At 47.2% G+C, this 144,179-nt stretch overlaps 2 long non-coding RNA genes across 2 annotated transcripts; one reads left to right on the top strand and one right to left on the bottom strand.

Moving 5' to 3' along the window:
* Positions 1 to 29,438: 29,438 nt before the first annotated feature.
* LOC140689384 (uncharacterized) lies at positions 29,439 to 140,009 on the bottom strand. The gene is made up of 4 exons (XR_012064311.1): positions 139,947 to 140,009; positions 82,737 to 82,912; positions 30,339 to 30,585; positions 29,439 to 29,879 (listed from the first exon to the last, which is right to left on the bottom strand). It is a non-coding gene; the product is annotated as an uncharacterized lncRNA (long non-coding RNA).
* LOC140689383 (uncharacterized) lies at positions 74,715 to 82,966 on the top strand. The gene is made up of 4 exons (XR_012064310.1): positions 74,715 to 74,834; positions 81,268 to 81,539; positions 82,363 to 82,553; positions 82,679 to 82,966. It is a non-coding gene; the product is annotated as an uncharacterized lncRNA (long non-coding RNA).
* Positions 140,010 to 144,179: the final 4,170 nt, after the last annotated feature.

Here is a 144,179-nt window from a genome sequence, read left to right as displayed (position 1 = left end):
CATGCACCCCAGTGTTCATAGCAGCACCATTTACAACAGCCAGGATAAATCCAAGACGAATGGATAGAGAAGATGTGGTGTGTGTATATACACACACAATGGAATACTACTCAGCCATAAAAAAGAATGAAATAATGCATTTGCAGCAACAAGGATGGACCTGGAGATGATCATACTAAGTGAAGTAACTCACAGAAAGACAAGTATCATATGATATCACTTACATGTAGAATCTAAAAAAATGATACACGTGAGCTTATTTACAAAACAGAAAGAGACTCACAGACACAGAAAACAAACTTACAGTTACTAAAGGGGAGCCAGAGGTCAGGGAGGGATAAATTAGGAGTTTGGGCTTTGCAGACACACACTACTATATATAAAATAGATGAACAACAAGGCCTTTCTGCAGAGCGCAGCGAACCACATTCGGTCTCTTGTGATGATCTATAATGGAAAGAATCTGAAAAAAATGTGTAACTGAATCACTGTGAAGTACGCCAGAAACTCACACAACATTGTAAATCAACTAAATTTCAATAAAAAGAAAGTTAACTCTGTCAAAGACAGGACAGAGTCGCGATGCCAGGGAGAGCTGCCCCCGTGCGCACTTCTGTGCAGAGCAGGACGTGAGCACAGGCTTTTCACATGAAGCATTGTTAAATGGCCGCCCTCGAGAATCACATCAACAACCTGAAGAAGAAACTGAAATATTTAACTTATAATCTTAAAGCATAACTCAGACATTTAAAGAAACAAGGAAGAGAATGTTAGAGGCGTCTTAATTGTGAATCATGAAATATCAGGTTTAAAGGGGCCTGTTCCTCTTTCCCCAGAGCACAGTATTGTGGCTACAGAAAGTGTTTTTATTAGTGCCTGTCTGGCGTCTGTCGATAAGGAAGGACCTGAGAGACTGCGTTTTGGCGGGAGGATGTCAATAACTTTTTATTTATCAGTGGATTCATTTAAATCCTGGCTATGACAGTTCTTACATATTTTTATAAGCTGGTTTCTGCCTTATCATAAATTCCAAGTCAATACTCGCTAATACCCAAAGGAGCATTTAAAACTTATCTCCACAAGTCATCCTGGTACGTCTGGGACTTTATCAGAGTCCAGGAGACAGACGGTCTGTGTCTCTCCAGGAGAAAGGCTGGTTTCTATGGTTTGCGTAAGTGCCGACGTCAAGAACGGCCTTTAAAAGGGGTGAGTCAACCACATGAGGGTCTTGTCTATTATGCCCAAGGCTGGATTTGTTGAGGCTTTATTTTTTTCAGAGACTAAATAACCCCTCCAAGCAGGTCCTCCAAGCAGGTCCTCCAAGCGTTCATTTGTTTCTGGAAACATCACAATTTCCACCCCAGTTAATGCGTCAGTCACCCCAAACTGGATACTAAGTGAGCTCATTGGACACCGTGTGGTTCAGCTCGTGTGCCAAAACCACGGACGGTCAGGCCCTCAGCATAAAACGAATTAAGCCTTCAGTGTCTGTATGAAAACTCCTCCTCCCCCATTAACCTTGAAGCTCTTCAGAGCAAGGGCCACCTGTACTTGTCCAGTTTAGTGTCTTTAGGGAGGACCCGGGGGCCCGGATCCTAGTCAGCGCTCATTCACGGCGCAACATGCAGATGGTGACTCAGGCTGCAGGGGTCCAGGAGCTGCATTTTTATTTTAAACAGTCTCTAAAGAGAAATCCGATTCCCGGCCAGATTTGGGAGACGCTGACTCCTGGCAAATGAGGCCACTTAAGACAATACTCAGGACCCGCGGGCACAGGAAGAGAAAGCGCGTTCTCCGCGGATCTGTGCAACCCCCTCTTCACTTACAGGGCAACGAAACCACCTGCCTCCTTGGAAGAGAAATCAAGGAACCCAGATGTGGGGAAGGAGACTGGTTCCTGTTACGTCCAAGTGTAGCCATTAAGCACTTAGCGTAAAGAACGGCGCCAGCAGGCGAGGGTGCTCCGTGCGTTCCGGGAGCGTAGGGATTGGCTGGAATCAAATCAGCACTTGTGGCGACACGGGACTTACTCAGGCTCTGCTGCGAATCCCTCTCGGGCTGTGTCCTCACACACCAGACGCCTGTTCCTCGACCGCTGAACTGAGTAGCGAGGACACGTCCTGCCGGGAACTCAGAGGAGACGGCTATTCTTGCAGGGTTCGCCCAACGCAAGGGAGCACGTACGGCCTCGCCGGGTGAGTGCCCGGCCGGCGGGGGGCCCGGTGCAGGAGGCAGCGCAGGGAGGACGGCGCCTGGGGCAGGAAGGCGCAGGCGCAGGCGGCCTGGAGGGGGTGCAGGGCTGGGCCTGGCTGGTGAGGGAGGCTGAGAACGGCTGTCCAGGGAGGGACGGGAAAGTACAGACAGCGCGTGGAGGGAGCGCGGCACTGATGCAGCGAAGTGCTGGCTCTGTCTTCAGTTTCAATTGAACAAATCTTCCCACCTCACCGCGTGATAGAAGCGGGAATTTTGGAAACATGTGACTCTTCGGCCCGTAGTGTGGTAATTCGGATTCCACTGGCTGGATGGGGAGCGCGCCTGCCAGATGCAGTTATTAAAGTTTCTTGAGGCTGAAAAAGCCCACAACAGAGGGGCCCAAGGACCGTCTGTGACTGACACCGCCAAAATTTGGTGCAAGTTTTAACGACATCAAGAAGACATTTCCATTTTTAAGCTAAGTTAGTAATCATTAACCTTAAAGAAAGGTGATTTGCTCTGGAGTTGAGTTTTAAAGCTAGGCAGACATCCTCCATGGGGACGTGAATTGCTCTAAGTGTTTGCGGCGAGTGATGGCCATTTTCTGACTTTTGTACCAAAAAATAAATAAATAATAATAAATAAATAATAAATAAATAAAGAGGATTTGAAGACTGAGCTACAAGCTATGTTAGCAAGAGGCACTGTAACTGCCGTCGATGGTTTTGAATTATAACGGAACCAAAAAGCATTTCAAAGCAGTACGTTCTTTTTCTTTCCTTCTCTCACTTAAAAACCGGGGCTGCATTTCTTTCACATTTGATAAAAAGAATGCTCAGAGTCTTCCACCCAGAGTGCCAAGCTACAGCCAAGAGCACATTTTTAAAGCTGATTTATGGGGCACAGAAGGCTACCTGGAAGTGATCTCCGTGGCTGCAATGTCCTTTTTTTTTTCCTGAATTACTTTGTTTCCGATTTAGACAGTTACATTTGCATCCTGGGATTTTGCATGCAGACTGGGCTCTGCTTTGAAACCTTGGCTGCTATGCGTGTTTCACGATTAGTACACTTAAACCCCAAAACCTCTCTGGAAAGAAAAACCTTGCACTTCGGTGGTTTGCTTCTAAAAATGGAGGTGGACCAATTAAAAGAGAAATATTTTAAAAGTAAAACTTGGAATAATTGAAAATGCATTGAACGACAACCATTTTCATCATCTTAGTTTTACAGATGAGGAAACGGAGATCTGGAGAGCTTGAGCCACCTGCCCCAGGACCAGACAGCTAATAAGGGGTGGTGCAGGGACGCCAGCCCTGATGTCCACCCCCAGAGCACCCGCCCTTAGCCCTGGCTCCTCGGGGCGGCGGGGACGGCTGCACGGAGAGTCACGATATCCTGCTCTCCTCTCGCTCCGGAGCGACCACGATCACTCCTCCCGTGACTGCAGACTTGGCCTGTGACTCGTGGTAGCCGGTGAAGTGTGGGCGGGAGTGATGCCGCCACAGCCGGGCTGTGCTCTGCTCGGCGTGTCCTCTCCTCTGTCTCCCTGCTCCCTGAGCCCAGCAGCCGTCACCAGATGTGGAGCTTGCTGGTGTCCTGGATTCATTTCTCTGAATGACAGTGGGGGTGGGGGGCTTCCAGCCAAATCGTAAGAAGCCCCTTTAGAATATTTTAGCAATACAGCCTCAAGCAACTCTGGTTTTAAGTAATGCAAGACCCCATCACAGATGGTGAATACTTGTTGTTCTTTGGCATATGAGAAAAATATAAAGGTGGTCCTCGCTATTAAAAAGTCACATGCTTGGGAAAACTCATGTTTCTTACATTTAAATGTTCAGTGTGAAATTCTATGCTCATGAAATTTAAAAGAAAGCAACTTTTTAATTGTAAGGTTATATAAATAAATATTACAAGATGGTTGTCTTTTTGGTGAAATAGCATGTTTGAGGTATTTTAACACCTTTGGTAAAGTGATTCTTTAATCTTTTCAGAACAGAATATTATTGCAGCACATTGAAAGCAAAACATGTACAACTACAAACATAATTCTGCTATTTCTTCTTTCCTTTTAAAGTCTTCACTTATTTTCTGAATGGCAAATTATACATCGATTTTTAAAAATGTGTTTTTGAGGGAGAAGCAATTGCTCCTAAATTAGTGCCTTCTATGGCACCAAATCACACTCCAGACAGATCTCCCGACCATAAATCATATGGACTCTTCATGTAAATTCGAAAGCCCAGAAGATAAATAATAATTTATCTTAATAGAATGAACTAGAAACATCAAGTCTATGGTCTTCTCTTCACACGTAATGCAGATGGATACTTCCCCTTTCAGCGCAGAGAGCAATAATCCTTTTCCCACCACGAAACAACAAACCTATAAAATACAAGTGGGAAAGCAATCTGCTAAAATGTGCAAATGAAGATACATAAATTTAAAAAAATCAAATACGTGATTTCAAAGGAACTAAATCCTATTCGTTCCTCAGTACGGTTAAGTAAGGAGATGTTTTATGTGTTTCACTGATAGGCAATACAAAGCCCAGTCGGAGTCCAATTCCCTTGCGCCGGACAGGAACCGAAAAGTAAGCTGCTTCGTAACAAGGACGCAGTTCTTCCCTCCACGCACAGGATGTCCATCAACATTTTGGACGTGAGTTTCCGAGAGGGCTTTTATCATTTCCTTGTTTATCCTTCCCGTCTTGCTCCAGGGTCTTTGAAGTTGTTAAAGGATTTCTCCATGTATTTTGGGGAGTTTGGCAAGAAAAAAAAGAAAGCTGTCTTCTGTGCTTAGGGATCTGAGACATGAACAAATCATGTGCCCTGACCATGTGGAAAGTGAGCTTCACAATCTCTGCTGGGCTGTTCGAGAGGATTTAAGCCAGAAATGTTCCCCTGAAACCAGATCCCACCCCGTTCTTTTGTTCCCTAAGTATGTGTTCATCCTTCTCTTTCCCTTTCTTTCTGTCTCCAAGGGAAAGGATAATTTAATAGTAAGTTTACCTACTCTAATGCAGACACATGAGTCAAAATAAAATAAGAAGTCTACCTTGCTGCAAAGTGACTTAGAGCATCTCACTCAACAAGGGCTGGACCTGAAGACCTTGAGGGCCTCATTCAACCTAAGGGTCTGTGTGGTCATGACAAATACAATTCTTCATCTTTCGAAGGAAGGGATAACCCAGGAAGAAGTTGCCTCACGTGGGAGCAGACAGGGAACTCTTTTTAGAAGTGTAATGTCTAAGTAATATTCTGTGTCAGTTTGGTGAGGCCATGGGGTCCAGTGGTTTGTTCAAACACTCGTCTAGATGTCACTGTGAAGCTATTTCTTGCAAAGTCACTAACATTTAAATTAGTAGATGTTGAGTGAAGCAGATTAGCCACCATAATATGGGTGGGCCTCGTCTAATCAGTCGAAGTCCTTAAGAGAAAGGGCTGAGGCTTCCTGAAGAAGGAGTTCTGCCTCCAGACCACACAATAGATAACTGGCCTGGGTATTGCAAGCCTGCAAATTTCAGATTCAGAGGCAACATCAATTCTTGTCTCGATTTCCAGACTCCCACAGGCCCCATGGCTTTCAGACTTGCCAGCCCCACTCTCACAGCAGCCAATTCCTAAAACCTGTTCCTAAACACCTGCTCTTCGAAATGTCCATAATTGTTTTTGCTTGTGTTTTTTCTCCAACCAGCTTTTGTTTGGTACAAGTATATTCAGTACAGAAGATCCATGCAACAGTTTAAAGAATAATTGCATTCCTACTGTTTGTTGGATTTTAAAATGTAAACGTGTAAACTTTTACGGAAAAGTAACTACTAACAAAGTTGTAAAGAGCACAGATAAATGGAGTTATGCTCGGAAAACTGTGAAGATCTAGCAATTCCCTGAAACTGGAATAATACTCCAGATACTCTACCAAAGGATAAAATGGAACATTTCTTAGTTTTCTTTTATTGTCTGAGATCATCTCCAGCAAAGTAGTAATTTTTTAGCACAAAGGGGAAAGATTGTAGTCGAAAGGAAAAAAAAAGTAGGAAACAGAAAAAAACGCAAGAAAGATAATTCGCAATCATCATCACGTTCTCAGTACTGAGGTGTGTGTGGGTGTGTGTGTCTGCTTCTCTCAGGAGAGCCCCGCTAAAAACTAAGCCTGCAGGTCCGGTGTACGTTCATCACCCTTTCTGTGTAGTTTGTCGTGTCGGAGTGACTGAGCGCTGGGCTTGGTCGCGCATCCTTTTGGTGACAACCTCTATTCTTCTGCTTCTCAGAGGCCTTTGAGGTTGGTGTCTGCTCAACGGCACCACTCCCTCTCCAGGCTCCTTGGGGCAGCAGCGTGCCACACGACGGACCAGCCCAGCTGGACGGCCCAAGGGAGAAGTCGGCTGCTGCCCTGTGCTGCTTGGGGAAAGATGCCACGCGTGCTGGACATCACTGACTAAGCTGAACAGTCCCAGTTTCTGCACCTCAGCCTTGTTCTCATAAAGCAAGATGGCCCCCGTGCGCGTCTCGTCCAGCAGATCTTCCAGTGGCAGAGGCTTCTCTCCACCTGTTCGGCTCATTTCTTCTCGAGCTCCATCCAGCCTTAAGCGCTTAAGAATTTTGATCCGTATCTCCAGAATGCCACCTTGATGACTCTGGGAGTCTGTCTACTGGCTTAGCCAGAGACGCAATCCGACCATCAGCCTGACTTCCCACTTGGGGAGCTTCCATGTAACTGCGTAATAACTTTGTGTTTTACCCTGTGTTGCCTACAATATGCCATTTTTCACATCAGTTACTGAAAAAAAAAGACTTGGTAGGAACAAACTGACACACTAACATTCATAATTAAACATCTAAGAACAGAAAAAGTAGAAAATACAGGATGGCATTGCGTGTAAGGGCGAGTGTGTGTGTGTGTGTGTGTGTGTGTGTGTGTGCACGCGTGTGTGTGGTGTGCTTACCATCCCAAATTTGGGAATCATGCCATTTCTTAATCTAAATTTGATATATCAGGACATGACAATTAAATTACACATTTAATCACTGTTCCTCCAAAAATGCCAAAAAATACAATAATAATATTGATGGTGAGAAGGGCATGTAGAGAGGGAGGGCCGCAGACAGGAGTTACTACCTTCCCGAAAGACCAGAGGCGGTGGACGGGTGGGGGACTGTTGGCTGACCTGGCTGAGCCCTGACTCCGAAAGGAGCAGGGGCCCCCGGGGCCACCCACCCCTGCAGTATTGGTTGTAAGTGACTGAAAGGGAAGTGAGAACCCAGCCCCTCCCCTGCCTCCCGCTGCCGGACGGCTCTGCCCTCAGCGTCCCACTTCAGCGGCAGTGCACACAAGAGACGGTGGGTCTGTCTCCTTCGGGAATGACAGCAGGCCGACTTGCCAGGCCAGGCCGGGGAGGCAGGTGGAGGCGAGAGACGGGCACTGGGCGGACCGGCGGAGTATCTGTAACCCCTGATGGGAATCGCCCTCAGGCAACTGTCAGGGTATCTGCGGGGAGACGAGTCACCAGGGGCGATCCTTCTGCGGAGAACGCGGGTGGAGGCTGAGAAGACACCCCACAGCGCTGACACCGACGTTCCCAGCGAAACCCCGGCTTCCCTGAAACACGAGGCCCACCAGCCAAACACCGAGCTCCAGGGACAGTGAAACGCTGCAGCGACAGTGTCGGCGTCCCGTTCTTAGGCACGAACCAAGCCCTAAGGGCACCCAGGCCCTTGTGACGCCAAAGAGGAGACCGAGCAAGAAAAACAGCCGGGACTCGGAGGAAAGGGTGACGGCTCCGGCACGGGACCCAGACTAAAGCGGAGGCGTCGCGTCCGGGAGACGCGACGCTCGAGGAGCAGCCGCTGGGCGCAGACACGGGCTCCTGGAAGGGACCATGTGGTCGCTGCCTCGGACACGCCTCAGAGGCCTGGGAGGGCTGCCGAGGACTGCCTCCCTGAGCTGACAGAAGGGCGGAGAGCAGGCGGTATCGGGGCAACTGTGAGCACGATGGAGGCAAAGCAAGACTCCAAACACGCGTTCGCTCCGCAGAGGAGACGCGAGCGGAAGGCGGTACGAGAAGCCACCCCGGCGCGCGGCGCGAGGACTCAGCAGGTGCAGAATGAGGGGAGCCCCCTCACGTGGTGACACCCGGCCCATTCTCCCCTGCCCGTCTTAGGCCGTCGGTTATCTGCGGCGCAAACGGCAGTCTGGTTCAGAGCGGCCCTTCTCTGAGACAGCAAATACCGGCCTTGCAAAACAGAGGTCTCTGTAGCTTGTGGGTGGAGACCAGGAAAAGCCACTAAAAAGCTGAGGGCACTTATGTGCAAATGTATTCACACACTGAGCTGGAATTTGATTTCAAAGATTAGCTTATATATTAAAGGATTTTTCTCCCTAAGATTCAAGCTGTGTTCTGCTCTCCGATTTCAAACCTAATGACACTGATTCTGCATCTGAATTTGGCTGACAATTCTGGATGATTGATGTGGCCCTTTCGAGAGCATCTTAGCTCTGCAGCCCTAAGCAAAACAGTTATTTGGTTGAAATAGGCAATTTTGAAGTCACATGGGTAAGAGCACTTTTTAAAAGGAAAGTTTGAGGTGATTTTCCCTGACTACTCTTTCTGCATCTGATTTTAAAACGTTAAAAGTCTTCAGAAACAATCTTTCCATTTCTTTGTCTCGTTTGCCGTCTCTTGGGTAAATCTGCAGGGCCCGGTTAGTGCTCCTGCAAAAGGCAGCTCAACTGTAAGATGCTTTAAAGCACCGTTGTCCCGAGCTTTGCTAATGAGCGCATACAATGAGAACGATAGGTCTGGCTGTTCCTAGCGTTTCTGTGGAAGAGGTCACGCCATCCTCTCTCAAGGTTAATGACTAGGCTCTGGGTCATTTAGTAAGTGCTAAAGTGGCCTGTGACGCTTCAAACTGCCCATAAATAATGACTAGACAAATGGACTGGAAGCCAAACGTTATTTATGAGCTGCCTCGGTGATCAATCTCACAACCGTTGGTATACATGACTCATCATATTATTCAAAGTCAAGGAAAGACTTAATCACTTACATGACGACAGCATAAAAATGACTAAAGTAAGTCAGAACCAAGTATGGGTGAGAGAGAAGTTGACTAACCTGGGAAAAGGTGCATCATTCACCAATAAATACAGTGACACTACGGTCTGATTCCCAGGGAATAATTTGCAAAAAACATATGCATACGTTATCTTTTCACTATTTTTTGCAGTATTATAAGATAGGTGGTAAACATTGTGCCCATTCTTTTTTTCCTGGCGGTAAATCACGCTCAGAAAGGTTATGTCAGTGGGAAATAATGAAACTGCAGTTCAACTCCAGACCTCATGCCTCCGGAGCTGGCTGGTCCACTGCTGTGCTCTGTGGTCTCCATCTGTGTGAGCCTGCGTGAGGCGGACACCGATCCTCCTCGCAGACACACACGGCTGCTGCAGGTTCACACATATATACAGAAACGTCTCTGCCTCCGAGTGTGCTTCCGTAGGAAATATATGGTATTTCCTTTTTGGACACTGTATTATTAATAGTGCGCCACATGCTCATATGTCCATTTTAAATTCAAATTTAATTTTAAAGATTTTCATACTGACTTGACAAGAACATGCGTGTTGAAGGCAATTACGTGTGAAAGAAAGTGCACAGAGCAACAGAAGGAAGTTTGGACAGAAACGTGATTCTTCCTTTACATGCGCTGTCCCTGCTCTTCATTATCTTTTTTTTTTAATCTTAAAAGAGTTTTTTTCTTCTGTTTCATGAAGGGGAGGTAACTAGGTTTATTTATTTATATTTGGAGGAGGCGCTGGGGATTGAACCCAGCACCTCTGCTTGCTAAGCATGTGCTCCACCACCTGAGCCACACTCTCCCCCTCTGTTCCTTACTGTCTTTATATTGGTCTCTGTGACTGGGAATTGCCTGTGGCTTTGATGCAATTATTCCAACAATGACCTGCCAAGTATATCTAATGCTTTTGGCGGTTTCTGCTCAGAAGGCACTTGTCACACCACATGGTAGTTGAATGCTTCGATATTTATCTTTTGTTTAATGTACTTGACGTTAATATCTGCCCTCGGAACGCTTTGGTTCAAGGGGGAGGAAGGAAGCCGTGTCCTCTGTGGTGAGAGGCGGTCTGAGCTGCAGGACCTCCCGGGGGCTCCACAACCATGCAGGTCATGGGCAGTTGAGCAGGTGGACAGCGGGGAGACTTCCGAGCTGGGGGAGCACCTGTACGAGGGCACCCTGGCATATGAGAGATGCCGCGTTTGGGTCCGTCAGGGCTGGAACGTGCCAGATCTGGATGCACGGGATGAGCCCGCTCTGGTCCGTGGCCGGCGGGGCAGTGGCACTGCGCTGGACCACACTGGGGGCTGGGGGCGCCGTGACTGTCTTCTCTCTTTAAAAACGTGCAGGTGTCCTGAAGCCCGAGCGGTCAGGATGGCTCATGCATTTTCTAAAAGTACATGAAGACCAGAAATGATGTCACTGCAACCCTGCTGACTGGACAAGTCAGACCTCTGGGCAAATGGCAACACAGCGCTACCTTCTTCCAAGAGTGGCGAGTGTGGCTTTGCACACTTGCTGGGGGCGAGGATTCACGCTGGCGGTTCCCATCTGTGTCGGAGCAAAAGTCTCCTCAGAAGGCTGGGCCGAGCATCCCCTGCTGTCCCCGCACGGACGCCTCTTTCTCCTCAGGAAGGACGAGCCAGCCATTCCTCAGTTTGGTTTCTCTGTTCTAGCATGAAACGTGATGTACTGCAGTCCTACGTTCTGAATTAGACGTTCCCCTCAAGACATTTATTTTCATAGATCCCTCAGGCTAAAATCCTGTGCAAGAATATTGTGTGTTACTAAGGCGTGCTCTTGCATGCACTGTCTACAAAGTACCGTCTTTGACTGAATCAGACTTTTGTTATTATTTTCCTTGTGCTTTGAATCACCTTCTCACAGGGCCGACATCATCTTGGGAATTCAACCCCTGTGGACAGAGTCCTTCGAGACGACCCACTGAATTGCTGATTTCCCTAACAGTGTCGGGGGGTCAGGCGGGGCAGGTTTTAATTGCTTTTGCAGACAAAAAATAATGAGGTAGATTTTTGTTCACAGTTTTATCCAAGTGGAATGTATGTGGAAGAAAAAGCATAAAGCTAAAGTAGATTTTAAAAAACATAATCTTCTTACAAGTTTGATATTTATATTCCTAAGAGCCACGGTTTTTCCCCCAATGAAAACGCTTATTTTCACATGCATGGCATGAAATCAATGACTGTGTCCTAAAATATCTGTGCATCAGCAGTAGTTCCTTTTCCTACTCTTGAAGTTCGAGAGTCCTTTCTGTGTTCTGTACCCCAGTTTTTTGCCAGATGAGTGGTTTATAAATATGCTCTCCCACTCGGTGACTTGTTTTTTTCTTCCTTTGACGGGTCTTTCCAAGAGAAAAAGGTTTACTTGGGGGGAGGGTGTAGCTCAGTGGTAGAGTGTGTGCTTAGCATGCACGAGGTCCTGGGTTCCATCCCCAGTACCTCCCTTAAAAAAAAATAAACCAAATTACAAAATTTAAAAATCAAATTAAATTAAAAAAAGAAAGAAACCTTTTTCAGTTTTGATGAAGCTCCCTTTCGTGGACTGGGCTTTGGTGTCAGGTCTAAAGACTTTTTCCCTTGCCTGATCCTAGATCCTGGAGGCGTCTTTTTCTGAAGGTTTTACAGTGGGGCGTTTTTCACGTCCATCTGTGGTCCGCTTTGTATTATACGTATCTCACACCTCAGACGCACATGCAAGTACACATTCTATAGATGTCCGACGACTCCGGCATCGTTTATTGAAAATGCTGTCTTTCCTCAATTCAACTGCCCTTGCACTTCAGTGGAAAGTCAGCTTGGCGAATTTGTGTGAATATAGCTCTGAGTTCTCTACTGTGCCCGTCGATCCGTGCCTGTTCCTCCGCCAACACCACTGCCTTGACCACTGTAGCTATGCAATAGGGCTTGAAATCAGACAGGTGGACTCCTCTCCCATCCTCTTTCTTCAAACCTGTTTTAGCCACTCTGCATGCTTTGGCTTTCATACACATTACTGGAAAACCTAAACAAACTTCTTGATCCCTTTACTAATCTTAAAAAAAAATCTGAAGGAAAATATTAGCAAAACAAGTGACACAACACGTGGGAAGAGATCAAGATTTGGGAGGAGGAGCTTCCCCCACCACCCAGAAGACTCCTGCTCCATTTTCCAAAAACATAAGAAGGTTGTGCCAATTTCAAGCCTGGCTCATCGAAAAACTTCCCGTTTGCCATCCGTGCTCCTCCCCTTCTGATTGGCCGGGACAAAGGCAACCCCAGTATTGTGACTGCAGGAACCACATGTGGAAAAAGTCACTTGACGGCCACAGCCTGGGTCTCTGATTTGGAGAGTTCCCAGAAACAGGATTACTTGCTTTACAAGAAAAAAATATGGTGCGGAATTACTGAGGATAAACGATGGAGCTTAATTCAAGGAGCTCACTGTGCTTATGGAGGAAAAGACAAACATTACAGGAAAACTGGAGCTAACAGTCTTCCCCGGGAGGTGTGCAGGGTTGAGACGAGGGGAGAGGTACCGTTTCCTTATGCATTTGCCATCACTTACTTTCCCTTCCCTAATTAGTCCACAATTAAGGGGCCACGGCTTATTAATCTTTTGTGATACCCAATTTAGAGCGCCTGGCGGATGGCAGGTGTGCGGCAACTACCACTGAACGCGTCACCGGCAACGGCCTCCAGGCGGAGTCAGCTATGGTCAGGCACTGTTGCTTTGCCAAATTTTTGGAAACCTTCAATGCAGCAGATTAATATTCCACATTCATACTTGAGTGCAGACATTAAGGTAACTGTCTCATAATCTGCAAGCAAACAGGCCACTTCTGAAGTGCTTCCGTGAAAACACGCATGAAGGCTGAACTCTCACACTGTGAGTTTAAAATTAAGTAACACAGTTTATTATTGGTTGCGGGTCGTGAAGTAGAGCGTCCATTCAACGTAACAAAGAAACACTGGACAATTCGAGTCTCCGAGTCTCCAGCTTTTAGGGCGCGTTCATAGATTTTCATCATAGCACCCGTGATTTTGCCGGATTAATTAGCACTTCTCTTAGCAGACAGATCTCATGTCTAAAGTCATCCATTTCCTTTTCCTTTGAGGAACTGATATTCAACAAAAATGACTGAAATGTGCTGAGGTTAGAACCAATGCAAACTTTCACTCCCGCGGACCCGGATCTCTTTTCTGTGTTTAGTGGCACTTAGATTGTTTGAATACGAAATGTGGCATTTGTAGGCGTTTTGTTTGTTGGCAATTTCTGCAGTACTGGTGCACTGGGACTTGAATGGTGCCAAAGTTCTTAGGGTCAAAATTGATTAGTTTGAGAAAAAAACATTAAGCTTGTGACAATGATGCTTTTAGAGATAAAAGAAATAATTCTACATACCTGGCTCCAAGGAAGTGATCAATTTAGCACTTTCAGAGACCCCAGAGTAAACTGCACACAGTTGGGATGTAGTATTTCCATCTCTGATAGGATGATGGTTTTGATCAAAAACACAGTTAGAAACTTACCCAGAAAATCAAACAATGTTTTCCCCTTTTTGAAAGTAATGGAAAACAGTCCTTACCCAACTTGTATACTGGATAGGAACCCCTGAAAAGAGGTCAGCATTGTATCCATCTGAGCAGAAATTCAGAGGTAAGGAGGCCTCAGCCTGAGGAAGCGCTTCGCCCTGCGTGCTCCGCTGTGAGTTCCAGGCACTCTGTAGGCACTGACCTTTGTCACTGTCACCGTGATGAGCTAATACGATGTGTTACAGCCGACATTTAGAGACCATGAATTAATCAGGTTATATTCGATCTAAAATCACAGCAGCTCAGACTTGGAAGACCCTGAAATTTTATATTGAAAAATGACCTGTGCCCTCGAGGTAACACCTAAGCCACTGCTGTGACTGGACGGAGAAAGCCTCGTTGGAAGCAAGGCATCACGACGTGACGGGCGGGCTGCCGGGAGCATCTTCCCTGCCCGGGCGAAGCAGGGCCAGCCTCCACCGCAGGCTCCTGCCCTTCCCCGCCCACTGCCTCCCGCTCCGGGTCAGCGCACGGGAGTCTCCTGGCGAGGGGCACGGCTGCTCTCTCTACAGGAACCTAGCTTTCTGTCTCAGACGAATCTGTCTGCGACACCAGAACCACACGATCATCACCACGCCGGTAGGTTTTGTCCCACATGTGCTGCGGCGCATCTGCCCGGAGACTTCCTGATGGGCGACTTTGATGGATGACTTTTCATAAACTTAATACAAACATACTATCTGCTAGCCGAAATCGCTCTGTGATCCTAATTGGTAACACCGGGAGAGCACTGCTGACGGATATTCCGTTTATGTCCTGGCCCTCAGTCACAAGCAATGCATGATGAAAGTACGGGAAAGACTGGGAAAGTCAAGGACGTTTTTTAGATGAGGCTTAACTGAATTACTGAAGGCAGACTCTGCTCACATACATGATGACGTGAAGGCTACTCCGGATGGTCCACAGACGCAGGGCTCACTCGCTGGAGGGGAGACCGATGAGTGGAAGTGTCGTAGGTGGTGCGTGTGTGTGTGTGTTAAACAGAAGGATGTGAATCTGTTCGTGTTCAGCTGTGAAGTGTCACCTTCACAGGGCTCAGCTAAGCAGAGTCACAGGTACTGGCAGCATTTCCACCTGATTTTGCCTTGGATCCTCGTATCACAGGAGAGAGGACGGCTGAGAGCATCGTCCGTAAAATTATTTCAGTGACAGCTCACCGCTGGACGTGTGGCCAGCCCTGAAGGTGAGTGTTTATTCCTTTTTCTTTTTAAAAAATCACCTCCTCCTTCTCCATCCAGCCCTTCACTGTTGATGTTTTCAAATATCCTTCCCCCTCCTCATACACGTGTTCAAAAATAATTGACTGATTTTTAGAGCAGTTTCAGGTTGACAGAAATATCGAATGGAAAGTAACGGAGAGTCCCCAGTCGCCCCGTCACTAACGTCTTGCATCACAGTGACGTCTGTCATAACCCACGGGTCACCACTGATGCGTCATTAACTCAAGGCCTAGTTTATGTTAGGCTCTGTGGGCTTGAACAGACGCACAGTGACACGTGTGCCCCCGGCCGGTAACGCGCAGAGCAGTTCCACTGCCCCCGGGCCCCCGTGCTCCTGCCGCTTGCGCCTCCTCCCCTCAGCGGGCCTCGCGGCCGCCATCTCCACTCTGTCTCCACGGCCCCGATTCTGCCAGAAGGTCCCACAGCTGCAATCACAGGGCACTAAATCTCCTTAGATCGGCTTCCTACACTTGGCACCAGGCACGAAGGTTCTCTGTGTCTTTCCCTCTGTAGCTGTATTTAGCTCTGAAGAACACCCTGCTGTCTGGACGGGCCATCGTTTATTTGTCTGCTCACCTTCTAAGGGACATCTCGGTTATCCCCATTTCGGCAACTACGAGTAAAGCTGCTGTACACATCTGCTCTGCAGGCCTCTGCGCAGACTTTCCAGCTTCTCTGGGCAAACACCACGGAGCGTGACTGCGGGATGGTGTGCTGAGAGTACGCTGAGTTCTGTGACGAACCACCAGACTGACTACCGAAGTGGCTGAAGCGCTTTGCTTCCCCACCAGCAACCAGCGACGGTCCCCGGGGCCCCACGTGCCCGGCAGCACCTGCGGCTCTCGGTGCCGGGGTTCTGGCCGTGCTGGCAGGCACGCAGCGCTGTCTCGCGGCTGTTTGCCTGCGGGCCAGGTTGCCACTCCCCCAGAACACCCCCAGGCTGCACAGCCTCCATCCTCGGATGATTTCTGAACATCTTAGGCATGCGGCTCTTTCCAACGACACTGGGATGCCCCCACCCCTTGAGGACCTCCAGCTGAACATGCCCTAAACTCACGTCGTTCGCCTCCCTGGCTCTGATCCTGTGGGCCCTGTCCCGTCAGGACGCGGCTGTTTAGGAGGGGTTCCCACAGCACTCTCCCTCCCAGCACCCACCCCCGGCAGTCTGACCGCCAGCAGGTCACGTTCACCAGAGAATGTCGCAGGGTGCGTATGGGCAGGGGACCTGCCACCAGCAGAGCTGTGTCTGGGGCCACTCAGCACTCCCAGCTCTGCGGCCTTAGTCCAGAGCCCGGCTTCCAAGCTTCCTCAGCTGTGAAACTGGTCTAGCGATTCAAAGTCACTTAGCAGGAGAAACTGAGACAATGCAGATACAGCCTTTAGCACAGAAGCCCGAGGACGTGCTCTGAGCCGAGCGCGCGCGTCTCCCCTCCCACCACAAGCTCGCCTGTCGTCACCGTGCTGACCTGCCACAGGGACCGCTGTGCTGGCCTCTCAGTGTCTCTGTCCTCTCAGACCCTTCTTAGCACCGTCCTCCAGCACAAGTCTGATGATACAACTTCCACGGAAACCAAAGTCAAGTCCACAGCTTGTCAAACGCTTACAGAGACCTAGTGCATCAGGTGGCCCCCCCCCAGAGCCCGCAGGGTGCTCTGACGTCTCTACCACGTGAGTCTCACGCCTGCGACATCGCGCGTGTGACCCCATCTGGGAGAACCATGCCCATCCCTGGGGGACCCGTCCAGGTCCCAGCAGTGGTTTCATGTGTCTTGGTGGTGAGAACACTGAGGACCCTCTCAGCAGATTCCGGTGCTCAGCCCAGCACCGCCGACCTGGCGACCTGGCGCGTGGCTGAACAGCAGCTTCCCGGGACTCGCTCGTCTCCACCTCGAGTGACTGAAGCTCGTGCCCTCTGACCCACACCCTTGATGCCCACCCCCACCCCGTGACCGCCATTCTAATCGCTGATGCTATGAGTCTGTTTTGAGTGGATTGTGGTGACCACTTCATAACACATACATGTATCAAAAAATCAAGCTGAACACCTTAAATGAACACAATTCTTATTTGTCAATTAGACCTCAGTAAAGCTGAGAAAACCCTAGCTGTTCTCCAAGCTCCCCTGTTCCCACCAGCCTCTCTGCTCTTCCAAGCTGTCTTCTAAGTACCTGCATCTGTTTCTTCTCCCGGGCGTTCCTTGGGACATGAGCCCCCGAGCACCTGGTAAGGGAGCGGAACACAAGCTCTTTCCCAGGCACGATGAGGGACCTGCTCCGCACTGTGTGTAGCTGTGTGAAATACCGATGATGTCGGGCGCCTCGGGTTTCGGCACAGAGGCGGTTTAAAAGACGGCATGAGGTCATTTACAAGGCTGTAAACTGTAAGTCTGAATTCTAGATTCTAGAAGGCTGTGAGGTAAGATTCGGGCTGCTGTAAACAGTAAAGAAATAACAGTGCACTTAGGACAAGGGAATGTGTGTCCTGGCTGTTCGCCAGTCTGCATGTTTCTCTCTTTTCTGTGTGCTGTCTTGTCTTAACCTCAGTTGGTTTCCAGGTATTTTGACAACTTCAGTGTCTTCTCTATCAACAGACTGCGCTGTGTCCTCTGAGGACGGCTTCCTCTCCTGTTCTGAGCGCACCTGACCTGCACAATTGGCCTTTAGTCTTTCCCTTTGCTCGTCCTCCTGAAGCTGCCCGGGGAGACCCGTGCGTGCTGGGCGTCCGCGCTCTGCCGGCGCCGCCCCGAGTGCTCCCCAGACTGGCCTCCATCCTTCCTTCGCGGGGACGTTGTGCACACGCAGTTACTAATGACCCCACGTCCTGACCACAGAGGCTAAAAGCTGGTCTTCAAAAATACTTCAGTAGTTGGCTGATCTAGTTACAGGCTGATTCAAATAAATTCAATTTATTTATGTTTTCTGAAAAAAAAAAGTGTGTAATGTGATTCATCCCCAAGCTAGAGGGAGGACTAAGCGAAATGGCTCTGCAGTCCTTTCTTATTTCCTTCCTCTTTTATGAGGTAAAATTTAATATTTTACGAAGGCTGCCTTGAAATATTCAAATAAAGTAATGCAAATTTCCATATCAAGCAGAAAAATCCGTTTCCATCCAAGGGTTTTTCCGCAATACTGCATTTTCTAAGTCAATGTTTGCCAAGAAACCTATTCTGCTTTTTTTTTCCCACTAAAGCTCATTTATTTCAAGAGCAGATTCTATTTGAATCAACCCTCACTCCTCTTTCCCTCTGAGCACGGGGTTCTGGTCGACGCCCGGCTGGCGACCTGGTTACCGACACTGCATTCACTGTCAGGTGCCGCTCTGGCTCTGACGCTTGGTAAGTAATAAGATGGTGTTGTGAAGAAGCCTGAGACACAAACACTGCTTAGGACTATTTGTGTCGAAGTTGATTGTTAATTCCCTTTTGCAGCCGAGACTGGCCGGTGCGTGGCTTCCCTGCAGAACTGAAATATTGGTGACGCTGGCCAGGCAAGTCCTGAACAAGCCACCATAAATCTCACCGCCTCATCCAGCAGTGACACTCCTGGCTCCTCTGTGTGGCCCTGTCACAGAATGTCATACCGGATGGCATGGGACACACACTACAGCTCGCCCTTCTCGGGGCCACCACCAGCCAGACTGAGGCCATTTCCCATGAAATGGATGGAATACAATTTTGAGGGGAACCTGGCAGTAACTCATGGTTACTTACTTCGGGAAAGACACTGAAATGTAATCTTATACTAACTGTTTCTTTGGGAATCTACATTCAAAGGTGATGAAGGCAAAGTGCAGTCTGAACGCCCTACGTGACAGAGTCCTTCGGGTGTGATCTAGCTCGGGGCGCTGCGGCCCCGGGCTCTGAAGCCCGACTACGCCCCTTAAACTCAGCGACTGGTCCTCTGGTCTCTGTCCGCCCAGCGTCTGGCGTAGCCGACCGCGTGGTCCTCAGTCTGTTTATTAGACTGAAGGCACAATACCTTTGTTAAGTAACCGGGTTCTCCCGTCAAGTATGGTTCTCTCTGCTCCTTCCTCCTCCTAAACCCTTGGTTTATTATTAGATCTTCCACAGTGGCACTCTGTGCCATGACTTCTGTTCTCCAATAACTCACCGTGGCATCACAGACATTGCCTCCACGCCTCGGGCTACGTTTGTGATGGCGCTTTGTTCTCAGACACACGGTGATCAATCTTGATGGTAACATGATGGGTCCCAGTAATTAATCACCCAATGCTCTGATGTAATTTCAAATGCTTTTCGTGGTAGGAGTGACTGAAACTTTGACTGGATATGGCAGGATAGCACAGTTAGATCTTCTTTGAAAAATTAGCCCCTGTATCTCACATAAAAATCAGATATGCTTCCGAAAGGCTGATGAACACTCAGTGCCATTTTTAGAAAGAAAAATGAGAATGTAATTTTCCAAAACCCTATTATATTGTCAATAGCTTCTCCCAAGCTGCCTGTATTTAAAAGACCTCATTTAACATGTGATTACTGTGCTTTTCTCACACGAGAGAAAGTGTGTTTTAACGGCAGACAACCTCCATCCAGCAGGAACTAGAATGGAAACAGGTGCTCACGTGGCCGGCGCTCTCACGCAAGCTCGCTCAGACGGCTGCTTCTGGACGGCGTCAACGGGCAGCAAGAGCTCTGACACGCGAGCAGAAGTGTCGGAGAGCCCGGAGCTGCCAACACCGCCGCCCAGGCCAGCCGCTGACGGCAAGGCGGGGGTTCCTGCCTGCGTCCCCGCAGAGCCTCGGGACCGAGGCCTGGTGTTCTGGAGTCAAGGGCCGCGGCTCCCTGCCTCCAGCCAGCACCCTCCGTGCCCCGTCCAGCACCACTGCCTTCTCTCGCAAGCTCGTCCTAGGGAGCTTGCTCCGGCGCCCTCTCTCCTGGACACAGGATACTGGGCGGCTCAGGCTGCCGTAACAAAATGCCACAGACGGGGCCTAAGCAACAGGAGGAATCTCTCCCAGCCCTGGAGTCTGGGAGTCCAAGATCAAAGTGCCCGCAGGGCCGCTGGCTGGTGAGGGCCCGTCCCCCGCACTGCAGATGGGGGCCTTCTAGCTGGGCCCTTACGTGGCAGAGAGCGGGAGCGGTGGGGAGGGGGGAATGGAGGGCCCCAGTCTCTCCCTCTTCCATTAGGGCATTAATCCCAGGCCCGGGGCTCCGCCCTCAGGACCCCACTCGTCTGAACAGTCGCCTCACAAAGGCCCTCCTCCTGGCTGTATCACGTGGGGGTGTGGACAGCGCGCAGCACTCCTCTCCACGCATCAGGGTCCCCACTGGCCCTCGGCTGTGGCCCAGAGTCCCTCCTCGCTGTTGGACTCCAGGTACTGTGTCCGCAGCTTCTGCTCTGTGTCGTTGCCTTACTGGCGCAACGTCCATACAGCACATTTCTTTCTATAACAGAAAATAGGCATAATTTTTGCTAAAGAAAATCAAACTTATAGTAAAAGCGACCTTGAGGGCACCATTAAATAAACTTCCAAATAGATACCCTCAGCTACAGTTTTCCTAGATAGCTTGACTTCCGAAGGATAGTTCATAATATTCCTTTCCATCACGGAGTGAAATACTCTAAGTTATAATTCTGGAGAATGTGTCTGACACAGAAAGTTAAAAACATATATCCCAGACGGAGGTTCTGAGAAGTTACTATCGGGCGGTTTATCACGGCAGGATTTCTTTCTCCTTGTTTGGGTCAACCATAGCAGTAGCAAAGTGATTCATAACCCTGTCTCGTCATTTCTTTGTATGTAACTGTACTCCAACTTTATTGGGATATAACTGCCAAATAAAAACAGTATACATTTAAGGTGTAGAACACGACACTTTGGTACACATACGTAACGTGAACTGATCACCACGGTCAAACTAACACACTCCCCGCCTCACACTGTCCCCTTTTCTGTAGTGAGAACACCTGAGGTCTACTCTTTTTTTTGAGGCTTGTCCAAGTACATTTATTGCTATGACGTTTGTAACAGAAAGAAATACAAGATGGAATTCTTAATTTTCATCCTTAATTTTCATCAATATGGGAGTGATTAAGTCTACTACAGAACGGGGACCGACAACGTGGTAAATATTCCTGTGAATATGCGTCGAGGTGACCAGGAAGCCACTGCACACCTGAATGACCAGAGGACAGATGCGTTTAGAAAGGGAAGCCGGAGGGAGGAGGGAGGGTTTATGACGAAGCCGCTTCAGGAAACGGAGTCCAGGATGGTGCCTGTGTTTCCCACACTGACCACCAGGCTGGGCTCACCCGCAAGGATTCCAGTGCGTCTGGTGTCCCTAAAGAAAAGGACAGAACTACTTCAGTTCTACTCTAAGCTGTCCCCTCCTGCCATTGCTTTAACTGCACTTGTCTTAGACTTGCACAAAACCTTGGTATCTCGTAGGTGGAATAGATCTCCAGGGGAGTCTGCCTCTGTCGGGGCGCCGGGCTCAACAGCTGCGATCACCCTAGGTTCTCGACTTGAAGCAGGCTGCAAGCTGGCAAAGGGGCGGCTCGAGCTTCTCCGTTCTTCACGGCCGCGCCCCCTCTCAGCCCTGCAGCGGACCACTGCACGTCCTTGCGGTCTCGGCCTTGGGGTGACGCCAGGCTGCGGGTGCAGCTTTGGGGCCCCAGATCTGCAGGGGGAAGACCCCTGGTGAGGCTCCCCAGACTGAGTGGGGCCTCAGTCCCACACCCTGTGAGGCTCTGCCCGCCCACGGCCCAGGTCACCGAAGACGGCGTCCGTGGCCTGCCTGCTCTCTCCCGCGTGAGACTCCGCCCTTGCCAGCCAGCTCACTCACGCACCTGGGAAAACATTTGTTGGGTCTCATCTAGGATTCGTGGTGACTGCGTTAGGATGGTGGCCCAGGCATCAAGCTTGCCAGGGCACCAAAAATAGCAGTCTCAATCGTTTTCAAAGCAAAAGGAGATTTCCCCCCAAAAGTGCAGGGTATGTTTCTGAGGAGTTAGTGAGCAAAAGCAGGGTCTGGTCCCCAAATCAGGAATCCCTGCACAAGCAGACTTTAAATCTGCCTTCTACCTGCACCTGCACTTTGTGAGTCCTATAAGGTTTAGACGTGAGCGCGCGCGCACACACACACAGACACACACACAGACACACTTCAGTATTCCCCTCTGGGTTCAGCCTCAGTCACCACCTTGTCCACGTGTGGGTGTTAGGATGATGCATGAGATGCTGGTGAGAAACAGCCAACATTCAGTGTGAAACTGCTCTTCTTTGTGGATTTAATACCAATACAGATATTTTTTGGTCATTTAATACATGATCCTGGATTTATAAGCTGAATGATAAGGCCATGCTTCTTGAATTCTCTATTATAATTCAATCTTCTGTAACACATTTAAGATGCATAGATGTGATAAAACAGAACAGCCTTTTCCATCTGTTTTATTGTAGGTGAATCTATTACACGCTGCCTTGTAGATGAGTGACACCTTGCGGGGTTTCACATTAACCCTTAAACTCCACTTACTCTTCCTAGGGGTGATTTTCTGCCCAGACTCACAAATGTAGGCCTCCGGATGAGTTGAACTTTAGATATTTAAGATCCATGGTGGTTGCACAAAAAAAGTACATCAGAAAGTAGATCTTTATTTCTACTGAAAAAATCCTGCTGTTCAAGTTGATATGACAGCTTTCAAGTTTATAAAATATACCAAGAACATGTTCCTTGAGAAAAAATTTTTTGAAGAGATAAAAGAGAGTTTTATATGTGTTTTTTAAGTTAATAGAATTTACTTTTTGAGTAATTTAAGGTTTGCAGGAAAATCAAGCAGAGAGCACAGGGAGTCCCCACACCCTGCACCGCCCACCAGGTCCCTGCTCGGTGGCTCCTAATCCTCTTCTTTACATACATCTGAGTTCTTGACCAATTTCATTTCCCTCCTTTCTGGAGAATTTCTTTTGACTTTTCTTGCAAGATGGTGACAAATTCCCTCCATTTCTGTCTGAGGAAGGTTCTATTTCTCTTTCACGTTTGAGGAATAATTTTGCTGGATGTGGGCTCCTTGGCTGGTGATCATCCTTCTTTCGTCACTGAAACTATGTTGCTGTCCTCTCTGCTGCTTGCAAGGTTTCCAAAGAAAAGTCCAACGTGACTTTTATCTTAGTTTCTCTGTAGGGAAGTCTTTTTTCCCTTCTGACTCCTTTCAAGATTTTTTCTCTGAGTGTCTGTGGCTTGACTGTGATAAGCCTCTGTGCAGATTTTTGGGTATTTATCGAGTTGGTGCCGTCTGAGCTTCCGGGGTCCATGGTCAGAGTGTGACGTTAATGTGGGGAAATTCTCAGTCATGACGGCTCCACACGTTCCTACTGTCGCTTTCCATCTCGCTCCTCCTGATGTCCCCACGACACCTGTGACACCGTCTCTGCTTGTCCTTCTGGTCCCGGGCGTCCTATTCTCTTTTTCGTTCTTTTTTCTGTACATTTCAGTTCTGGAAGTTCCCACTGACATTTCCTCAAGCTGATTGCTCCCTTCCTGGTTTGTTACCGCCAACCCCACAAAGGCCTTACTACTTCTGTCACAGGGGTGTGTGCTTCGAGCCTTCCTCCTGAATCCCTCTTGGGCTTCCCAGCTCGCTGCTCACCTCACCCATCTGTTCCTGCACGCTGCGCACTGTCTTGTCAGAGACCTCAGCGTAAGAACCACAGGTGTTTCAGATTCCCAGTCTGATAGTTCCGGCATCACTATGTTATCTGAGTCGGATTCTCATGTTTCAAACTGTGTTTTGTCTTTTAATACAGTTTGCAATTTGACACATTTAAGCTGGAGATGACAGGAAGGGCAGAAAGAACGGAGGGAAACAGGCCTCCAGGGCGAGCCCTCAGTCTCTCTGGCCAGGAGCTGGCGGGGCTCCCTGCCTCCTGCAGCTGAAGCTGTCAGAGGCCAACATTTCCACATGTCCTTGTTTTTGCCTCCCCTGGTTTGCTTGGGTTTTCAGAGACTTCTTACATGAGGCTATTGTACCCACCCTCAGCCCACGGGAGCCCCAAGATGCACAGGGAGGGCCGTGGGGACGGGCAGGACCATCGTCCTGGGAGGAAGACATCACCAGTGTAGAGAACAAGTGTAGAGACACAGCGTCCCCGGCCAAGAAGAGCTCAGCGGGCCTGGCCCTGCCGCCGCCGGCCCTGTGGTTGCAGGTCAGTGACTCCCCGAGCCTCAGTTTACCTTCCATGACGTGGGAACGAGAGCAACTGTGTGATGGTGGTGAGAAGGAAGCGACAGTGGTCAAAAGGGAAAACGCAGAGCACAGGGCGCTGGGAGAAGGGCACACGCTGAGGGTGGCACCTGCTGCCACAGGAAGGTTGTGACAGTTGGTTTTGGCAGCAAAACCGCCTTGAAAGCAGACGAGTGCGTGTCTTTTTCTCGGACGTTCACAGCAGAAGTGAAGCCCTGGCCGCCCTCCGCTTCCCTTCCGTCCCACGTGACAGGAGAGGCCCTGGCCTAGATATCAACACAGCCGCAAGAAATCGTCTTTCTGTTGAAAATGAAACCAGTAACCGGCAACAGAGCCGGGCCGCAGAACTGTGCAGAATCGTCTGCACGTGGCTCCACACGGCGGGTGGAGTCCCCTGCCTGCCTTCTCACTGTGAGCGGAAGGCCTGGGGAAGCCCTGCGGGTGTCCTCTTCATGCGCCTGTGACCCCAGCAGCCGTGCACGGCCCAGACACACGGGGAGAGAGTAACTTTCTTAATCTCGGCCTGACGTTCCTACGGGGCTGGAACTGTTCAGCTGTTTCAGTGATGCAGGATCTTCCGTCCGCATTTCCAGTGTCGGAGACTCGGTCCAGCAGGGCGGCTGGCGGTCCATGTTTTCCACCCCCAGCAGGTCTCAGATTCCAAATGAAGACCGAATTCTCCTTAATTTGTGAAAAGTAAACTGAATTCCAGCTTCCTTGCTGTATTATGCACAGTTTCACATTTTGTTTTATTCTTCCGTGCAGATTAAAATTGCATGGAGGTGTGTCCGTGCTTACTAACAGGGAAATACAAAGGCTGCTTTGGTAGGTTTGCACACACACGTGCACACACGGTGTGCTTACTATCTTTCGGATTCACTTTTCCCTCAGTCTTCCTCCCTTTCCTTCCACGTCTGCATTTTTCAGGTTCTGCTTCTATGAGTTCTTCTCTGCGTCAAACTGGCCTGACACTCCTTTAGTCTCTGGAGCCTTACAGCTGATGCCGGCACACTTACCCGCATTAAATAGAAAGTGGTTTCAGCAGGAAGTTGAGAACTACAGAACATTCCGAGCAGCTCAGGAACCTTCGGGAACCCGTGGATGCAAGGCCCCGAGTGCAGTGCTCTCCCCTCCGCTAGCTTCTGGGTGCAGAGTCCGCGTGCTGGGTTCCGAATGGCAGGGGGGCCTGCGGGCTCTGTGCAGAAAGTAAGCTGGTGTTAACGTGATTTCCCATCAACACAGGACATTGGTTTCCGGAGGAACAATAAATTGCACACATCTAATAATTAACGGTGATTACGCAGGTGATTACGTGTGAGTAGCTGTGAGAGACACAGATGTACAACTAGCAAAACAGTACGGCAACAGCAGGAAATACACAAGGACCGTGTAAATGGATGCCCCTCCTCGTTCATTTCAAAATGCGGAGATCCGTAATCTCTAGAAAAGTCAGAATGAAGACGAAATCCAGTTGTAGGTTTCATTTGCTTTTCACCTCTCTTTCCCCCTCTCGGTTTTCTTGATAGATGAAAAATGGCACATGTGCAACGGACACGTTTTGCAGAGTCTGGAGACACGCACCATCCGTCACTGCCATCGCGGTGACACACACGAGCAAGAGGTTTGCTGTGCCCCGTTGGTTGCTCTGCTTTGTTCGTTCTGGGTTTTATCTTTTTCCCTAGAGATCTACCCTCCTCGTTTCAAGTGCACGACATTGTTCTGTTCACGCCAGGCACTGGGGGTCCCGCAGAGACCCAGACCTCATTCCGCATGCGCATCGGTAACTTCACTCCCATCGAACAACAGTTTGTTTAGGGAGAAAGAAAGGGTAACTTTTTGAGGCAACTGAGAGCCTTTAATGTCATTAAGTACCAGACTTAATGTCTGTGACTTTATGTCAGTGACTGTCTTTGTATTTGAAAGACAAATAAAGTATGTTACCATTTAAATGTGGACTCTAAAATATAGAACAAATGAATGTGTTTAACAAAATGGACAGACCCACAGACACAGAGCACAGACTAGTGGTCACCAGTGGGGAGAGGGACGGGGGGCCGCAGAGGGGAAGGGGAGTGACAGACACTCACACAACTACTGCGCGTGAAAGGCACAGGCTGGAGGGGTGTGCACACGTGGCACAGAGTGCGCGGCCCAAGCTCACGGTCACTGTCAGCTATGTACTTTAAGCAAAAAATGTCAAATTTACTTTTTCCCCTAATAAACTCATGTGATAGGTGAGCATGCTTCGCTTTGAACGGCTCTGACAGAACAGCAGACTGGTGACATAAAGAGGGGACACGGATTTCTCCCAGGTCTTCTCACAGCGGGAGGACTCGGTGTCTGGTGAAGCCCCGCCGGGGTTCACGGCCGGCGCCAGCTGGCTGCGTCCTTGCGTGGGGGCCAGGGACAGGGGCCTCTGGGTCTCTGAAATCAGGGCACTGATCCCACTTGCGAGGCTTCACCCTCGTGACCTCATCACCTCCCAAAGCCCCCTCCTGACACCATTACCTGTGGGCTAGGACTCAGGGGTGAATTTCGAGGGCACAGACGTTTACATTCCAGAGCACACACCTTCAGTGAATCAACTTTCCGTCTTTCAGAACCAAACTCTGACATCATAGTGCGCTTCTGGTAAAAGTGGGATGTGTAAATGGAAAGTGAGGGCTGCTTTCCTAAAGTTAACTTAAAAATAACATACACTTTTCATATCAGCAGGCTTCTGAGCATTTATTTTGACTGTGGTTAAAAACGTGACAGAGTGCCTTCATTTTCCTCCATCAATATGCGTCTGCATGTGTAAATAATCCAGATGCAAGGAATAAGGACAATTTATGTAACTTGTAATGAATTCTTATGCGCCTGCAATTAAGCACATAAATCACCCCAAGGCATCCGGGTCTAACTGCTTCTTGAATCTGCTGTGTCTGAGCTGGGTCCCCGCCGATCTGAAAACAAAAGAGCGTTTCCGTGATTCCTCACCTCTTCTCTGATCCCGTCTCTTTCCTCCTCTCAAACCTGCTGGACGCAGACACGGCGAGATGGGAGTCCCATAGGTGGTCACCAGCAGGGGGCCAGGTCGCCCGCGACCTGTGCAGGAGAAGAGCGCTCAGCACTGACAGGTACCACCCCCCTACCCCCATGTCATCATTCTCCAGCGCTTTGTGGTCCTTGAGAAAGATCAGTCCTTGTCCTCAGGAAGCAAACACTTTATTGGAAGAGCAAGACTAAGACGACTGGAGAAAGGGAGACGTGTGTTGACAGTTAAACAGCAGGTGCTCAGGAGGAACTCCGTGGGGCACGGAGAGGGAGGAGGAAATTTGGGGCCAAAAAAGCCAGGACTGACTTCTCGGGATGCAGGTGACCTGAAAAGTCCCAAGATGGACTGAGTCTGTGGGAACAAAGAAGGAATGAACTTTCTGGCACGCTTTCCAGCTTGGACAGAGACCACAGTGACCCCGAGAAAGGTGGCTCCTTCAACACCGCTGGGCCCGGTAGGCGTCTCACCAGCACACACGCACACGCGCACAGGGCTGTGGACTTAAGGAGTTCTGGGCGATTTTACCTAGATGAGTGTTAGTAGCGGAGGCTTCACTGCCCCCCGAGGCACTTCGGAACTTTATGGGCGGGTCGTGTTTCTTAGGACTGGACTGGAAGTAAACCGGGATCCTGGACAACCTCCAGTGTGCGGGAGCCCCAAGCCCGAGCCCCCGGTCCAGCTCCCGAGTCGTCTGCGCATAGGAAGCCTTCCTGTAGCCCCGGGAGTTCAGGGCTTACCTCCATTTTTTCGTATGAGATGAACAGTTTTTACACATATAAACATGTACAATGAATTTTTAACATACGTACAGGTACCATGTCATTTGAGAAAACACAATACATTATTTCGTCGAGAACTGTAGCCCATGTTGCTGATCAGAACACGGGCGTAGCGTCCCGCCTGCCAAAACGCGCCCCCGACGGCTGCCGTCCCGTCGGTCCCACTCACGAGGGACCCGCGAAGCTGCAAACATCTGACGTTTTCATCATTTTTTAAAACCTTAGACCTTGGTGATCGCTTACAAGAAAAATACTTATCAGTTTTGCAGTAAATGGTCACTGTCCTCTTTCATTTCCTACGTACGTTGTTTTAAGGAGTTACACTGATGTTACATTTTCACTGCAGATGCAGGCAGGTGACACTGTCAGTGAATTGCAGTGGAGGATTACAGAGAAGGCTTGATTAAATACTTAGTATAAAAGGGATGCACGGGGCAGGATAAACTGGAGAATCACTGAGGCTGGTATTTGCCTAGATATATTAAAATGTGCGTATCTGAAACTAGAATTACATACGTAGCACATGAACACGTATATCTGCACAACGATGAAATCACTTGTCACGTTGCTTTAAAAACGGAGAGGAATGAAGTCAAAGCCACGCTAGGACCCAGCAGAGACGCCCACAGTCAGGAGACGGGGAGTCTGCACATCCTGCCGCAGGACGACCCCTCCTCCGCCGCCCGGTGCCCCCTTGGACTCTGCCTCCCACCTGCTCTCCGGGCGCAGGACCTGCGGGGTCCATCGACCCCTCCCTTTGGGTTTCGGGGCTGCGCTCCTGCGGTGGACACCTTGGGGGGTGCAGGCGTCCGACAGGCACCTGCCCTCCCCGAGTCCAGGAGACCCACGTTCCTGCGTGGGCGCACGGGCCTCCCCCAACCGGCTCCTGCTCCAGGCTGGGCTCCGGGCATCTGAGCGCCCAGCCTGGCCCTGCCGCTGGGGCCCTGCTGTCTGTGGATTCTGCCTGACCGCCCCCCCCACCGCCGGTGACCAGCGGGTGACCTTGTTGGTCATGTCCTCCCTGACCACTGACCTTTTTCAAAAGTAATGATTTCTGATTTTTTTTTCATATTTTGGTGAGAGTTATGCATATGCCCTGTCACATATAATTACGCTTTTTTCTTTTTTGCTTTTCTCTGTAATTCAAAGACATGAATAAGTCAAAGGAAGCAGTAATTTAAGTAGTGAAAGCATATGTGTTTCCTCAGTGTTTTAATCATACAGACTGGCTGCTACGCTGGAGTATTTTATTTCTAGAAACACGACCCCATGCCTTCTTCCCGCATTGCTGACGCGTAATTAAAAAACAATTTGCCTGCGGAGGCGAAGATGGCGCTGTTTATTTTTGGATGTAGGTGTAGAATGCACACGGCTTTAGAAGATTTAATACCAAATAAAATGTAAAATATCTCATCAATATTTTTGGATTGACCACACAATGAAATAATACTTGGGGCATTTTAGCTTAAATAAGATGCACCATTAAAATCATTGTCCCCGTCTCTGTTCACGCTGTTACTGTGTCCTGTGGGGGATGTTGAGCTGCTGGGCGGCTCCCTTCAACCCTCTGGGCCTCGCTCGCTGCTCCTGGGCTCTGATGTCAGCTTACAAGTCGTTTTATTCCTTGTGGCTCGCACGTGATGGATGCCCCTGCAGAGCCCTGAGCAGAGGAGTGACGTGGGAGCTTCACCTCTGAGAACTGTCACCTCTGGCTGGTGTGGGAGGGGTTCAGGTGTGGTCTTCGCAGGGCTACGGGGAGGAGGCCACTCAGGAGACAAGCTGCTGGCATTGACGGGGGTGGCTACTGAGGTCCCGAGCACCCTGCAGCCCGGGGTACACACTGAGGTGTGGGTTGAAGGATTCAGCATTTCTAGGAAGCTGGTTTTGTTTGGTAAAGGCTCCTCTTAGAAATGGTTCTTCCATACCCACTCTAACGAGCCCGAGTGGTCCTCTTATGACGTGGTCTCGGTCACTGCTCGAGGAGGTGAGAATTAGGCATCTGGTCCTCTGGACCCTGGATCACCCTGAAGGGACCCAGCCCTGCCCTCTGCCCGTCGGAGGGAGGTCCCGGTGCGGACCGCCTGACTCGGCCGAGCAGACCCAGTGCTGTGCGTCCTCCAAGGGCCCTGTGACTACCTCGGTTGGGGTCAGTTCGCATTAGGGCTGTGCCTTGGTTTTCCCTCGAGCCCCTCCCCCATCCCAAGCCTCTGCTGACCACTCGATCCCGCCCGGTCATACCTCAGTCACTGCCCACGATACGCCGAGAGCATCCTGTCCGAGCTCTTTCCCTTCCATCCTTCAAAGTCCAGCTGCTTCCGCTGCAAACGTAGGCTTCTGAGATCTCCTCGGCTGACACCACCCTCTCCTGTTCATTCCCCAGACAGCTACCATTTGCTGCTCTTCCAGCCGCGGGGAAAGAGGCCCACGGGCATTTACTTTCTCCCCGTGTGGCAGTGGTGCTGACATTGGGCAGCTGGGAACACAGCTGTATTATAAAGTAAAATAAAGAAGATCAAGTCAATATATTTTTGCTGAGCATCTGCCGCCATGAACGTCTGCAGGACGGTCTGCGAGGAGAACTTCATCCGGGCCTTGTACAAACTTAGAAGAAGCAATTTTAAGGTGGGTATTTTTTTTCTCTTATTATTTTGAAATAGAATTAAAGTTGCTTATCAGAGAAACAAGGTAATAAACACAAATACTTTAAAAATATTCCTGCCAGTCAAAGCAATGTTTGGTATTAAATTATACGAAAAATAAACTGTAAATTATAAACAGACAAGTAGCATCAGACAGACAGGCACAAAAGGACCTTGTAATTACTTTTATCTATGAAGACAGACCCATGAACCGTGTGGATTTTTAATTACTTTGCTCATTAAGAATGTACCTTGTATGAAAGCTGGCATTATCTCTTTAATTAGAAGGAACTTGATGTTTTGGAGATATCAAAGCCAAACCATTATGAAGCAGTGGATGAAACTGTTGAATTTCTCTAACAACAATAACAAAAAAGATCTGGATTATTGACGTCTTGCTGGCTTAACCCAATCTGTTTAAGAAACGATTTTGTGGATAAACACTTCTTGATAATTTGAAAAGTGTGTTTATATGTATCTGACTGACAGCTGGAGCAGATGTTCATGTGGGCTCCAACTGTACTACGTTTTGTGACAAGAAGGCACACAGCAAACCGAGAGGGCGAAGGGTGTCACCTCTAGAACACTACGCCCAAGGGGGCTCTGAGACCCTGCTCACACTAGCGGTGTCAGGCGTGAGGATCAGCGCCCATTTCCATGGCAAGGCAGAGGAATCTGGGGTGCGGAGAGCACCCCAGCCTGTGTCAAGGCTGAGCCAGAACAGCAGGCAGCTGCCCCCAGGCAGGTACAAGCGCCCATGGGTCCAGCAGCCCGACTTTAGTCCATTCATCCATCCAATTAAACCCCCAAACATTGAAAACCTTGGTCAATATTCCAGGTTGATTTCCAGCACTTAAAACATGCACACAAGGCTGTCAAGTACATTCTGGGTCACACTGGTTCTTCCTCGAATATTTCAATTCTGTACAAGTCTGTGGACAGGCAGTTGCTGCTGAGAAATTAAGTCAACAGTAATGTTGCTCCCTTGGTTTTTATGAATCCCCCTTTCTACGAGAAAACAAATTCCCCAAACAAAGCGATTCTTCATCTGTATTGGCTTTGGCTTAAAATGATGGCTTTTAAGAAAACCACATAGATGAAATGAGGAAACATGAGATCTGTCCACTGAGAAAGGAATTACGACTTAATTACAAGCTTTAATTGCTATGGCTATCGTTTGACTGTTGGAAAAGGCCGGGGTCTCAGGAAGATCAGAGGAACGTGATAAAGGCACCCGTATCTCGACCTTTCTGAGGAAACTAATCCGCTCAGCTGTGTCAGATGGCCACCCCCAGCCCGTGCCCTCAACGTCTGGATCACACTCCCAGTTTGCATGCAGTTAGGAAAAGCGTCTTCTCCACTGAAACCTTCCTAATATTATATAATAGAGAACTTGAACACTTCTTCCAAGTCAAGGCTCTTTTTAGAAGCTCGCACTGGGGACCCAACAAAGGAAGAGTTTTCTAATGAAGCCTAAATATGAAATCCGTTATGCATTTTCCAAGTTATAAGTGAACGAAATCTGGGAATTAGAACAAAGCTTTTCCGGGTTTCTCTTTTCATTTTTATAAAGAATGATACAGGGAAGTGCCTTTTGCTTTTACGAGAAAAGTTCGGAAACTTACCCAGGTGGCTAATTCCCTATTTTCAGAAAACAACTGTCTTACGTCTGCTTTCGACATCATTTTCTATGAAAGTGCCGAAACTTCTCCTTGGTCTCCTCTGCTGCTGAGATTCAGACAAGACCCCCCAGAGGCCCAGGGGTGCTGTGGAGCATTCCCTGCATCGAATATGAAACCCAAGAAAAACACGGTGTTTGAATTTTAAGGAGATGCTATTTACAAAGTAAACAGAGTAACAGCCATGAGATTCCAATATTCTTCAATCTTCAGTGGGATTTCTAACTTTTCAAAGAAATTTTGTTAGGGAAAGCTGTAGCTCCTTTAAAACAAACAGAAATGTCACAGAAGGACAGAAGAACTCCGGCTGAAAGCTGTGCTGAGAATCAACTGACGGAGAACAAGGTTGAGGGGGAGACTGGTTTGCCAGGCTTTAATTTTTAGATTCTCATCAGACATCCAAGCAAAATGTCAAGGAGGCAACTGGACATAGGATTCTGGAGGGAAAATATGAGGGACAAGAAATTTGAAACGTTAGCTTGAAAGTCTAGGAAAGTTACAGGCAGTCGGGCCTAGACACACAGCCTTGGGGTCACTGGTTCGAGGCTGCAGTAAACCCACAGTCCCAGGTGAGAGCATCAAGAAACAGCAGATGCAAAAGAGAAGAAAATAAGAGGTAAAGTGATGTACTTTCTATACTCAAACTCAACGATGTTCGTGACGAGAGAAAACCAGATTGAAAATCAAGGCCCCAGGTTGGATACACTATTTGTGAAGTTTGTAGCTATGTGTGTATTTTCCCTTGCAAACTGTGGAGCGTTAGTTTTATAATCATAGCAAACGGTTCCTATGTTCATGCTTCGGGTCTCTCAGGGAGATCTACACCTGCTCCTTAGTCTCTTCAGTGACTCCCCAGGCCTTAAAATCCACTGCCTGCCAAGTCCAGGGGGCCGTGGTCCTCAGGCCATGCCAAGCATGCTGGCTGCTGGCTTCTCTTGAGGAAGAAATCTACAAAGAGATGTATAAACCACTGTGTGAGTTTTCTGGAAAAAGAATTTTAAAAATACTGAATGTAGACGATCTCCTTGTCCTTGCCTTAGTCCCATCTCTCCCTCCTGCCTGGAACACAGGTTTGATGGCTGGAAGTGCAGCAGCCATCTTGGCACTGTGAGAATGAAATCTTCATGTTAAAGAAGGCAGTGCAGACGGGAAAAAAGGAGTCCAAGAAACCGACTAGACTACGTCCCACGCGGCTTCTTGATCAATGAGAAAAATAAAGCGTTCCAGAAACAGTTAAGCCACTGTTATTTGGGTTTTCCCTCACGTGTAGCCAGCCATGTGCAATGTCAACTGATTCAAACCTCTGTTGATTTTAGTATCTGCAAGAGCATGCGAAATGGTAAAAATGAACAAATGTGTGACTATTGCTTAGAGAATTGAACTGGTTTCTGGGATGGCTCCACCCCAGACTCCTGAATCAGAGTTTTGATCGTGGGCCCAAGAATGTGTCCTTTTCCAAATGTCCTCAAGTGTCCTGCAGTCGATTTGGGGTGGAGCTTTGCAAAACCAGTACAAATAGAATTTTCAGTTAAACAGTATCTTAAAGACTGAATTTTAAATGCACAGATAACATGCCATCACATGTGAAAGAGATGGCCGGCCCTGGCGTACCATCAGGCACAGACTGAAGCCTGAGTGAAGAGTGGGGAGCAGACGTGGACACAGGATCCCTTTCCTGCCTCAGTCATCCCCACACAGCACCTGACCTGGTGTAAGCTTCAGGAAATCGCGATAAAAGCAACTTAGTGTCCGCAAACCATAGATCTTACCCTTAGATACTTGGGAAAGAGAAATGCCCCGCGGCCTCACGGAGGAAGGGGCTGCGTCTTCGCCCTCAGCGGGAACTGAGCTTTCACCGGCAATGACGTGGTGTTTACCTTCACGGCAGCCAAAACTAACAAGAAAATTCTGCTGTGGCAACGACTCAGAGTGGGAGAACCAAACCTTAGTTTCTGAAGCCAGTGTTTCTCTAGCCAGGGCTTACGGGAAGATTCTCAGTGGTTTGAATATTTTTTCTTGGTAAAGGATTGTATTTTACTCAGGACTGAGAAACATCTGTTCATAGCAATTATGACAGGATTTATGAGGCCTTAATTTTGCTGAGGGTCAAACTCGTAGGCAGTGAAGGTATACAGAAGTTCCCCTGAACTGCAGGAGAAATATGAAGAAGAAAGTCATCCGTCTAGAACCTTCTAAGTCTACTGTGATGCACTTTCTGATTCCACGCTACACGCGGAACTAATGAAAATGCTGCCTAAATGAAAAAAAAACACGGGGCGATGATTTCCGCCCCCTTACCCTACGTGGGAGCCCAGACCCTCAGCCAGTGGGGAGGGCAGGGCCTGAAACGGGGTGTGCGGATCACCTGGAAGACGTCCTCTATTCCTACAAAATCACTATCTGCGAAACACGTTGTGCTTACCTTCATAGCTTTGTCTTTTTTCAAATACCAACCTTTAATGGCTGTGATACATTTCATTTGTTAAAATCAGGCCATTTTACATTGCATCTTAAAACTTGATGGAATGGTAACTTTTCTGGCTTTTAGGAGTTCTCAATCAAAATTGGTCAAGTCAATTTAACAATAATTTAGTGAAAGAAAACATTTCCCTGTGGTTTGACAACTTCTATGAATAATGTATCTTCAATAGCTGCCAATTAAGGTCATTTTAGAGATTTATGATGGGGTATAAATAGCTCCGAAAGGTGATTTATGGCACAAGGCTTTGCCTAAAGCTCCTCTGACAGCGTATAAATTACCACCCGGGTGGGAAACAACAGAAAACACCGCGAGCATCTCTGCTGCGTCCTGCTCCTCTTTAATGTATTCTTTCACCCCACAATTCCAGTATTCGAGTCACAGAATTTTAGAGGTGAAAGAATTTATGATCATCAGATCTGCCCCCTCACTGCCCAAACTACTCACTCTAACGCACACTTTGCGAATCTCACACAAAAGGCAGAACCCAAGCACACCCTGACCTCTTCAAAAAGTCCACAGACGCGGGTCTAGAGTCCCATGAAGAATTTCTACAGAAAAATACTGAAAACACTTTAATGTTCAACCACAGAAGCTGAAAACCTCTAAACAGATGTGAGTATGAGAGATAGCACAGGCCTTCTGTGTAGGGAAAGGGCAGCCAGCCGGCAGGAACCCCCTGCCACGTGGCTGCGTTAACCCACCTCTGTTCCCGACGGACATCCAGTCCACTGAGGGTCGGGAGGAACGGAAGGCGGAAGAAGGGCAAGCTCCCTCCCTCCGCCTGAGCTGGGACCTTCATCTCCTGCCTCTGCACGCCGGGCCCCTGGTGCTGGGGCCTTTGGACCCAGAGCACGACTCACACCCGGCCCGCGACTGTCAGGCCCTCGGACTTGGACGGAACACCACCCGCTCGCCAGTGCGTAGACGGCAGGTCAGGGGCCCTCCTGGTCCCGTAATCACGGGAGCCCCCACCTGTGATAAAGCCCTCTCGCCCTCTGTGTGCGTGCGTGTGTCCACCCATCCCGGGCGGAGGTGCCAGGAAGATGCGCTCCCTCCCCTGGAGGGCAGAGCTCGCTGGGGGCCCGCCGTGCGCCTCGGGAGCAGAGCGGGCGATAACTCGTCCCCCGGGGAGAGTCCGGAAAGCACGGGACTGACTGCGGGGAGACATGGGGGTCTGCTCAGCAAAGGGCACGGTGCGGGGGCGTCTCAGGTCCAATGACCAACCGACGGCAGGGCCTGGAGAGGGGCTTTCTACTCCGGTGACGGCGCCGTGGACTCACACATCCAACCCGGGCTCGGCCGGCCTTTCCGGGTGTGGGTCCCAAGCCCAGGAGAGCCCTGGGGCCGGGGTCCCCGTAGCGAGCAGGTCACGGCCCTCTCCGTGTGAGATTATGCCCGGGAGGAGGGGCAGACAGGAGACGTAAGTAAGAGACTGAGTTCTGCAAAAACCTGCAGACCTTCAGGATGGTTTAAGTCCAGCACGATGTGATAGCAAGTCAGACTTTCTAGAAGCAGTTGAGCTGTTTTATGTAAAAGGCCCTGCAGCCCAGGGAGGAGGGCGCCCTCAGTCAGGAGGTCAAGGCGGGGGTGCGGATGCTGGGCTGGGGGTATGCTGCGGGGCTCGGCCTCCGAGAATTGTTTTCCCCCGGGGGTGGGGGTGGGGCGGACATGGGCTGAACAGGAAGGAGAGAAATCAAGGTTCCTTGGAGTTTTCGTCCCAGCAGATCGGCAGACAGTGCACCACTGACTTAGGAGAAGAAGAAAGAGGTAAAAATGGGGTCCGTCCCTTCCTTCCTTCCTCCCTCCCTCCCTCCATCCCTTCCTTCCTTCCTTCCTCCCTCCCTTCCTTCCCTTCTTCCTTCCTCCCTCCCTTTCTCTCCTTTCCCTCCTTCTTTCCTCCCTTTCAAGCAGGGGCAGGAATCCAGACGGGCTGACTCTGAGGTACACACTGTGCAGAGCCTGCACTGTCTCTCGCCCACGGGGTGGTTGTCTCTGTAACAGAGCAGACCAGCAGGAAGCCGCCATGCACATGTGCAACATCGATTTAGGGAGCGACGTGCGCAGTGAAGAAGCACGTGCTAAGGGCACAGGTACGTGGATTTCGCCAAACTAGGCATCTCTGGAAGGAAAGCGTCAACTAGGTCTGGGTGGGCGCCACTCTCACCTGGCCACTGGATCAGAGTGCAGGGGAGAGAAGACCAGGTGTGGCTGTTCGTCTCTACCCCGGGTCGTCTGTCGAGAAGGGGGGCATTCCTGACGCTTCCCCAACAGGCACCTTTGCACAGGACTCTTCAACTCAGGTTTCAGCTCTACATACATTTCTGAACAGGATCTTGACTCTGTCTGTGTTCTTCCTGAATGAAGGAGACCCAAAGATCTATGCGACAACGTATTGAGCTCACAAGGCACCGAATCTGCTTACATTTTTTATACACAAGAAAAGCCGTGAAAGTGGAAGTTTTTCTTGTATTATATTTAAAAGTCATAGTACGTCGCCCACATCACCGAAGCAAGCAGGAGTCCACCAGCTATTGTCCATGCGAAGGGCATGCTTATAAACTGATCCAGTACCAACGCTGTCCTGCAGGGACGCCCGTGTGCCGGCCCTGAGACTTCCGGAATTGAGACGCAGATGTTTACCTGCTTTCAGACCGACGTGGGGTCTGATTTGGCTAATGCACACCTGACTCATTTAATTACTGCTTTAGAAGTTAAAGCTGGTATCTCAAAACTATTCGTAATGAGCATCGATCCAACGAGAAACGTGAAATAGGAGGTACTGGAAGGCACGCTGCGGTCTGCATGTCAACATCCTCCAGGAAACCTGGGACTCAGGATGGAGAGGGTGCTCACTCGGGAAGCAGGTCCCTAAGTCACGTAATAACGGCAAATTCGGGAGAGGCAGCTCGAGATGGGCTGTGCTGAGCCATCCTGCAGAGCCGAGAGGCTGGCGTCAGGGAAACAAAGGCGCTGCAGGAATGAAGGGAGAATCGTGGGCCAGTGGGGCCTTGAAGGCGAGGACGAGAGGCTGTGAACGTCAGGGGCCCTGGAGCACTCGCACGGGCTGAGAAGGTCAGGGGGCAGGGAGGAAGGCTGATTCTGGAGGGACGTTTTGAGCAGGTCGGGGAGAAGGGAATCGAGCAGGAGGCCCCGCGAGGGCGCAGAGAGGAGTAAAGGGAGACGGAGCTTCGACCTGAGGAGGGGCGCGAGGGAGGGCACCCGCGGGGACGGTGAGCAGGGAGCGCTGGGAGGACGACAGGCGGGAGGCGTGGAGGTGACACCCACGCAGACAGACGATCCGAGGGTTCGAGTCCCGATCCGCGGGCGCTGAGTCCACCTCTGTGTGGCTTCGGTCCTGTGTTCTCGCCGACATATGCCCCAGCCAGTGTGGCTACAAATGACCATTTTCCGGAGCCAGTACTTAAAGACACGCTAAAAATAAAAAAAGAAACATCCGTTCTTTGTGAGTCTCGGGGGACGAGCCTGATGATGACCCCATAAGGGCCGCTGTTGGGGTAAAGGCTTTCCTATGCTAGGAGTGACTGTGATTAACCTAACAAAGAAAGGCATGTAAAGAAGGATTTAGCAGAAAAAGACCCTTGTTACTTGTATTTGAACTCGAATTTGGCCCCTTTCATGGCATTTTGTTTTTATATGAATTGGCTTGAACTCCGTCTACTTCTCAGCGAGGCCAAAGAATTACACTTGTTCCCCGAATGACACATTTTGCCTTGTTGTCAGAACTGGTCGGCCGTTGCAGGGCCCTCACTCCTGGCTTGTCGTAGTTGGGGCTGTGGTTGGTTCGGCCCGTTTGGCTCCGGGTCTGTGGGGGGCCCTGGTCTTGCCTGGTACCATGCCCTGCCCTTCCTGAGGCATCGTCCGTGGTAACCTTTGGGGGTCCCGCCTTGAGAAGAACCCAGCTCTCTCTTCAGTGACCAGGTACTTTCAAACAGTTTTTGTCCACTATTTCTTTACTAAAAGGACATTTATCTTTGACAGTGATCTTTGGTCATATCTGAATTCTTACTTGATCTTAAAAATATTTTTCTCGTATTTAGGTTTGTTCCAGTTACTTGTTGCCTGTTGGATTCTTCATACGTCCCACGACCTCAGAGAAGGCACACTTTTGGGACCGTCGGCCGCTGTCCCCTTCAGCAGAGCCCAGACACGCCGTGGAGAACCTACATTTACTGGGCTCCTTCGCGGCAAAGAAGGGGCTGTTCACCTGTGTGTGTCATCCTGTGAGCTACAAAAAAGTTACCTTTGGAAATTCCTATTAAGAATTCTGAATTTCAGTGCACCCCAACTTTTTTACTTTCTTTTCATTAAAATGGACCTTTGCTTACTAGATATGCATCTGATATATATGTTAAATTTATTTTCCAGTATCCGTGTAAACGGAAAAATACAGGCAGTGCGCAGGCTATGGCTGTGTTCTGCAGTGTCCCAGGGAGGGCAGCACACTAACGTATAAGAGCACAAGCCTGCGTTTGGCTGATTTGACTTGATTGATTAGGTTTGTAAGAAAGTCTATCAAACTGGAGTTCACATTTTCCCCTACAACAGTCCCGGGATGTCCAGGCATTCGTATCTTCTTTTTTTTAATGGAGGTGCTGGGGCTTGAACCTAGGAACTCGTGCACGCTAAGCACACGTCTATCACTGAGCTACACCCTCCCACTTGATATATTTCTAATCAACCATTAAATGAGCTGGGTACAAAATTAAGACCAGTTATTCGCCTGAGAATTTTGCTTTAAAGTAGAGTCTTATGCTTTTACGTAAGGATTCAGTGTAAGAAGAGACTTGACCAGAAGACGAAAGCCAGTTTCTCCGGTCAGGGTTAACCCTCCCCGAGAGGGGCGCTGCGTAGGCTGAACAGCAGCCAGTCTTGGTCCACAAATCTGCTCTTCCCTGCTGGCCGGCGCGGCCTGCCCTGGGGAGCCCGCGTGCTGCAGCCAACGCCAAGGCTGTTCCCCGGGCCGACGACGGCCTCATCAGCGATGCCGGAGTCTGGAGTCGGGCGTCGGATTCTACAGGGGTGACACCCCCACCCTGCACTCTGCACAGGGCGGCCCTGCGCCCGCTGGCCCTGTCCCGCTAGTGGCGTCCGGGCTGCTCAGCGGGGAGCTCCTTCCTTTCCCAGTGCCTCCAGGACAGCCCGGGGTGTGGTTCGGGTCAGGAACACTCTCCTCCCAGCACAGGTGTGTGGACCTTGAACCGCAGGTGCCTTGGCTCTGTCTTCGCTCATCAGCGCCCTCTCCCCTGGCGTTGGGCTGGAACTTCTCTGACAGCCTCCTGACTGGCCCCGCGTCCTGACGTCAGCCTGCTCCAAGGAAATGTCCACACAGCAAACACATAAATCTCAAGTCTGTCATTTTCTGCTTAAAACCACCCAATAGCTCCTATTTTTACTAAAACAGGGCCGTTGGTGTTCCATCCCATGTTTACAACCCCAGCCTTATCTACAGCCACTCGGTGCCTCCACCTTTGCAGGTGAGCAGATCGAATTCCCACAATAACGCTAGAACGGGCTGCTCCCAGCTTCTGTGTGTCTGCAAAACGGTGTGCAGCCGAACCCTGTTTACAGGTCTTTGTGCGAATGCCATCCTTCTGCGCCGTCGGTGAGTGCCTTCAGAACACAGAACGTGTCTGACTGAGCTTTGTTTTTGTATCCTTAACACGATATATCACGGAGCATGTGGCCAACAATTATTTGCTGAAAGAATACACTTGAAATGAGAAAAAGCAGGAACATGTGACTAACTTGGTCAGTTGGAGGCAACAAGGAAATATTTTAACACATATTTGCTGGATGACTGGATAAACACATTTTTTCTGATAATTTGAAATAAGGCTGAAAAGCAGGTAAAAGTACAGAAGCTTTGGAAATTTTTAAATAGAGGTTTTCAATAAATACTTGTAGGATGAATGAATGAAGGAACGTCCCTGAGCCAACACTGAAACCAAATCTTGGCCAGCTTAGTTAGTGGATTTTTGTTTTTGTTTTTTGTAATAAGAACACTTAACATGAGGTCCACCTTTCGACAAATGTGTAAGCACACCGGACAGTAGTGTTAACTACAGGTGCTTTGTTTTACAGCAGATTTCCAGAATTCATTTATCTTGCATAACTGAATGGTGCATTGTGTTAAAAAAAATGTATCTGACTGTTTCAGTTTCAACGGTCACACAATGTGAAGGTGACCTCTGCTGATTTTTAAAATCCCTATTTTAATCTTTTTGTGCTTGTAGAGTTATGGTTACAACTTCTCGTAATTAGTTCTCTAGGGGAAATGCTTTTCTGTGGTGCAGCGAGGGAAATGTTAGATGCTAACAGACTAAACAGTTATAAACCCCAGAACGTCCCAGCTGATTGCCGTGAAACTAACCTGCAGGGCACCCCGAGGCCCAGCCTGCCCCCCTGCCCCCAGCACAGTCAGCGAGCCCCTCAGGGCTCTGACTCTGGCTCTAATATGACTTCCAGCTCTTCGTGCGCCCAGAACAAGCCAGGAGTGCTGCCGCAGTACAAGCCGGCCAGGCCAGGGGGCGAAGGGACCAGCAAACGAGACAGCCATCTGCGTGATGGACGGAAGGATGAGTTCAGGGTGACCCAGAATCACACACGCAGTTGTCCCCTGTTCCCTCAGGGCACGAGAGGGAGGAAGGACAGGAGGGAGGGAGGGAGGGAGGGATTCTCTGGGCCTGGCCAGTGGGTGCCTCATGGCCTGGCCTGTGATGGTGGAGGAAGGTTTCTTCCTTATTTTGGAGGTCAAGGAGTGGAGGTGCAATACCTGGAAACTGTGATTCCAGTTTGGCTTTGGCATCTACAGATCTCAGCCTCTGAGTCTGAGCTTTAAAACCCAAGTAGATCACTGGGACTCTGAGATGCTGATGAATGTTCAAGGACACTTTATGTGCTGAAGAGAGTCGCCAGTGGGAAGAGCAAAGGGACCTTCCCAGGAGGAGCGGCCCAGGAACGGAGCCCAGCACAGAAGCGCAGTGGCGCGGCAGACAGTCACCAGAGCCACAAAGTCCCGAGGACGGTGGACACGCCTTCCAGTGCTGTCGGCCAGGTCAGTCAGCTGGTAAACCAAGGATCTCTGTGTCCCTGAAGTACAGCAAGAGAGGCTGGCGGGGGGAGGCAGGTGGTGCTGAAGGCAGCGTGCCCACATCTCTGCTGATGAGGAAGTGGCAGCTCCCCAGGCAGGCAGGGCAAAAGGGCATGATCTGGCTCATCTGTACACGCGCAGGCTCACACGTGCCTCAGTATTCTGCCAGCTCCAACCAGGTGCCATGGACATCAGGCCATTCACGTCCCAGCGGTTAGTGTCACGCACGTCTCTGTGGGAGGACAGTCACATCTCCTGTGCCCCCCACCTCGTCAGTCAAAGGGAGCTGAGGTCACGGCTCCCTCACCGGCGTGGCAGGGAGCAAGCACGTCAGCACACTTGGTGGTGCCGGGATGCATGAGTGCTCTGACACTTGTCGACGCTAATTCTCCTAGTTAAACGCAAGATCGGCTACACGGTTCCAGTGAAAGCATTGCCTGTTGGAAGGACGCACTGACTTTGTGTAACCATTGCTGAACGCGGTCAGGGCAAGCCAACTAGTCCTACGCCTGGGCTCCAGGCGGGAAGAGGCAGTGCGATCGCTCAGCGCTGCGGGGGGATGTGAGCCCTGCGGGCCGAGGGCTCCTCACGCAGGCATCCTTCAAGTCTTGTCTGGTGGGCATCAGGCTTTGTCTATACAGGAAAGGAGTAGAGAGAGGCTGTGACCATGTGTGGCCAACTGAATTAGTGGCCCCAGTTCTGCTGGGTTCTGCACGCTGGACCTATGTCCTTTGCTTGCAATCTTGCAGTTTCCATCTTGGGAAGCAGGTCACTCCTTCACTGGGCCTTGGCCATTTGACTTGATTTTTGGTCAACCGGTGGTGGGTGCAGGTGACAATGTGCAGGTGAGAGCCTGGGTTGTAAAGGGGGTCACCTGCATCTGGCTGCTGTCATGCCCCCTCGTCACTTCCAAGAGAAGAACAAGACCCACCAGCCTGCTGTTCTGGGAGGACAAAAGACACGTGGGCCTGGTCACAGGGCACCTGTCACTTAGGCTCCCATGTGAGCCCCGCTGAGACCAGCCAATCCCCCGGTCCTACAAGGTAAATGCTTCCTCTGATATGCCCTTGAAGTGTGTGGTTGTTACACGGCATGCTGACTGATGAACCCATGATGGTCCCTCTCTCAGTGCTTCTGGCTGGGTGAACACTGACCAAGGAATCTGCAACACACCTTATCATGTACTTTAGAGTTAGTACAGCAGGAGCGGTGCTCACACTAAGTGGGGTGCGGGCACACTGGGACCTGGCTGTGGGAACAGAAGACCCCCCTCCTGCACGGGGGGCAGGTACTTGGTCCACCTCAGGCAAGCCAATGTGCTTCCTGGGGAGCTGCCACCTGGATTTAGATTTTAAACAACCTACTGTAGTAAAGCGTGAGCAGCAAAGTGAGACGCGGCTGCTGGGGACAGAAACGTGGGAGCCTGGCCAGGAGAGGGTGACGAGAGAAGGCATCCAACGTGGCCCTGAGGACCACAGGAAGAACTTCACAATGCAGCACGGCTGTTCTGAGCCACGTCCCCTGCATTCTGACTCTGGAGTCAGAACTGTTTAATGCACACTATACATTTTTATCCTAATATTGATGGTTCTCGGTCGTCCTGAAACAACTGAAATCGTGTTTATACTTATGGACTCGAACGACACAGCAGGGAAGCTCGTTAATGTATCAGGAAGCAGATTTCAGAATGTGATAAAGTAATTACACTAAAAAAGATTCTGCTGTTAAAAAATACACATTTCAGTCATCTAGAGACTTCACTTTTGTGGAACTCTCCCCATCACCAAAATTAGTTGAATGAGGCATTTTTATGTGTGAGAATTACATTATTTTAAGTAAAAAAAAACAATGATCCAAATTATGTGGTTAATTTAAGCCTTTGTTGATTGTCCTACAGACCTGGCATTCAGTCTGACTCACATACTTCTCGGAGATAATGACTGAAGCTTTTTTTGTGTGTGTGTAAAAAGTAGATTCAAAACACAAAACTGTTTTCTTTCTCTTGATTGTTCTGAAAACAATTTACAAGTTTGAAAAAAGGCACATTACTGGGGCACCTTCCGTCTGGTGGTCCCCCCCAACCACAGCCTCATGCTGACGTCAACGAGATGGATTCAGACCCCCCGAGAGACAGGCTTGAAAACAGCACTGCTCTGCTTCACACACTCCAAAATACTCAAAACTTTAAGCATTTTAAATATTTGCAAATATTAAGTACTTTAATAAATTTAAAATGTATTTTAAATATTTAATAAATTAAAAATTAATAAATTATTTAATAAATTTAAAATTTTGATAAATTTAATTGATCATTTACTTTATTATTAATTATTGTTAAGTTTAATTTAGTAAATTAAAATTTAATACACTTAAAATTTAAATATTCTAAGTATTAAGGAAAACAGACAAAGGCGGTTCACACGGAACAGCTGCATCTATTTATTTTTTCACTGACTGACTGTGGGACAGTCAGGAGGTAAAGTGACCAACACGAATGAGAAGGACCATCTGCCGTCCCAGCGTTCAGAGGTGAACACGGTTCACCTTCGATTGTAGGTCCTTCTAGGCCCTCTGCTCACGCCCACAAACACAGCTTCTGCAAAGTCACAGACACGCCACGAATCCCTCCTCTTCCTTTCTTCTTCCATTTTCCCCATGAAGAGAACACTCTTGTTTGGACTACATACAACTTTGAAATTTTTAAGCAGCCAAGTCTACCCAAAATGAAATAATGAAGATTAAAATGAAATTACTAAACAGGAAACAAATGTTTGAAAAATGTAATGCCACTGAATTAATCTATGAATTCAGCACAAACCTGACAACACATTACTAAGCGCGGCTGGAGGTGCTGTCAGTGAGACCTGGGAGCGCACCTGACGTGCAGCAAGGTAAACGTTAGGTCACGGACCTGCAGCACGGCTCGCGGCCGACAGCAGTGGCCATGCTGCCGCAGACGCCCCGCCTGGTCAGGTCAGACCTCAGTCATGGTCAAGGAGGAGTGGGCCTTTCATCCGACACGCACACTCACTCCTTCCCGGGAGTCCAACAAAGTGGAAACGGCATCCCCACAAGAATTATACAAACACCATCTACACTCCAAACACAACTGTCCTAGGAATTACGACCTGTCAGACCTCCCGGGAGCCAGCGTAGCATCGCGTAGCTGAGAGCAGCAAACCGAGAAGAGGTCAGTGGAGACTACTTCTCAGGGGAGAAGACTCAGCCAGGGTCCCGCCGCGGCTGCGGGTGAGCGGGGCCGCCCGCCGCTCTGGCCCCAGGACCCGGGGAACCAGCCGGCCCGCACCCAGGACGCTGCTCCTTCAGCGGCGGGACCGGCAGGAGCCCCGGGGAGGCGGGAGCGTCCGCGCCGCTCTGGGTCACTTGGTTGCATCCCGACTGACTTCCTGGCTGGTCACGGCTCTTCTCAGCTCCCAGGCCCCACGCCACGTGAGTGCCCCTCCCGGGAGGGTGACGGCCGCTGCAATGGAGGGAAGTGGTCCCTCTGGCTTCTTCCCCACGTCTCCAGCCACCTTCCCAGGGAGCCCAGTGCTTCCAGTGTGCGTGGCTCAGGCCCCCACAAACTTCGGGAAGTTTCTTCTCCCTTCCCAAGGGGACAACAACTTCTAGATGGGTTCTCTGCACTGTTGCGTTACACACTCCTCATAAGCTCAGGCCGCGTGTGCAGTTGCAGCAGAAGCGTCTGAGTCTCACTCTCAGGCTGTGAATGCTCAGACTGCAGAGATGTCCGCTCCGCGTGGGGAGTCCTCATTTCACCTGCGAGCTCTGTGTTCATTTGGTTTTCTTCACACACGTAGAGAATATTTGGAAAATATGCCTTGTTTTTCCCTTTAAAGCCTTTTTACTTTTAATTAAAACACTTAATTTCTTAGAGCAGCTTTAGGTTTACTGGAAAGCTGAGCAGAAAGCACAGAGAGCTCCCATGTTCCCCTCGCCCCACCTCACCCCGTTCCCCTCCTTTCAGCATCTTGCATTGAAGAGGTGCGCTTGCTGTGACTGCTGACCAACACGGGTGCATCATTGTCACGCGCACTAGCATTAACTGAAGTCCAGTTTCTATCAGGCTTCACGCTCTATGTCGTGCGTCCTGTCGGTTTTGTCAAATGCACAAAGTCACACGTTCCCGCTGTGACATCATACACAGGCGTTTCACTGCCCTAAAAACCCGCATCCCGTGTGCCCCACCTAGTCACCCTCCTCCCTTTATTCAGCTCCTGGCACTGATTTTTTTTTTTTTTTACTGTCTCTATAGTTGTGCCTTTTCCAGAATGTCATAGTTGGAATCGTACGTTGTGCAGCCTTTCCCAGTTGGCTTCTTTCACTCAGTAACACAATTTTAGGATTCCTCCAGGTCTTCTCAGGGCTCGAAGGCTCATTGCCTTTTAAAGCTGCACCATATTCCACTGTCTGTCTATCTGGATGGACCGCAGCTGGCTTACCTCTTCACCTACTGAAGGGCCTCTCCATGCTGGCTAAGTTTTGGTAACCATGAACAAATCCTCGTGCAGGTTTCTGTGTGGATGTAAGTTTTCAGCTCATCTGGGTAAACACCAAGGAGCTCAGCTGCAGGACGGCGAGGTAAGTCTGCGTTTAGCTGTGGGACTAAGTGCCGAATGTCTTCCAGAGTGACCGTGCCAGTTTGAATTTCCAGTGACGAGGAATTCCACATCTTGTTAGTGTTTTGGCTTTGAGCATTCTGGTGGGTGTGCAGTGGAGCCTCACTGTGTTACTCTGCATTCAGGACCAGAATGCTTCCACGAGCTCGTTCGGCCCCCGTGTGTCCTCTTTGGGGAGGAGCCCATTCAGGTCTTTGGTCTACATTCTCACTAAGCAGCTTGTCTTCTTTTTGCTCAGTCTGAAGAGTTCTTTGTATAACCTGGATAACGGTCCTTCATCAGATGCACGTTTTGCAAAGACCTTTTTCCCAGTGTGCTCCCATCTTTATGCTCCTGTTGCAATGTCTTTCACAGAGTAGAAGTTTCTAGTTTTAATGAAGTCTGACAGCAAATGTATTATGATGCCTTGTGCTCTTGGTGCTGTAGTTGAAAGCGCACTGCCAAACCCGAGGTCACCTGTATTTCTCCTGTTATCTTCTAGAAGTTTTATTAATTTGCATTTTAGGTCTACGATCCATTTTGAGTCATTTTCCCTGTGAAAGGTGAAGGATCTGCCTGGAGATTCTCTCCGTCTCTCTCTTTTTGTTTTTGCTTGTGGATATTCAGTCATTCCAGTCCATTTACTGAAAAGACCATCCTTTCTCCACGAAAGGATGCCTTTGCTCCTCCGTCAAGCATCCGTCGAGTGTGTTTGTGTGGGCCCTCTTCTGGGCTCTGGATTCTGTTCCATGGATCTGTTTGTCTGTTCTTTTGCCAAGACCACACTGTATCAATGTAACACAGTATCAGTGAGTTTCTTTAACTAGTTGACCAGAGTCTAGTCTCCATTTTCTGATTCACTCTTTCTATCTAATTTCAAGCAGTCCTCATCCGTGTAATCTCTAAAGGGCTGTTGACAGACTCAGTGTCTTCGCCTGGCACCATCCAGGAGCTTCATTTGCGTGTTCAAGGTTCCGAGCATCCTTTTCTCTTCTTTTAGTTCCCGCGTCTTTCTTCCTATCCCACAGTCTCTTGAGGAGGAGTTTCAGGCATTCCCGAAGATACACACTTGCACACAAACCTCCCGTTATTCCACTCCGAGGTGGTGTGTCTTCCTGAGCTGCCCTTGATGTTTTCAGTTAGTCACGTGGGGCTAGAGGCACCGACGCATCTCTGAGCGACGAAGCCTGTACTTCAAACGCGAGTCTCCCTCGCTCCTTGAAGTAACCTGCCGAAACCTAATGGCAACTTTCCTCCTTTCTTGTTTTGTCGATGAGAGTGAGACCTCCTCTGCAAAACTCCTGTAAATCAGGGGAAAAAATGGACTCTCTGATCTAGAGAAAAGGGTGGGGGGTGGAATCCAGCGTTGAGACTGAAGCAAAGGTAAGACCGAAGCAGCCCCACAGAGTCCTTGATATGAAACGACGTCTGAGAGGCCATTCACCCTCTGAACCTCCGTGTCTTCTCCTGGTCTCTGTCAGTCACGCCCTCCCTTCTGCACGTTACGCCGCATTGCACGGGCTCTTTCCTTGGGATCCCTGCTCTCATCAAGTCACTCTCCTCACTGTTATTGCTCTCAGATGCCTCCCTTGACATCCCCTCACAGGAGATGGGGTCACGGGGCCCTTGTGCACTGCTGCTGTGGAGGCAAAACTGTGCAGCCACTCTGGAAACAGTCTGATGGCTCCTCAAAACATTAAAAATGGAACTGCCATGCGATCAGCAATCCCACTTTTAGGTACATATCCAGGAGGCTTTAAATCAGGGTCTCTAAGAGCCATCTGCACACCCACGTTCACTGCAGCATGACTCAGAAAAGACAAGAGGTGGACGCAACCCAGGAGTCCACTGGAGGATGAATGGATAAAGGAAATGCGATGTGTCCACACACAGGAGTAATTCAGCCTTAAAAAGAAGGAGAGTCTGTCACAGGCCAGAACAGGGCTGAACGTCGAGGACACTGTGCTCAGTGAAACAAGCCAGGCACGAAGGCAGATGTATGACCCCTCCTTGTATGAGGTCCCGAGGGCAGTCGAACTCAGAGACAGAAAGCAGAGCGGCGGGTGCCCTGGGTGGGGCGGGGAAGGGAGGAGTGGGGAGTTCCCGTTTCCTGGGTGCAGTGCTTCAATTTCGCAAGATGATAAGTTCTGGAGATCTGTTTCACAACAGTGCGAATATACGTAACACTACTGAACTATACACTTAAGATGCTAAATTTTATGTTTTTTTTTTAACCACAGTATTTTAAAAAATCAGAAAGTGCAGGTGAGGCAGCTACAGTGGGTCTTAGCTGGCGGCTCCACCTCAGCCCCACGCCCGCAGGGCAGCCTTCACCTCTCTGACCTTGGCTTCTGCATCGGTCACACTAGGGTGACAGCTCCCGCCGGCCCGGCCCCAGGCGCTGCGTGAAGAGCCCACAGGAGTGTGAACGCCCGGACCAAGCGTGCGGTCCTTCGCACTTATGGGCTGGACCCACTCTCCTTCCTGAGAATCACGACACACTCGCCTTCTTTGGAAACAGCTTCCACTCACAGCTGTGGGTTTTGTAAGAGACGAGACTGAGCTCTTGCTTGTTTCGGGATAACTATCTCGGAGAATTGGTGGTAAAATCTCAAAGGTTCTTTTTGCAATCGAAATAATGAACGCGTGACGCCTGGTGTCCCCTGCTTTCCCGGCGCAGTGTCTTCCACGTGAGACACAGCACGACACCTGTTCATTATTTTACCTACCGAGCGGCAGCCGCCTCCTCCCCGGGGCGTTGGGAAGATCAATGTCTCTTTGATACTGAAGTTTGAAATATGATTTGAGTTCCTTTGAGGACAAGTTTGATACAAACGTCTTATAATGACTGAAGCAGTGAGAAAGAAAGCAAATAGTAATTAAAAAATTCAAAGGAGACAAAAAAAGCCATTTTCTCTGTAAAGCAGACGAATAGGAATCCCTAAATCAGATGAACTACTGTATCTGAATCGCTAAAGTGCTGAAAGTATCTCAATTACCCCTTCAGACACAAGGATTAGAAGGACCATGCCTGAAGAATGTGTGTATTATCTTTCTTCTGAGTGTGTTTCATGGGAGAAAAGTGTGCTCTGAAATGACTGACACTCGTAATATGGGAAGCAGAAACAGTTCTGCAGATGTAAGAAACAACTTGTGGCTACCAGAGGGGAGAGGGAGGGGGAAGGGATAAGTGAGGGGTCTGAGATTTACAAACTACTGTATAAAACAGATAAGCAACAAGGATACTCTGCATAGCACAGGGAATTGCACTCAATAGCATGTAACCCGGAAAAATACTGAATCACTGAGCTGTACACCTGAAACCAATGTTGTACATCAACTGTACTTCAATAAAAAATAAAATCATTAAAACCTCTGGGGAAAATCAGAGTCTTGAGGAACTATGTTCAGAGCGTACCACGAAAGGGATGAACTTGGGTAAACAAAGTAAGGGCGTAGCCGTGGTCATCTGGTACCCGCAGCCGCGCCTGGAATCACAGCCTGTCACCCGACTGCCTCTGTCTGCGAGGATGAGGTTCTCCACAGCCAGGCTCGCTGCGCCGACTCGGAGCTGGACTCGGAGGTCCCTGCGGGCACCACGTCGCTCATCCTCTCCTGGCTGATTTCCGTAAAGACTGGACTTAGCGCTCGCAAACAAAGCACGAACAGGGGAGAGCTTTGGGTCAGACATGACAGCCTGAGAAATGCAAACTGGGGAAAAGGGAAGAGGGGGGAAAAACTAGTAACACAAAAATCTGATAGTAAAGATAATAGACACAGAGAACAGAAGACATGAAAAGATACATTTTGTCACAAAAATGAACAAGAGAAATGCTAGCGTTGAGCACAGGGGAACCAAGGGAAGGCACAGGGAGACAGAAAGGCCCCCGTGCGGGAAGGGCAGCGCAGAGCCAGGTCCCCACAGGGTTAGAGGCGGGGCGGGGGCGCGCCTGCTGTCGGAGCGGCCCCAGCCTCTCGGGGAGCCCTGGGAGGGGGCCAGCGCACAACGGGTGGGACCACCATCGCTCCCGGAGGCGGCTCAAATGTCTTGTCTTCTGATCAGCATTCCGCTTGGCCCCCTGGAGCCATTGGCCATCTCTGTGCCACCGCAGGTGGGACAGCTGTGCTTTCCGGGGCGTCCCTGACAATTGGACGTGTGTCTTTTGGAGAAAATACTCTGCTTTTCATCCCAGTACCTCACTCTCCAATTACCTGCAACATCTTTCAAAACTGCAGAAGCCGGTGCCAAGGGTACTATCAATTACTGATGCCAAATATAACTCCAGCACTCTTCCCCTGTACCGTGCCCACAACACTGAAGGACATAAATGCCTGCATTTGGAAATACTGAGTTTTATCAGTTATTTATTTAATACAGTTATGTCAAGACTCTGAAGTGCTAAAGTTGCATTTTTCTGCATTGCTTCATAATTCCTCTTCAAAAGAGGTATTCATCCATACGTGTGTTCAAACTGCCTTCTTCCCCAGATATGCTAATTAAATTAAAATGTAGATGAAGCTGAGATAACTTGACAAGGAGTTTTAAAAAGATAATTAACCTTCTGATAGATATTCATTGAAGAATTTCAGAAAAGCCTGGAATGTATTTCTTTCATGTCACATGATTAATTTATTAAACAAGCTGCTGTATGTGTCTCCGCCTCTCTGCTTCCCTGTGCAGCTTGGAACATGGACTGAAGAGAGGAGACAGCTGAGGGCCTGAGACTCAGCGAAGATCTTAGACCAGGACCGAGCAGAAGGGCACGTGGAGACACGTCTAACCTGGGACATAGGATTTCATCATGTAGTTTCACATTTTACACCCCAGCTCTTCCTAGTTTACGTCTATTTAACGTACTCAAAGTGAAAACAATAAATCTCATTGTCTTCCTGGTGTTTAGAAGAAACAAAGAAGGAATTCCAAGAGGTCAACACACCCGCCAAACGAGGGAGCTCTGGGGGGAGCTGACATTCACAGCCAGTGAGCAATTCTGAAGCAGAGCAGTGATTATTAATCCAATGTTGAAATTACCCGTGGCATTGATCTGCTCTGTTTGTGCATTGATGAAGGAGAACTTCATTATGTGTTCATTGAACTGAATAAAACCTTGCACCCCTTTAAGAATCCAGGAGAAATGTATAATTCCAGGAGTTACAGCCTTCACTTTAGTTTCACTTCATGGTTTTTACATTAACCCACATTAAATTCAGAAGGTTCATCAAGTAGACAAAAGGCATAAGAATTGATTTTTTCAAAATTCTCATAAAATACTCCCCCGTGAACTGGGCACCAATAACAAGGAGAAACCGTCTCTTAGGCTTCGGGAAATGCTTGATGTCGAATCATAAAGAAGAATATAATAATTTAATGTGGTGAAATTTTTTAAAAGGCTAGAAACAAACAGAACATTTGGGGAGTCAGTCAAAGTGACTTGCTTAATGGTCCTATGGGCTATATCTTTGGGAGATGGGAGCCGGGTCCAAGTCAGATAAAAATCAAGTCCACTCAAGAGAAGGAGGGCGCTTCCCGGTGCCCTGAGGAGGGAGAGAGGAGGCACCGGGGCACGGCGCACACAATTCAACAGAATGAGCGTTTCGAAGGCCACGTTGACCTGCAGGTGTATCAGCACACATGTAACGCTGGCATCAAGCATCAGTAATGCATCACGGAGAGGATGCTGTCTGCAACGAGCTCACGGCCAGCCTCCCCAGGGGTCGGCTCCCTCTGACAAGCCATCACCGGGGACCTCGGGCTTCACAGCAGCTGCCCTGCACTCACTGGAGAACTGAGGGCATCACTGTGCCATTGGACCCACAAGCCAGGTCACGGCCCTGAAACTAGCCTCCAAGGACACTTTATGAATTGGCCACTGCAAGGTAAGAGGCTCAAGATGACCCAAGCTCAGGCTGGCAGCAGGTAACTCTCAAAGGACTGCCAGCTAAACGGAAGGGAGCCAGGACATGGGCGCTGGTCTCGCGGTTCATTTTCCTGGACCCACGTCCCCTCACCTGCCACGCTGACAGGACGCTGGTCTCGCGGTCCGTTTTCCCATACCTGCGTCCCTCACCTGCCATGCTGACAGCGCACTGGCAGCCGCTCCTGTCAAATTCATGTAGGGAACAATGTGGGCTAATGGTGCCCATTTACTAAGCAGGTGAGCACACAACACATAAAACTATGTGAAGAGGAAGGTTTTCAATCACTTCCCAGTGGATGCCGCCCACATGTGTGTAACACAGCTGTAAGGAATGTTGTCTCATTTTTGTAGTTGCAAATAATTCACGGGCGATGAATTGCAGGATGATACTAGGGACCATGTTCAAAGATGGAACTGTAATTTAGACTCCAGAAGGCCAGGATAAATGATTCGGAAAGCGGTGATGTTATTACATCCGGATATACGTGAACTTCTTATACGAAAACAAAACAAAAAACACTTACGAGTGAAAAGAAGCAAGGCAAACTGAAAAACCACGTAGAGGCTTTGTGCTGCCCCAAGATCAAAATGGCCCAAATGTGTGACTTGGCTCCAGAAAAGGCTAAAATGAAGCTGAATGTAGCATCGGAGGCCCCACCGCTCGCAGGATGTGCCTGGCACCGGAACGTGTGTGTGTCACAGCACAGTGTGGGCGTGGGACACAGAAGATGCATTCTTAATGGCCAGTGTGTTTTTACGAGTTTATTGTCACTGTGAAATTCGGGTCAGTCATGTTTGAAGGACTTTGTTGTACACCCTGCGTGCACAGCAGTCCTGAAACACGGCATTAAAGACATTTCTCACATCGCCGTCATCCGGCAGATGGCCCGGGTGTGCAATCCCAGCAGCGACGCCCTCTGCAAACCACCGACTGATTTTAGGAGAACAAGCCTTTGAACAGTGACTAATGGTGCTGGTGAAAAGGCCGCCTTTAAACATTTCACAAGGTCATTTTGGGTTTGGATTAGAGAGTCATCATTTTGAGGGTAAAAAAATTGGTCACCTACTAAATTTATGGAGAACGGTGGCAGCAGTGAGTCTAGAATGAGTTCAGACGTCTTACTTCGGGGCAGGAGGAGGCCAGGCTGCACAAGGAGGTGCCGAGATTCCAAGGGGAAGAGCCGGAAGGGAGCGCAACTGCAGAGCAGCGGAGAAATCCCGGCGAGGGGAGGGAGGGGCGAGTCCGATGTATCTGGGCAGGGGTGAGCATAGAACATACTTTTCCGCATGTTCAAGAGAGAACTGAAACAGTTCAAATATGAGTGCTCAGACCCAGAGAAGCGAACATAAAGCTTTAAATGCATGAATTATTCAGATTGTGGGGTGAAGACCACATCTGAGTCATCTGCCGAGTTCACATGTGGTCATAAGTATGATGCACACGTGGAACACACTGTCTCCCACCCGTTCTCTCTCTTTTGTTTTCATTCCCAGGAAGCTGCTGGACGAGGCTGACACCATCATCCCCCTGACGGCAGTTTTATTATTATTGAAATTGTGCCTAACTCATTTCCTGTGCTGTCTCAGTAATCACTTTCCTTAACTGCATTCAGTAACAGAAAAAGCACAGCTGTCGCGGAATGAAAAAGGAAAGATGTAACATTTGATATTCACCTTGCAGCTCACAGTTAGCAACGTGGCGGTGTGCACCGCCTCGGGGGTCTGGCTGACAACCGTTCAGACAGAGCCCTCCTCCTGCCTGGTCTTCCGTGATGGACACAGCCAACAAAGGCAGCAGGAAGCAACCCCATGCACACCTTGGGGTAGGGGAGGGAGTCTTCCTGTCCGCAGGGCTGGTGCACGCTGGCCTTGACGGTGAGCCGGACCTGAGGGTTGCTTTTAACTCTGAGGGCACCACTAAACAAAACAGTCACTGTCTGATGAGAAAATTCAATGCATTTGGTTTTAAAATTCAAAGTAAAGGGCAGTGTTTCACGATGGCCCACTGTAGTCCAGGAATTAAATCAGGCAAGTATCAGCTGCAGAAGTGGTTTCCATCAGTACACGCCGACTCTCTTAGCAAGAATATAAAACAATACAGAATGCATGCAGAAGAGGGACTCAGACTGCAAGGCTGTTCGGAAGGCCGCAGTGTTCTGTGGTGAACGGCGATCACGGCTCAACAGGCACGCTTGCTTTTCTTTATGGGAGCGTTTTCATTGTCGTGTTATCTTGGTAATAAAGTCTGGTTGTGATGTGTAGACAAGAGCATGTTTTGGAGGCTCTAAAGTATGGCCCATGGATTCCTGTGTGTGTCTAAGACCCTCACATGGTGAAAACAACGTTTGGGACCGCGCTAGAATGCCGTTTGTCCTTTCCCCTGCGTTAACAGCTGCTCGGTGATGCCAAGCAATGCGGGAGGCTGAGGCTGAAGCAAGCCAGCCGTGCCACACCGCGGGATGCCCGTCCGTCCCTCATGCTACTCGGCTGCACTGATCATTTAAATGAAACAAATGGTCGGTTTCAATGACAGATATCCTTGCTGAGCACACATCTTTAAAATAGTCCATGTAAGGCAATGTGAGGGACTCAAAAAGCACCCCAGTACAAAACAAAAGATGCCACTTGTTCAGAAGAAGCGTGCCATGTGACTGTGGGCGGCAAGCTGTACCAGCCACTTTTTCATGGGAGATGCTTTTGACTTAGAAGGCTGACAGACAGCTCGGCCTGATCTAGGCTAAACGTAGGGAGCCTGTGGGGGTCTTTCCCAGAGACCGTTTCAGGCGTCAGTGGGTACACTGTGTAGCAGTTACTCACCTCAACTGCAGTTCATTTTTAACAGCGGGTACTTTGCCAAACATCTGCTTAAACTTTAAAGAAAACACTGTACAAACTTTAATCGGTCATATAAGGTCTTTTCCGGTGACAGTGAAGTTTACGGGAGCAGAGTAAAATTCTGGTGTCACGTCAATAAATACTTGGAGGAGTCAAACCATGCAGTTCTATTTGTAAATATATTTTTGAAACTATGCTGTGAATATACTATGCATTTTAAAAAGATATATGCATTTTTAAATGAACTAACACTTTACAAACAATGATAAAATTACAGTATTTTCCTCCGTCCTGGGGTTGTGTGCACCTGTGCCTGGAGACCAGCAGTAAGTAGGGCTCTAAGTGTGGTCTCGGGACTAGCGGCACCATACGCTCGTCCTCCCTGACTCTACCAACCACCTGCTGGGTGGAGCATCACCTTTAAAAGTTGTGAATCACTATACTGTGCACTTGAAACTAATTTAATACTGTGAATCAATTATACCTCGATTAAAAAAAGAAAAAGAAAAGGAAGGTACTTACAAGTAATGCATCATGGTCAAGACCTGTTGAAAATAACAGGTCTCATCATGTTTCACGGAGTGACGCATCGTCAGAGCAAAACCCCTCTCCAGCGGCGTCCTTCTGAGAAGAGGATGCTAGTTCTCAGTATTCTGTAATTTTCTGCCCAATAATTGACCTGTGAGAAATCACCTTAAATTTCTGTTTAAACTTTTAGTATTTTTTAGATTGAGTTCCTGGAGGGCTTTTGGAGCTCTGACTCCTAATAAGATTTAGTTCTTACAGAACTGGTCATCTGACAAGCTTTAACTCACGGGTGGTCATTATTCATTCAACTCGGAAAAAACACATGGTTGAAAGAACACAGGCCATCCCACTGAAGCCATTTCACGGCACACGGCCTCTGTCACTGCCGCCTCAGAGTGCCAGCAAGTCAACGGTGTGGTCTTCAGGTCCGGCTGTGGCCAGACCAGAGCGGACCCACGCTCTCTCCAGTGGGGTCTGAACTTGCGGTCTACCCTGTTCCTTGAACTTCCTTCAGTTAGTGTAGTTTTCATTTCTAGGAGTTCTATTTTATTTTTTCTCAAAACCACTCAGTCAATTTTGATAGCCTTTCCTTCATCGTCCTTTAAACTCCCTCTTCTGATTAGTTAAGTGCCTTAAACCTGCTCCTTTTCTCCTCCACGGCTGGTAACTCGGGTATCTGTCAGTTCCACCAGGCAGACCCTGCAGTTCACTCTGCTGGCTTCGGCACACACTGGCCTTCCCTGTAATTCAGTAACTTAGCGTGTCTGTGTAGCTGTGCTTGTCCTCGTGAACTTACGCATGTGTGCACACACGCATGCTTGGATTCCTTGCGATGTCTCCTTGGGAGTTCCTCTAGAGATAATTCACACGTAATTCCATTAGGTGTCAGTGGTCATCACCAGCCCATGATCATTTAAATTAAAACTAATGTGGAAGGAGAAGGACGAAGCCGGGGGACTGACACTGCCGAGCTTCAAGACCTAGCTGTGAAGTTACAGTGGTCGGACAGCGTGGTGTCCGTGAAGTAAGAGACAAACGGATCAGTGGAACACAACAGAGAGCTCGGAAACGGGCCCATGTAAACATAGCAACTGACCTCTGCCTAAGAGCAGGGGACGTAACGGAGAAGGGACAGTGTTTCCTGGAATATGCTGGAACAACTGGACGTCCATCGCGTGTGAGAAACGCATCGCAGACCTTACACTCGTCGCCAGATGAACTCGAAGCGGATCACAGACCTAAACGTGAAGTGCAGAAGTGTAACAAGCCTGGAAGACAACTGAGGGGAGAAGCTGTACGACCCTGGGTCTGGCTATGAATTGTCAGGCTCAGCACCAAAGGCACAACCTACGAACGAAAGAATGGATGAGCTGGACCTCACTGAAATCAAGCACGTCTGCTCTCTGAAAGACACTGGCCAAGAGCATAGAAAGGAAGCCACGGCCTGGGAGAAAACATCTGCAAAGCACACATCTGACACAGCACTGTAGGCAGGGTACACAGAGCACTCTGAAAACCCAACAACACGAACATGAACAACCTGGTCCAAAAACGGGACCAAGGGCTCAGCAGAGAACCCAGCAAAGAACACGCACCAATGGCCCGCGAGCACAGGAGGTCGTCAGGGAGATGCAGAGGGAGAGAACAGAGACGGAGGCACCCTGGGGACGGCCCAGGCCCGGAACCACGACACACGCCGGCGAGGACGCGCGGCCCCGGGAACTCTCGTTGTGGCCGGTGGGCATTCAGCCCCTCTGGGAGACGGGCGGTTTCCTACAAAACTACAGGTCCCCTGCCCCACGAGCCGGCACCGCGCTCCCTTGTGTTTACCTGACGGAGCTGGAAACTTACGTCCACACAGAACCCGCACACGGATGCTTACAGCAGCTTGGTTCCTAACTGCCGAAACCTGGAAGCAACGGAGATGTCCTTCAGCAGGTGAATGGACACGTAAACTGGGGTCCATCCAGATGATGGGATACTATTCAGAGCTGAAAAGAAATGAGCTGTCAAGCCATGAAAAGACACAGAGGAACCTTAACTGCACACGGCTAAGTGAAAGCAGTTACTCTGGAAACGACTCTCAGACTGTGATCCCAACGGAAAAGGCAAAACTATGGAGACAGGAAAAAGACGAGTTTTTGCCAGGAGTTGTTTGGGGAAGGCTGAACAGGTGGAGCACAGGGTTCTCAGGGCAGCAAAACCACTCTGCCCCGCATGTAAGGGTGGGCACTGGGTGATGGTGACGGGTCCCGTCAGCTGCTACAGATGGGCCATCTGGTGGGGGTGCTGCTGACGGGGGGGGCTGTGACGTGGCGGGCAGACAGCGTGAGGAATCTCTGTCCTTCCCACTCAGAACTGCTGCGAGCTTAACACTGTACTAAAAAAATGGTGGGTAGCCTCGGGGCTGTCATTTAGGTACCATAAATTTGTCGCTGAACTCCTGAGAGCATGGGGTAGTGGTCAGGGTGACATACGCACATGCAGCAGAGTGGCCTTCAGTTCTGCTCTCCAAGCCGTGCAAGCCTGCGCTGTGAAGCCTCCTCGCCTCCACCTGTGACACAGTTTACCCAGTTCTTTGTTTATCCGCCAGTGTGGTGGCTGCTCTGATGGCCGGCTTTACACGGGGCCTCTGTCTCATCTGCAGCCTTCCCCAGAGTCTGAGTGAGCTTCACGTCCCGTCGCCAGTGCAGGAAACATTCATCACAGGCCAAGTCCTCAACCTCGGCACCCGGGACGCCGCCCTGGGGGACACACCGACTCCGGGGTTGGTGGCACCCGACCTCGAGTTTTCTTTGTTCTGGTCTCTGGCTGATTCTGATCCTGTCACTGCCACCTCCGACATGTGTTTGAAAGACTAACTTCTTTTCTTTTTTTCACCTCTTGTTTTACATCCAGTATTGCCAAGTTTCGTGTGCCAGAATGGGCTGTCTGAGTCTAATATGTTGACGGGAAAACACAGTTGTGCATTAACTCAGCGTGGAGCCCTGATGTAATTTCAGACACAGTGAATGACGTACTTGCTGTAAACACCTGACCTCACCTTTGCCGCATTTTGACTAACTTCACAGCTGTCTGCGTGCAAAGCCTTCTATGGAGCTGTTAGTAGCACAGGTTAATAAGGGTCCCATGACTGAAACAGTAATTTAATTCATCTAATAATAACCAAAATTAAAAAAATTACACCAGAACAGTTTTATCTTAGATTGAATTTAAAATGAAAAGTAAAAGAGAGGGAGAAATAAAAGAAGACTTTTGGCAGTGGAAGCCCCTTGTCATCTGCCCATCAGTGTCCCCCACTTTCCCAAGCCCCTCACGCTAGGTTCTTACCGCCTGATTGCGGTATTTCATTATCCTTTCTTGTGCTTATCTTTTTAACCTAACTGTTGATCTCAGGAAGGTGTTTCCGTAGTTTTGTGGCAGGTAAAGTCCAAGTCTGTATCCAGGTCCCTCAAGGCGGGGGTTGACCCGACTTCAGCCCCTCTGGGGGTGTCTGCCCTGGACTCCGTGCGGCAGCGGAGAGGGTCCCGCCTGTGGCATCAGGCTGGCAGTCTAAAGGCAAAGCGGAAGGGAGTTTCCTGTAAAACGAAGCCTGGCAGGAAATGAAAATGCCTGTCCTGGGGCCTTCTTAGAATTACACCTGTGACTCACAGGAGCCAGTGAAGGTGATGCAAAAAAAAGAAAAAAAGGTGATTATATCTGCGAACTGTTTTTGTGAGTGGTTTAAAAATAAGCAAGCACGTGAAGAATACCGAAAATAAACTGCGTGGAACATAATCTGCATTCCTGGCCTGAGCGAACTCACACCTTCGTTTGTTTAACTAGTTTTGATGGATGGTTTGAAGGAGAGATTCATGGCTTATTATAAAACGTGTAGACTGTAAATTATGAGATACTTCCGTCAATAAGCCAGGTAATTTAGGTAAATTAGTTCAAACACATGGCCTCCGTGTCCTCACGTGTAAGCTCGGAGGATGGAGCGTGTTGCCCTCTGATGGCCTCACGTGTGACCTTGGGCCCTGACGACCCCTCTCTCCTCTCGGCGTCCACTTTGTCTCCTGTGCTTGCGGGCCAGCTGTCTTACCGCCATAATTATAGTTTCAAATTACCTAGAGAAAGCGGTTAGCCGATCTAAAAAACGTGCATTCCCAGAGAGCAGGGTGGTGTCTGTTGTTGTGAACGAACAGTTTAATCCGATGCCGCATATCACGGCTCCCTCGGGGAGGTACCGCAGACTCCTTCCCGAGCCTGGCCGTCCCACGGGCGCCGAGCTCCGGGAAGTCCAACGCCAACCACGTTGCAGGGACCCCTGCTGCCAGGTAAGCGAGCTCCTTGGGCAGAGGCTCCTTCTAGGAAGCCAGGCTGGACGTGCAGGGCAGGATGCAGGGCTGCAGGGGCCCCGCCCCTGGGCAAGGCCGGGCTGGGCGGGGCGGCAGGGACGGCGGGCTCCTCTGGGGGCATCTCGGCCACGCGTTTGCTTGCGAACCCTCACGATGGACAGAGCCTCATGGGACTTTCACAAACATGGAGAATGCTGATGGCAGCACCTGCCGCAGTCGTCGCCGCCTCTTCCAGCTTCTTGTCCACGGCGTCGGACAGTCTGTGGTCCCTGCGGCTGTGCTTTGCCCACCATTTAGCGTCGCGCCGCCTTCTCAGATCCTGCGCCATCACAGGCGAGCGGCGTTGCAGCGAGATCTCAGGAAGGCGTGTTTAACAGGAGGTTTTCAAATCACCCAGGTGAACAGGAGCCACCGAACGTCAGTGATGACGCCCGCGGTGCTGGACGTGGGGGACAGTGGAGGCCCTGTGGCCACGTGGAAGCCGGCTCTTCCACCTGAACACAGACTCCCAGGTCCAACGTCCAGCCGCGCTGCTGTACAGATGCTCCTGACCACCTAACTCAGTTGTACGTTAGTAAGAAATTATTATTTTCTTGAAGGAGATTTTGAAATAGAGTCTGTGCCTGATGAGAAGGGCAGGGTGTTTTTAGAATTATTACGGGTAGGACAGTATTTATTATGGTTAAGAAACAGGCCCGGAGAATAGAATTTTGTTTAAATTATGGGCACATAAAATCGGGAAAGCAGGGGGAAGCTGATTTTTAACAGCCTGGTTTCCGAGGCTAGGAGATTTACAGTTGGTATCTAAACCGATACCTTTAACTGGATTTGTAGTCGGTATTTTCACTGTAAAACGTTAGCAAACCACCCGAGATCTGAAAGGGAAGCACTCGCTGAAGGGAGGGAGCAAGCCCAGGCCCGGAAACGCCCGACAACCATCCCGCTGGCTTCGTTCGCTCGTGACTGCCACTGATGCTTACACCAACATTTCAACGTCCCCGCTGGATGTGCCACCTGGTGGGTAAACCATTCTGTGAATAACCTGCCGAGAACCAGCCTGTTCAGCCCGGACGGGAGGGACCGCAGCCGTGTGAACGGACGATGCTCCAGTTTCTCGCTCAGGGCCCCAGGCCCACTGGCTGAGCTGCTCGTCACTCAGCCTTGGGGATGCTCAGGACCACGACTGCGATGTGTTTCACAGGTGGGGAAGCTGGGATCTGAGGGGACTTAGTGAGCACCCGCAAGAATCAGCTTTCCCGGCAACGTCTCTGACTCCCTTCCACTGGCTTTTCTACTTCGGTTTGGAAGTCTGTCAAGGAAACGTGCAGAAGGAATCGTGACAGAGTCCTCGATCGGAGCCCTGCATCTGCGGGGGCGGATGAAGTGATGAGATCGCACTGCGTGTTGGATGTGGGTGCTGTCCCCTCCCCTCCCGTTACTGTTGCTTTGGTCATCAGCTCACGGCTGTTCACGTCACTTCCCTGTCGCGAGCCGTTTACTCACGTCTGAACCCGGACAATCATTTGAGCGCAAACCTCAAATAGCGGGAAGTCTTCTGAGGAAAGAAAGAAGGAATGAAAGAAGGAAGGGAGGGAAGAAGGAAAGAAGGAAGGGTGAGGGAGGAAAAGAAGGAAGGGAGAAGAATGAAGGAGAAACAGGACGTGCGGCCGGTGGGACGCAGGCTCCTGCGCCGCCTCGCCTCAGGCGTCCGTGGTCGGCACGGAGGCCGCCGGCACCAGCAGCGCTGTGCCCCACAGCGAGCAGCACGCCCGGGACGGAAGACTGACTGGGCTTTGGTATCATAAGAACGTGAAGGCTTTTTTAAATGCGGAAAGTGACTTGTCGGTTCCCAGGTAGGTGTCGCAGGTGAGTGGAGCGGACAGGATGCGGTTCGTGCTAAGGTGCACGGTGAAGCTTTCTTTCCGATGGCACAAAGCTCATCTTGTTTTGTTTTTTGACTGGACGTGTGGGTCCACAGACAAGGCTGTTCTCTCTGTGAACAGCAGTCATTTCAGACCCATAAGCACAAGTTATGTACTCAAATTTCCCTGATGTTTTATATTGGTACAGCTTGGACGTGACTGCAAGTGACTTTAAAAAATTATTACTGAACCCTTTTTCACCTTAAAAGAGATGGTGAGTCTTGGCATTTAACTTGGAACGAAGTGTTCCTGTCCAGGTTCTCAGCAGGGAGATGGTGAAGCCCCTCCTCCTCTGGTCTTCAAATATCTGACCTCAAACTCACCAGCTCGCAGGAGATTATGTAGGTATTGAAAGATTTGTTAGCGTGTTAAAAGGTCTCTCTCTCCTCCTCACAGCCTCTGCTGGGCTTTTGGATCAGGATTTACAGCATCAGCGGCTCCCTGACCCACAGCTCCCTCCTGCCCCGCAGCCCCGGTGCCAGCCTGACATCATCACGGAGGCAAACTGTGTGGGGACCCGACCAGGAAGGTCACCCAGCACCCCTCCCACAGCAAACTTATTTTGCCACATCCGTTCTAGTTAAAACGTCCTGCAGTAAGTCTCTGATGAAGCCACTGTGAGAATTAATAGGTTGCCCTTCATGGGAAGAGACGGGGTCCCGCATCCATGGTCAGTACCTCTGTGCAGGCGCTTCTCGGAAGATGTCGCTGAAGGAGGAATCGAGCCGCCTGCTGTAACGAGTGTCTTGCAAACCACTGCACTTAGCGTGATGACTGTCAGGTTCCCCCCATGCTTTGTTAAGAGTGGAAAATTTCAGACTGCAGCCACTTTTTTTCTCTTTAGAAAGAATGTTAAACATGTACTTAAATTCAATTAAAATGAGAGGATCGAACTAATGCTGCTTTCTCTGATGCAAACAAGAAGCTGTGTGTGTGTGTGTGTGTGTGCGCGCAGACTCAGGGGTGTGGAGCCAGCCAGGCCATGTGGTGGAGGGAGCAAGGGATGGTTAATTTTATGCATCAGGTTGACAGGCTGGAGCCCCCTTTCTGGGCGTGTCTGAGGGTGTTTCAGGGTAAGGTCAACCCTGGAGTTGGCGGACTCAGTACAGTAGACCACCTCCCCTGTGGGGCTTTGTCCAGCCCACTGAACGGCCCTCTTTCCTGGCTCAGTGCTGAGCTGGGACTTCTCACCTCGGCTTCTCCTGCCCCCAGACCAGGCTGCACGCCATCAGCCCCCAAGTCCTCGGGCCTCTGGGCTTGGATGGAGCTACCCCACCTGCTCTCCCAGGCCTCCAGCCAGCAGAGGGCAGATCGTGGGACCTCGCACGTCCGGAGTCATGGGAGCCGGCTCCTCACCACCCACCTCCCAGTACAGAGCTTCTTTACTCCTTGGGGCCCCGAGCACCCCCAGCGCAGGGGGAGGCTGGCACAGGTGACGAGAGTCTTTGGGGAAGACAAAGCCAAGGACCATCCTTCATCTTCCTCAGACACGTCGAGCTTCTTCAGGCTCTGCACACACCAGTGGTCCCTTTTCCTGGACTCCAGTCCCCAGATATATACAAATCTAAGTCTTTCTCATGATTCAGGTCTGTGCCCTAAGACAATCTCCTCCAAGAGGTGACTCCTGGCCTCGGGGAAGCCCTTCCTTAGCACCAGCTTGGCTGCCTCAGTCTTGTCATTTTACCCCAGGGTCATACAAAACATGGGCACCCTGCAAGCGCGCGCACACACACACACACCCGCTGAGTGGTGGGTGCAGAGGAGAGGGCTCACAAGAAAGGAAAGTTTATGCACACAATGCACTGTGTCCTGTTACATTCTAATCCACTGTAGCATTTCACTAAAAATGTTGGCTGTGACCCAATGAGTCAATTTTACGCAACAAAATGGGTCACTCTTAATACTTTGAAAAACACTACTCCATCGCTTTTATTTTACAACACTTTGCCAACATATGAAAATACATTTTTACTTATTCATTTAGGGCTTCTCTGTGTTTCCACTGGAGAACACACGAGTTCACGATGGAGGCAGGCTCTCACTTCATCTGCCTTTTCTCGTGTTCCCAGCGCAGCACGAGATGGCACGTGACACAGAGCAGGGTCTCACAAGGACTGGGAAATAAATGCATTAGGGAACCAATAAAGGAAGTGGTAGGTGGAAAGTGCGTATCTAAGCCTCTAGTCTTATGTACTGTTATGGCTGCAAGTTATTGTTATAAGAGAATTAACAGAAAATGATGAATAATTGTAGGTACTTCTCTCTACGCCAACTTCCTCCACAACCCTAGAGGGTCGTGCAGGGACCGGGCATTATGGTGAGAGTCCGACTCTCCTGCATCCGTCGCCCCTTCACTCACTGGAGCTGCTCATCCACGGAGCCCCTCCCTGGGACCCCCCCCCAGCCCGCACACCTCCCCAGCTGCTCCCCGACCACGCCCTGCCCCCAGCTCTGCTTTCACGTGGCTCACATGAGACCTGCTATTTCCTTTAATAAAGGCTTTGAGCCTTTGGATCTTCTCCCATCTCTGTTCCTCACCTTTCCCTAGTTCCTCTCCTCCTCCTCCTCCATTTCTGGCTCCTGTGGGCGGATCATCTAAGTGTGTTCTCAGTGTATACTTAGATTTGTCGTGGCTACATCCTTCTGCCAGACACCACAGCAAACGTACAATGATCTGTCAACTGCCCAGTCATTTTCTCTATCCAGATTACCATGTACTATTGGAGAAAATCTTAAAAAAAAAAAACCCAAAACATGAACATTGAGACCAAATAGGGTTATATTTCCAGCCAGCAGGGGGTCCTCACCGTCTGGGTGAGCCGTGTCCCCCTGGCTCGCATCTCCGGGTCCTGTAGCTCAAAGCCACTTATTCTGCGTTCCCACACTGAGGTCTGGAGTCAGACCGGGCCTGCACAGAGACCACGTCAGCCCCCGACGCCATCCGTTACATAAAACGTGCCCGCTCCGTGTTCTCCATCAGTGGCATCACCAGCGGCGTCTCCTGGCTGGCCCTCTGTGGCTGGGAGCAGCCGCAGATCATCACAACAGACGGAAAGCAATGCGTGTAAGTACAACCGTTAATAGCCTGGCCCCGCGCGCTAGCCCTCTGGGCATGTCGCAGAGCCCCTCTTCCCAGGCCTCCCTGCCCCCTCTGAAGGGCTCCACTTCTCTCCTTAGTGTCCCCACCGCCTTCGCGCCGGCACCTGTGCGCTCTGGCCCCCTCATGCTCCTCTGAGCACCTTCTTGGCCCCTTTGGGGTCTCCTCTCTGTCTCTCAAGGGCTTCGAGGCTGCTGCTCAGTCTCACCCAGTCCCTTCCACCTTCGCACCAGGTCCCGAGTGGCCTCACGCAGCCCCGTGGCTTCCGCGGTGGCCTGCTCCCGTCCCCCCGGGAGTTCAGGTTCGAAGCGCTGCACCCATGTGACCGCGCGCGGTCTCTCTGTGCCACGCCAGGCCCCGGCTAACTCACTCATGAGAGAAGAGGGTCCTCTGACAGCAAAAGCTTAAGACGCACATCGCCAGGAAGTGGGGACACCGGGGGCGGGAGCCTGGAGACCTACTCCGGGCAGCAGCAGAGGGGCGGCCAAATTTTCACCTCCCGTCACGGGGAGAGCGACCACACACGTCACACGCTTTTTAAACCTGTGACGCTGGTAAAATGGTGGGAGAGACCGCACTTCACTGCGTGTTGTCTTTTCTGTGCTCCTTTTGGCAAACTATTAGCAGCAAAGGACAAACCCAGAGATAAGTTAACAGTCGAAGTATGAATAGTTCAATCATGTTTACATGAAACAACGTATCTGTTTCAAAACGTAAGTGTAGCCACTGTGAAAAGCAGCAACAAGTCCGTCAAGAAATTAAAGCTAGAACCACCACACGAGCCAGCAGTTCCACCTCCGGCTGTCCACCTGAAGAAGACAGAAACACGACTTCAGAAAGATACACGCTCCCTCGTGTTCCCAGCCAAGACATGGAAGCAACCTAATGTCCACCGATACCCAAACAGATAAAGAAAATGTGGTGTGTATGTACCATGGAATGTTGCTCCGCCATGAAGAGTAAAACCCTGTCATTCGCTGCAACATAGATGGCCCTTGAGGGCACTACGATCAGTGAAATAAGTCAGAGAAAGAAAAATGCTGTATGAACTCACTTATATACGGAACCTAAAACACAAAGCAAACAAACCAAAATCAGAACAGACCCTTAGATACAGAGAACAGACGTGTGCTTGCCAGGTGGGGGAGGGGCAGACACAGGTGAGGGGGGTTAAGAGGCACAAACCTGCAGCCGCACAGTAAGTCAGTCGGGGGTGCGTGCACAGCAGGAGCCCGGTAATCCCTTCGCATGGGGACAGGTGGTTACTAGACTCATGAAGGTCATCGTTTCAGGATCTTCACAAATGTCAAAGGATTGTGCAGTGCACCTGAAATTCACGTAGCACTGTGTGTCAACTGTATTTCCACAAAAGTGAAATAAAAATAAATAAATAAATAATAAATGAAGCACAGAAGTTAAACAGAGTGGTCAAGATTGAAAAAAAGAGAGTTTTGTTATTTTTTTTACTGGAACGTGAGCAGGTGCTGGGGGGAGAAAGGCAGAAGGGTGTGTGTATGACACTCTCCGTCCGATAAGATGAGCGTCGGTCGGCAGGTAAAGGGCAGCTTTTGAGATCATGCGTGAAGCCATCCACGTCCTTCCAAGATGACTACGACTGCGGCTACACGGCACGTCGACCAGAAGAAGAGGGAGGTTGTCGGGTTAAGTTCCTCATCCTTCCTGGAGACAATTAACTAGGTATTTTCTGATCAGTACGCTGCAAGTCATCCACCGTTAGACGCAGTCCTGAGAGTCCAGATGAACTGAAAATTGAGACCCAGAACAGTTATCTCAGGAGCGGGGGACACGCATTTTTCACTGTGTTTCCTCCCGATTATTTTCCTCTGAACACATGCAGTTTCTTTGTATCTCATTTTGTGCAACTGAAAGCTGACCAGCATCCACCCGTATCAACGCAGCCTTGGCCACATCGGGCCTCCACCAGCTCGCTTGCGATCCTAGCACGCCCTTATTGGTCAGTTGCGTACTTGGTCTATGTTCTGCACCTAATTTGGTCTGCCTCAACTTGGGCTGTTATTATTGGTATTTTGAAACTGTATATAAGCTACTTATATTAAATATGTATATATATAATCATAGTTCACGTATATAACCCACATTTCTAGCTCATCGATCAGATCATTGCTTTGCCCCCCGGCTTCACACTTTCTACGACGCTTATAAACTTCTCTTACAAATGCCCGTCACTGTCCATGACTGGACTGCTGCGTTCAAGGAGATAATGAAGTATCTTTTATACGCTGGTGAACGGAAACAGAACTGAAAGCCAACTTCTGACCGTCCTTTCCCGAGTGAGTCTCCATGTCTCGCAGGCAGAACGAGGTACAGGGTGTGATGAAAGGCCACTGGGCTGCGACCAGGACCTGGAGTCACTAACGTTCCAACACCCGGCCAAGCTGGGTCTTGTCTCAGAACCTGTCGCTTCATCTGAAAACTGTAAAGTGAGGTTAAAGGCTCCTAAGGGACCGAGAACCATGGGGAGGATTAAATTAGACTATGCATGGCTCTAGTGAGCAGTCAATACACATTAGCTTCCTTCTTCACTTTCTTGACCTAAATTATGTTCAAAGTCATGTCAGAAGATACTTTTTGGATAAGGTCATTCATAATTCAAAAGAAAGTACCAATGTGGATTTCAAATCACTGAACTTTTTTTTCCTTTTAATGTGAACTAGATCTGACGAGTATCTTATAGATAGTCTAATATGGGAATATTGCGAGAAGTCTTCCGAGACGCACGACTGTAATGCATGTTTTAAGTGAAAATGGATTACGTCTGTTGTGGGAATACAAACGTGAGGAGTTCATTTGTAAAAAAAAAAAAAAGGACACCAAGAAATGTTAAAAAAAATGAATTATAGAACTAAAAGGAATATGTAGTGATTTTGTTTCAGAAGAAGCAAGACAGAATCGCAGAGAATTAGAAAAATACATAAACAGTCATACGTAAAGGGATGACCTTCCCAAATAACAGCTGGACCTGGAAAGACCTCTCTCAACATCTGAAGCTGGAACTCCTGTGGAACAGCCTCGGAGGCCCCCACCGGGTTAGACACTATCCTCAAAGAAGAAAAAGTCCAAAGCGCAGACGTTCTCGCAGCCTTGCTGAGCAACTCACAGCGCCTGTGGCGTTTATGAAATAACTGAATTCGTCAGCTTTTCTGTGACTTTGTTTTTTTCAACCACACATTTATGTGAAATAAATTGACATTTCTAATGCCCTGTAATTTTTACAGTACAATGAAAATATAAGTCTATACAGGCATATATACAATATCTGACGTTTCACAGAGGCAGCAATTACGTTATAAACACACGTTTCACTGCAGAGGGCTCTGTCCTTGGTACCAAAGGGTCTGCTTAAGAAGGGCTCACTAATGGCTGCGTCTTCAAGAGAGATCTTCTAGTTTGAAAAAATGTTGCCCCGGTCTAGGCTGGGCAGCTTTTCATCTCGGGGTGAGGGGTGGTATGTTGATGGGCGAGGTGGTGAAACGTGAGGGTGCCGCCCTGGGAGCAGGACAGTAGGCCTCTCAGGTCAGGGGCAAGGACAGGCTTGTGACGGGGAAGGACAGGCTTGTGACGGGGAAGGACAGGCTTATGACGGGGAGGAACAGGCTTTTGACGGGGAAGGACAGGCTTGTGACGGGGAAGGACAGGCTTGTGACGGGGAAGGACAGGCTTGTGATGGAGAAGGACAGGCTTGCGATGGGGAGGACAGGCTTGTGACGGGGGAAGGACAGGCTTGTGACGGGGAGGGACAGGCTTGTGACGGGGGAGGACAGGCTTGTGACGAGGAGGGACAGGCTTGTGACGGGGGAAGGACAGGCTTGTGACGGGGAAGGACAGGCTTGTGACGGGGAGGACAGGCTTGCGATGGGGAAGGACAGGCTTGTGACGGGGAGGGACAGGCTTTTGACGGGGAAGGACAGGCTTGTGACGGGGAAGGACAGGCTTGTGATGGAGAAGGACAGGCTTGCGATGGGGAGGACAGGCTTGTGACGGGGGAAGGACAGGCTTGTGACGGGGAGGGACAGGCTTGTGACGGGGGAGGACAGGCTTGTGACGAGGAGGGACAGGCTTGTGACGGGGGAAGGACAGGCTTGTGACGGGGAAGGACAGGCTTGTGACGGGGAGGACAGGCTTGCGATGGGGAAGGACAGGCTTGTGACGGGGAGGGACAGGCTTGTGACGGGGAAGGACAGGCTTGCGATGGGGAAGGATAAGCTTGTGATGGGGAGGACAGGCTTGTGACGGGGAAGGACAGGCTTGCGATGGGGAGGACAGGCTTGTGACGGGGAGGGACAGGCTTGTGACGGGGAAGGACAGGCTTGCGATGGGGAAGGATAAGCTTGTGATGGGAAGGACAGGCTTGTGACGGGGAAGGACAGGCTTGTGACGGGGGAGGACAGGCTTGTGACAGGGAAGGACAGGCTTGCAATGGGGGAGGACAGGCTTGTGACGGGGGAGGACAGGCTTGTGACGGGGGAGGGACAGGCTTGCGACGGGGAAGGACAGGCTTGCGATGGAGAAGGACAGGCTTGCGATGGGGAAGGACAGGCTTGCGATGGGGGAGGACAGGCTTGCGATGGGGGAGGACAGGCTTGCGATGGGGGAGGACAGGCTTGTGATGGGGAAGGACAGGCTTGCGATGGGGAAGGACAGGCTTGCGATGGGGAAGGACAGGCTTGTGATGGGGAGGACAGGCTTGTGATGGGGGCAGGGCTCTTGGCCGGGAGGTTGTACAGATTCTGAGCTCCCATGTTCCCATTCCTGGCGGGAGGGACGTCCGAGGGGAGACAGAGCTGCAGGTCTCCGGCTCCTGCCTGTACTGGGGCCCTCTTTACGGGAAGGCTGTCTGCAGATAACACAGAATCTGGAGAAAATTCCTGGCCTGGCAAAGGTAACCCACCCACCACCATGCATTCAGGGGACTTTTAAGCTGTAGGCAGGACTTTTGAAATCACAGGAACTTTCTTGGGCCTCTTAGAACATTCTAAGGCTACTAGCTTTTCCCATTTTTGCCTCTTTGAGTAAAGTGCTCTTTTCGCTTTGTAAATTAACACGGGGCTCCAATTTTGTTAACAGTCAGACATTCCGAGCTTACGAGTGAACTAAGCATTTTGCATATTTCTTATTATATTTTCCAAAATTGATTTTCTTCTTAATGAGAAGTCTTGGTTTCCAAGAGAAAAATAATTTTCTACGGAAAGCACATGCACAGAGGTTGAGAGGTCAGATTTACAGGATGACGAGTCTCGGGCTGACTTCCAGCCACAGGGAGGTGCCCCCGTGGACAAGGGGACGACACGGGACCTGCCGTTACTCGTGGGAGCAGCAAAGCGCGGGTGCTCACTGGGAGCCTCTTCACATCTAGCTGTGCAAGGGAAATGACTGTCACGTTTTTTTATAATGGATGTTTAAGTGGTGGCAGAATAGTGACTTCTAGTAATTTCTTACATGACACAGATAAGCAACACCAGAATATCTTATTCTACGTTTTGTGAAATATTTAAATCACGCATCGCTGACAAATCAGTTAGATCAAATTTTTCAGTGTATCGATCTGATGTAATCTGATCTAATCTGATCTAACTGCTGTATTACATACAACGTATGTATGTCTGAAAAATAACTCCTCTTGGTGATCTTTTAGAAATATGTTCCAGTGAACTGTATGACTTCAGTGCCAGGACTCAGTACATCGTCCACGCCAATGTTTTCATGTTACAGAGCATGAAACTGAGGCCTGGGTCCCATGCTTAGAAAATGTCAGGTTTAGAATTAAGCGGCAAGAATTACTTGCCTCCTAATCACGGTGTTTCTTTCCGTCGATAATTACGGCGTTCTGGGAAGCCTTCACGGCCTGTAAAGAATCTGTAGAGCTGGGTCCCACTGATGGAGAATATTGAGCAAATTTAGCTGCTTTGGATGGAATTATGAAGGGATTATTTAGATGAATTTTCACCATACATGGGAAGTTACACTAACAAAAAGAATCCACCCTTGGTTTTCGGACAGGCATTTTTGGAAGCAGTTTCTCTGCACGTTTCCACTTGCTTGAGGTCCTAGCATGAGAAGGGAACCACTGTAGAGGGACGTGCAGAGGCAGCGGAGAGAAGAGGAACCAGAGCCTGGGGTGGGTGCCGCCGTCCTGGGACAGAAGGAATCCTTGAGGCAGGAAGATGCTGTCAAGCCCTGTTGACCCCCTTGTTGTCACCCGCAGACTAACTGCTCGAGTACTCTGGGGCAAATAAATACACAAAGCCATTAATTCAAGGGCCGCTCACTGCAAGGTGAGAACTTACCCAGCCTGGGATGCGGAGGAGGAGCATGCCCCCCCGCCAGCTCTCCCGGAGGGCGGGGTGCCGCAGAGCAGAGCCAGCACCCCTGCGGGCCAGGAACAGGTCTCGGTGACTGGTGACCGGTGACGGAGCGGGGGCGGGGCCAGAAAACCCACACTCAAGACGGTTTTGAGATGTCCTCCTTGTCAACAGGCAGCCTGAATGTTTCAAATGGAGACGCAGAGATGACAACAAAAGTAAGAACCCCCTGAAGATTCCCTGAACGTTGTTATGTGGGGTCCCCCTTGGCTCCAGACGCTCATGTGAGTTTGCCCGCGTCACTCACAACAGCCCGTGGGGGAGGCGGGGGGGCAGTATTTTTAAGGTTTGGTTTTGTGTTTGTTGGGAAGATGATCACCGTCTACACAACAAATGAAGCACTTTCTTGTTCACCACTGTCTTGTACGTCTCACTGCTCAGTGCACGGGAACCCAGGGACGTGCTCACTGCAGCTTAGGAGTCGAGGTTCTTCTGCAATACACCTCAGATAGTTCCTTCTTAAAATTTTGAGTGAATTTTAAGTTACTGAGTTTTAACATAAGATTTTTTTCTAAGTGGGACTGGCTGGTGTGAAATGAACAGAGAGAGGGTACCACCAACCCCGTGGGCACCTGCGGGGGGTGCCGTAGGCATGCAAGGACCTCAGGAGGGTGCACCCCCACCTCTCTGCATGGAGTCAATGAGTTAAAAGAAGAGAAGTGATGGAAAATTTCCCACTGCTGCTTCCACGCCAACAGGACCTCCACCCCACGCCTCTTCTGACCCCGGCTCGCGACTCCCTGTAAACCGACTCTGGACATGTGCTGTCAGAGTCGCCAAGAGCTGTTAACGGTGTTCGCAAAAAACAAACCAAACGAAGCCAAGCAGACAGCGACTTGAAGTTTGTATTTTCTTTATATTTTTAATAGAAGTTGCAAGAAGGGCTTCAAAAATGTAAATGCCACACTCAAACAATTTAGCAAGTGCTTTCCTAAAAAAGAACTCCTAAAACATAATTTCTGCACTATGGTTTCCTTTATCAAGTTGAACATAAGGATGGTGTGCCCCTCAGGAGCCAAGGCAGGGGCCTCGGAAGGTCAGGACCCCTGCCCTGGGCAGGGGTGTGGGTGGCCCTGGTGGACTGCGGTATCTACGCGGGGGCGGTGGGGACAGGTGTGCAGAGTGAGGAGAGGAGCGAGGGGGATGGCGCGCAAGGGAGGTGGGGAGGGCTGGAAGGGGGATGAACAGGGACTGTGGGACCAGAGGGCCCCAGGGCTGACCTCCAGCTCCTCTCCTGAGGGGTCTGGGCTCTGGGCACCTGGCCTGGAACTCTCTGCTGGGAGACGACATTGTGAAGAGGGAGTCCCTTGCGCCCACAACAGGAACTTGGGGTGTGTGGGGAGATGTTTGCGGCAATCTGGGAAGACAGGTGGGTGACGTGGAAATCGTAGCCTGAATATCTCAGGTAAAGGGAGCGAGAAAGACTGCAGCCCTTCTGCCTAGTGTGGGGGTGCCCACGAAAAGTACCTGGGGCGTAATCAGCCCGTCCTGTCTTCACTCCCCTTAGAAAAGCCGCACCTTGGGGTTATTTCAGCTGTCTGTCTGCCTGACAATTCAACAAGGATAGGGCTGGCTGACTTCACGTACGAAAATTTGGACACCAATTGTCTGCACTGTATCTGTGTGCGACAAGAGCGCCTGTTTTAAACCAGCCTTGCTGACTCTGCAGGAACCCCAGCCCGGGGCATACCTGGGACGCTGTTAGATCCTGGAGACACAAGAGGGGGGCTTCACTCTTACAACTGTTGGGGAAAGGCCTCTGGGTTTAATAAAAAATGACCTGACAATCTGAATACAGATGACTGTCCCGGATCTGACTGTGAAGAAGGTAACAAGACAGCTGACCCGAGACGTCCTCAAGAGACCAAGGAAATCCTGCTTGAGAAATCAAAAGTAAATCTTTTTTGCCTTTTAAAAACCTTCGGCACCATCCGTTTTACTTTTTTATATCTAAGACACAGCACATATTTTAACTGATCCTTCCAACAAAACTTAATCGTTACAAGCATTTTGGCTGAATGGAGATCCTTGAATATTTTCCTGTTTAGACATTCACCTGGATAATTATAGGAAGTGCATGTAAAAATGCATGAACACACGTTTACACAGTAACATAGCAATGTTAGAATATGTGCCTTATTTTTCAGTGTTTTAAGAGCCTCCTTGTAGAAGCTCAGTCATTTCTTCTCAATGTGTAATTTAAAAAATAAACTTACAAATCCTCTGTCAAAATTAATCACTACTTACTTTTAAAATTAACCCTTCAATGATACATAGAAACTTAGTAACTATACCTGAAGCTAACATGTAAATCAACTATACTTCAATTAAAAAAACAGTTGTGTACGTCAGCTGCATTCAAAAAAAATGTGTAACAATATGTGACTTTATAGAGGCGAACAGGGAGCCCAGACGTGAAAGGAAAGGTAACAGCACATTTTTTGTTACCTTTGAATTTTATAATATGTATATTTATTACCAATTTTAATGAAATAAAAGTTAAAATTTAAGAAAAACACATTTTAAATGATAACTTCGTTACTATCAAGCCCTTTAGTTCCATCCCCTGTTTCATAGTTTCAAATGGAAAGAATAATGACTAAGAGGAATTCAGTCAAGATGCTGGAGAAGCAGGGGGTGCAGACGGTAGCAGACATTTCTTGATCCAGTGACAGAGTGAAGAGGACGTGGGGCCAGGCTTTCCAGGAGAGGGGGTGCCCTCTGAGGGTTCTGGGTCCCTGGCACCAGGGTTACTGTCCAGAACCTTCCCCTTGCTCTGAGCAGTTGAGAACAGACAGGGGCTCTGAGCCTGAGGATGGGAAATCACCACTCCTCCTGGGCAATCGCATCAAGGAGGATCTGAGTCCTCTGCACAAGAAACCCTGCAGCTCCTCTGCTGTGGTCTCAGGTTTGTGTCCCCCCAGGTCAGTGTGGGAGTCATAACCCCTGATGTCACAGTGTGTGGAGGGGACGTTCGGGAGGTGATGAGGTCACAAGGGTGGGGCCCCCATGAATGGGATCAGTGCCCTTACAGCAGAGGCCCCAGAGAGCCTCCAGCCAGTCCTCCATGTGAGGACACAGGAGAAGACGCCGTCCATGAGCCGAGAAGTCAGTCCTATGCAGACACCGCACCTGCAGGCATCCTGAGCCCCCGGCTTCCAGAACCGTGAGCAGTCATTTCTGTTGTCTGTGAGCCCCTGGTCTGTGGTGTGTTACAGCGGCCTGAGCTGTCCAGGGCCCCATCTGGTTTCCCCGCCACCTGGAGGGCACCGTGGGTAGGCACTGTCTCCTGTTACAGAAAAGCTGTGGGCTGGGCCGGGACACCTTCACCCACAAAGAAGGAAGCGCCTGTCTGGGGCTGGCGTGGGCCTGCTGTATCGGCCACCTTCCAGCGGGAGACCTCACGCCCACAGGAGCTGTCTGCCTGTTCCCTGGCCAGATTCCGGTGGCACTTTAGTTTTCTGAGCCACTTTGATGGCATCCTGACAGGACAGCAGGAGGACCCAACTTCTCAGACGTCACAGGACGTTCTAAGTGTGTGTTGAAATGGAAAAGCAAGCACAAACTGTCATGACCCAAGATTCTGCATATTCTTCTTCACTGTGACTGTTTCCTTATGGAAACCTCCTTTTGACAGACACGTTTAAAATACTGACGTGACTCTCTTTGTGCATCCACGTCTACATTTTACATTTCCAATTTATTCCTACTTCATACGAACTCATTTCCTCCCTACAACGAACTGGCTCTCATCCCTGCAGAGAACACACGCTGTGTTAGTTACTGCTCCTTGCTGTCTTCTTTACCTATTGACTTCCATTGAATCTTTAAACTCCTGGAGAGTAAAACAAAAATAATGTTTCTACTTAATCTTTTATTGTTACATACAGCTTGGGGGCTACTCAGAATCATACCTGATGGCTCTAAGGTGCTGCTGGACGAGGAGAAAACACTCTGTTGTGATTTAACCTTGTCGAGTATCAACAGCTTCAAGGCATGCGGGAGCGCGCACACACAATGATTAAGGAATTTTGAAAGCTTAAGGGTGTTGAGACCAGCATTGCAATTAAACATGCAGGGTTCTGAAGATTTCTGAGGTGGTGAGACAAGCATTCATGTTTTGAGAGTGAATTTCAAAATTTTAAAAAAAGTTTATTATCCAGTGTTTTAGATCTCTTCTAAGGCAGGACAAATATTTGAATAAAAATGTATATTTCCAACACTAAGACCCTTTGCAGTATTTATAACTTTTAAACACCTTCCAAAATTATAAAATACAGAGTGGGACCAGGAAAGGAGCTGGAGCATTTTCCAACCCGGAATCAATTTTAAATATGTTTCCTTGGAGATCAATGAACTTCACAGAGCTTCTCGCTCAGGCTACCGCCGCTCGGAAGACGTTCAGGCTGTGAAGCGTGCCCACAGTGTTCAGCACCTACTCAAATGCAGATCTGCTCCCAAACGGTCCCTTATGAAAAATGCTGGCTTTGTTTTCTAGACCTCGTATTCACCTCCCGCCATCAAAAGGTGGCACCATCTGCAGTTGCGTTCAGCCAAACATCAACAAATGCAAAGGAAATCACTGTTTTTGACGAGAGTTTTCTGCAGAGATTTTCAGGGCCTGAGTAAGACCGAGAATAACTGCGGGTGGCGCTGATCCTGCACATGCACTTCTGAAAGCGTATGATAAACTCTGCGAAGCAAGTGGAACACTTAGCACTCAGTTATTATGACAGAATATAAAACATGTGCCTAAAAGTGGAAACACATGTGACCCAACAAATCTTCAGCAGAACTGGAAACTGAAATAAGGGCTGTCAACGCTGAGGATTCTGATGTAGACGTGGTGCGTTCTGTCTTGTTTACCTTTCTTCAGGGATGTGACTTGCTTCTGTCTTTGTTTGTTTGTTTTTCTTCTCTAAGCTCTTCAGAATGTTTATTCACATTTATTTTGCTCAGCATGTGAAATGAATGTAGCGACTATTTAATGAATTTACAAATGAAAGTTTTGGGATTGCGGAAGTTTGTCAAAAACTACTGAACCTTTAAACGTGATAGATTCTGAAAACCTGAAGTTAGGGACCCACTAGAGTTTACCTTACCCCGACGGTCATTGCTCTCTTCCCATCAAGGGCCGCCGGGCAAGCTCCCAGACAGACGCCCACATCTCTGTGTCACTCAGTCTAGGTCAGGACCAGGCAGTAGGAAGAGAAGGCGTTTCGTCACAATAATCCAAGAAAATCTTCAACTTAACCACAAGTTTATTAAATTTATCTGTTTGCAGCCCTAAGCTTGAATCACATGTCTGAAATTCATGACTGTTTCTCCCTAGCAGTGAAACTGTTCGTGACGTCTGTGAGGAACACCGAGCATTACAAGGCAGCAGTGCGTGGCCAGTGTTTCCTCACTGCTTCCTCAGCAGAGAGCAGAGGGGAGGGACGCCCATGCCTTCCCCGTCCTGTTCTAACCCTGCTGCAGAGAGCCTATGACAAAGGTGGAAGAATCCACACCAGTTTCTTTGCTCAAGGAAGGAAACGCAGAATTCTATGAGTGCCAGCAGAAAATCTAGAGACACGTGGGCTTTGCGGATGGAGGAGGAACACAAGTACCACGTGAGTGACGCAGCGCTGACCTTAGGGGTGGGCCTGCGCCAAATCCGGCAGCCTGTTCTAAGCTGTCCTGTCCAGCTGGGCACAGCCACGACGGGACCATCAGACCCGGAGCCTTGACCGTTCATCCAGACTTCAATCCTCGTTTAGAACGTCGGCTCCATTTATTCATTTAGTCAATAAACGTTTAGTGAGTTTTCTGGGGGTTCAGGTACTGACCTAGATACTGGGGACACCGTGTGATCAAACGATGTTCCCGTCCTCATGGAGCCCAGGTGGGGAGCAGAGCCAGTAACAAGCCGTAAATGAACGAGGAATACGCTTTTAGTTAGCGGGAAGTTCTCTGACGAAGGATAAAGCTGGGCAAGGGCACAGGGAGTGGCGCGTTCTGGGTGTTTCCTTCCTGCATCTCCGCGACGGCCTTGACCTGAGGCCTGAGCCCAGTGCGCCGGGTGCCAGGCGGACTCGGGAAACAGCACTTCATTGCATTAGGCCATGGGGACCTCTGAAAGTATCTGACTGGTTATAGTGGTTTTCATTTAGAAGAGTTCCCAAATCAAGACAGGCCAAAATTGAATCTGTGGTTTTATATAAACAGGCCAGAAAGATGCTTGGGTTACTTCCTGTTTGAAGGAAACTACCTAATATTTCCATCATAAATTTCAACTGCCTAAGTTATGAGCAACCGCACAAAACAATGCTATCCACAGGACACTCAAGGAGATTAAACCAACACTCTGCTGGCAGGAGGTTGTGCTCATTACGTTCAAGGCAGCGGCGCGGGACACAGAGAAGTCAGACCCGGTATGTTTGGTGATAAATGGCGCCAGGAGTGGGCTGCCACTGGAACACCTCCCTCTGTGGCGGCTTCTTTCATCTGCTTGCAGTCACGAATAGAAGACACCTCTTTCATGTCTAAATACAGATCATTTAGTAGTAAAATTATGAAAATGCCAACAACACAAAGACTCTGTTCCATGAAGTGATGACATTAAGAGCACACGGGAGGTTCTCACGTTTCTCCCGGGCTGTCCTGCAGTCCTCACGCAACATGGGGTGGGAAACCACACTGTGTGGATGTAGGAATTGGGACAGAGATGCTCTGACAGACGCAGGTCTCGTCCAGGTTTATTTGGCTACTAACCTCTCGAGACTAACTTCCCAGAGGGAAGCACAGCGGGTGCTTCACAAACAGTAAGGAACTGATGCCACTGCAGTCAGAGCCGTGTTTTCCACTCGCGTAGCCCTAACCCACCAGCTGTGTCATTGTGTTCCCCGCACTGCATTATAGCCGACATTCGTTCCTGGATTCTTTAATCAGCCTTAGTGCCCGCCCAAGACTGTTCAGTACACAGGGCAGTGAACCCGACACGCGGAGGAGTGCGGAGACAGGCAATCGCGGCTCTTTACAGCAGGATTTGCAAGAACTGTCCATCCATTTACCAGGACTCTGTGCTTCTTGCAGAACAAGACGATCTGGGGCTTTCGGTTCCAGTTTGTCCAGTCCAAGCCCTTCCTTCCCTTCCCACAGGGAGCCGCGCGGCCCGGCCGCTGAGCTCCCCTCCACGCCAAAACACTTTGGGGTTTCATGGTGTTCATTTAGGTCAGAACAGAAAGTGGGCCACCCTTGAGGGAAGAGTCCCAGGCTTCTGGTTCTCCACAAATTCATTACTTACGTGCCCTACCACTGCCCGTGCCTGTCCGGCAGGTCGCCTGTGATGACGATCGCCTGACTCTGTTCGTCTCAGCTCCCCGTGTGCACACGGCCCCTGTGCGGTTTGCTGCAGGCTGTGAGGAGTCAGTTCACGTGACACAGCAGACTGTCCTCAGGGAAGGACAGTGGGCCTTGAAAGACGCCTTGTAATGAGGGCCTTCTTTTGTGGTACTGTGTCTGCCGGGCCCTTCAGGACGGCTGTCGGGAAATGAGGGTGTTCCTCTGCTGGACGTGCGACTTTCTGGCCTGACCGCTGAGGGGGTCGAGGAAGTGCCGATTTCTGAGACCTGGGCCTCCTCTCCATCATGAAATCTGTCCCACGAGCTGCTGACGGTGAATCCACAGCCCCTTCTCACAGGTGGAGCCGGCTCCCGAGGCTGACCTAGATGTGGGAGCTCTCCCGCTGGTTTCTGAGTTAGGGAGTTCCCCAGGAGCACAAACCCCTCTAAGCCAGGCTCAGCCGGCCTCCTTCCTAACCTCATTACGGGATCGGCGCCTGGCCACTGGCACAGATTAAGGGCAGCAGAGAAAGTACGGAAACCGTCCTATTTCACAGCCATCAGGGTAAGTATAAAAATAAGATATTAAATTCTAAAAAGTATGGATAGTAGGTTGAAAATATTCTCCCTGAATGTGGTGTAACAAAGGGGGGTTTCTCCCTTTTCTGTCACATTTTAATTACTGTTCCTGGGTCCTGGGGTCCGTGCAGCTCAGACAGAGAGAGCAAACCGCCCTCAGCTCCATCCAGTTTGCACCAGATTGGCCACCACAGTCCTCCGGGAGGGGCAGGCGTGGCAGGGGAGCCCCACTGCAGGGCAGGGAAGGCAAATACTTCCCCTGTCTTCCCTTGTCCCCACCCCCCCCAACTCTGTCTCCACTGCCAGTCACCAGGGTTCCCTGGTTCCCTGTCGGGGACAGAATTCTTACGGCCATGCCTGCACTTCCCAAACACTTCTTAAGCATCTCTAAATGTGTGAGGAGCAAACCCCACCTGCTGTTTGTAGAGGAGGCTCCCGCCAAGTGATAAATGAGTTTCTGCCGCCAGGCAGCGACCATCTGCCGGGGACCTTGCGCACAAGGCGCAGTCCCAGCGACTGGTCAGTTCACCACGAGGACTGTTCTTTTGTTGTGAAAGCCAAGGACCCGCCTCCAGAAACCCCCAGGCCCAGGTGCACAGACACCACTGGGAAGGCCCTGAGACACGCGCCTGCAGAGGAAGCAGCCCCGCCGGGGTGTGCGCAGGCAGGGAGCCCGGGGCTGCTCCCGGGGCTGCTCCCGGGCCTGCCCTGCTCTGACCCGCCCTGGATCTTCTAGGACCTCCTCCCTGACGCTCACAGTCCTCACGCGGGCTGTGGAGACAACACCACCGGCAACAAACCTCACACTGGATGATGACGCCGAATGTGAGTCAGGCTGACGTCCCCCAGGGCCTCTACCTGCACTGGTTCGGTCACTGCACTTCCACCCCAGTCCCTCCAGGGATGTCAGGAGTGGCTGTGATTTGGAATCAGAGAATCTGTATCCAAGCACCGGTTCTGGGCAAAGTTTCTTTCTCTAACAAGCAGTTAAAGTGGGGATAAAAATAATACTTTCTTCACGGTTTTGGTACAAGTTTTGAATCAGATAATAATTACAAAGGACTCCACTCCGCAAACTTTAAAAATGTTAACTTTTACTATTAGATGGAACCCGTGAGACTCAGTGGAAGGAAGCCATGGTTTCACGCGCTCTTGCGTCCAAAGGATATTTTAAATCTACTCATGAATAAAGGCACATGATTTTCTAAGAAATGGCGTTTTTCATTTCTCTAATCTATAGACTAACACAGACTTACGATATTCTGCTGCTCTGTAAAAGGTCTGCACAAGTGAGTGGTATTAATTCATAAATTATACATGTATGATTTTCATTAACGCAAATGAAAATAGCCCAGGTTCAGAGGAGGAGTTCTGCCAGGGCAAACGAGTTTTGGGAGTTTGCAACGGCAACATCCAGGTCTCATTTTAGTCACTTCATTTTAGTCACTTCTTAATAAACACCAAATACATTAGATTGTTCAAGCACCCTCTGGAGGGAGACATGTCTCGTTCTGCCCGCGTTTGGGGTTCCCAGAGAAATAATGAGTCAAGACTTGAAAAGGACGGATTCTAAGCACTCGCGGAAGAGCATGTCACCTGAGGGCCGGTTTTCCAGATCGCAGACTGCAGTGTGCCACCGCAGCGGGATTCGTACCATCTTTCCTAACACTTTATAATTGTCAGCGATTTTTTTTTCAGCTAATGAGGACAAATCATGTGTCAGACAGATACTGAAGATGCTTCTGAAAGGCTGGCCGTGAGGGAGAAGTGAAACAGTAACAGAGCCAAGGCTGGAAAACCGCATGCCGGATATTCGGGGGAAGGCGGGCAACCGCTCACCACCACGCGGCCCCACTTCCCTTTCCCGCTGATGTGCTCCATCCCTCGTGGGAGCCTGCCTCTCCCTCATCCCGCGAGGGAAGCTGGGACAGTGCTGCGGCTGGTGGACAGAGGCAGCGTCACCTTCCTCCGTGAGTCTACAGCCTGCCCCAAAAGCGCGTTTCCCAGTCGGTGCCCCAGTAACGTCAGTCCCCCACCCCACCCCGCCACGCGTGCAGACCCTCACCTGCCCCCCGCGGCACCACGCTCAGCCTGCAGCACAGGTGCCATCTGACTCCAGCCTCTCCTGCTCAGGCCAGTCAGAGGCCTGGCGTCAGGAGTCACATCCCTGATTCAGGGCTCAGCCTGTCACTTCCACACATCTCCGGCCCACGGGCCCTGCGGGAGGAAGAGCGGACCCCTGGTCCTCACACGCAGAGCCCAGACCGCGGTCACAACTCGGATCTACAAACCACCCCTCAGACTCCATGGGCGACACGCAAGCTTTATCAGATTCCCTGCCGTACGTCAAACACACGCTGTGGTTTTCACACGTCGACAATTACTTGTAGTGCACGCACCTTCTCCTGAAAACAGCCTTTTCTTCTCTACTTAGCCAACAGAATTCATCACTAATAGGGTCTTAATTTGACTGTCTCATCCCCCCAATTAACGCAACATCAGCCTTTTCTTTGCCTGCTTCCACGCCAGCTTATGAGGATTCTCTCAGAACACGCGTGTTGTGTGCAATAAATACGTTAAGTGATTTAGTGTTTTTCTGAAACAATAAGTAAGTGGATTAAACATCTGATTTCAAAAACAAAGGTTGAGTTCCATGATTAATGAAGCAAAATAGTTGAGGGAAAAATGTATTCTTGATACATTTTCTCTCTGTAAAATTGTGTGACAAAACTGAATTTCTTCATCTATTTTAGAATTCCCTATTTTTGTAAATCTCTTTTCTGTGTTTCTTAGGTTCTGCAACACTACAGAAACAGGCATTTACCTCCCAAATTCAGCAAGTTATCAGACTGAGAAGGCGTAGCAACTGCAAATCATTTCATAATTGCTGTGTGTGTGACTGTAACACCACTGATGGAAAACCTTCAAAACCCATTTGTGTTTTGAGCTTGATAAAAATAAATGCCAGGCTATGTGTGACAAGGGTAAGTAACGATTTCACCAAGTGTTCTTCTCTCTGTGCCTAGAAAAACATTTCCAAAAAGCAAAGGAAACTGACTACAACTTCAGATACAACAAAGCCTCTTCCCAATTTTCCCTTGAATTCCAGGTGCCGGAGAGGAAACTCTACTATTCTCTGTTCTAAGTGCAAAGCGCAATCCACTCACCAGCCTGACAGGAGGGAAGAGGCAGCGCCTGTCCCAGTCGGGCGTCGGCCGTCCTTTCAATGTGTATCTCTGTTCCTCATCTCGATGTGTTTAGCTGGGGTTTAAGTCTCCCACCCAGTTGTATGCCAGGTGTGGATCTGGGACTTCATTTCACCTCTGGGGCTCAGTTTCTTAATCTGAAAGAAGAAAATAAAAGGAAGATAAAATAAAAGAGTGTGACGGTGATTCCATCACTTTTGATGTTCTTTTCATCCTTAGAAGTTGGATAAACTAACAAACAATAAAAGCAACTTATTAAAGTAGGCAAAAATAAGTTTAAAAGTTAATTTCAAAACAGTGTACAGTTCAGAACAGGGGAGTGTTAAATTCATCTAGCAAATTAGATGGACGAATCCATAGAAGATGTGATTAGTGTAATGGAAAGAAATTAGAATTTTCTTTAAATAATAATTATTACAGGCACAGGGAATGGTTGTAACCTACCCCAAGGCAGATGTCATCTCTTTGTTTCCGAGAGCCCCTGCCTCCCGACACACATGCACACACACACATGCGTGCACGCACACATCCTGTAATCGCAATAAGGCAGAGATTGGAGCAGGACGCACGGAGACCTGGTGGAGGTTTGGGAAGGCAAGGGGAAGAAGCCATTGGGAAGACGGGGTGCGAAGTTTGCCTTTTACAAAAGTCACTCTATGCACTGTTTAAAAGCAAACGTGCAGAAGTGCAGGGGGTCGTGGTCTGGGAGATGAGCAATGGGACTGGGGCAGGCACCACACGGGGCACAGCAGAGGCAGGGACGGGAGGGTGGTGGTGCCTCCGCCCTCTCTCCTCCTCCACGATGCCCTTGAAGGCCGCAGGTCAGGAGGTGTGGCCACCACGGGGAGAAGGGCCACCTGTCACAAGGGTGGTCAGGCCAGGGGCTGCCAGGGTTACTGGCCGTGGCAGGGCGGTCCCATCCATTCCAAAGAACAGAGGGCTCCTGACCTGGACAGTGGTCGGCCTTCCAGAAACCACCGGTAACGCCTGGGAACAGAAGGGCCATGGGCTGTGTCTGTGCGTATACTCTACATATGAAAAACCAATTCTGATTATAAACACTATTGTTTGTATTGAATGTTTTAGGAAAATTGGATAATATAAAAAGATAAAGAAGTACATTTATATCACTCACAGCCCCATTTTACGAGATATTCCACATTCATGTTTCTGCACTTTTTAATAATATGTGCATATCGATGTATACACCTGTTTAAAACAATCTCCATTAAACGGCATTCCATGTATATTACCTAATGCCATTTAGATCAGCTTGAAGATCTGCTGTTAAGTAATGTCTTTTATAGAATTGATAATTCAAAGTGTAAAATAAATGAAGCAGAAGAATACAAGCAAGAAATAAAACAAAAATGCAAACCAGTGTGAACAGGACAAAAAACAATGAGCTATGAACAATGCTTACGACATGGAGATGCTGGCACGGACGTTGGTGTGACTCACACGGCCTGTGACTCCCCCGTACACGGCCTGTGCAGTAGACTTCAGTCTACGACATTCAAGCGTTTAAAGGCTCAAAGGTTTCACTACAAAACACACGCTCTAAGAGAGGGATCCCGGTGTGAACGAATGATGGTAGAAAGGGAGAAGAGGGAATGAAATCAAAGGAAAAGTTCACCTTCACATCTGCCCCCTCACCTGCTGGGAAAATCACCACATTACCCTGAAGACCTCTTCCTGCCAACTCACACTTAACCTCAGGGAAAGTTCTATGCTGACTTTGGTATATAGGAAGTTTAAAGCAAAGGTTCTCAAACTTAATGAAACAAACACTCGGACTTACTCCCAGCATGCTTGCATTACCCCCAAGTAAAGTGTGCATTTCCATTTCAGTTGGAACATCACTATTTTGTGCTTTAAAGTTGAGATTTTTATACTTTAAGTGCACTTCACATACCAGCAAAGTTTTCCCTTTTTATTTTCAGCTGACATCCAGCAGCAAGACGTACACGCATCTTTGTGAACGGTGTTCTCAATTGCCCGGCACAGCCCTGGGACGTGGAGCCCGAGGAACGCCCTACCCACTGATGAGAAGTCACTCTGTGCTCAGACGGCCTTGTGCCTGTCGGAACCTTGCTGACGTCTGCCTCTTCACCCCCTGGTCACGGATCCTGTAGTGAAGGCTGAAGGCGCAGAGGCCCTGCCCCGAGGGGCCTGCAAGTGCGCACTGGGGCGCAGATGCCCTGCATGCAGCTTCACACTCATTTCACTTCGGGTTCTAATCGGTTGATGTTGATTTTCACTCTTCATGGTCAGATGATCTAGTTGAAGGTGAAGGAAAATGCCTTAAATATTTTTATGGAATCCGCACAGATCCGGAAAGCAGCACACAAAGCTGAAGAAAGAGCCACTTCCCCAGGGCAGCAGGATGCGGTGTGGCGGGAGCCGCAGGCTGGGCGCGGGCCCTGGGCACAGTCAGGGCTTCCTGGCAGGTCTGGGGGAGTCCAGAGAGAGAAGCCTTGGAAACAGCTGCCGTGGGGCTAGAACGGGGGACGACTGTGGGTGATAAGTGAGCCAGTGGGGACAGGCAAGGGCACCTCGGAGGAGGAACGCACCCCAGTCTCCTCAACGGCAAGCCACCAAGGCTCAGCTGGGCCCCAGGAGCCGGCTCCCAGGAGACAGCCGGGAGCCACGTCTGATCTGGGCCCGGCCGTGGTTCCTCTGCACCATCAGTGACACATTGTCATCTGGGTCCCCCAGCAAGGGCAGGGGATCCAGCTGCAGCAGTGACAGCTTTGTAAAGACTTCTGGGAGCCTCTCATCCGTCCAAACTTGTCCTGTGGTCAGGCCCAACTCGAGGCCCGCAGGGGAGACACATTCTCTATGCACCCAGAGAGAGGAGAGACGGATGGAGGTGAGCGCAGCAAAACCTCCCCGGCTCTGACCTGCCTCCTCCTCTTCTGCGGCAGCACATCCAGGCACTCTGGGCTCTGGCTCTCTGCTGCCCAAGGCCCAGGGGTACGACCTCGTACCTAGTACGACAGAGATGACAGGGCAGGTCACCCCGTCAGGAAGGTGCCGCTCCTGCGTGCTGTTTCTCCAAGTGTAACACGGATGCTTCAGCTTTTGCAACATTGCTCGTAAAGTCTTACCTCTGCAGCGATGTATGAAAAAAAGCAAGGGTGAAATCTCCCAAGCTTGCTGAACGTGAGAATGCTCAATAACCAAAATATATACACCAGGAAAGCGACCGTCTTCTGTTTAACACCAGGACACAGGAACGTGGAAAGCTGGAATATTTAACAGACCAGCCTGAGTGCTCACCACATGGGAGGGCTGATTTATTTGCCTTTCGCTGTTCAGTTCAGACGTCACAACATTTGAGTTACAGCTGCTCATCAAGTTATGAAACGTCCTCATTGGAGGGGACACGAGAAGGCGTGTCACCGGTCTCTAGGACAGTCACAAGATTGGACCAGGGCCGCGCAGTCAGCTCATGAGGGAGGCAGGTGTAAACCCAGGGCCGTGCAGCGGCCGTGGCCCTGGGCAGGGGTGTGCGGAGGGCACTGCACCTTTGTTCAGCGTCGCAGCTCCGGGACTCAGGGGCAGGTCACAGCTCCGGTCCCTCCCCCGCTGTCCCAGCAAGGGTGCGTTTTTGGCTCTGTCCTGAGACTTCATCCTCTTTAAAGAAAGAAAAACAGATCCGAACAAAATTACTTAATTCCTTTCCCGTTACAGAAGTCAGCGGTTCTAACAAGTGCTGGACAGGCGAAGACGTGCTGGTGGGCTTGAACTCGAATAGGAAGCGAGCGTGGGGTACAGACGGGCGGTCTGCACAGCCACCTGGAAGTGGGCAATTTTCTGGGACAAAATATGCTTGTCAGGAATATTTCACTTGCAATCTGTGAATTAGGTAAAAAATTTTACCAAATGGCTTCTGTGGTATCTGTCAAAATAACATTTCATTAACTTTCCTTGTCACGTTCTTGGCTGAACTGGACAGGTAACCTGCAGCTATTGGAAAAGGTAATTTAAGCAAACGTGCGGTTTTGAGGATAGCCAGGTCACACGTTCGCTTCTCTGGAACACAGCTGTGAAGCGCGGACACCCGCAGGCAGCTGTGGATCAAGCCCTCTGGGACGCTGGGCGGGCGTCAGACAAACCCACCGACACGGGATCCCGGTGCCCGCCAGGCTTGTAAAACCAGCGGAAGAGACTGCGATGCCTACGCGTGAGCGCAGATCACAAAGCACCCCTCCCACGCGGCGGCCGCAGGGTCTGCGCGAAGGCCCGGGTCACCGTGCAGTGAAGGCCTCGAAGCCTCTACCGTGCGCTGCAACGGTTCCTAAATCTGGGCGGATTCTCCACGTTTCCAGTGAAGACTGCGTTCCTTCCCACTGCTGTACTTTCTCCATCCTGAGGAGAAAATGGCTGGCTGTGTTTCGCTACAGGCCTTCCTTCCCTCCTTGGAAGGCCCGAGAATCGAGTTTTTTTCTTACTGAGTCCTGACAGTCCGGCAGTATCTGCCAACACAATACGCTCCGTGGGTGCAGTTGCTTGTTTGGAGCGAAGGGTTGGGACAGGAGCCAGTCTCCATCCTCCCCCGACGGGGCTTCCTGCACCGGATCTCCTCTGCACCGCCGCCCAGGCCCCCCTGCCTCCGAGCCTGGCTCACTCTCTACCTCAAAGCTTTTCAAAATTTATTAGAATTAGTAACCTTTTTAGGTTTTCCCTTTAACCACATCTAACAGAGTAAATATTGAAAAACAATGGCAATAGCGAATTTAGAGGAAACGTTCATTTTCTGACTATTCCTCTAACCCCAAAGAGTTGATAATCCTGAAATCATCCCTATTTGCATTTGAAATGAATCCATTTTGTTTTGCCGCTAAGTTTGCCTCACTAATTACCTTTTATCAAGCTAATATTTACATTAGTTTGCCTTCCCTAGGCACGCACTGATTAATTCTGGGCTGAGCTGTGAGAATTTGATCAGCAATTTAAAGCTGTTGGAAAACGGTGCAGACGCCAGTGCTCCTGCCTCGAGTGGAGCTGGGTGTGGGTCTCACGCCTTTCCCATCTCCTCTCCCGACTTCTGCTGCGAGGGGGCTGGGTGGGAGCACTTCTTCCTGCTCCTCGCTCTAAGCACAGCCATGGGTTTTAAGTAAGAAGCAAACGTCAGGAGACTCTGGAAGGTACCAGTCAGTGACCCTGGGACCCAAGGAATGACGTCGTGCTAAGTTTCCTGGGCCTTCTTTTGTGCTATTTAATCCCAAACCAGAGCTGAAGAAGCGGAAGTGAATACAAGCAGTCCCAGCAGAAAGCTGGTCTCGGAAATGGGGAGGGAGGCCCGGCAGGACTTTTACACCCTAACCTCCACACTCCAGCCAACCACCACAGAGAAATGGTGCCCTGCACCCCCGACCCCACCCGTCCCAGAAAAAGCCAAGACACCCTCATGTACCACCCTCCTGAGGGACGCAAAGCCCCTGGGGGTCCCTGTAGGGCACAGGGGTGCAGTTCTGAGGCACCTACCAGTCAGAGGGCCCCACGACCTTACTCAGAAGGACCCCCCACATTAGTGTCAAGGGAGGCCGGGTGGGGATCCCAGACGTCCACCCCCTTGTCAGTAACGAGGCAGCGCCCCTGGTCTCCATCTAGATGGTGCTGCAGAAGCCAGCTGAGGAGGTTTAAACATGAGCCAAACCCTCGTAACACAACGCAGAAGTTTCCAGACATCAAGCGAAAGCCACCTGATTCACAGGAATCAGGCCCTGACGTATAGAGTTATTCTCTATTTAAATGATGTGCTTGCTGTTAGAGTGAAAATCAAAAAGATTCCCACAGAAGGAAGACTGGGGCGCGGTCTTCATCAGTCTTTCCTAACGAAGCTGATTTCTGTCATTAGCGCTACTTTACAGTAGTTCCAATCTTATGTTTTTTACAGTATTGCCAAATTCACAGTTCTTTGAAAATGTAAGGTTTCAGGGTTTTATTTCTCTACTCACATCTGTTAACAGACCCCTATTGTGCAAACTTTTGTTTGCTGGAGTCTAGCAAACTGACAGCCTCACCTTCTCCAACTGGCATGTCACGTGCCTTCACGAGATGTCAAACCCAAATCTACATCTTTACCTTTTTAAAAAATGCTCATAAGGCTGTTTTTTGGTAAACAAATCCCAACATTTGCCTGCACTTGTGTTCTGCGCTAGACCTGAGCGTGCAGTGCTGTGTGGTCCGCCAGGAAGGCACAAAGGCTGGCAGGAAGTCCAAGCTCGATGATTCCACTGGAGAAAAACACCAAACCCGCAGACAAGAAGAACTGACAGTGACTGCACACAGTTTCTTCTAGAAATGGGAGAGGGACAGATGGATAATCCCCAACACGTCTTAAGAAACCAACATTGCCCTGAAACAAAACCTAAGGGCCATTCAAAGAAAAGAGAGACAGACAGAGAAAGAAAGAAAGAAACAAACAAACAACAGACCAGTAGCTCCCATGACGTTAGCTGGAAACCCTCTGCAAGCTGAGCTGAGTCTTACCAAACTGAGTTGTGGGGAATTTATTCCTGGCGCGCTGGTGCTTCCGTATTTGAAAATCAGTCTATGTAATTCACATATCAACCATCTAAAAAAGGCGTATGATCATAGCATTTGAAATAGAAAGGTATTTGACAAAATTCAACACTCATTCATGATTTTAAAAAGTCCCTGACGGGTAGAGAGGGACTTCCTCAACCTGATAAAGAGAATCTACAAAAACCTACAGCTAACATCGTATTTCATGTGAAGGCCTGGACACTTTTTCCTCTGCCCTCTCTCACTTTCTGTATCCTAGACACGCATACGTGCACACACACACGCGCGTGCACACGCACCCCCACCCCGGGAGTGCCTGTGTGAGGCTGGAGCCCGCGTGAGCTCCCGCGTGCGGTCTCACGCTGCCTCCTGCCCCACAGCCCTGCCGGACGTCCGCACTAGAGGCTGGGGGGCAAAACGCACAGGACAGCCCTGTGCGTTTCTCTGCAACTTCCTGTAAATCTACAATTATTTATAGAGAAAAATTGTTCTTAAAAAGGCAAAAAAAAGCAGCCTCATAGAAGAGAACAATTTTAAGCTGTTTCCTGATAACAGTATAGAAACACAGTAATAAATACTTCAGAAGGTCCCTTGATCTTCTCATTCACCTCCCTCCTTTGCATGGTGTTTTCAGCTTATTTGAATTTTGAGCTCAGTAAGGCATCACTACACGCTGCACGGACGGCAGGGCTCGGTGAACACCAGGGTAAGGGCGGTAGTGATGGGGGATTTCGCTCGACCACAGGAGTCGACAGCGATCCTGCGTGGTCGAGATGAGAGCCCCTCAAAGTTTCCTATCAGCTCTGAACCCTTCCCTGCCCTTCTCCCTTCGCTTGCCACCCCCGTCTGTCTCCTCTCCTGCTCCCCGCAGGAGGCGGCCTCTGCATCGTTGACTTTGAACACCCCACACCTGGGGGACGTGGGGGTGGCGCTGCCCACGAGGCAGGGACACACTTGCTACAAGAAATGGCTTGTACATTTGGAGACGTTCACAAACACTGCCACACATCACATGCTGAACTGAATAAAATCCGGGTATTAGAAGTCTGGTAAAAGAACGCAGAGTCTGCCTCAAATAATTTACACAAAAAATCACGTTTTTCAATATAATAACTTCTGGTAAATCATATCCCGCTGCCTATGTCCGCCAAGGGCGGACTCGGAAACGGATCGTCCTGTCTGGTTTTCACGTCTTTAGAAACTGGGAGAGGTCAATGGAAATCCCGGGTGGGGCGGGCCAGCCGACGGCTCCGGAGGCGTGGTTCTGTCTAATGGCGAGTCCTGCACCCTCTGCAGGTGGAACTGGGCTGAGTAATGGCCCTTCCGTCCACACCGATTCCAGTCACAATGTTTTCCAGGGAGATAGCTGGAAAGAACGCTTAGCGGTAATTTAGGGGACGCGGGGAAGAGTTATGCAGTTAATTACGGTACGCTTCACCGGCAGAAAAACGCTGACAAGCTCAATTGCAGCATACCTAATAACGTTATTTGGAAAAACTGCCTCTATCACAGATGCTGTAATTCTCACATCTTTATGAGAAAGACCGGCTTGCATTCTGCATATGCTGAAATTGATTTTCCCCAGTTGAATATATTACCACAGAACAATAAATCCTCCTGCATTGTAATTGAGATATTTCATGGACCTCAAAATCAAAGCAAAGAAACAAGTTGCACATCTAGACAGACAGATCTAAAACAGACTGCATCTCCTCTGTAATCTCAGGACGTGAATTCACTTTATTTAGAAACGAAACTGCCTCCTACAGCCAAGTCTTGGAGGCAGTTGGCAGTAAGTTGACCAAGACTTGGATTGTCATTTGTGATTCTGGGGTCTCATTTGAAAGACTCCATTTTATATTTACTTATATTTAAAAAAAGGCGGGCTGGCATAGACATTAGGATTTTAAGGTTTCAAGTGAAGCTGGTAGGGTTTGGGTCCTCAGTCCCTTGTGAGGGAAACTCGAACGCCCCGTCTCCCTGGTTCCACTTTGGTGACATCAGCATCTGCACATGGGAGTCCCCTGGTCTTCACATGCCTGTCTGTCCACACGCTGTGCGATGCTTACTCTGGAACTGTGATGAAAGCACGTCCGTGGCGGTTTTCGTCACCTGGAGAGCGTCCCCTCACAAGGGCACCTTCGGCTTCCTTCCCACGTGCTTATCTAAGAGCATTTTAAGAGCTGCCTGCAGAGCCAGCAGCCATGGGGCTCCTCTCCCAGGTCTGACCTGCAGACAAACACATCCTGCGATCCCACCCCGTGGGCAGTGAGGAGCTGTCTACGTCCTGACGCTGCCTTCCCGTCTTCCTGCCTCCCCAAGACCTTCTGTGTTTTTCTTACCTGCTGGGCTGCTTAGGTGGGAGGAACTGAGACAGTTTGGACTTAGACGGCCTGAGCACCAACAGGGCCACAGAAGTTAGCAAATACTGGTCAAAACTGCCCGAAGGAGATGGACCGTCCCCCTTCCCTGCTGCGAGTTTCCCTCCACGACAGCTTCTTTTGTTGTTACTCTTGACTCTACCTTATTAGCACCATAGCAGTTTCACAAGTGGCCACTAACGAGTGCCCAGAGGTTGGCAGATAAAGCACGCACTGGTTACCGATTTCTCTGTGCCGCCTTCCACACAGGCCTTCACATTTTATTTATAGCAAGGAACTTATTCCAGGAATTAAGCTGCAGGAAATACCCGGATCTCCAACTCTTCCTCCGTCCTCTGTTGTACTTTGCTCAGACTCCAGAGTAATGCTGTTCGTCTGTGTCACAGTTGGGTATGTGCATGTCCAGCTTTCCTGGCACACAGCTGTCCCCCTCATCCACGGGGAATACGTTCCAAGACCCCCAGCGGATGCCTGAAGCGGCAGGTGCTTCTGGAGCCCACATGCAGTGTTTTCCGTCCAAACTCCCTGTGGTAGGGGCTCACGTATGACTCAGGCATAGGAAGAGACGATCAGAGCCCCCAGCTTCCCTCCTCTCGGGCTTTGGGGCCAGTAGTAAGCAAAATAAGGGTCACGTGAACACAGCACTGTGACACCAGGACCATTGTCTGATGATCAAGCGGCTACTCAGCGACTGGCAGGTGGGACAGGCTGGAGAAGGGGTGCTTCACAGCCCGGGCAGACGGCGCGAGATTTCATCATTTTGCTCAGATGGTGCACAAGTTGACACTTACGAGTTGCTTATTTCTGGAATTTTCTATTTAATGTTTTCTAACCGTGGCTGACCCTGAGTAACTAACTGAAACCATGGATAAAGGGGGACTCCGGTACTACAGAATATTTATAAATACGAAAACCTCTCATGCAGCATTGCATTTTTAACGTCTAGAAAGTTAATCAGCACATATGAGGGTGATTTGCTCAACTGAGTTTAACTTATATTTGCAATAGAGGAATTAGTATTTTATAAGGATACTAAATTACCTCAAAACTAAACTGTGCTCAAAGAAGCCAGGGGTTGAAGCAAAGTGACTAAAGAGAGAGGGAGAGAGAGAGAGAGAGCTTCTGTTTAAATGCAATGGGCTTCTTTTGCCCCAAAAGATCTAGTTTCTCCATTTTTGTAATCCCCTCCCCTGCTCCTGTCAGAAGCCAGTGTTACTGTAATGTGAGTGCACTGAGATTTACATAGGGAAATGTTTTGACTTGGAAGTAATACAGCTCCCCAGCCCTCAAGCATTCTATGATCATCTTTTTAGATAAAACTGATAAACAAATGCAAATTATCTCATCTATTCATTATAAAAGCTACCAAGTATATTTAGGAATGAAAGAGTACTGTTGGCCGAGTTAGAAAATTTGCAGAACTTTGCAGAAAAAGGTTTCTGTATTTCATAAGCGTTTGCTCCTATTCTCCATTTGACCAGTGCACCAAATGCAGCCACACCTCCACACCGACAGCTTTAGGACGCACTGTGCACCAGCCAGGAGCAATCGAACACGGAGGGAAACCGCTCCTCACTGAAGGCTCTGCTTGCTCAACACCCAGCTGCTTAGCAGATACGCTCTGCTTGAATTGCTAAATCACTTCTGCCTCATCTGCTTGTGATAAATATAACAAACAGAGGAATCTTCATAAAGGCAGCAGTCTAAGAATGCTAAGCCCGATTTAGTAAGCCACAGCGTAACTTAAAACCAAAACTCACCGGAAACAGCCACTGGCTAAATTTTACACTGACGGATAACTTTAAATTATTTTATCCTGATAGTTGTCAGAAAGGAATGTTACAGGAAGAAGTAAATCAGGTGTCCATTTACATGTAAGGAGATTTGAACAATGTATTCCTAGCCAGAGGAAAAGGTATTTTTTAATGCTTCAGTTGAAAAATTTGTATTATGGCTAATGATGGTATTTACAGTCCGTAGAAACATAATCTTGAGCACTTGGGGAATCATGCTCTGTGATGAATCCATTTTAATAAAAGCAAGAGGAACGCCGCTGCTCCCATGCACCTTCAGCTTCTAAATATCTGTGGGCCCTTTCCTTCTGCTGCCACTTTCCTAAGAAAAATGCTGGCAATCACGAGTTTTTAGAAAATAAATAACTGTTCACTGGATGCGGATGGAGCAGCAGGCACAGACATACAGGGTGGAGGGGCTGGAAAGCAGGGTGCTTCCCTTGCACCTCAACCCAATTGAGCGCTGACCTCAGGGGGACCCTTGTGCCGGCACGGCCAGCGGCCAGCTTCCCATGAAGCCTGTAAGGCCAAGTCTGGATGTGGATTCAGATCCCAAATGGCTGACAGGCTAGAGGCTGAGGCTGGCTGCCCACCGAGGGCAGAATGAAGAGGGGGCTGCACTGGGGAAGGCCGGCCTGCGAGGGCGGTGAACCAACTCAGAAGACAGACATCATGACCTCATCTCAGCCTCATTACTGCGCAAAGGCTCCGCTCATCGGGCTTTTGGCTTCAACATACGAGTTTTAAGGACATAGGAGCACATTCAGTCCAGAGCAAGAAGGATACATGAATATATCATGCACTGCATATTCTAAAATCAGTCACGCAGGCACTATGGCTGTGTGTGTAAGTACATTATTTTAAAATATCCATAGGAATAATAACTAGAGTTCAAGATAGGAAGAAAAGAGAAAAAGAGGGTATGAGAGGAAAACACAGACATATCTGTTACATTTATTATTATTTTAAAATCTAAAGCACATATGGCAAAATAATAATACTTGCTAAGATATGGGGAGCAGTTATACGGGTGTTTATTATAATAGTGTTCACCCTGTTTGCACGCCTGGAAAATTTCAAAATGCAAGAGTTCTGGGCAAGTGTGCACCCTGCAGAACCCAGCAGAGGCCTGTGTGAGCAGCACACGGCCCAGCCCTGAAGGTGATCAGCCCCTGGAGGATGCTGAGGCCGTGGACCAAGACGCTGAACTATTATTTCCTCAAACTGCAGCCACCAGGTCTGGAAAACCCAGGATGGCAGGAGAAGGTCTGGGGGTTCTGCCAGCAGGTACTTCAATGTCCACCAGCCGGGGTGACAAGTGCGCTCTGCCGCGGTGCCGTGAGCTCCCGGTGCCACCACAGGGCCCGTCCTGCCCTGACAGCGTGCTCACAGGCTCCCGTACAGACGGCTGGGCCAGGACACCAGAGTGCTTGCTGTCTGGCCCCAGGGTCCTTGTTTACATGAAAAGAAGGACTCCATTCATGGGCTAACTCACAAATTGGAAGGGAACACAGCTGTGTTATTTTATTGGTGTTAATCAGAATTGTGTTTCCTTCATACACTCTGAAAGCTTGAGATCTCCAGTGTTCTGTGCCTCAATTAATCTGATTAGCCATCTCCTGTATTACATATTTAAAACCGTATTGCCTGGTAACACTTGGAATAAGCAGACGTTTTCTGAGTCATATTATTTGCATGCTGATCAAGACCGAACTGATTTTTTTTTTGTAAGAGAGAAGTAAGCCTAGGAGTCATCGAATAAAACGAAGCCAAAAGGGGCGGTAAGTGCTGTTTCTCACCACGTGATAACAGAACTTCTCCCTATTTTGTGAGGCAATGACCCAGCTCCCGGGGTGGATGAACTGTAAGTGAGGCCGACTTCTGAATCCTAAGAATGAAGCAGGTTACTTCCTCCTGAAAGAGCTCCGCAGAACTGTCACCGCTATGAAGTTCCGTGCTGGCAAATCGCTGCTTCTTTTCCAGAAGCCAGATGCGAAGGTGAATACCTAGTCCGAATGGGTGTGAGCGCTCACCCCTCCCCGGTGACTGGGGCCGAGCCGAGCGAGGAGCAGGAAGCCAGCGAGGGGAGACAGTGACTGCGAGCGGGCGTGCAGCCCCAGGGGACTCTCCCCCGAAGCCCTAATTGGTTTTTAATCAGCTTACGAACGCCACAGGTACAGACAGAGCCAGTCGGTGTCAGGAGCTGCACTACCAGGGACTACAAAACTGAGGGCTTGTTTGAGGTTACTATATATTTAGTTGTGACCAAGCCCAGCTTGGTATTTTGCAAGGAGGCTCGTGTGAGTTGCCTGTGTGTAATGTACACGACCCGACAGGCACTTAGGAAAGAATGCTTCGGACGTGTCAGCTAAAACCAGCGCCGCACGGAGTTCACCTTCGGTGCTTCTTCCCCAAGATGCACTTGAAATGCTGACTTAATACTAACATCTCCCTGTCTATCCCACATATACAGACTTCAGCCTGAAAGCCAGGCGTGTTCTCCTTTGTAAATCCAGAAGAGAGAGAAAGGGCAGACCCCTTATGTCCTTGACAGAAGACTGAAGTACACTCTGCAGTAACACAAAACGACGAAACGGAGCTCCCAAAGTCGGGGCTGACTTTCAGCAGCAACTCGGAGCACAACTCGCCATCTGACTTCCGCCCTTGCTCTCTCTCGGGATTCTCACCTCTATGAACTCAAAACACAGGTGAGCTTCTGCTTTCTTCCCCACGAAATGGTTCTGGGGGAAGAGGGTGGGGAACAGTCTTCCCATGACCCCCAGGGATTCTCCAAGGCCTCCAGGCGGCTCAGCACACTCACTCCTGGCTCTCCGCACCTGCTCACTCAGCACCCTGCTCCTCCCTTCCCTCTCTGGAGCTGGACCACCTGTCCCCCTCTCCCGCCCGGAGAAGCATCCCCCCACCCCTCTTCGTTCCTGATCTTGCTGCTTTGTGTCTTCTTTCTTTATTTCTGGTCAGTATGCTTAGAAATCTATCATTTTTATTGTTCTTAAAAAAACTTTGTTTTATTTCTTTGATTTTCTGCTTAAATTTTTTTCTTCTCTTTTTTTAGAACTGTTAGCCTTATTGTTTACTTCCCTCTAATTACTCTGGATTTAATTTCCTAAGCTTTTCCTGTGTGTGTCACTGTGTGGGCGCGTGCGTGTGTGTCTTAAGTGCAAGCTTAGATTGCTTGTTGGAGAACGTTCTTTCCATAAAATAAGCATTTAATGCTATACATTTTCCTCCACTGACGGTTTTAGCAGCATTCTATCAAACTCTGGATGTTGCATTTTCATTTTCATTCAGTTTAAACTATTTCGTACTCCCTTGGAAATAAAGTAGGTTGCTTGATTTCCCAATGTTTGGGAAATGTTCCATATTATGGCGGCGGGGTTTCCAGGTATCTTTCACTCATTGATTTCCAATTTAATTCTGTTATTATCTGAGAATATTCTTCGTAAGGTTTCTATTCTTTGACATTTATTGATCTTGAGTTGCTGGCTGTTCACTGAATGTTAAGTGGACCATGTTATTAACAGTGTGCATCAGATTTTTTTAATCCTTTTACTGATTTTCCACTTTTCAATTCTGTCAATTACTGAGAGAAGGCTGTTAGCAACTTTGAAAAGAATCAGAATGTCTTTATTTTGCCTTTCCCTTATAACCGTTTTTGCTCATGTATCAGAAGCCCTGCTGATAGGTGAATACACACTTAGAATGGCTATGTTTTCTTGGAGAACTGACCTGATGCCTTTGTCCACAATATAATGTCCACCTTTATCTCTCAAAATATTCCTTATATTCCTTGTTATAAATTATATTTGTCTGATTGCTGTAAGCATTACAGGTTTCTTTTGGCTAATTTTTGCCTAATATATTGTTTTCTATCCTTTATCTATTTATTTTTAATTTACCTACGTCATTATAGTAATTTTCCTATAAATCTCACAGATTTTGGTCTTCTTTTCTATCCAATCTGCTAAGCTCTGTCTTATAATTAGGGTATTTGAAAAGTTCGGATTGAATGTGATTATTGCTATTTTGTGTTAAAATCCATCATGTTTCTTGCTTTGTCTGTTTTTTCCATCTATAAATTGTTTTTTTATATTATATATGTCCTCCTTAAAAAACAATTTTATCTCTACTATAAAATTAGTATTTATAGTTCTTTTTAAAAAACAATACATTCTCTCTGGCTTATCTTAATTACAGATGTACTACACTGATCCACGTTTACATGAAGAAGTGACAGCCAATACCGGAAGGGGCAGGTGCGCACGTGCCCAGGTGAGAGCTTGTGTGTGGTGCCAGGGACGAGGGCACCGGGATCCACATTCACAACTTGCCACTAAACGCCACATGTTTTACCTCAACTTACTCATCAACTCTGAAAGTCCCATCATCACAATTTCCAGAGGGGCTTTACCCCCTCAGAGGCATAATGCTCATGATTTTGATGGTATTAAGTACTTCCAGAATCAAGTGTCTCTGAAACTGGTTGGACATTCTCAGATAAAGCAGGTATATGAATATGTATCTATTTATAATATATTCTAATGTTTTTCATAACTCCTGGCTTCCTACCCCTACACTGATTTGAAATACGTTAAAAACTTAACACAAATTTAACATCAGATCTTTTCTTTTAAATAATATGCTCAAACTTTCTAGAGCTGTAATGACGTTTAAAGTACTGCCATTTTCAAATGGTTTTAAAATTTCAACTGCATTTTTAAGTTTTCTTGGCAAATTTGTAGTGCCTGTTAGTTTCCAATAAAAGAAAATGCAAAATACCAGTCCAGAATTCACACTGTTCATAGATTTAAGTAAACGAGAAGATGGGCTTTTTAGTAAAGCGATCGATAAATATTAATACACCAGGGGTAACATCCGTATTTTTAACATGTAATTAATATTGCAAAAGCACTGTCAAGAATGAGAGCAATGATTATCTAAGACAATAATGAAGTCCTTCCCCAGGTTGATTCATGCTTCTCCAAGTATGTATATGTGAATATATATGGAATTCTGACAGAAGAATAGGGAAGTTCATGAACCTTTAGGATTGCAGTTACTGCAGTCAGGACTGTGTTCTTGCAGTCCCTGGACCCTTTATGACTATGGCTACGCTGAAGTGAACATTCTTGGCATCTCCCTATTCAGGAGGATCTTTTTTTTAAGTGCCGACCAGGGAAACGTCTTAAATTATCCTGTCACACTGGCACTGTCTTCTCTGATTTTCCCACCGAAAGCCTATTGATAGAGAAGGTTCTTAAATCACTACATTCTGCAGAGAAGCAGTAATTGAGTTCCACACAACAAATATGTCACCTGGCAAATATCTCTCTGCCGGAAATAAGTGTGGACATCTGCCAGGTTCTGTGCCCACACAATGGATGCTGTATTTTATTTCTGTACGTACACAGTTGAGCAGAACTGTCCCCCACCACTGTCATGAGAGTGAAATTATCGCCCCAACTCCCACTTTCGTGACTGTTACAAAAACTTTATAAGCAGTATTTCAAAATTGTAACAGAGGAATAATTAAGCAATGAATGCTTAGCTACTATAATTAAAGACGGAGAGCTGGCCTTCCTCCTCTGTAACTTCCTGTGTAAGAAAGAGGCTGACACCACTTCCAAGGCACTCACAGTCTTCTCTGCGAGACTGATGAGAAATTCTTAAACCATGAAAATGAGTCTCTTTATCGTTTTATACAGTTAATCTTCAGAGTAAAGCAGCAAACATGTGATAGAGGGAGGCCTGGGGTCTGGGTTTGGTTCTGCTGAGAAAAACTACTGAGTGCTGATGAAGTGCTGATAAAGAGCAGCTTGTTACCAGGTCCCAATAAAGGGCACGTTACCGAGTGCCAATACAGTACCAATACATAGCACTTGGCTGCTGAGCACTGATCAAGTACCACTAAGGAGTACTGAGGGCGTCACTGGACTTTCTTGACTTCGGTGACTTTGAATTAAAATGAAGATACTGGCGACTAAACAGGGCGATCCTGCCAGACTGACCCCATCACATGAAACAGTGATAACATCTGGACCCTCTCTGAGTAGCCACCTGAGAACACAGGAGAAAGAACAGAATCAGACAGGCTTTGGTGGGGAGTGCACGTTGAGATGGAGGGGGTACAAAGTGAGTTCTTCTTTCAGGGCACTGAGCCCTGAGCCAAGTGCAATGGCACTGTTACCAGCTGGCGAGAGAAATGGTAGAAATTCACAGTTGCCTTTTGTCCTGGAAAAAGGAGAAAACGGACAGTGGATAATCCATGAGTACTGAGGAGTGTGAAATCCTACAAGGGCAAGATACAGGGGATTCCAAAGTTCTCTTTGCCCACCTCTCTGACTGACCATGGAACCACGCATGTGTGAAAAGGACTCAAGCAGGTAAAATAAAGACAAACGATCTGGATTCTGTCTTCAGCTACCACTTAGTTTCCAGTTTAAGTCAAGCCAAGATCATTACTTGTTAAAACAAGAGAATCAGAATTCATAAGAGAAAAATAACAAAGTTGGATCCTTGCAACTCACCAATCATGATGTCTAAGACATAATCCAAAATCACCTGACATATAGAGAACTGGGAAAATAGAGTATATTTTCAATAGAAAGTGGGCCAAGTCTTTCCCCCCAAATAATCCAGATGTTGAAACTAGCAGACAAAGATATGAAAGAAACCGTAACATTTATACTCAATGAGGTGAAACGCAAGATGCTTTCAGTGAATACTCAGGACATCTTGTCCGAGTAGGAGAACTGAAAACTATGCAGCATCTGAGTCTTTGAAAAAAATGTAACAGGTAAATTTAGCAGCCAAAGGGACGTGACAAAGACAAGAGGAAGGAAACCTGAAGACTGTGAAGTAGATGAATGGAAACTTTCTAATGTAAGGAACAGAGAAGAAAGCGAAGATTGAAATCTACAGAAACGTGACATTGGAGATGTGTCAGTTTATATGAAGTGTATCAACATACATGCAGCTGGAATTACTGAGGGAGAGAAGAAAAGGTGTCAGAATGGTCTTTGGAAGAAATAATAGCCAACAATGTCCCTAATTTGATGAAAGACAGGAATTCACAGATTCAACAGCCTCTGAAGAAGATGCACTTTCCCCTCTGCCCCAAATCTCAGTTACTGTGTAAGCGACACCGAGACACTACGGACAAGTCTGGAGTCACACTCACTGAAATCTAGGCTTGGTCCCTGTGAGGGTGGATGGCCAGTGCACCCCACTGCTGGGACACCACCCTCCGGATGCCAAGAAAAAGCCACGTCACTCTTAGCAAGTTCCAAACTCACTTTTGTGTCCTCTCAATTCCACAAGTCCATCAAAAACCCTGCACGTCTTCTCAGCCGCTCTGCTGGAACATTCAGAGCTGACTGACGTCGCTCAGGGAAGATGGCCCAGATGCCGAAGGCTCCTTGTGCTTCCTGAGAGGGACCCCACAGATCTTCACTGTCAAAGGCCTTCCAGATGCCCCTCCTTATGGAATTCTTCCATCCTTTCTTCCATGTCTTTCTTAACTTTAAACATAACTAATTCATAACAGCTTTCAAATTTTCTATTATCTAACAGGCTGAAAGCCACAACTTTTCTTCACACAGATTTGAAAAACATTTATTCCAAGATAATTCTCTCAGGAGGAAGGTTGGCTCAGCTACCACAGAATGTTCAACTGGATCTGAGTATCAGTGGTTGAAATTTGACCCTATCTCCACGCCTCTCCGGTGCAGTGTCTGGACCTTAAAAATATTTTCATCCACCCTTCAGCACTCGCCATACCAGCACATCCTTACTATTGCTATTTGTAAAATTCGTATCCTCTTTTTCACTTGTATTTATAATTTTCTCTATGTTTCTGTTTATTATAAGCAGTGAATAATTGTATTCCCTGATATTTAAGGAGTTTATTCGTGAATTCTTAATTCTAAAATCACATTGCCCTCACTGGGCAACATCTTCGTACTGAACCTTGCTCCCGAGTTGTTCTTTCAGCCACTCTAAACCGTACATACTCTAAAGCTTGCCTGACATATTTTAATTTTTTAAGTTTTTGAATAATTAAGAATTGACTTACAGTCGGAAATTTATGTCCCCTCGGCATATTGGATATAATTTACCAGTGTGTTCTTCCCTCTGTTGTTTATGTGGAACGCTTGTCAGTTTGATGTCTTCTTTGGCTATATAACCTGTCTTTTTCTCTGGGTACTCTGACATTTCTCCATCATGGGATTGTGTGTCACTGAATTTTAATGCGTCTAGGTGCGTGGTTTGTACCTATTTCTTGCCTGAAATACAGTGCGTTTCACTTTGTCGTTACTTCACTTAATCCTGCCCATCACTCATTCTGTTTGTTCAAGTGCTCACACCCTGAGGTCCTCACACCTCTGCTCACGTCCATGTCAGCGTCTTCCCAGGAAGCCTATCATCCACTGGCAGGTTTATGGTTCTTGTTTTAAACTCTCTTCTCCTAAAACACACTGGGGAATTTCTCTCTTTTGCTTCAATTCTGTTTTGTTCTTAAGAGTTTTTATCCCCTTGTATTTCTAGGTTTTGAAGTAGGAGAGTTTCTTTATTTCTTAGTCTAGCTACTTCTGAAAGTAGAAAATGGAAGTCATTTTATTTTTTATTAAAAGAAAAAGATGGTGAAGATGTGGCTGGCTGGACCATGTGGGGCTTCACTGGAAGAGAACTGGTATTTATGCACTGATTATGACACAGTTGGATGACTGGGCTGGTTGCTGAGTTAATGGATGTGTTATTAGGGTACATGCCTGCGTACAGGCTGGGACACGCCAGACACAATGTTCAACATGGTAAAATTCCCTGAGGTGGAAGACAAGGACGTTTTGCAAGGACAGACAGATAGGGGCTCCACTGTTGCGTACTGGGATTCGTAACTGGTTTATGGGTGCAGGTTACGTAGCGCTGCAGTAAGAAAACATCTGTGAAACCGAGAGCTGATGATGTAAATAATTAATGTTTGTCTCATCGCAAGTTTGATCAGGTGAGACAGCCCTGGAGCAACTGTCCTCCACATGGTGTCTGAGAGCTGCTGGCTCTTTCAACTTGCAGCCCTGGAATCTTAAACACATTGCCTCCAAGGTGTCCAGAAAGTTTATGAGAGAAACAAAAGGAAATACTTTCTGCTTTCTATAAAGTCAGAATTCCAGGAAGTGCTTCTGTCAATTCTGCCTTTATCCCTGTGCTCAAATCTCACTCACATGGCCTACCCAACACCAAGGGAAGCCGGACCTCTCTGCACCTAGAGCGGAACAGACAGCACTGTCTCAGCCAAAACAGCGGAAAGAAACTCTCCGGAAATGCAGTAAGTGTGGGAGAGGCCAGCCTGCCTGGGTCTCAGGCGGAGTAATTCTAGGAATTGCATATGAAGATTCAGCATCTAGAGAGCTATACTCAGAATATCATCCAGATCACTTACCCTTGAAATTTTCATAACAATTAAAAATATTGCTTTAGATCAGATTTGTGGTTGCCAGGGGGAGGTGGGGCGGAAGGGATAAACTGGGAATTTGAGATTTGCAGATACTGACTGGTATATACAACACAGATAAACAGGTTTATACTGCTGAGCACAGGGAACTATATTCAACATCTTGCAGTAGCTCATGGTGAAAAAGAATATGAAAATGAATATATGTATGTTCATGTATGACTGAAGCATTGTGCTGTACACCAGAAATTGGCAACATTGTAAACTGACTATAACTCAATAAAAACTAAAGAACTGCAACCCATATACCTGGTTTTGCTCTAGAAATAAGTAAGTAAATCATTAAAAATCATGATACAATGAGGAGCATTAGAAAATTGCCTGCATATTTAATGATATTAAAATATACTGTTATATTTAGATAAAATAATAGTGTTATCTTTACTTTTAAAAGAGTTTTTAAATATTTTAGATGTGCATGCTGCATTTCATTTGGATGAAATTATGTAATGTTTGAAATCTATTTCAGAAAGTAATCTATGGGGGGAGTAAAATGGGTAGGATTGCAGATGAAATAAAATTGACCATGAGCTGATAATTATTTAATCTGGATAATCAGTGTATGGAATTCAACATATTAAGACTATTTTTGAGACATTTAATTTTTTTTGAAAATGAGATTCTATAAAAGCACTGTAAGTAAAATGTAATGGAGCAATATTATCTGCCTTTAAGAAAACATAGGCATCTTTCACTTTCAGTTGCTCATGTGGTTCCAATAATTAGCTTCAACCTTCAGAAGTACTTTCAGTCTCTCATAAACTGAGACCTTCTGTACTTGCTAAACAATCTCTCCGAAGGAGCTGAGTGACTGTCACTTTGTTGGAGTAACTGACTAGCGTGGGAAAGTACCTGGTGTTTCCTTTCACATATTTTCGCTCTGTGTAACAAAAACATACGCTATTGCTGGATTTACAGTCTGAGATGTCAACTGCTTCCTTATTTACGTGAGGGGCTTGGCATAATTCACAGTGGAGTATGTTTCTGTATGAGATATTTGTCCCTTGGTGTTCTTTAGACAATCTTTTACACAGAAAAGACAGGTTTCTTCCAAACATAATGCTCATTATACTTGACTTAAATATCTCACACTCCCAAGGTTTCAGACATCGTGCACATCACACACAACGGTGCTCCACATCTTCATGTGCACTCAGTTTGAAGATGCTCTAATAAGATACATACGAGCGTTGGCAAAAAGCTTGGACCACAGAGACAGGATTATTAGGATAAATTATTTATGAACATTTACATCTATGTCAGCTTTAGATCATTGTCAATTTTGAATAAGAAATAGCGTCCTTTCTATATGCCACTCATTCATACGATGAAAATGTAATGAGTTCTCCCATGTAAAGTCGGCAGCATGTGCCCCCCACATGTCACCCCGTCCCTCTTTCAGGAGCTTCAACCTGCAGACAAATGCAGCCTAACCTAAGCGTCTGCAGGGCTGGACCTGGCTTGGTGGTTGGGGTGAAGTAGAATTAAACAGAGGGGATGCATTGTCACCGAGATGCTATGGATGGACATTAAACAGGCACAGATGGAAGAGGAGAGTTTCTACGGAAGAAGTCTGAGCAAAACATGGAGCTCGACAGTCAGGGAGTAAACTGTGAAAACTGAATTTGGTGAGAGAAAAAGGCCACTTGAAGAGGAGGCTGTGGACAGGCAGAGGTGAGCGTGGGTGGCAGATCTGCGCTCCAAAGCTTACACTGCGTCACTCAACTGAGGAGTTACTATCTGAATGCCTCCCCTTGCCATGACTAATTAGCTAGCGAAGTCCTGACAGCTAGTGAGTTCAAAGTGATTGTGGAGGAATGAAATCACGGGTATGATGCTCCAGCTGGAAGAATGGTATCTCTGAAGAGGCCTTGGCCAGGCATTTCAGGGCTGCAAAGCAATCTCAGACTGCCCTTGAAGGGAAAGGCAGCCTTGCTCTCCACTCTCTTGTTTCAACTCCTGTAGAAGCAGAAATAACTGAAACACCAAGTTTTTCTCAGATATTTTTATTTAAAAGCATAGTTTAGAAGACTCAATCAACCCTCAGATCTCAAATTAAAATGTGCCCAATAGTAGGTTTTAAAATTTCTTTCTATTTTTATTTTAGTGATAGAAGATGCGTGGAACTCCAAGCCAGCAAAGGCGGTTGAGGCAGGTCTGCGGGCATCTTGGTCTCCCGCGGCAACGCAGGGTTAATGGGCCTCCACTCTGCAGAGCTGCGCTGGGGATAATCACCGTGACACACATTACCTCACCTTTATCCTACGAAGATGTTGTTTATTGTAACTTAACAGCTCAAGGGAATGATTTTTATCCTGAATAATTCAATAATCTGTCAATTTCACTTCAGTTTCTATTATGGCCCTTTATATTCCTTTTTCGGTCTTCAATTTTATTTTTCATCATCCACTTTGTCTTTGTACATTTCCAACCCATCCACCCTGTGCACAATGGGGTTATTTACAAGGCACTAAGAAGTCTGACAAGGGGAAGTCAATGATTTTGTTTATTTTCATCATCTGTATTTTCTACTCAAGGAAATGGAGGCTCAGGCAAGGTTATGAAATATCCAGTTCACAGTAACAGTATGTTGCAAAGCTGAGATTCAAATTAGTATCTCTGCACACCAGAAGATGCTCTCCTGTCCTACGCCCTCAGGCTTGGCCAGCATGCTCCCGTTTCTGGTTTCCCAGCCCTGCTGGGCACCAGGTAGCCCTCAGGTGGTCCGTCCACTCTCTCTGCCAGCACTTGGGAGGACACTGGACTGGGGCTGAGCTCAGGCACTTTCAGCCTGTGGTCTTATTCTGAAACTGTCAATATCAGGCAACAGATGCCTCAGTTTTGATTACTAGCCAGTGCACTGTACCTAGTCCTAAAGGAAAAGACTGATTAGATAGTATTAAAAGTAATAGCTTCTCTTAATATAAAGATACCATTAAAGAAGTGAAAAAGTAAGGACAGGGCAGAAGACACTTGCAGCAAATACAACCCTATTAGGGAAAAATCCAGAATATAGGAGGACCTCCTACAAGTCATCATCACCACCAGAACTCATAATCACCCTCACCCCCATCATCACCACCTTCACCACCAGCAACACTGTCATTACCACCTTCACCATCATCATCACCATCAACATCACCACCACCACCATCATCACCATCACCATCTTCACCATCATCATCATCACCACCACCATCGGCATCATCACCATCAGCAACACTGTCATCGCCACCTTCACCATCATCATCACCACCACCACCATCATCATTATCATCATCATGCCTAGAAACAGCCATCTCACAGAAGCAGAATTCCAAACACACTATGTTGGAGGCTCCTGGCGCTCCAGAGTACCATGAGGACATTTTCTGGAATATTCCCAAGTAGGAGATGCATGAGAAGTATATTCGGATGTTGAGCAGGTGAGGATGTGTGGATGCGGCACAATGTTCAGGCAACATTAAGAACTCGTCTCTGAAAGAGTTTCATTAGAACCGTTCCTTCTCCATCTGACCAGACCAGGACTGGCTTGGGGTATCTATCCCTGGGAGGCAGTGCAGGGAGGGCATGACATTCAACTCTAACGTCCCAAACGCAGGCTGTTGGGGAGGGAGTGTGTCAGTCCCTTGCAGTATTTTGTCATTTGTGAACAGACAAGCATGTACCTATGTAGATAAAAGGTTTTCTCTATGGCTTTGAGTTACTAAACTGATGAAAGGGAGGGAGGAAGGAAGGAAATGGAGGGAAAGAGGGGGAGAGAGAGGAGGGAGGGGAAGGGCGAGGGGAGGGGGAGGGAGACATGTTTTATGATCTATTATTTGTATTTACTTTCCTGCAGTTGCACAATACAATTTTAGCATTAGATAAACGGGTTACGGGATGATGAAGAAAGGGGGTTCTAAGAAGCTGTGATCTTCTGAAGAATTAGGTCTGGAGTCCAGACAAGCTGCCAGCCGGGCACATTCCCCATTCCAACCTGAGGTGGCCCCCCATTTATACAGTGAGAACTAGGCTAAGTCCAACAGCTGCCCTGGAAATACAGTCACTGTTTCGGCGCTAATGCTTCATTCTCTGGGAACCCTGGAGAACACAGTGTGCTTAAAGGGACAACACACTTCTGAAGAGAAGAGCAAAGGCAGAGTGTACTTTTTAAAATACGTTAAGTGCTCCCAGCAAGGGCTGATGGCTTCTAACACTTGTTCATTGAGTGAATGAATCACCAGGTGGGGACAGAAGGCCAGGAGTGTCAGACTATTAGGGACCGCTGTCTCCTCCAGGACGTGGCTGCTGACGGTGTCGGGCTGTGTAAGTGCTCAGACATCAAGGGAAGGGAAAGAAAATGTTCACAGAATCAACATTTTAATAGTAGATTTTTCAATGTTTTTCTTCACCATGATAGGAAGATTGAAACATCTTACACTAGGAACCATTTTAGAATGATGAATACATCTTCAGAATAAAACATAGCTATGTGGACAGCTTTCATCTGGGAACAAGTCTGCACCATCAGATCAGTCCTTGTTTTCCATGTAAGAAGACTGAGCCGTACGTAGAGAAGGGAGTTGAACTCCGAGGACCGCCTGCTCCCTCCTGGCGGACCTGGGACCTGGTGTGGGTCTCCGTTTCCTGTCCAGTGTTCTGATATGTCCACATTCATCAGATTCAGTGTTGCTACAGTTTTGTTCTGTATTTGAAAGCTGATGGCTTAGAAGTTGATATTGGAAAAGTGCTTTCAAGGTCATGCTTATTTTCGAGGAAACACATCTTGGGAACTCACTAAACAGGTCTTACCAGAAACAGGGGGAAGCCCTGGCCTGATGGCTGCTCCCTCCTGATTCCCGCCCACGGATGTCACCCCCGTATCCTGTGTCGTGTGAAATACACACCCTTGTGTTCTAGATTTTACCCAGTCACAAAAGAAACCCTAATAATTAGGATCATCAAATTACTGCATGCCTATGAAACTAAGATTTCAAAGATGAGAAGATAATTGAAGAAGCATCAAAATAATAATAACAATAATAAGTCTTTTAATTTATGAATCAGATGCTGTTTTCAGCACTTGCTCATAGTCACCATCCAACATGGAGGCACAGAGACTTACACACAGTATTGAAAGTCACATGCTTAGTTTTTGGTAGTCAGGTTTCTAAACAAGGATTCTGACTCCACAATCTGCTACACGTATCTAAAAGCATCAAGCCTGTCACTCTTTGTTAAAATAAACTTGACTACACGAGAGAGAGTATGGGTGACTCTGCAGCCTCAGAGCTGACGCAGCGCCTGCCCACCCCCCCCCCCCCGCCCCACCCCAATGCCAGTGTGGGTTTATTTTCCCCGAACTCCTTTGTGGGAGTGATTGACTGCTTTCTACCGCTGTTCTTTCAGCCTCGTGCTCCAGAGGAAAGGTTTAAAAACAGTTTACTAGACAAGAGATGGAAAAATGTAGGAAAAACAGAGAAAGTTATCAATAGACATTCTGTACGAATAATAACTTCTGCAAAGTCTTCTAAAACTTTGACTCAATGTATTTTTTTCAAATATCTGTTCTCTTCTTGGGAACAATTTTGAATAGAAATGAAATGATGTTAGAATAATCGTAAGACTGCAAATTAAATTTAGTCAATCTCAAAGAAAGATTAATCTTTTTTTTTCAAACTGACATTTCCTAATTTGGAATTTTATTCTAACATAAAATGCCTTCTATTTCCCTAAAGAACCAGGATCCCTGAAGGAGCCACACATGTGAAGCAGCTTTAGCTTTTACTTTTAGAAAACAAGCTCTTCTTTCGAATTAATTACCAAATAATCACTTTTCCGAGGATGAATTCCATAGAGGTAGATGATTTTGCCTCTAATTTTAAAAAGTTGTTAAACACATCCAACTGCACGCAGCATGTACTAGGTGAGAATTAACACCTGGAGCGCCATCCAGTCTGGTGTGGACGGGGCTGTGTGTGACCACCCAGAAATGGGTTACACTAGGGCACCTGCCCACTGGGACACACGGCTTCCCTGACCCAGACAATCACTTCCATCCTCACAGACTCAACGTCTGCAAACAGGACGTGGGACACCAGTGCCTGCCTGACAGTCCGGTACGAGGATCAGGAGTTACGACATCTGGGGGAGGGGTCCTGGATGGTAAGTGGCCGAACATCCGTCTCACCTCAGCAGTGAGAAATTAAACTCTGGCTAGCAGCCGTGTTATTTTCCTTTGCCTGAACTACACAGAGTCTATACTCAGAGGCAGGGACATCATCTGGATTCTTTTCCTTAGTTACTTAAACCACGTGTAGTGACCCCCGCGTGCGCTCAGCCCCGCTCAGAAGCACGCAGGCTCTGCTCAGTCTGCAGCCGAGCATACCTGTCATTTATCACCAAACCTGCTAGCGAGGTTGTTTTGTTTGTAGCGCTTTTTGGTATGAGACTTACGCACCTTAGTTCTTGCCTTGCTCGCACCTCTTCCAGAACAGTAATACGAGGCAGTCGTCTAACAAGTCCCTTGCAGCTGCCTGGAGACAGTCCCTCCCGAGTGAGGACCTGAGGATGCCTGCAGCTTCATCTGCGGAGTCACGGGGGAGTAAGATGTGCGGGGGCAGAGAGTGGGCCGGGCGGCTCTCAACGCCCTCAAAGTGGTGGAGACCAAAGCGACACTCCTGTTTGTACCCCTTTTAGGATACAAGACACATTCTGTCTTTTCTTAAAGAGCCTGCGAACGCACCTTGTGCGTGCCGGCCAGGCAGTCCTGACCCGGCAGACGGGAACGGGCTCCCCAGGGCTCAGCCTCGGGCTGTGTATCTGGAAGCTGCTTAGTAAACGGTTTTGCTTTAAAATACTGATGTTACTATTTTAGATACAGCTGCATCCACATTCAGAATTTCCTCTTATATTAAAAAAAAAGATATTCTACTGATCAGTAGATGGCAAACTTGCTACACCTGAGTGCTGAGGGCTAGCTTGCTGTTAGAAACTTCACCGACATTTTACTGTAAAATATTACCGCAGCCTTCTTAAATTGGCAGTGTATTCCGCTAAGACAGGCCCCTCCCTCTGATAGCTAATGTGTGCATTTCCATCAAAGTTCCGCTCTTTAAGACACTGTGGGCAAGGAAAATCCAGTTCCCTGTTTGTATAAAGAAATGGCACACTTTTATCTAACAAAGTCACTCCACGTTTTAATTCTTATTAATTAAACCTTTCTCTCATTGCCTTTCAAAATACGCTCCCCACCGGACAAGTCCACCATATGAAGTAATAAACACACGTGGTCCCCAGAAACAGAACCAAGAGGAGATCCGTGCTTCCGGTGCTCAGGGCACTGTTTCTGCCACTGCTTTAATATACTGCGATCAGACAAGAAGAGGAAATGTGTATGCTGAGATTACCTGCATGAAAATAGCACACCATAATTCAGGAAAAACAAGGGGACTTAAATCCTTAAAGAACAAATGAATCTGATTAAGGGCACTGAGAGGCAACCTAAAGATGTTCACATGCTAATTGACTGATCAGAAATACATTTTGAATTTTGAGTTGTTTTCTATTTTGTAAGTCTTTTGACAATTTGATAGTTCGACCTGAAAAGAAATTTCAATGGGTCGTCACTAAATTTTTGTATGCAAGGTCTAGATCACAGTAGAACAAGAAGGGGTGGTAATATGGATGCAAAACAGAAAAGTCACAGCTGAGAAATAGATGATTTCAGTTAATAGTGAGATAAGTAGATATTCCCTTTTGTGGCATATTAAACAAATAATCTGGAGTGTCTGGCTGATCTAGTTCAGAACCACTGCAAACACAGTGGCATGAGTGGTCTTATCCTAGTCCCAGCGCTGGGGTCAGGAGTGCCAGCAGGCGTGGCCGACAGTGCCTAGCTGCCATGGGGGAGGGCGTCCTGGCTGGGGCTCCCCTTTTCCATCTGGCATCTCCTGAGTCTGGAACGCTCGGAACGGCTCCTCTGTGGTGCTGATTTGAACCTCCCTGGTGTTTAGACTGTACACTGTTGACAATGAGGCAGCTGCTGTGGAAGACAGTATGGAGGCTCCTCCAAAAGTTAAAAATAGAACTAGCATACGATCCAGCAATCCTACTTCTGGGAAGGAAATGGAACCTGGATCTTGAAGAGGAATGTGTACTCTGCGTCCGTGGCAGCATTAATCATGGCAGCCAAGGTGTGGAAACAGCACAGCTGTCCATGCAGAGAGGCACGGATAAAGAAAATGTGGTTAATACATACAGTAGAGCGTTATTCAGCTTTAAAAAAAAAAAAGGAGAAAATTCTACCGTTTGCTATAGCATGGATGACCCTGGGGGACATTGCTAAGTGAAATAAGTAAGCTACTGACAGGACAAATGATCTCACTTACGTGTGGAATCTAAAATAGTCAAGCTCACAGAAGCTGGGAGGACCAGGGTGGTTGGGGGTGGAGGGACAGGGGATGGAGAGGCGTCCAGTAGACATGAAGTGTCAGTAATGCCAGACAAGATACTCTGGAGCGCTCCTCTACCACGGCGCCTGTAGACCTCATGTTTAGTGGTATTCCAACAACAGAACAAATCCAGCAGACAAAGAGGCACAAGAAAATCTTTAGAGGTGATGGATGTGTCTCTTACTTTGATAGCGGTGATGGCTTTATGTCCAAACTCATCCAGTGGGAGAAATTAAGTATCTGCAGGTTCTGAGTACCAATTATGCCTCATTCAAGCTGCTCTAAAAACTAGCTTCCTCAGTCACCTGTCTGGTGCCTGGGCTCTCTGGGTGACCCGTCTGGGCTTTCTCATAGCCTGATGGTTTCCGGAGACCTGAACTTACTTGGAAGCTGCTTCACTCAGAGCACGCGCTCACACATTCCTGCAGGAAAGATGTGGGCTTCTTATGACCTGGCCTTGGAAGCCCTAGGATGCCCTTCTGCCACAATCAACTGGCAAAGAAAATCCTTAAGGCCAGCCCCAGTTCAAGGAGAGGAAATTCAGTCCCTTCTTCTAGTGAGAGATATAGCCAAGAATTTATAGCCATCTTGAACCTTCCAAAATATAAATGAAAAAGAAAAATCCAGTGAGTTCATAGGGAGATCAGAATTTTGGAGCAGAGAGTTTCAACTAAATGCTTTCAACAATGTGACTTTGTATGTAAGTGGACAGGTAAGTTTTCTGCCCTGCAGGTGCTGAAATCACGCTGCAGGTTTCGCCAGGAAGTCTCATTATCTCTCCGTATCAAGATGTTCGAGTTCCAGTCACATGCCTGGCAGAAAGCACTCGCCTCTTTCCTATCAGCCTTGTGCCACTTTCTCATTGATGGAAAAAGAAAGAGACAATTGAATTCTAGTCATTTCCTCTTGGCTACGTTGCCTCCCAGGTTGTGAAAATTTCTTGTTCTGCCCTTGTGCAAATTAAAATGACAATCTGGAAATTTTAGTGATAAGGATATTTTTGTTATAATACAGTTTAACTCCATGCATCCTTCTTTTATGAAAAATTAGTCCTTTTAGGTTAGAACCGTCCATCACCAGTCTGAGCTCCAAGATCGATTAGACAAAAATCCACAGGCTGGTCTGGAATGTCGCAGTCATCTACAATTAGTGGCTTTCAGAGCAGAAGCCGTTCAACAGTCTTCCCTGTGTGTCTCTGTCTTAATCTCGGATGCGACCTGCTTTTGAACAGCAGGTAGACACTCGCGAGGACATTCACATTTTACCCAGTCTTTTTTCCTTAAGTGGAGACTTAGCAATAACATTGTTCCCACCCAGTAAAATCGCATTCTTGCAAGACTAATCTTCAGAGGATATTATTTTAAATGACGCTGAGAACTTAAACAGTTTCTTCTGATCATAACTGACTGTCCTATGTGGTTCCTCAGCATTTGAAAGTAATGGTCAATTTTGGTAAACTGCAGATAAAAGAAAATGTCTTCTAAACCACATCAAAGAACATGTGTTCCTAGGATGCAGAGAGCTCATCCTGAGCTCTGTTTTTATACAGTTTGAGTGAACTTGGGGGCGTTCCCACCGCATCCCCTTCCTGCCCACCTCCTGGGACACCGCGCAGCTCGGCGCGCCTCGCGGCCACCCCTCCCTCCGCGCGCTCCCCGGACTCCGGCCCCCCCGGGCGCCCGGCCAGGTTCCCCCTGTTGCCCCGAGAGAGTAGGCAGTTGGCCAAGAGGTAGCGGCCACTTGCGCCACGACCGCCAGGACGCCAGGACGGCGGGAGCACCTCGACGCCCCCACCGCCCCCCTCCCCCCGGCACCGTCCGTCACCGCGGGACAGACGCGAGGCCGCTGCGCCCCCGGCCCGAGCCCCGTCAGCAGCCCGGGCGGCGGGCCCGGCGCGCGCTCCCAGCCTGCACCGCGCTCCAGACGTTCACTCCGTGCCTGGCCGTGAGAACGGGACGTTTCCTTCTGCGACTGCACCAGCCCCAGCCTTCAGTCAACTTCAGGTTGTTACTCAAGAGCTGGCTTCAGCTGTGAAGAACTAAGCAGGGTAAAGATGTTTTGTTGAACTGACTTGGAAATTAATGTTCTGGCATTAAGGTACTGATTTGGCCTGGAGAAACCTCATTTTTGTTTGTTTGTTTTTTAATTTTTTTGAATAAGAAAGACGTTACTCAGCATCTGTCAAGCACCGTCTGCACCCCATGCACGGTGCTGAGAGGTTTATGTGTGTTATCTCATTTAGTCTGTCTTACAACATTCTAAGTTCATATTGGCAGTTAATTCATTTTGCATTTGAGAAAACAGACCCAAGGGAACCACAGCCTGGATTTAAACTGAGGCCCTTCACCTCCAGTGCTCCTGCTGCCTGGGAGCCCTCACCAAACGCTCACAAGGGCCCGCTTGCTGCAAAGTCACCACCTGTGCCCAGGGTGTCTGGGACCCACTGAACAGGCTTGGCAGGAGCCGGCTGGGGGCTTGGGTTGGGGCGCACAGCACTGCACCCTCCAGTGTGTGTGCCCGGAATACACATGTAGGTACGTTGCTGCACAATATGGGCTGAGTTTTCCAGTGAAAACTGAGTATCTCAAAGTTCTTTCTCCATTTTTTTTTGGTGGTAATTTAAAGGCTCATTTAATTCTAATTTTTAAAAGTAGTTTCATTTTCTCCTGCGTGGTGGGAGCAGGGAAGGAGAAAATTTTTAGCTGGAAAGTGTTATTAATTTGGATATATAAAAATGGAAATATAGTATGTGTCCTCAACTCTAAGATGTATGGTCTATAAATAGGTACAAATCTATCTATTCTTGTTGCTATAGTAACTAGGAATTTTCTACAATATCTCTATTTTTTACACTGGATTCAGGTGCAGTGGCAGTTTTTATAGTATGTTTTCCAGCCACAAACTTCCCCCCTCTACTCCCCATGTGGCCACTCTGCACAGTTTCACCCAAAAGGGTTACGGGGTGAAAGGGATTGCTTTAAAATGTGACAGGGCTTATTTAACATGTATGGGATATATGGTCATACATGGATCCTACAAAACATACTCAGAACCACCTTGGAGAAGGAAAGGACAAAACTAAGTAAAATGCTACACACAACGCATCACTCCAAAGTGATCTTTACCCCGTATCATTTAGGGGAGTGGGAAGTCAACCGAGAGACATACAAGCAGATTTTAAAATGTGGAGAATGGCTTCAAACATAAGGAAACCAATACTGTGTGAAAGTAAGTTCACCTGGCTTTCTTTTATTTTGTTTCTAATATTTAAAATTCCTGATGAAACTGATTACGGCATTAGAAAAAGAGGAGATTTTCGCCCCTCCTGCAATCTCAGACGCTACTATCTACCATCCATGACATGCTGGTGGGTCCCGAGGAAGCAGGAGTGGGCAAAGCTGACGAGGTAACCACCGGGAGAGGCTGTCACCCTCTGCCCTCTGTCCTGGGAGGTCTCTCACCAGACCCCCGACTGCGCACCAGCTCAGGGCCAGGCAGGTGAGGCCGGAGGCGGGAAGATCACTCATTTCCATTCACCCTGAAACAAAGCTGCATTCTTGCTGCTTAAGTGCTGCCTTAGTAGGACCTGGTTACAGGCAACCATCCTGCCCCATGTGCCTCCATGCTGGCACTGGTTACATCCCAAGTGTTACTGAGAGAAAAATCCCTGGGATTACTCCAACTCAGCAGCCTTGATGGCAGATGATGGTGCCCAGGCCAGCACCAGTTCTCACGGCTGGCTCGCCTCCTTGAGAGGAGAGCATGTGCCGCGGCTGAGACTCACATCTGTGGCGCTGTCACTCAGCCCCGGATTTGCCCTCCGCCGACCCCAGCTTGGGACAGGTGCATGTCTATGCTGCTGTCCGTGGTGGCTCACATGCTTCGGGCCCGGGATGTGGTCCAGGCACTACAGCAAGAGCTGAGTTCACTTCCCAGCCTCTTACGAGACACATTTGATAAATGAACGGCCTGAGGCCCAAGGCAACACTTTCACTTGGAACTGAGGGGTCTCTGAATCCAGCACCTAAACAATTCAGAATACTCGGCTGTTCCTTCTCTTGGGGTCTCTTCCCATCCCTGGAGCATTTTCTCCGGGCGACGTCCACGTCACCACCACCACCACCACATACCCACACCCACACACACACACACGGAACAGCGTCTCCTCCTGCCTGCCAGCGGGGCCTGCGGCTGCTCAGTGTCTATTTCAGGGCGCTGTCTGTGATCAATCCAAACACTGCAAAGGTGACCTAAATACTCATTTTGTAGAAGGCACAGTTTTAAAGTACTTTTCATTTTTCTCGTTTAAAGAGAATCTCCTTGTCCTTTTATGTGAGAACGCAATCTTACAAAGCTCATGTGCTTTGTCTCCAAACCTACAGAATTCAATTCCCAGCTCCTGATAAAAATCTCCATGCCGAGCGACTTGGGTGAAAAACCCCATTTGAATCCATTAACCTTGCCAGAAGGAGCTGTGTTTAAGGAACAGCAGAACAGGTAACCAGAAGAAAAGCTAACGGGCACTTACTAAAATCTGACTTCAAGCCTTTTTCCCCCTTTTTTGCACATTTTATGTCTGTGATGAAATATATGAGACAGAAAACACGCTTGAGAAATTTAGTTTCCCCGGGAATTTATTTTAATTCTTAGTATGAACAAGGAAAGAGCAACTGCTTTGATTTTTTTCCTTCTGATTTTTAGTTTCTTCTGTAAGACTGTTTCTTCCAACTAGTGATTCTTCCCTTCCGATTAACAAAGTCAAAAAGTTACATTAACACCTGGGTCAACTAGACATTTTCACATATAAAACCACTCACGTTTCTGCCTATTTGTCATTTGGGTGGTTCTTTTTTTTTTTCTCAGCGCTTCTAAACTCTCAACTCGTGGAGAGCGAAACTGACTGAGGATGGAGAGAGAGAGAGAGAGGGAATGCATGAGCGAGAGAAAGCATCCGCCCTTTACAGAAGCTGAAACTGCTCCTGGTCCTGGTTGATAGAAATGGTGAGCTGGCCAGAGTGGTGAGGACAGGCCTCTTAGAAGCAGGGAAGGCCCTTACTGTCCTGTGAGGACGCCCACGTCTGTCACATGGAAACCTAAGTCCAACCGTGTGCTTGAAGTGGGACGTTCCCAACTCTCTTGGGAACTGTAAGCTGATAAACTAGTAGCTTAGCATGGGGTTGGTTTGTCAGATTCCATTTGCTCTAGTAGAGAAGTCTGTTAAGCAAGAGTGTGCTTTTGTGTATTCATTTATGTTTGATAAAGGAGAGAGAGAGAACACTCATTTATTAGTCCCTGTCGGAATCTCAAGTGCTGGGTTCTCAGCATCTAACAGCACGGCGTCGGGTGAGGTCACCGAGACACGGGTATCACCAGAAGAGAACAGTTCCAACAAGGAAACTCTAACTAATGCAAGTATTAGGAGATCAGAAGAAGAAACATCCACCAACTCAGGCTCAAAACGGAACCAGCGTGCTTCCAGGAAGACAGAGAAGAATGCGGTTTCCCGAGAGCGCAGGGGCGTGGGTGCCAGACGACGGACAGCAGTGGAGGGGCCTCCCACTCACGGCAAAGAGGACGCTACTGCCCTTGGCCAACAAAAACCTCAGCTTCACGAACAGAGGGAAACTCTGCTCCCAGCAGGGGAAGTGCAGCGTGCCACCGCTTCCTCTGGCCCACTTCTGACGGGGACCCGGACGGGTGGCTTCCACCTGGTGCACCAACACAGACCTGCTTTCTAGCACACAGTACGTGGCTTTTTCACTGAAAGAATCTTCAGTGGGATTTCTCCCATTACCTGTGTCATATTACATTGCAGTTGTTTCTGACTTACTTTCCAGATCATGGGGGTTCCCGGCCTCTGCATTCCTTTTCTTAGCATTCCTGCCATGCTCCACCTACGATGTCGGACATACACTGGTCCGAGCGTCTGTTCAATCAGTCGATCAATCAGCTGATTAACTTAAAAGATAAATTGTAAAACATCTTTTTAAGAGAAGAAGGCTGTTTCCGAGCACGTACAGATTAATGGATTAGCGAAGAGAACTCTACTTTGTGCCATTTATTTTTACTAATTCAGGATAAAGAGTGTGCAGAATGTGGACTTCAGCAGGTTTTAGCTTGAATTTATCTATTTTATTGCTAATTGCAAATATAGACGCTTAGCAAGACTGACATTTCTCAGAAATTCCAAGGGGGAACGTCTGTTCCCGAGGCCACCCAGGCCAGCTCCCAACTGGGTACTCGGATAGCATTTTAACAGTTTCTACAGAAGTGACTCGGCCCAGCTATGGGCCTCTGGTCACTCCACTTCTTCACGCACCTCATTCAGTGTTCAGAAAATTGTGACTTTAATTAGAGTCCTTAACAACCTTACACCAGCTCCCTCAGGTTTAAGCTCTCTCAGCTCGTCAGGTAGGTGCGAGCTCCAAGATGCTCATCTGAAGCATGTAGTATTTTTCTGGGGTGATTTTGGTGAGAACTTTTCATTTCCAACTCACATTTCAAATGCTGGACCCTCAGTGTTGGAAGGTCTCCAAAAGTCAGCAGGCATAAATTTACTAGCTCTGTTTGCAAAAGCAGGAAAGATTCAACACACGAAATTCAAGACTTCCCAGCTCCACGGGAGGCTTTAACAGAAGCTGGAATTGCAGATGGAGTAGGAACCTCTGAGCTTGGGTACTTGTACTGAACGCAGAGGGTTCAAGGAAAGGTGTCAGTTTACGTGCTGGCTGTCCCGGCTTCCCACAGCCCTGCTGGTCCTGATAACAGAACTGGTCCCGCAATCAGAAAACCTGCCTGTGGTTTCTGTGTCTTCCTCTTCAGACCACACGCTGGGTCTGAACAAATGCCCTGATTTCATGTAGATGCATGGCTTAAAGGGTTTTATTTCACTTTGTATCATAAATAGAAAGAGATTCAGGGAGCAAAGGGACACAGGGCAGCCTGTTAAGACAGTGTGAGTAATACTCCCGGGAGGCGCCGCTCAACGCTTTTGCATGAACAGCTAGCGGGGAAGGCCTGTGAGGTGGGGAAGCCTGGCGGTTTCTGGGAGAGGAGCCTGTAACGTGCAGCTTACTTTGGCAAAAAGGACATGTCATGTTAAAGTATTTATTCAATTTTCTGTCAAAGCAAAGTCAGAAAAAATATTCTGAAAGAGTTATGTGTTTCTCATTAAGGAGTGACTGCATCTTTAAGTCCCACACAGAGTCCCTGGCGCCCGTGACTTCTACGTCTGCCTTAAGAGTCGCACATTAATCCCCCAGCATAACCAACGGGCAATCCAGCCGTGTCATTTATCTTCGCTCCACAAAGCTGAACTCTCACAGAGTATTTAAGCCAGTCTGGGGAAAACCGAGAATGATTAGAAATGGCAGTATGGAGACTCGGACCTCAGACGCCTGGGTTTAGGTCTTCCTCCCGCTTTTTCACTTTTATTTTAAAAGTGTCTTTGTGACTTTTCATTCTGACATAATTTAAATGCATCAGAAAGTTACAACAGAAGGAATTCCCACACCTTTAACCCAGACTCATAGCCACCTTTGCTTTTTCTCTCTCACCCTTCCCCCTCCTTCCCTCTGTGGGCGCGCGCACGTACACACACTTCTGTACACATGCACGTGCGCACAATTTCTGAACCACTGGAGCAGAAACATCCTGTCCTTTTCACTGGAATTCTTCAGTGTCTTGGTCTTCATGCTCCTATTTCCCCATATTTGGTCTTCTTGGCATGAATTCCTTGAGATTTTCTTATTCTCTGTAAAAACACATGTTGAAATCTCATCTTCCACTTTTCCTATTCTGGCTCTGGAATCAACCATTTCTTCAAGGAACTCTGATTCTTTTTAATGGACAAAGTCAATTATGTGTCAAGACTGTGGGGTTAAGTGGGCCTGTGGCTGCAAAGATGCCACTGATACTGGGCTCAAAGGACAGAGATGGAATGCCTGAGTGTGTGTGCGCACAGTTTCTGTCTGTCTGTCTGCCTGCTCACCGTCAGCATCGGGGCCTGAATGACCAAAACAGGGACCGTACACCAGCCTCTCTAATTCTGATTCCATTCCAATCCTCCAGGCTCCCCTTTCTCTGTATCTATTCTCGTTCCCCCAACAGGAAAAACAAACAAAAAACCAGTGCTGCACCCCACCACCCTTTTCACTGGTGGCACTGGAGCTGCCCCTGCCTCAGTTATAAAGGACAAAAACACAGCTTTAGAACAGGTAATCCACAGCACTAGACAACACGACTGGCATCCTCACAGTCCAGTCAGCTGGTCAGGACGGAGCTCTTGGCTCCGGCTGATCTTCATCCTGGTGAACTCGGTTAATTCTCCCACTCCTGGACCCCTGCCGGAGCCCAGCTGTGTGGCGTCTCTCACAACCATGGAACTGTGGCAAGTTAACTCCTCAGCTCACAGATGAAAATCCGTGTCTCCACAGCTCCTCAAAGCATCCCCCTGGCACTGTTTCCCTCTGCTGAGTGAGCTCCTTTGCCGTATTCTGGATCAACGTCAGTTGCTGCCTTTTGCCTGTTTTCTAGCTGGGTGGCTTGTGTTTGTCGTTGCTGACCTTGGGGATTCCTTATGTACTTTCGGTGCGATGGCTTGTGAACGAGCTGTTTGTTTAAGGCTCGCCCCGTAGTTCTGGCTGATAGTCATCTTGACGCACATGCCCTCTGTCTGCAGCTTGCATTTTCATCCTCAAAGTCTCATCATAGAAAACAAAGTATTCAATTTTGATGAGGTCCAAATCGTCATTGTTTACTTTTATGGACTGTATTTTGTCACTAAATATAAAGTCTCTTTGCCAATCCTGTTCTTCTGTTCTTCTTTTTCTTTTCTTTTCAACATACTTTCATAGTTTACATTCATTTTGAGTTAGTTTCTTCACAAGGTTTGTGCCTGGTAGTTTTCTGTTGAATGTCAGGCATTGTGTGCTAGACATTTCTGTCTTTCTAAAAGTATTCTTGAGCTTTGATATAAGACCCTGTGAAGTTACTCACTCGTTTTGATCTTTTTGCATCTTGCTTTGACTTTGCAGATGGCACCAGAGACATTCTAGTCTGATACCAATTTCCCCCATTTATTGATGCAAGAACTTCCACAGCTCTTGTAACCAATGCCCCATGAAAAACGACATTTTCTACTCTTGCTGTTGGAGGCATTATTCTGGGCATCACGTGAGCTCTGGTTCTTCTAATCCCCTCAAGTGGGTCTTCCTCCGACCAGGCTGGGGTGGGTGGGAGGGCCTCTGCATCCCAGAGCTCTCTTTGGATCCCCTCCCTTTACAGTATCTGTGCTGTGAAGACTAACTGCCTTGGCTACTCTAGACTTTCAGTTTGGCCCCCAACTCGGGGGGACCACTGGGCTCCACCAGTTACCCTCCCTGCCCCACAGCCTGGAAACCGTCTCAGGTGGGCAGCTGTACCAAACAGAATGCCCACCTCACTTTCTTACTCTCTTCTGTGACCTTGGGTGCTGCGAGGTCATACATTTCGTCCAGTTTATTAATTGTTTGTGGTGGGAGGGTTAATTTTTTTCTGTATTACTCCACTTGGCTGGAAGCTGAAGCTGGCAATCATATTTCAAATTTTATTTTTTTACTAGTATATAAAACAGAGTTCCATATACTATAATATAAAATAAAATGTTTCATTTGCAAACATATATGCCATCTTCCTTTTCCTTAAAGTTCTCAACCGGGTGTTGGTGAAAGTTTCCCACCACCACATGCAAGCCATCTTCACAGCAGAAACTTCTTCTTACCATATGATGACTGCTCATCTTGATTCTTTCCAAAAATCTTTTTGGAACTTGTATTATTTTCATAGTAACCCCTTTGGTTCTATCATGGATTTTTATTCTATTTTTCCTCATGACCCCCTTTTATTTTAATTCTGTGTTTTGGTACACTATACTGGGTAGTTAATTTGGAAACTGATTTTGATTATGGAAATTATTCTGTGTTGTCACTAAGTCTGTTTTTTTCTTGTTGAAGGTGTTTTCTTTGTATCTGCCATGAGTTTTATTTTATTAGGAATGTCCTCGTCTTGCATTTTTTTTTTTCTGTTGCTCTTTCAACTGATGGCTTGTGACTGTGTTCCGTCAGAGGTCCTGCCATTTTCTTCTGCCTCTGCTTTGGGCCCAGATCTAACAGTTTAGTGGCCTAAACTGTTGTTGTAATGTTGTACGTTGTAATGACATATGTGGACGAGGCAGAAGGTTCCCAGGACACAAGGCAAAACAACATTTAGGAGTCGTGCTGGAATGAAGTACAAGCTTTCCTAAATCTGCATTACACATGACCCAAATAGCTATTTCAAAAATGATGATAAGAACCATTTCTTCACTCAAGAAACATAAAATATATGGAAGTATTTGAAGAGAGAACAGAGGAAATGAAAAACCGGTTCATGCCTGTGCATGTATAGTGCGTACTGTACAAGAATCTATGGTCACACATGTATGCACACACACACACACAAACTCACCTATAATGAGCCGAAAGGAAAAGACACATCCCTTAGGCTGTAAGGCATGATATTTGCTATTGAACCAAATTTTCTCTTCTCCTCTATGGAAAGAGTTAAGTAGTATTATCTGAAGAAGCGTGTGGAATGTTCTGCACCAGAGGCAGATTCTACTTGAACATGTACATGAAGAGAAACTATGCCAGTACGTTATGGCCTCCTTATAAACCAGATGATGCCTTTACAGGTGCACTTTAACATCGTGTTAAATGATAATTTCGCATACTTTTTTCTCTAAACATAAAGAAAATATATAGTTTTAAAATAAATAAATGAACAAAAAATAAATGAATGAACAAAAATGAATTTATCATATAAGCAATGCTAGAGAACATTTTACATAGTATATTTAAAATATAGTAACAAACTCTGGAATACAAAAGAACTTAACAATTGTTGAATAATATATGTATGTATTTGCTTAAGTAAAGTTATGTTAAAAACATACATATTTTTAGTCATTGTATGATTGAAAAATTAGCAAAAACACAGAAATATTTGACTTTATTTTAAAAAATATATTCATTTTTTCCCAAAAGAATAATATCCTTTTATCTATCATTTGGAAAATCTCAGGCAAAGCAGTTGTTATTGGCTCATTGTGTCCCTCAACAAATTCCTGTGTTGAAGCCCTAACTCCCAGTAGGTCAGAACGTAGTTGAAAAGGAGGCATTTAAAGTGGGGATCCTGTGATCTTTCTAAACTCATTTAATAGATCTAAGAGGACTTCTGTAGACTTTCTGCAAACTTCTATGCAGAAAATTGTCTGTTAAAGGAGACAGTTTTATTTCCTTTAGGTGAAAATACTCTCACATCCTCATTTGTATCATACCATGTAATTAATTATGATGGCAGGGCTGGTTTTATTTTGTAGCTACTGTCACTTGTAAACTTTCCTTCCATACTTAACCTACTGAGAGTTTCCATCATGGATGAATTTTTAATTTTATCAGTTTCAATGTGTAGAGCTACTGCAATGGTCATCAGGATGTCCATCTTTAATCTGTTACGATGGTGAACTGCGTTGCTGGGAATGTGAATTTTGAAGCAGCACTGCACCCCCGGGTGACTCTCACACGCTTACCTTTTGGACACTGCTGGGTTACATTCTATTGAGGAGTTCTGAGTCAGCGATCGTAAAAAATTCTGGTCTGTAGCTGTCCTGTAAATTCTTGGTCTGGTGGTGGTGGTGAGACAGTTGGTGGTGAGACAGGTGGCTTCATAATAGGTGTCTATATTATTTATATTATTATTTTCTCTTTAAAGGTATTTTGGGTTCACCAATAAAATCACTGGGCCTGGAATTTCATTTTTAATGGATTAAATGTTTAAACTGCAAATTCAATTATTTTAGTAGGTAGAAGACTGTATAGGTTATCCATTTCTTTTGAGAGAAGTTTCTTAATGTGTGTCTGTGAAGGAACTGGTCCATTCCATCTAAGGTGTGGAGTTTACAGGCGTAGGGGTTATGGCAGTTCTTATTATCCTTTTAAAGTCTGCAGGTTTGGTTGTGACATTCCCACTTTGTCACAGTATTGGTGATTTTATCTTTTTTCCTTCTTAGTATGGCTAAAAGTTGATCAATTTTATGGCTCTTTTCAAACAACCAGGTTTTTCATTCCTTTTTCTGTATTTTCATTTTTTCCCAGCTTCACTGCTTTCTGCTCTAAACTTAATTCTTTCCAACTTCTTGGATTGTGTTTACTTTGCCCTTCTTTTCTAGTTTCTTTAACTAGATGCTTGATAACTAATTTGAGAACTCTGTTCTCTTCTAGTAAAGATATTTAATGTTATAAAGTTCCCTACTGCCACTGGGTAAGCTGTGTCATGCATATTTTGATATGTTGCTTTTTAATTTGCATTCAGTTCAAGATTTTTTTTGAGATTATTCTCTTTGTCCTATGAGATATTTAAAACTGTGTTTACTACCCAAATATCTGGGGATTGTTCAGATATTTTAGGTCGCTGATTTTTAGTTTAATTCCATTATTGTTTGAGCACGTTTTATATGATCTTTTTAAATTTCATGAATTTTGCTTTATGGTCTTGTCTATTTTATGTGAACTTGAAAAAAACAGGTATTCTTGTTGCCAGGTGAGTGCTCTGTAGCCGTCAGTCACAGGTGCCCGACAGCGTCTGTACGTCCTCTCCTTGCTGGCTCACAGCCCCCTGTCCATCCATTACTGACAGGAATGCTGAGGTCCTCACACTAAATGTGGATTCATCTTTCTCCTTTCAGTTCCTTCCCTTTCTGCCTCGGGTGTTCAGAAGCTGTGATGCTAAGAGGTGCAAATGCAGTTTAACACATAACAGTAGTTCTTGTTCTTGGAGACCGGCCTCCTTTCTTACGCAATTCCCACTCTGTTTCCAGTACTGGTCCTTGCTCTGACACCTGTTCTGTCTCAGGACAATGCAGTGATTCCAGCTTTCACTTGGTGAGTGTGTGCACTTTACATCTTGCTTCATGCTTTCACTTTCATCCCAAATCTTTATACTTAAAGTTGGCTTCTTGTCAGCAGCATAGAGCCCTTCCTTTTTTATCCAGTTGGACTTGCTCTATTTCACTGGTGTGTTTATCCCGTTCTCATGCGACGTGCTTACTCATTCATTTGAATTTTAAAACCATTCCTCTCTCAGGCTGTTTTCTGTTGTTGTTTGTTGTTGCTCTATCTCTTCCTTCTTTTTTTTTCTCCTTCCCTGCCTCTTCTTATATTAATTATTTGTTTTAAATCCATTTTATCCCCTTGATAGACTCCTTTCTTTACTTACTTACCTTTTTCATAGATCCCCTTGGGGTTACAATATGCACCGTGGATTAAGCAGAGTCTACTTTTATTGCCAGAGTTTCCATCAATATATTCTCATTTCCTTCCTCACATCATATGAATTATTTTCTCTTACTCTCTACTTTCACATGTGCTATAAACACATGAGATATTGCTACAATTTTTGGCTTGAGTGAGTTATCTTTTAAGGCATTTCAAACTAAGAAAAATCATAAATTTAATTTCACTTTTATTCATTCCATTTCCAGAGCTCTTCATTTCCTTGTGTAGATCCAAGTTTCAGGAAAGGTATATTTCAGCCCAAAGAGCTTCCTTCAAAACTTCTTATAGCTTAGATCTCCTGGAAATTAATTCTCCTCTTTCTTTCTTAGTCCTTGAATGACCTTTGCTGGGAGTAGAATTTGGGGTTGACAGTTTTTATTCTTACAGTACGTTACACCTGTAACTTAGTTATCTTCTTGCTTATAATGTTTGTGAGGTGAAATCTGCAGTAATCCTTACCTGTTTTTCTTCTAAATGTAGGATTTCTTCTTTCTCTGACTACTTTCAGGATTCCATGTCAGGTAGTGCCAAATGCATGTCACTGCTGTGTCTGCTTCTCATGATTTCTTTGTTGCTTGGAAGTGGTTTGTTCTTTTTCTAGCCTTTTCTTTCACACATCTCATCTATATATATTTTTTGTTTGTTTTGTTTTGTTCAAAGCCAGATGTGTTGTATATGACAACAGTGACGGAGATGAAGAGTCTTCATGTCTGGAGATGGACACCACTTCCCTTGCTGGGCCCTCAGTGTGGGATCTGCATTAATCTAGTTTGGTGTGTTTGAGACTTGCTGCTATGGTTACCTTCAGTGCCCCACAAGTTCCAAATTCCTACTGAGATAAGGAGTGTCCAGGGTATGGGGCTGCCAGAGAGGGCCTGCCTGGTTCTGAGTCTTGTGTCTTCGCTTCGTCTTCTCCCCAGCAAGGGTCCCCGTGAAGCTCCTGCTTCCTTCCTGCCCCCTTCCGGGGGTGGTGGTACAGTGTTAACACTTGTTATTCAGAATATGTAAGGACAGGGGCCGATCACAGGTAAATTCTCTAAGGTTAATTCTCCAGGTTGAAAATATGGGAAGAGATTTCCACCCCCTCTTTTTCTCAGAGCATTTATTTAGAAAACTTGTAATCGCATTTGTAAGTCCTTTATTCTCTCTTTGATATAATTCCTTTTTTTGCAATATTATCTCTATCTACCTACCCATCTTTCTATCTCTCTCTCAGTATACAAACCCTTTTGAATGTTAGATACCACTTTTGTCAGCTCTATGGCCCAGGAATGACTTTATCAGGGACCTGGGGCCACCTCCTTGAAATGTGCACATCAAGGGTGCTGGAGCCCGCCCATCTCTGTGGGATGCAGGAACCTAACCTGGGTGGGCAGCTTGCTCTGTGGTGCAAAACTACTCCTGTCATCAAGATGTGCAAAGTTTGTGTTCCCTCTGCATAAGGCCAATGAGCAAACAAGAGGGTCACCCCACCTACCAGGCGAACGTGGGATGAACCATGTGACAGATGTGCCGCCGGGTCCTCTGGCTTGTGAACCAGCCTGTGCTTACCCTGAGCGCACGCACGTCACGGTCCTGTCAGGCCCTGCGAGAGGTGGGCTCTCCTGCCCGAGCAGACCCCAGTGGGTTGCCTGTGATGCCAGCTGTTCTGGCTTGCTGATGATTTGGTGACACAACAAGTGATTTTCCTTCTCCTCTGCCTTTGCGGAGAGCTCCAGCTTCTCCCCTGCGTCAGCACCAAAATGAACGACACTCAGGCCCCTTCAGCCATGTGGCTAGTGGACACCCGGCGTCTTGTGGAGGAAGAACCCAGAGGCTGCTGACAGGGCCTCTCCTGCCAGACCCGAGTCCGGCTCCTCCAGCTGTTTTCTCCACTGGGCCTTGACCTTGGCCCTGTCCTTGGCCCATTTAGGCCACTTTTAGCAAGAATCCTGCTGAGTCAGCTTTGCAAAAGTCCTCCCCCTGGATATCCGATCACATTCTCCGCCTCCATTCTCCGTCTCTGACCACCTGCCTGCCTTCAGCAAGACTTCCCTCAGCTCAGGCTGGGCTGGCCGGAACCCCGCCCCCTGATGTTTCTCTGAGGGATTCTCCATCCACGCCCCACCCGCTCCTGGGCTGTCACCCCCACCGTCCTTCTCACGCTCAGAGTTCAGCCCAGTCTGTCTTGCAAGACCGGTCTTGAACGAGGTCTTCCTTGCCATGTCTAACAAGTGTCATGAGTAAGGAGGCGGACTCCAGGGGTTCCTGGGGCCCCAGGTACTTCCTGCTGTCCCCTGTCTGCTCTCGTCGATGAACTGCCTGGTTAATCCTGTCCCCTGTGGGCATGTCTTCAAAACCCTCTCTCTCTGCGGCCCCAGCCTCTCACTACATTTTGAGCCAGTTGGTATTGCTCTGTGCCTTCAACTCTCTTGACTTGTTGGAAAAATTCAAGACTCAGAAGTGAGTCAGGGCTTTTTCTTCGTAACTGTGTGAACAATGCTCTTTGGGAGCTGCTGCATGCTGGGCTGGGCTGGCTCCTAGACGAGGGCCATATTTACTCTACGAAAAGTAGTAAAAAGTCTAACAAAAGTAGTTAGTTTCAGCATAAGAAATGTGACAGAACTTAGGCAGGGTAACAAGTCAGTCCACAGTCTGTATCAGAGAAAACAGATGTAATCACTGTCCAACTTGACGATTTCTTCAAGGTCCGACTTTTTCTGTTCATCATTTTTAAGACCCACCTAGAAACCATTACATTTTCCTCTTTCTTAAATAGCAGAATAGTCTTAGCTTAACTCAGTTAACAAATCCCTGACTAGGAGGCTGTCACCGGGAAGCGTGGGGCTAGTTACTTGAGGTCCACGGTTTTCTGTTCCACGTCACTGCAGCTGGAAAGGCATGACTGTCTCGAATGAAGCCTGGCTGCTCTCTGCTGGTGTCGGCAGCCCGTCCACTGAGATTTTTAACTTCAGCAACTCGACTGGAATTTACATTTATTTATGTAAAATGTTTTTAGTCTCTTTTGATCATATTTCCGCCTTTCTTTGTGTTATGACATCCTTCTTTTATTTCTTTAAACATTTTAAATGGTTACATAATCATTGATATCTGAGGCCTCTGTGATGGCTGCCTGCTGTCACACCTGCAGCTTTGTTTCTTCACTTGTCTCATAACTGCTTCATGAGAGCCTCGTGAGGCCTGAATGAGTGTATTATCTACCCCAAGAAAATCTGCTTTTGCCTCAGCTGGTGTCTGAGGATGCCACCAACCTGGGGCAACTGAAGTTCAGGACTGCTTGGGTGCTCCCAGACCACAGGGAGCGTGTCCCACAGTGGGGAAGGGAACCAGTGAGCAGGGGTGACTTGTGGCCACCTGGAGACTGGCCAGAGAAAACGAGCTCTTGCTACTGTTTTTAGAAAGTGGAATTGCTCTAGAAGGTTCTCCCACAGATGGCACAGTCCTTCAGAGGCCTAGCCTTATCTTGGTATCTCAGTTCCAATTTTTCGAACTTGTTGTAACCCAATGTGTCACAGGTCCTAAAATCAAGCCTCTGTTCCCACAGTTGAGCGGCTCCCACAGTTGAGCGGTGTGCTGACGGGAGTCGTGGCCCCCAGGGCAGCCTGTCCTTCTAGGGTCTGGGTTCCACCTTCACGGTGTGGCCTTGGAAGGTTTTCTTTACTTTGTCTTTTCTCTTTTTCCACCATACCAACTATTCAATTGACACGACTGTGCTGAAAACGAGTTTCCTGGAAGGGCCGAGTGACCACTGTGCTGTGGTGTTTTTCACCTCTGCTCAATTCCTGTCTCCCTGCGGTTGCCTTCAGCTTGGCTGATGGGGGCTCCCTCGCTGGAAACGCCCCTGCTGCGTGAGCCCTCCCGCAGACCTACGCTGGCAGCAGTGTCTGTCCCACCTCTCAGCTGTTTCCTCGCCCGTTACACGGCTTCTCTCTTACTCTCAGCTTCCCGGCCGCAGCCATTCTCCAGGACCTCCCACGGCCCTCCCCATGAAGAACCCCGCCTTCCCAAGGCTCAGCTCTCCTCCCGCCAGCAGGAAGCCGCTGGCCTCACCACCGCTCTCGGCTGCCCCAGCCTCCACGCTTCAGTCACATCTGACTTCATGTATCACATCTGGACACAAGCACATACATCTTTAAATTTTTTCTTCACAGTCTTAAGTATTAACTTGATCCTCATTTCTTACTCTCAAAACCTTTCAAAACTCTAGTCACCTAGAATTAGGGTAATTGCAGCACTCTTGTGACCCTAGCATGCTTATTCAGTCCTGATAGTCACTATGAATTTGTTTTCTTTAACTGGTTTTCATTAATCACTACCCTGCCACATGTGCTTTAAGACTTACTGTTCTAATGACAACTGAAGGTGCGCCTTCCACGCCCGGGGTTTTGATCTCCACACCCCTCCGTGTTTACTGTGCAATTTTGCATCTGATTTCTTTCCAGAAGATACTTTCTTCTTATTAGGGGTAACTCTTCTTGTTGTAGTAACACATGTTAATTCTTGCCCCCTCTTCTCCTTTCTGATTTTTCCTCAGGTAGAACGTCATGACCTTTTGAAATTACACACTCTTCAAACCACACACTCCGCTGTATCCTTCCCAGAAAGCCGTCTATGATTATTCTGGCTCTCATGGAGTTATTTCTGCCCTAAACTCTTACTAGCCATTATAAAGCATATGTTTTCATTGTTACTATTTTATGTGTGCTCGTTCTGCTCCCCAAAGAAGAAACTTTAAACTTCCAGAGGGCAAAGCTGATGGTGTGAGCTGAGTCACTACACGTGAACTGAAGCTGCTCCCACGTGCTAGAGAGACTGGGGCATGCAATAATGAATGACCTGTTATTCCTATCCTCTGCCACTCTGGGCAGTTTAGGACATATCCAACTGTTGCTTATAAATGTGGCTGTTAACTGAATAGCTGTGTCCTTGTGTAAAAACGTGTGTTAATTTTTACAGACTCTGCTCTGAGGCTGAGGCAAAGGGACAGTCTCTCTGGGTGAGAAATTATAGTGGATGATTTCTAATGACAGAACTATTTCACACTTTTAGGATTTTTACTCCATGAACAAATGACTAATCATTTTCCTTTTTATAAATATTAATCTGCTGGTACAGAAAGAAACAAGTATACTGACAAAAAATAATAAATTTTTATTCATATATCTGTCATGATGCAAAAAACCATATTATTTATTTGTCCCAATGGTAGCAATTTCTATGTTTCGGTAAGAACTAAAAAAAAGTGAAAATTTCCATGACCTTTTATAACAATAACAGGTCTGAACTGATTTTACTTGAAAATTATATACATGTATTTATATGCACACAATACAAACACCCACATGATGCACACACAAATATACACACACCCCTATGGACAGCCACACGTGTGGACATACACACACACACACACTCATGTATAAGTATATTTGTATAAATAATTCCTAACATTTAATATTAATTTCAAGGTGATTAGAATTTTCTCTTATTGTCAGTAAGACTTCAAGAATTTTTAAGGTAGATATTTTTCTGTGAGACTACTGCTAAAGCAAAAATCACTTTTCACCACATTTCTCACTAGGGCAGTGACTGTGTTTTCTGGACTTTGATGCTATACTTGCTTCTATTTTATTAGTACTAGTTAGTTGTTCTATTTGTATTTTCCTTAAAATGGCTAAAGGAATGATAAGTTTTCTCTGGAGTCAATCAGTTCATTCCTATAAATGAAAATGAAAGTGCTGTAAAAGTGCTACTTTCATGCAACTCTAAGTAAATGTTTAATTGCATTTTAAATCGTGTTTGGCTAAAAATAATGTTAGATAAGCAAAAAACCAGAACACAGAAGTTCTTCATGTGTAAAGTAGGAAATAAAATTTTAGACTAAAGGGTGAGAAAAACATGAGCAAAAGCAAAACAAAGCAAGAAAACACCACGGGTGATGTCACTGACACGGGAGCCTCTCACAGCCACGGCCCCCGAGGAAATGAGCGTTACAGGCGATCGAGGGTCAAATGACCGAATCCACAGACCAACAAACAAGACGGGGAAGACGGGCAATTCTGTATTATTCTGGATTAGGCAAGATACATACACACACACACACACACACACACACACACACACATATATACACACACACACATATATATACATAAAATCAGGTTATTTGTTTTAATCAGACTGCATTGATTGTGAATATAAAAATGATTAAGCTATGGAGATGTTTATTCTGACACCTTCAGCCATGCTAACAACTGTTTGAGTTACTAAATGCCAAGAGTTTTTCCAAGGAATATATAAAAAAATACGTATATATACATTTTTATTTCTAGGAACTCTCTCTGTATGTATTTAAAGTAATTCAACTAAATTACACCTTTGACTGTACCACTTAAAACCGTTCTCCTGCTGAAAATGCTGGACAGCTCCGTGGTTCCTGGAGCGCGCCCAGCGCCTGGTGCACACCCCTCAACTGCACCGCCGCCCCGGCCACGCTCTGCTTCGCTCACTAGGCACCGCACTCTTGGTGGTCCCCGCCCCTCATCTGCGTCCAGGCTGTGACTCTGACTCCTTTGCCCGAGCTCCTTCTCACACCTCCTCCCCATCCTTCACCTCTTGGCTTAGACCACCCCTACGGGGAGCTCTCTGGCTGGACCAGGTGCTCCTCTGTGCTCCTGGGGCCCTAAGCAAGAGCTGCGCTCTGGACCGGGTCGTTGTTCAGCTGCCAGACTCTACAAGGAGACTTTGGGGCAGAGATGAGTCCTGGTCACCTTCCCACCCAGGGTTCTGCAAGTCTGATCCTTGGGAGGCGATCTGTGGGTTGCAGTGGTTCCAGCCCTCAGGAAGGCCCCATGCTTGACTGAACATCTATTTCCCTGTATTGAAATCTTCTTTTTGTTTCTGATTTTTAACTTTTTTCTAATTTTCTTATTGTAGTAAAACACACATAACAAATTTTACTACCTTAATCATTTTTAAGTACAGTTCAGTGGCATTAAGTACACTCTGACTTTCAGTATTTGAAGTGCACCCACTGCTCTAATGAACTGTGGCAATGTGCAGACTGAAGACAAAGCTGCCGGAGCCGGACCTCACATCACTGATCTACAGACACACAGCACGTATTGTAAGCTGTTTACAGGGTAAGTGGAATATGTCAGGGGCACCTTCAGTTAAGTAAAATTTTCTCATTATATTTTGATCAGTATAATAAAGCTTTTAGAATAATGTTCCTTGTTACATATTTTTGATAATGAGAATAATGAATCTGTTAAAGATTTAAAATCACTTTCCCTTATACAGAATTCAAGGATAAAAATCAGTCTTAGCATTTATTGATAATTTCTAACTTGTCTTTAAATAACGCATTTCTATTGATTAATTATTATTCATGAGACTGTGATGTAAAAATCAGAATGTGATATTAGCAATTTATATATGTTACCCTGTTTAAAATGAGCTTCTTCTATCTTAATGTTTCTGCCTTTACAATTCTAGCTGTTTTTTTCCTTTCAATTTCCTCCCCACCTGCAATCAAAAGAAAAGAAAGGCAAGAGGTTTTAATACATATGTTGTAATTAATGAAGCCATTCATTCTTGGCATCATCAATTACAAATTTAATATGTGAGCTGTTTTACTTTTAATTTAGTACTTTGAAATTGTATTTATCACTTAGAAGTAAAATTAGCTCATGAGCTACACTTTCTCTTCTTCCATAAATCATACACACAACTTAACCCAGTATTTCTTCTTTCCTCCAACAATCTGTTAGATCACTTCTCTCTGAGTAATTAACTTAAAAGGAATACTGACTGTACTTTCCCTGATAACACTCATTCCTATACGATTCATCAACAAGTTAACAGAAAGGTTAAACACGTCCCAGAAAGGGTGTGGATTTGAGTACTTCCTCAGAAACTTCCCAATTAGGCAACTGAATTTTTAGTTGATTTTTAAATATTGATGGGTGGGAAATCAGAAAAGAAGGCAGCAACTCAGTCCTCTGGCTTATAGTACAGAATTGGTCTTTCATAGCTTTTTAAAATTTAGAAGCCATACATTCTCATTCAGCAGTTAGCTGTGTTTTGCATGTATGTGCGAGTCATGCATACGTGTCCTGCAGGAAGGGTTGCGGGGCCGGCTGTCCTGCCGTGGGAAGCGTCTAACCTTGGACTCACAGACCCCAGAAAACTGAACTAGCTTTTTGGTTTTAAAAATGTGAACATATTCTGTTTCTGCTTAGATGGAAATCTGTATGTGACCTTCAGAAACGTGTTCAGATCATTTCATATGGAAACTTCCTTTAATTACAATAAATCCTGAATTTTTACTCCAGCTGAGTATCACTGTGGACGTGTAGTACGTTTGTTTTGTCTGAAGTCACTCATTTGTAGTTCTCATTGATCAAAGTGCACATAATACATAATACAGCAACTGTACACATACGTGTGTGGATATACACACATTGCACACACATTTTTTTTCAGCTAAGTGAGCTTGGCTTTCATTTAGGCTCTTTAGAAAATGTCTTCACCCAGGAGTCCCAGTTGCCTATTTTGCCCCCTGTGCGGTAACCACATATTCATAGGCACACAAATTACATCATTTTCTTTTTAAAAAATTTAGACTAACGCCACTATGTTGTTTTAGTAAAGTTGAGATGTGTCTTATACACCAACATGATGCACATGAAAATGGATTTTCTGGCTTCCTTCTTCAAAGATGCATGCAAAATAGTATTATATAGGAAAGTGAAGCTGCCCCACCAAGGGAGCTTCTAAACCCCTATCTGTGCTCCACCACAGAAGTTTTTATCAGAACCTGGCACACACACTCTGAACGGCTTCTGAGTTGACTCTAACGTGCGTTCTGGGTAAGACCCACAGACTTGGGAGTCAAATGTTTCTAACAGATAAAAGGAGAAAGAAATGCATTCAAAGAGTTGAAACAAAGGCATTGTGTTCTAAAATAAAAAGCATGAGTTGATAAGAAGATGTAAAAAGGAAGCTATGATAAACAGAAAGATTTCTTAAAACCAGGCTGCCTCGGAGCCACAGTCCAGCTCCATGTAAGGGTTACAGGCAGCGAGAACACGGACCCTCTGAGCCCTGCCCCCCGCTCAGAGACGCTGCAGACTTTGCACAGGTCATGGAGTCTGACACTGTGAATCTGGGGGTGCTACGGAGACCGGGCTACACTCAGAAGACAGGAACTGCCTAGGCTTGACCCGTCTGTGATACACTGAGTAGCCTTGGTGCGGATCAAGCAGGTGGCCGAGGGGCACTGGATAGAAGGGCCAGGAACAGTGTTTGCCTGTGGTCCCTTAATCCACCTCTCCCATCAGTGTTCACTGAGGCCAGCCGACTCACCGAGGCCGTCCTGATTGGTCTGCTACTTTAACCACCCTGAAGAGTCGTTTTCCGTTTCTACTGCGTGTCTGAATCCACTCACAGATGAAAAACGCTGATAACTGGTCCCCACATTCCACATTTCAAGGTTCTGATTTCTTTTGTCTACGGTGAAGCCCAGATTGCAGGAATTTTTTAAAGATTCCCAGCTTCTTCTGATGCTTAGAACTGGGAACCTCTTCTCAAGAGTTAAAGTGGCTTTATATCAATATTTAGAAGTATCTGGTAAGGTTAAAGAACATGAATAATTACAGAATACACACGAACATGAAATCTGTAGTTTATACAGAACTTAAAACACTGGAGTATCTTGATGAAAATCTCGATGGCTGTACCACAGACGGCACAAGTAAATAAACTGCAGGCAGGGATTTATAGTTTTGATCATCGTTTGGTGGAGCAGCTCACTCAGGCCAGGAGCTCTAGGACACAAAGCCATGGGGACATCACACACATGAATGCGTCTGGGGGACCCACAGGGAAGCGAGTGTTTGGGGAAGAGAGGAGTCAGCAGAGGAATAAAGCTGGTCATCACTTTACGGGGTGCCTCCCTGGGAAGCAAGCGGAGAGCACGGCTCCAAGCATGCAGCCCCTGGCGACGGAGGAGGGGGGGTTTCCTGCCTGACTCTTCGGTTTTCTGCATTTCAGCAGAGCTCCATCCTCTTCAGGCTGCATGGGGGCAGATGCCGCTTCGATGGCATACTGGGATGTGAATTCGGTGGGTCCTCCAGACCAGGCTTGAGCTCCAGAAGTGAAGGCTCAGCAATGCCGAACCAGTGAAGACTGTGCAGCGGCCTCACGCAGAGGGCGGCTCGGAGCCCAGCAGCGCTCAGGGACGGAGCGACGGCCTGGGGCTGGGTCCTCCCGGAGCGAGCAGCTGCCAGCGCACAGCACAGCAGGGCTGGCAGAGGAGTGAGTCCAGGGACACGCGTGGGCTGGGCTGTCACTTCCAAGATGCCAAGCATTAGGATTCGGTGGCAGGGCTCTGACCCCGTGGGAAGAGGAGGCACTCTGGACGTGAGGCTCAGGCTACAGCAGCCAGATGTCTGTGGTCCGGTCCCTCGTCTTGGGGAATTCACATGACAGGGCTTTACAGCAATGCTGCGGTTCCGTTTACTTAGGAAATGACTTCACATGCAGCTTTAAACTCGACCAGTTTTGCCTTTAAAATCTGTGACATAACCCTGCCAGCTTCACCTGCAGCCTCACCTCGGCAAAGGGTAAAATTGGATGGATGTCGGTGGATAGGATGGATTTTTAGTTTTTGAGCATCTGTATTTTACAACATATGTCCTTGTGGTAATCCTCATCCAGACTTAAATCTTTCCTTTTGTTTATGATAGGCAGAAGTGGTAAGCGTAGGGAACTTGGCTGTCCACATAAACTCTTTCAATTAGCCTCCAGCTAAGGTACCCCTGGACCATCACTCATGGAGCGTTAGGGTCGGGCAGGACCTCGCAGTCCTAAATCATTTTTCCTTTTAAGCAAGAACCCAAGGGATTTTCCAAAGCAGACTTCAGCCCTGCAGTTTAAACTAAGGGAATCTAGAATTAGTAGATTAGGGCCAACTGACAGACTCTTTTAGCTCACATTCTGAGGGGAAGGATGAAGTCATGTGTTCCACTGAACCACATGCCTGTCAAGTAATACTCAGTGTCTAACTCCAGGAACTAAACAGTTGTTTGAAAACGAACTGGTTATTTCCCCCTAGAAAACAATTACCCTTAACCTAAAGCACCTTTTGGTTTAAACGCTACAACGTAAAATCTAGTGTTGATCATGGCATTATTACCATTGCTATAACCATGCACTCATATTCTACTAAATGCCTAAAAGACCAGCACAGAGAATCACAAAAATAGTCTCATTTGTCCTACAAATTTAAAAAATCTATGACATCCTATTATTATTCACAAATGTGGGAATAATGGTGACAATTGTTCTAATTTGCTCTTTTTATTAGTTGCAAAAGAGACATCTCTGCTTACAGTGTGGAGTGTTCTAACGGGTAACACAGGTGTTTAATACGATGTGACAAATGCTTTAACCTTGAGGAAAAAAATAACGACTAAAGCAAATTGCCTAATTTTCATCTTTATCATTAAAATGCTGTTTTAGGGAAATAATTGCCCAATAATTTCACCACAGGAGCGATCAAGTGATAACATGAGGATTACTAATGCTGTGTTTAATATGGAACTCCGAAAACCTTTACTACACATTGGCCTCACATCCCTTACGACTCGGCCAATTATTCTCAGGAAGCAGGCACTGATAATCACCCAAGACGCCGAGTGGAAGACGAAATGGTGAGAGTAAACACAGCAGGGAAACTGGCAGAGAGATCATTCCCCTTTAGCACCCAATCAGGAACAAACGCCGAAATCAATGTCAAGAAACCTTATGAGAAAATTATGAATGCCCTGGGTTCCCCAGGGAAACACCTGAATCAGTTCTCCTTTACCCCAAAGTGCTTCAGTCCTACTTCACATTTAAGAACAGAAAATATTCATGTGTTGGTTTTAAACACATATGCACATCTTTTGGCACTTCTTCCATCATCAGGACGTGTCTACATTCCCTCTCTTGGAACCCAGAATGGCTTTCTAACTGCCTTGAAGAATATAGTGTAACAGGCGTGCCTCTGTGTGACATCCAAAGCCAGGTGAGGAAAGGCCACGTAGCTTCTGCAGTCTATCCCAGGACACCTGCTATTAGAACCCAGTCACCATGGTGGGGGGAAGGCTGGACCACAAAGCGAGGCCACGTAGGTGGTCCAGGCAACATTTCCAGCTGAGGTCCCAGCTGGCAGCCAGTGAGGACTTCAGGATCCCTTCAGCCCAGCCACTTAGTCGTTCAACCTGATGGGAAACTCTAGGTGAGAACCAGCTCACTGAGCCCAGGCAGCCTGCAGGACCACGCAAGGCCATGGAAACACATGCCTCATTTCACTGTAGCCACTAGGTTTTGGGCGGGTTGTTACGCAGCTATAAATAATTGGTTCAAGTCACTTCCATTTGCTTTAGCTACAAGCCCTCAAGAGTAAAATTGCAGCAGTGTAGAAGCCCTGTGCGAATGATGGGCTGAGAAAGGCCATGAAGACAGGCTGGTCTGAAAGAGGTTCTTCCCTGACCCTTTCCCTCTAGCCTCCCCGGCTCAGTCCTTAGAAGCTGAGTTGTGTTGCATTCTAACACCGCTTCTTCTGGTGTATCCAGTTGAACCCCTGGTGACCAGTTCTCTGTACCATGTCTTTCTAAGCACAGAGGCTTACTGGTCTCCCTCATCCACAACACATCCCAGAACTACTAAAAATAACTCATCTCAGAGACCAAAATAAATGTTCAGGTGAGGAGCACGGGTATTTCAAAGCAACAAGATTAAGAACCTATCAGCAGCAATGGTATTAGAAAAAGAAACAAAGATTTCAATGCATCTTTAATAAACTTTCTAATAGATATTAATAGAATACAATAAAATGAGTCAAAAATAGAAAACAAAGGCCCATGCATAAATATTTAATTAAAAAATGTAGTGATAGATATAAAGTACACCATCAATGAAATAAATGGTAACACAGCCAGCATCATCCTACAAAAGTGTCTAGCACTCAAAAAGGCCAAATTTATAATGTCTATCGCCCAAAGATGGACAGACATGCAAAAGCGCAAGAAAATATTACCTATAACGTGGAGCAAAACAAATCCATCAAAATGGACTCAGAAAGGACAGCTTTTAAAAATAGCATAAAAGCACATTAACAGTTACAACTTTGCTGCATATGTTAAAAAGGAAAATAGAGATATAGGCTATAGGAAGAAAGAAAAAGAAGGAAAGAGCCCTAAATTTCTACAGATAAAAAATACAAAGTCCAACATTTTTCTACTGAAACACTAACAGTGCAGTCAGAAGACAGCTGCATTCTGAGGCACTGAATGGAGAGCTCTGTCACCAACTCTCTGCTCAGCAACATGTCCTTGTGAAGCCAGGGTGACTGAGGGCTTTTCAAACACACAGAGTTGTATGACTTTCCTGTCAGCAGATGCACACTATGTTGAAAGGTGAAAAAAACCTTCCACTGAGAAGGAAAATGCTACTAGAGGAAACATGGATACACATAAAGGAATGAAAACTGTGAAAATGATAACTACATCGGTAAACATGTAAAATAATTTTTTGTTTAAATTTACTGCAAATATTAGTAACTATTTAAATAAAATAAAAATTAGTGTGAGTTTATAACATATTTAAAAGTAAAATGCATGAAAAAAATTGCACAAGGATCAGAAGGGGAAAGACAGGAGTGTACTATTATAAGGTTCTTTACCTACAAGTAAAGTGGTTTAATTTCCTGAAGATAGACTGTCATGAGTCAAAGATGTCTACAATCATTTATAAAGCACCGTTAAAATACCGAACAGTGTGTCGTAGCCAATAAACCAAAAGTCACAAAACATAACTGTAGAAAATATGTAAATAACAGAATGCAGGCAAAAGAACAGATGGGACAAATAAAATAACTTTTGGCATGGATGGGACAAATATAGTAAATAGGAAGATAAATGTAACCTCACCATATCCATAATCACACTAAATGTAAATAGTATACATTTTCCAATTAAAATATAGAGTTTATCAGATGAAAAAAAAACTAAGACCCAAATATTTGCTGCCTAAAACAAACCCATTTAAATATAAAGAGAAAAATAAGTTAGAAGTAAAAGGATTCATCAATAATAGATTCCTCTTTACCACTGAGTAGTATTCCATGGTATAACACACCCATTCACCTACTGGACATTTGAGTTGTTTCCACTGTAGGACATTACAAATACTCCTATACACATTTGTGTACAGGTATTTTTTTGAACATAAGTTTTCACCAAAACATGCAACAACTTGGATGAATCTCTGGGGAGCCACGCTGAGTAAAAAAGTCAATTCCCAAAAGTTACATATTCTGTGAGAATCTTTATATGAAATAACTAAAATAACAAAACTGTAGAAATGGAGAACACATCAGTGGTTGCCACAAGTAAGGGATGGGGCAGAGGTGGGAGAGGGGAAGTATGCCTTAAAGGAGCAACACAAGGACCCCTCTGATAAAATAATGCACAAAAAATTTTAAATTGCTTTTTTGAGATTCACAGATTCAGAAAAAAATCCAGTGTTTAAAAAGTGACATATTTTGCTATATACATTTTTTTTAAATAAAAGAGAGAACACAGAATGGGCTAGTTGATGAAGACATATTAGGAACTGCATTTGGCATTTCTTTCCTAAAGTGAGACACATTTTCATGTTTCATTTAGTTTGTGCACCATACAAAAGAAACTATCATTCAATTCATACTGCTGCTGTTTGGTCCTTTCATATAATTATGCTACAATTTAAGAGTTTTCAATTTCTTAACTAGTAACACACACAAAGTTTTACCCAGGCTATCACAGACCACTGTAACTGGTGCCATTAATGCCAATTTCCTGGTCCTGCTATTTACGTTCCAGGGAAAAAGCTAAATGCCATGTTATCAAAATTCCCCACTGCTGTGTTTACCTTCTCATCTGTTTCATTTATGTCTGCACGCACTGCCCCACCTTCATCCTGACACACACTGCTCCTTTCTTCCAGAAGGAGATTGAGAATGAAGCTCCCCCCCCAAGGTCTGTGCACTGACCTCAGTCAGTAGCGGTCTCTGCACCACCCACATCTCGCCATCATGCCTCCTAGTGAACTTACTCATCTACAGCTTATCTTGGAACCTCATCAGGCCTCCCGGTGTCCCGCATGTATAAAGAATTCAGAATGTGCCTGTGAAGTTAAAGACCAAATAAACTGGTAAAGTCAAAGCGTAAGAAATTTATGATAAAGTTTCTTTTCTGTGATTTCATGGCCCAAAGAATATATTTGGGCTCAGGAGGGTTTGAAATAGAAATATTGCAGAGAAGACAACTTTGAACTAAAGTTTCTGTATCATAAAAGTATTGAATTTCCAGAGCTTTTTATTCTAGTGAGAAACTGAATGTACGAAAAAGATCAAACATGTCTTTTCATCTGAGTTTAAAAGCAAACAACAATAGAAAAATTGTGACTCTGGGTTTAAACTTTCAATAATGAGAAACACTGTTTCCTAATAAGAACTGAGAATTAATGTGTTCCTAACCTTAATAAGTCAAAGCTGTTTGCAAAACTTAGTTTTGATGTTGACATTTCAAAACCATCCTACTTATCAGAAGCAAACATTTATTTTTTATGAGGCAATGCTATATTAAATCAGACTGTTAACAGTACCTCTTACAGCAAATATCTTCAAATGCATTAAAATTACAAAAGCAAAATTATTTGCTGCTTTTTAAGAGACTGAGCTTAGCACTATAAGTCGGTTTCAAGCTTCTAAGATCAGTGGGATGAAAAAAGTTTATTTAATAAACATCATATTGTAAAAACGTTTCAAGGAGTTCTTAGTCTCAAATAATATAATTGACTTGATAGCTAAGATGAATGTCTCTGAAATCTTTGCCTTAAAATCTCTCTACAGTAGAAGACTGATTACCCTGATTCTTTGAAGGTCTAGAGATGTAAACAGAAGTGCTATTTTCTGTGGTGTTTCTGTTATAATTCATTAATATCTGTTATTTATTTAAAGCACCATTTTTCCATAGAAGGCGTCTCCAGAAAGGTCTTCACGTTCCTCCTTTGGCATACCACAGAAATCTGGGGCACGAGGACCTCGTTTACGAAGCCCAGGCTTCAGTGGCTGGGACTAGAGACAGGGCCCCCGGGCAAAAGTGGGCTCGCTGCAGCCTCCAGACCCTGACGGCTGCTGTGGCTGCAAGCAGGAGGTTGCCAGTTAGCACCACCTGAAGTTAGCATTCAGAAGGCTCAGAGGAACATGTGAAGTAACCGTAGGTCAGCAAACGCAGGGGAATGCATGGAGAATACAGGAGTATTTTCTGCCAGAGTTCCAGTGCTTTGTCCCAGTAAATTATCCAAAATGTAATTAAAGGAAATGTATTTATCTAGGATGATCTAAAAGAGCCAAATTTTACTTCTGCCCTTGGGAAGAAGATATTTAGACTCCTTCACAGGAGTGAGTGCGGGCACCGCGCTTGCTTCTAAGCTCCTGAAGGCCTGGGAATCACACACACGGGCTGCAGCAACGTGGGCCAGAAGAGACGCCATACTTCAGCTGCACTTCAGAGTGAAGAGGAATTTATGCATACGGTTATGCAATCATCAACTAACTCTTCCATCCCTATTAAAAAGTTCTTCTCTTGAAGTGATCAGAAGTTTAGCTTGGAATTACAAATCATAATTGAGAAGACATCAAAATTTTACCTATCCCTAAAGGTTTATGCTTTTTGCATAAGTTCTTCTAAAATGCATTTTTTGTAGGAAAATATTTTTATTAAATCTATACTTTTTCATGAGTTTAAATCTTTGGTAGCTATAAATGAGGCTAAGTGGTTTTAGTTATTCTACTTTCAGAATTTTGACTATGAAAAATGCCCAAAGGACTTGACGAAATTCCACCCCAAATCCATTAGGATTCAGAAATGAATTCACAAAGAATAGAAGAAAGTCACGAAGGCATACAAACAAAGAGGGAGCGATGCTGAGCAGAAGCCAGCACTGCAGGTCTGGCCGAGGGGCACATCGGTGCCTGCAGCCCAGGACCCTGGCTGACAGCATCGTGGAGGCCTCTGCGAGGTCGGGAACTGGAACGGAGATCCCCGGACCGTGGTGGGCAATCTCCAAGGATAAATGATCAGTGAAACAATGTACTAGAAAAAATCCTACAGGGATTACAAGGCCACATGTGGGTAACTCTTGTGTGTGATGGATAATATGAAGTACAAGATTAAATTCTATCCCAAGAAAACAATTTCTCTCTGCAAGAAAATATTCTCAATATAGCAAGCTCAAGATACTCTTAGATATGATCTGTGTCTGTCTCTCCTTCTCCCTTCTCTCTCACACACACATACGCGCACACACACGCGCTTTAAGAACATTTAAGGGCAAAAGCCACCATGAGCCAGGATCACCAGAAATAACACTCAGGAAACTCAAATCTCCAGAGACTTTAGTTTGAATTTTCAGATCAGAAAATAAGTATATCTCAAGTACAGGTATAAATAAAAGAGAATTTAAATGCCTGAACACTAAAAAAGAGGTTTTTTTTTAAATGGACATCTAGTAAGAAATTTTTAAAGATTAAATACAAAGAAATTTGAGTAAAAAGTATTTAGCCATAGCTAAAAAAGAATTAATGAACTAAAGAAATAGATCAGAAGATATTTCACATATAAATAAGCCTAAAATAGGACAATTAAGACATATAGAATATAAAAAAGAATAAGATTTCCAATATATACTTGGTGTGGCACCTAAAAGATAATGAAGGTTCTTCTCCTCCACTGTAAGGATGAGTTAATGCAGCCACTTCCATTCTCATTTGATTAGTGTTAGTAAGGGGTATCTTTCTCCACTCCTTTACTTTTAAAAAACTCAACCATCTTCATTAACTGATCATTACATTTTTCACATAATAATATCTGGCTGTCTTCACAAGGGGATCTACTTTAGCATACGGTGTTAATAATAAAAAGCCAGGTAAGATATTCAGGACTATCAAAAACTGCTATAAGACCTCCACCTTCATCGTACACTTAACTGTAACTTCATCATTGCTCAGAGTTTTTCAGGACACACGCTCAGAAGTTGGTTTTTCCAAAATCCATATTGACACTCCAGCTTTCTTTTGATCAGTGTTAGCACAGTATACACTTCTCATTCCTTTTACTTTTACTCTGTGTCTTTGTATTTAAAGTGGGTATTTTGTAGACAATACATACTTTGTTTTGTGTCTATTCTGACAGCCTCCATCTTCTCACAGGGCATTTAACCACCGACATGCACAGTGATTACTGATACATCCAGATTGATATCCACCATATTTGTTCCTGTTTTCAATTCATTGTCCTTATTCTTTACTGCTCTTCTTCCAAGTTTGTCTACCTTCTCTTGTTTTAATTAGGCATGTTGTATGATTCCACTTTTCTCCTCTTAGCATACAATGTTTAACATTTCCAGTGGTTGCCCTTGAGTATGCAATACACATTTAGAACAAATCCAAGTTCACTTTCAAATGATACCACATAGCTTCACAGGCGGTGTGAGTACCTTATAGCACGGCTGTAGTTCATTCCACTCATCCACAGCTTTATTCTTCAAATACAATGTTAGCTGTTAGATCAACTAAGAATAAGAAAAAACCCTTTTATTTTTTCTTCATTTATTTCTTCTTTAATACTCTTTCCTTCTTGTGTGGATCTATATCCCAGACCTATTTCATTCCCTTCTGCATTTCTTGCTGAGCAGGTCTATTGGTGACAAATCCCTTCAATTTCTGTCTGACAAAGTCTTTATTTACCTTCAGCTTTGAAAGATAACTCTGCTTGATACAGCTTTAGATGTTTTATTTTTTCTTTCAACATTACATTTCAGTCCACTGTCTTCTTCCTTGCATGGTTTCTGAGAAGTTCAATGTGATTCTTATTCTTGTTCTCTGAATAAATACATTTTCCCTCTGGTTTCCTTAAAATTTTCTCTGTTTTTGATTTTATGAAGTTTGGACATAACACGGCTCAGTACAGGTTTTTAGGTATTTACTATGCTCGGTGTATTCTGAACCACCGGAGTCTCTGATTGGTTAGTTCTCAGTCATTATTGCTAATGTGCTCCTTTCCTTCCCTCCCCTTCTGGTACCCCACCACACACTCGTGTACGTTCTGTCACTGTCCCACGGCCCTTAGATGTTCTGCTCCGCCATTTTCATTCTGTTTTTCATCTTTGCACGTCAGTCTTGCAAGTTTCTGTTGACCTGGCTTCACACTCACCGACTCCTTCCTCAGCTGCGTCCAGTCTACCATCAAAGGCCACCTTCACTTCTGTTACAAGTTTTTTTGA

This window comes from Vicugna pacos, chromosome 26 (assembly GCF_048564905.1).
Source record: "Vicugna pacos chromosome 26, VicPac4, whole genome shotgun sequence".
Taxonomy (NCBI): domain Eukaryota; kingdom Metazoa; phylum Chordata; class Mammalia; order Artiodactyla; family Camelidae; genus Vicugna; species Vicugna pacos.
The sequence above is the reverse complement of the archived record's forward strand: the minus strand, read 5'-3'. Positions and strand labels throughout refer to the sequence as shown.